Source organism: Oenanthe melanoleuca, chromosome Z (assembly GCF_029582105.1).
Source record: "Oenanthe melanoleuca isolate GR-GAL-2019-014 chromosome Z, OMel1.0, whole genome shotgun sequence".
NCBI lineage: Eukaryota > Metazoa > Chordata > Aves > Passeriformes > Muscicapidae > Oenanthe > Oenanthe melanoleuca.
In genome coordinates this window covers 54,958,629-55,102,807 of record NC_079362.1, presented here as the reverse complement: position 1 = coordinate 55,102,807, position 144,179 = coordinate 54,958,629, and the positions used below count along the sequence as shown (strand labels likewise).

Genomic DNA, 144,179 nt, shown 5'->3' with positions numbered 1-144,179 from the left:
ACAGAATCCAGCATGTTCCAGGGAGTGGCCCTGCAAGGAAGCTGGTCAGGCCTTGCCACAGAGCTTCCTTGCAGCCAGGAATTTCAGGGCCTAGAGTCTCTTAACTCAGGGGCAAAATGTAGAAATCCAGAGCTTCTATTATCAGCATCTATATGCCAGCTCAAGCGTTTGGACTGCAGACACGTCCAGCACTTCCTAAGTCTGTCATGGTAGCCTACCCCACTTATCTCTGGAAGATGTCTTTAGTCTCTCATATTAAAATGGATTAAAATTACTTTTAAAACAAGAAAGAAGAAAAGGATCGGGTCACATTAACTAAACCACATATTCTGCATCCCTAAATAAAAGGATTTAGTGAAAAAATTGTCAACATAACTTCTTCTTGACTGATGGACAATCTTCCCATATGTAGTAAAGTTTTCATGCATGTTGTCATTCTTTCATGTTTTTCATGGATAGATTTCTAAACCTGTGAAGTCTGTCAGCTACTGTACTTGTGATTTCTAGATATTTTTTGAAGTCTGAGTATTGAATATCATTATTATATATTGAATAATCATCACTGATTATCATCCTGATAATATAGAGATCTGATTCCTTCATGTATATTGGGTTGGAATCAGAATAAAGAAGAAAAATTGTATGTACTGTTTCAGAGGATACACAAAGAAGTGCTGTGCTTAGTGGGAAACAGAATTAAAATCTTGAAGAGCAAATGGAATAGATATGTAAATCACTGCATCTCAGTACAGCCAGACAATCAAAAGTATGGCTGCTAACAAAGCGCTAAAGGAAAGTGTTTTCCTTTCACACAAAAAATGCTTATGCCCAGTCAAGGTGAAGAATGAAATCTTGAGGAGGAGAAAGAAAAAAGGGAATTGAAAATTTCAAGTACAACAAAATTTCAAACCTGAGTGGGAAATTTTTTGCTTGATAATTTAGAATTTCCCACAAGAAACAGATTTCACTGAAAAAAAAATCCAAATCAGCTCCCATTTCCCTGTTTTGTCTTCATAACAAGCCATGATGGAATTGACCTCCTAGGTGCTGAACCCCAGACTTCTCTAACTGCATGCACAGTAGTCTGTACCAGTTTAAGATGATTTGCTTCTTTGCTCTGTTTGAAAATACTCTTAAATTTAACAGCTGTGAGCCATGGCTATGCTTGGGTTTCTGCCAGCATAAGCTGCTGTTGTATATGACTCTTCTTCCTCCTTGCTTTAGAAAATGAACATATTCCTTCATAGTTAGTGTTTTGCAATGTGAACTAGACTCTTCTAGTGTCTTGCAACATATGACCTCTTCTTTTTCCTCCATTCCTCTCTCATTATAGTCAAAACTAGCCTTTCCTAAATACAACATCCAAGTTTGAGATGCTTCATCATAGAATTATAGAAAGGTGTGAGCTGGAAAGGACAAAGACTACCTAGTTCCAACCCCCCTGCCCTGGGTGGGAACACCTTCTATTAGACCTGGTTGCTCAAAGCCCCATCCAACCTGGCCTTTAACACTTCCAGGGATGGGGCATTCACAGCTTCTCTCAACAACCTGTTCCAGTACCTTGGCACTCTCACAATGAAGAATTTCTTTCTTATATCCAACCTAAACCTGCCTCCTTCCAGTTTAAAGCCATTAACCCTTATCCTCTCATTACACTCCCTTTTAAAAAGTTAATATTTACCTTTCTTGTAGGCCTTCTTTAGAAAGCCTGCTGAGAGATGTATCTAAAATTCTTTTGTTTATTTTCCCAGTCTGAATAAGCCCAAATCCCTCAGTCTGTCTTCATAGGAGAGGTCTCTGTCCTTCTGTTTATCTTCATGCCCTCCTCTGGACCTGCTTCAATGAGTCCATTCCCTTTCTATGTTGGGAGCTCGTTGCATTGAGGTTAAGCAATTTGGCCAAGACATATACCCCCTTGCATTCCACCTGGTCTTCAGAGACCAAAGAGGCTGGATGTGGCTAGGCTCAATCTCTGATTATGGCCCATTTGGCATTAGAAGTCTCGTCATGTTCAATAGCAATTTTGTGGTTATCATAGACTCACAAACGGTGTGATTAACCAATTGCACACTTTTTTTAACCCATTGTACACACCAGTCTCTTCATTAAGAACTTTTCTATGACAGATTCACAAATACTGTGGTTTATTGAAGCAACAGATATACAGATTCAGCATTGTCATTGTATGCACTTCATTATGCTTACTAGTATTTGCAGGACATGTGTTTTAATACTCAAATTCCCCTAATCAGGGCAAGAGAAAATGGCCTCAAGGGCACCACAGAAAGTTCAGGTTGGACATCAGGAAAAATTTCTTCGCTGAATGGGTTGTCAAGTTCTGGAACAAACTTTCCATGAAAGTGCTGGAGTCACCATCCCTGGAAGTACTCAAGAAAAAGCTGGACATGGCACTTAGAGCTGTGGCTTAGTTGGCATGGTGATGATCAGTCAAAGGTATGGATGATCTTGGGGATCTTTTCCAGTTTTAGTCATTTAGTCATTTAGTCAACCCTACAATTCTAAAGTTATATTTTTGGCTAAGTTGCCCCTCAAGGTTCCAATCACATTTGTTGCATTCTGTGCAGTTCATCAGAGCATTGCCCATCCTGTTTCCACAGGATCTTCTCCTTCAGCCAACACATCCTTTCTTGAGTGGGTTATGCATCTCTTCATCCACAAAGGTAAGGCAGCAGGTACTGTGTAGGCATGGGTAGCAAGTCTTGGCCCTTGCTGGATCTTTGGCCGTCATCCCACAGGGCCCCAGGCCTGGGTGCAGTGCTCCAGGTGACAGGTAGAGGGTCTGATTGTAACAGTATTCCATATCTAATGGAGGAACTTCTAATACACACCAGTAGTGTGTTTGCCTTTACTTCTGACTGCATCACATTGCACACCTATAGCTCTTCTTCACTCAACTTCATACTATGCTTTATTTCTCACAAGTAATTTTCAATGGATCCTTTTGTTATAGTCACTACAGGGTCAAATTCTTCATAGTCCAAGTACAAAAAGATTATTTTTCTTCTAAAAAAGGGGAGTAGTTTCATCACAGTGTTTCTGATGGCATTAGGTGCTAAGAAATTTTAGCTTGGACTGATTTGCTGTGTTCTGGAAAGTATTCCGTGGCTTTTCCACACACAGAAAGTCCTGAACAGGTGTGCCAAAAAAAAGTCTGCTGTAAATCACATAATTTTTATTACTAGCTACATATAATTCCTTTGGATCTTTTTACATCTGAGTCAGCACCAAAATTATGAAGGACATTCTGAAAAATATCTGATTTAAACTAACAATGAATTAAAGGAATTTCAGAAGGATCTCTTGAAGTTCAACTTTCTAAATGTGAAAATCTTACAGTAAATTCACAAAACCTTTGTTTGCCCTTACCGTTGATCCTTCATTCTCATTCTATTCTTTCTGATTCCTGACACAAGGCTTGCTAAAATCATCATGAAATTTCCTAATGCAGAGAAAATTTTTGCGTATTACTTCTTCCACACCAAGCAACACAGCCTCTACAACTGCATTTTTAAAAACACAACACTAAGAGATCACTTCACCAAAGGAGAATTTAGGTTTCAGAATTGCCCACTGTTAAGCAGTCTTACACCAATCAAAAATCTGATTCCAAGGAAAATGGTACTACCTTACATTAGCCGTATAAGATTATGGCAAACATAGAAGTAATTTTGTAAACAGAAAATTAAATTTATGTATTGAAACTTTTTTAATTTCTTGCATTTCTCTTTTAACTGAAAACCATTCTTACTTTAAGCATGTATTATATCTTCTGTTGTAGAAATGGTGTGTATCTCTTCACATTTACTTACCAAAATCCATCTGTACTCATCCCTTTCTGTATCTCCATCAAATATATAAAAAAAAAAAAAAAATAAAAAAAAAAAAAAATATATATATACATATATATATATATATATATATATAACAAATATATAACAAAAGTAATGAATCTTAGGCAGTAAAACATAAACAGTTTCAGAAACATGCTTATGTGCAAGTGATCTGGGTATTTAATTTTACTACTGAATGATGATTTTTTCACTTCTAAAGCTAGAGAGCTGGAATGGATTTAGAATTATTTCTCATGGGGTAGCATCATGTGTTTGCACCAGTGAGGCCATACCTTGAGTACTGTGTCCAGTTCTAGACCCTCTCTACAAGAACTTTGAGGTGGTGGAGCTGTTGAAGGGTCTGGAGTAGAAAACTTATGAGAAGGGCCTGAGGGAGCCTGGAGAAAAGGAGATTTGGTAGCGACTTATCGCTCTCTATAACTGCCTGAATGGAAATTGTGGCTGGGGGGGGTCTGTCTCTCCTCCTAGGCAACCAGTGACACAACAGGAGGACATCACGTCAAGCTGCACCAGGGGAGGTTCAGGCTGAACATCAGTAAGAATTTCTCCATGGGATGGGTTGATAAGCATTGGAATGCACTGCCATCCAAATGGTGGAGTCACCATCCAAATGGTGGAGTCACTATCCCTGGAGGTGATCAAGAAACAGCCAACTTGACATGGCCCTTAGTGCCAAGGTCTAGTTAAGAGAGTGATATCTTTAAAGGTAGGACTAGTAAAAGACCAGGGTCATTTGCAACCTAAATGATTCTGTGGTTCTGTGATTCTGTTTCCAACCTCTTTTACAACCTAAATGATTCTGTGATTCTGTGATTCTGTTTCCAACCTTAAGTGATCAAAGAAGAAGAAAAAGGAAAAGGGGCAGAAAAAATCCTGATCACAAAAGCTGAAGGTGTTGGTAAAAACAATGAGAATTAAATAAAAATTCATATTGAAGGCTGCTTATTTACCTAAAGTTGTTTGAATTTGCAATGTTCCTTGTGGAGTAGCATTTATTTATGTATGTATTTTTTGGTGAAAGATGAGGTTATGATGTAGTCATTAGCTCCTTATGAGATATGTTAAACAGTGAGAACTGTCAAAATTGTGTCTAATTATCATTGACTTGAGAAACTTCTGACATATAGAGTAGATTTTGGAAGATATATGGAGGAACTTCTGACATTTGACGTAGAATTTTGAAAGGACAGTAAACAATTGCCTCTGAAACTTGTAGTGCCAGATTTAGAAAGACAAGTAGGCAAAAATACCCACGAAGTAGAACACTGAGACTGTTGTGGAATGTGATGTGGACCTAGAAATTATGTACCTAGTGGCTCAACATAATGTCATGCTTTTCCTCCAAATAGCAGTAATATTGTCAAACTGACTGGGCTTTAGAAAAATTACCTGAGCTACTGACATGGAATAATTATTTATGGAGATTATAAAGCATGGCATTGGAGAAAAACAGAGTTTATAAAACAACCAGAATAGTCCAACAAAATCCAAAGAGTCAGACTAGGATAGAGTCATGGTTTAGCTTTTGTCTTCTGCATCTCCATGGTTTGGTAATTCCAAGATATATTTCAAGTCATTCAGAAGCATGCAAATAAATGAGAACATCTGCCTTCCTGTATAATTAGTACAAAACTTGAAATATAATTAATAAAATCATTGAAAGCGTCAATGTTAAGTAAATTATAGTCACACTCTTCTTCACAGAGCAGGCCACCTTAGATTTAAAAATCAGTTTTGTAGCAAGAACTAACTAGAAATATCAGCACGGTCTTCTCAGAGAGAAGCTACTGATTAGCACTGAGTCCAGGATATTTAAATTATAGTGGGTTCTGGCACTTTGCCAACACAAAACTGTCATTTGCAACACATATGTTTCATGTGCTGTATATAGTCATCGGACAGGTGGTTATATTAGTCTCACTTGAAAAATACTTAGAAGTAAAGACAGTTCACTGCATGTGTTTCCCTGAATTCTGCCTCAGGGACAGAACAAGGAGTGGTGCACTGGCAAGCCTTTTTCAGCCCTCACCCTCAAACTCATTGACACTAATCAAGGAAGGGCAGCAAGGAGACAGATGATGAAAGATGTTCCCAGGCTCCTACAAACTGATTTGGTTTAGAAACCACTTCAAAGGATGTGGTCAGGAGCACAGCTCTTGGTTTTACATCTGTGGAGCTGCATCTGTGAGGTCTCTCCTCCTCATCTTCTCCACTCTGTCTAGAATGTCTGGTGAATATTGAACTTGGCTGCATGGTTTTCTCTTTGACAAAAAAAGCGCAATTACACTTTGTTTTTTTTTCTAGGTAACATTGTAAGAATATTATACCTGGCATAAATACAGCATTCAAAACACAGAACCAGCCACTTACAGCAAATAATTTGGAACTTGTAATACTAGAACTTCAAAGAGAATTCCCATCCATTAAAACTAATGAATGGGAACCACACTTTTGATATCTCAGTGAGCTATTTGTGGTTTTACTCCATAATCTTCCAATTGTATGTAAAGATCTTCTTCATTTGGACTAAAAACCCAAGTATGAATCTTCTGGGCATGTGAGACAGATAAATCTCCTGTTGCAACTTCACTCTGAAGGGTCTGTTTTGCACACACTCTTTGGATTTTCATAGTCTCTGAAGGACCTGGATGCTTAAGGATTGCAACTATTTCAAATTCAGCTGGAGCCTGATATAGCTCTTCAGTTGAATGCTAAGCATTTTTGTTAGTCTATGGGAAGGGCTGGTCTGGGAAAATTAGCAGAGATGGAAAAGAATAAACTGAGATTCATTTATAGAGTTCTATTTTGATAAAAGGCTGCGAGGATTCTATATTTCACTTGTTTAGACTAGTTAATTTCTAGGATATGGAGATCAAAATGCAAGGCCTTGGAGCACAGGATCACACTCCACCTTCAGCTGCTGACAGTTTTGTCTGAGCAAGAACAGCATGGTGCTGTGGCATGGTGCACAGTAACAGCAGATAAGTCTGTGAGAGCTGGTCAGATTTCTGCATACATAGACACTAACCAGAACTGTACACACAGAGTGTTTAATTGTCACTTTGCTGCATGGTAACAGCTGATACCACTCAGACCTTCCCCTCTTTTTTTTTGGGATTTCCCTCGAGTGCGCAGAGTCTAATGCAATGGCCAAATACAGCTCAAATGTGTCTAACTCTGGCGTGAGTTAGTGACAATAATATTCAGGATATAAATATCCTAATTCTGGCTTAACCTTGGGCCACCAGACTGCATGACAAGTATGCAGAGGACCAAATATGTGCTTGGAGAACTGTAACTTATAGCTGCCACAGTTGACAGGCGTTCCCATTCAGAAAGCCCCTAGGGATCCATACATAACTATTCCACCACCCTCTGAAATATTGCTGGCAAGGATTTATCCAATTTTAAGATGCCTGATCTTTCTCAGGGTGGTTGCACATCTGTCTTGTTTTTTTTTTTTTTTTTTCCCACCAGTGTTTGCCCTTTTTACTGCATGGTACTTTAAACTGTCAGTACTGACAGTCCTTTAAAAGCCACCTATAATTTGCAGCAGAACACAGGAGCTTTGCACAGGATAAATGACTTGAAAACTCTTAATGAATCTCATTAATAATTAGCCAGAAAGTAACTCTGATATCATAGCTTGATTCCAGAAGAAAAGAGAAATCATCCTTTTTTTTTTAAGTGAGGAAGCTAGATAGAACTGGTGAGTAAGTTACTCAACTCCACAAATACCCACTGCTCCATCTGAGAAGAAATACCAGAAGTGCATAGATATTTATGAAGAAGTCTACAGAGTGTCATAACAGGACTTAGAAAATGGATCAATTATTTTACATCACTCATTTTAGGCACACTAATAGCTATCTCACTCTCACTACAACTGCAGGTTGCAGAAAATTTGTAGCAAGGAATATTTTACAAATGCTGGAGAGCAGGAACTGTTTTAGCTCTAGAAAAAGTAGCAGATGAAATGCACTACATGAATATGGCCAACACATGCAAACCAAACTTTCAAAGCAAAGCAAATATGAATAGTGCTTAAGAAATGGCGCACACACAGGGATTCTTCATAAGCACTTCTCTAATTCTAACCTCATAAGGACTCACATAAAAAACATATACTGAATAATTATTAGCAGAAACTCATCTGTCAATGGATTTATTTGCAAACATTATGTTTCATTGTCTGTCTTACAAATCTACACAATAAAAGGTAGTATAGTATTGGCCAAGGTTAAATAGCACTCACTTTATTTCAGTTTACAAACGCAAGTCAATCAACATGCCTTGATATCACTCCTCCAAATTCTTGATAGAACTGACTAATAAAGAAGAGGTAAATCAAACCTAACTGCTTTAGCTCCAGCCAGTCTGTCTCCACTTAAAGCATCCATTCAGCTGGGAAGTACATCAAAATTTATAGCACAGACATTTACCGTGAAAGGCTTTAACACTATGAGGAATCCTATACTCGTGTCTTGAAAGCCAATGACATGACACAGAACCTATATTTGCACTGTCCTACAGTAGTGCTTAGTAGCTGACTACAACAGAAAGCAAAGGTATTTTTTAGGCTGTGAATGTTATTTTATCTGTGTACACTGATACTGGATTTGTTTTCCTCAAAGCTGAAAACAACAAAACATTAGAAATTGTAACAGCTCTAGCTTTTTTTTTCTCTCTGACTGAGAGTACAGAATCCCAGAATATAGTTCTCCATCAAAAAGCTGGGTAACAGGTTCCTGTTTCCAGTATCATGAATGAGTGACACAGAGGAGAAAAATTCTTGCAGAGGTAATATAGAGCAAATCCTAGACAGTGGGAGTTCAGGAAAATAATCAAGATTGCAAACATTTATAGCGCTGGCAACTTCATGCTTTAATTCTCAACATTATCAGTGATGGTATGAAAGAGATTAGCATCTGAATTACTCTCTTAATGTGAAACAGTAATCATCTTGTTTGGACAAACTCTCACAGAAGCTTCAATTTATCAGAGCCAGCAGAAATATACCTCTGTTTCCTCTTTCAACCCTAAGTCTAACTACATTGCATTTCCCTTGTGAGAAATATACATGGCTAAAGCAATGCATAGGACATCTATGTTCCACTGTTTTTCTTTATGTTTAGATGAGTGGAAATCAGGTGGATTAGTCCCACACTATTTTTTTCAGATTTGGGTTCAGATGTAGAAGGCAATTGCACAGCTGCTGAAGGTCCATCCCCTTTGCAACCTTTGTATTGCTAATAATTGGTATGACAAAGCCTGAATGTTAGTAAGAGGAGTATTTATCCAAGGCTCTTGATCCTCAGTGGGCATGCAAACAGGTAAACAACTTTACATTAATAATAAAGAAATCTTCATACATACATGAGTATTCATCTGTCCTCATTGTTAAACCACAACATCAGCACATAGCACGTTTGATACGCATTGTATGGTTTCAACACACAAAAATACAATAGTTTTCTGCTATCCTAGTCAAAATAGGATATTATGACTGATTATTTGACATCTTTCAGTGAGAGGGTTCTAGTTGTATTCCTGTTAACTTAGCATTTCACTTGGTTTTCTTCTTTAAGGTTCTCTATGTAGAAACTTTTCTTGTTTTGTCAGGTCTTTTTTTTAATAACTAATTTGGTAATACTATTTATCCCTTTCCTCTTCCTATCCAGAACAGCTCAACAGTTCAAAATCTTGCCTTTTTCTCTCTAAGTTTATTTCAGCAAGTCTTGGAAATAAAATTGTGCTTAGGGCTTAGAAGGTGCACCAGCTGGTAATGGACAGAAAGCTTTAGCTTGAGAGACTGTCCTTTCAAAAGCAACTTCCCTTTCTGGCCTATATTTACTCTGAGAAGTTCACTTTTTCCCCACTCTGGTGCCTTTGTCTTCTCATGTGTTTGCTAATTGCTGGCCAATGGCTATGCATTCACATTCAGGAGGGCTTTTAATCTGACATGACCAATGCATATTAAGAAAAAAACAAGTGAAAACCTGAAACACAGCGCTATAAGGCAAGCTATGTGAAGTCAAGCATGGCCTGAGTTGGTAACCCTGACAAGTTTATCTTTTGATACAACTGCATTTCTTTACCGGAGCAAGGGAGAGGGGGACTGTTTTTCTTTCTGTTATAAAGTTGCTACAGCTGAGAAAAGTAAGAATTTATTTCCAGTATGTATTAAAAAATTGGAAGAAATCGATATTGCATGTTGCCCCAAAAAGTTTCAATGTTTCTTTGGAAAGGGAAAATCCATGCCAGATTTCATTTTGAAATGAGATTTCATTTCAGATGCTTCAAATCCAATTCCCAACAACAACAGAAGTAATCATAGCTCTTAAGTGTTACTCTGCTGAACTGAGCAAAGCTGAAAATCCTCCTGGACTGTTGATTTCTAGGTAACATGCAGGATAAGAGCTTTCAGGGGTTAATTAAATCTTAGGTCACAAACCTGAGGATGCATTATAGGTATATGCCAAGCATACAGCTGAGCAAACTGGCAAACCCCTGATAGGAATTTGTCTGGCAGCCAATCTTGGCAGCTCTCTTTGCAAGAATGTTCTTGGTCTGTGCCCAAATTCCCAGGTTAATATGTTTCTGTGAGCTAATGTCATGCTATTAATTCACATTTATAAATTCACAGTTTTAACAGAAAAAGAAGATCCATTTGGACATTTCTGAGCAGTTCTAGTAAATTTTTTAGAAGGGTTACCTGTAACCACTGGTAATCAACACAATGTATAATATATATATATTCAGGCATCAGTAGCACCTGGTAATTGTCAGAATATATAATATCTATAATCAGGCATTATTCCCGTTATCTCAGATTCCCTGGTTTTGTTTTTGGTGAATTCATTTTCATTGTAGACAACCTATAAGATCCTGTTACTTGTCACGTCCTTTAGTTTACAATTCTCACTGAGCTTGAGTCACATCCTTAATATTGCAGATACTTGCTTGATCTTTCCCAGCCAAAGGTCTTTCTCCTCACTTCCAAACTAATTCTGCTGCTTCTTGAAAGTACTAATCTCCCTTCCTGTTGTGAAGAAGTTTTTATATCTTCTAAGAAAGGAAGATTCACATACAATGAATTTGGTTTTTTAGAGCAGCTAGTTTTACACATATATTGTTCAAACAATGCTAAAATATATTAAGAGATTCCCAACTAATAAAGATGTAGCTGAAGCTGCTTACAGTGCACTGTGCTAACTAGGACCATGCTCTGAACTAGCATTAACAAAAGGCTGAGGCCCCCTTGGGATTCTGATAAACTATTTCTGGTTATCCACAGGTTGTCAGTGACTGACAATGATATGTCCTGTTTTCCACACTAATGTAGGTTTTCTAGAAATCCTCACCTTATATCAGCAATCTTACTGCATTTGAGTTAAATTTCCCAACACACCCCAACACATGTGAAATAGCAGACATGAATTGCAGTCAGGTTTGCAGTTTTTTCATATGATGCATTTTTTGAGCTGAAATTTTGATCTTATTCAAACTCCTTCCTACTCTGAAATATTTTGAGGGCCTTCTGTGCATACCTATTATTTGTGACAGATGACCTCTGAAATGCAGTAAAATTTGCTCAAACATGCTTCATCAGAGGGCGTACCACATGTATCACTTCTGTTTTCTGAAAATGTTAACTTGAGATATTTTCAAGACTATGCATTATTCTAGAGATTGTATTTTAAAGAAATGTGTCAGCCTTCACTCTCTGTGAAGGAAGCTGGCTGGCCATATGTATTCATAACATGTATACAAAGCTCAAACACCTGTAACTCAGATACTTAAGGTTTTTCAATAATCCCTTAGTGAATCTCATTCCATCAGGTGAAGCTGAGCTACATTGAGTCCAACTTCCACATGCTGTCTGATAATACTGCTTCAAGAGAAACACTTCTCACATGTCTTAAATCAACCCAGAGAAGGAGCTCCAGAGGAATCTATAAGATCAGAAGAATAATTTGGTGTCACCTTGAGTGCTGTCAAGCACAAAGGATGACCAAAATAGATACAGCTCTGTTCCAGTACATTATGGCTACCATATGTGACTTAGGAAGTATATCATAATATCCCATGACAATGTCTGCTAAAGCACAAGCAACAGGAAGCTTTCCCACCAATATATTATTACAACTCATTAACTGATTTCTCAGCCACAACTGCAACTGTTGCATGTTCTTACTCCGTGAATAATCAAATTCTTGCCTACAAAAATACCGATATTTATTAAAAGTCAATCTATAGTTCATTTGCTCATGTACTGGCTTTAATTCTGTTATCTAATAATAGGATTTCAAATATAGGATAGGGATGATGAGTTAACTACATGTGGCAAGGTCTATTGCCAGGTCACAACCAGGGTGAAAGGTTTTGGGGCTACAGGCTGGAGAGACAAAGGTCAGCCAGCAAAGGGCATGGTCACACGCAGCTCATTAGCCTCCTAGGAAGCAGTCTGCAGCAGCAGAGAAGGAGATAAATGGAAAGGGAGCTCCTAGTGAAATTCATAGGGTAAGGTTTGATGTTAAACTGTAATTAAGAGTTTCTACAGACTGTTTTTTATTGTTTAATATTATTCCTAAATTAAAAATATGATTAAACAGTATTCCTATCTTGCTGTGGCTTTCTAAGAATTTGGTGGCAAAAACCACAGAGAACTATTTTTCCATATGGATAGGAAAATACATGGGATATTACAGGTTTCAGATCACTACTCTGAAATTTTAGTCTTCCCAAACTGGCTATTTACAGTTATGATTAAAAAGAGAGGGAAGGTATTGTGTATCAATCTTATCTTCAAGACCTGTTTGTTCCAGAGGAGATTCTGCAGCTCTTCAAAGAAGTGGACTTTATTTTCACCAAAGACCAAAGGTGTTAGTGGATTGCAAGTAGATTTGTCTTGTAGGCTGAGGTCTGGCAGTGATTTCTTCAGAGGAGAATGGATCCAGATATTTCCTAAGAAGATGAAGGAACTTGCAGAGATTGTGATTCCCCAAGTGAATCCGATTAATTAGCAGCAACTTGCTTTTAGTTAGTGTGTTGCACAGATCTGAAGCAAGTCACATCATGCTCTCATTGCAAACAGGAGTCTGATAAACGCTGTAGCATGATGGTTGTAATACATCCAGCATCTGGGCAGCCTGCACACGGCTGGAGGGTAGGCATATCATGCTTGCGGTTCAACCATGTCGTGCCACCAAATAAATTACAAGGGAACACTTCACTAAATGCCAGAGTTTGGCATCTACCAGTAGCACAGCATGAAGTAAGCTGTAAGAGCTGGAAGATTCCAAAAACGAAGGCACTGTCTTCATAAAAGCCTGTGTCTTGTCTTGGCATGGGATTAAAGCAGGTAGGCAGAGGTGAGTATTGAAAATCATTCCCAGCCGTGTTGGTACAGACACTGTTGTAGAAAATATCTGCAACTATACCTGTAAAATAGATTATAATTTTGTTGGGAATATGATTTTATTACAATTCTGCCTGAAAATAGTGTGCAAGTTTATGAAAGACAAAATACCTCACATATATAACCTACACCCACTTCACAAATACAGGTCTTCTCACTCACTTTCTTTGAAATTCAGGCTGTTTTTCTGGGTTTAAATTACCTGTTGCTAAGCAAAGACTTGAGCAGAAGCTTCACTGGTCATCTCAAGTCATTTGCACATGCTTCTGTGGACACATGAATCAAGATCAGAGCCTACTTACAAAACAAATTTGGGGACATATATTAAAGATAAAATGTAAGAAAAGGTTTTGTTATCTTGCTCAGAGACAAGGAAAGACTGTGAATTATCTGGGGCCTCGTTTAGAACCCTCAGGCTATAGCAGGGAAAATATAGTTTTCTGTCTGCAAACTGTGAACCCGGACAGAAGAGTAATACAGAAAGATTCATACAGTTAATGTGAAACCAAAAATTATAGACAAATTTTAGTCAGGCAAGAAAACGTGATCTCTGTGCTTGACTTCAAAGGCATTAAGAGCTTCTTATTTAAAGATCAGGCTGTTCAGGAAACTAATTGCTCACCCTTTAATTACAAACTGGGAAAAAGATACACTCAATTCTACAGGAATTTTTCAAGGAACAAGAACAGCTGAAGAAAAGGAAAAATTAATAAGTCTGGTTGGTATGGAACAAGAGCAAAGGTAAGCAGGGGAAGAAGAAAGCAGCATGAAGTAAAGAAAGCAGGATTGAGATGTGGTGAGCCAGAGTGTTTGCAGAAGAAGTTACCTTGCCCCATGGCACAGGAAAAAAAAGGAGCAGCATGTGCGGTGTCTGTCAGCCTTAACTGCCATATTTATGATTATAACACCTGATCAACAAACCATTTGATTGCAGCTGGATTGGGAAACCAGCTGCCGTTACTGCTGAGATAAGCAGCAGTGTTCATGTGGTGGCAGGAGGCTGAGTATTGGCGAGGTGTGTTCTGAGGCCAGTGGGCAACTGCTAGCTGTTGATAGGAAACCCACAAAATGAGAAGTGTTGCTGCAGATACCATCAGAGCTGGCACACAGGGAGTTTCCTTCTGTGCTGAGCAGCAGTGCAGTGTGAAGCCCTATCACAGCAGAACACCAAAACATCTTGGGAGTATTGTTTTATGTTCTGAGTAGTATGCTGCCAAATAGAAAACAAAACTTTAGAGGGAATGATTCAATCCAAAATTGCCTTAGCTTTGGTGGATACACTTGAGGCTAGTTCCAGATGCAGTTCTGGCTCTGTAGAGATTTTCCTCTTTGGCATCCCAGACACTACACTTTGTGTAATTTGTATTCTTGAACTATGTGCAAACTGGTTCCTGGGTTTCTATGTCCTATTTCAAACTGTCTCCTTAACTACACTGCCTGCAATTGGCATTATCACCTCAACAGCAGCAGGTAAAATTCCAGGTCAGGTAAGGTACTGACTTCAACACATCACTGAAATGAACATGGGAGACAGTTACTAGTTCAGGACAGAAGCACTGACAGTGCAATGGTGAACAGTTTTTATAGTTTGTTTTGACTACTGCCAGCTTGGAAACCCTTACCCTACAGGAGGTATCTGCTCAGCTGTGTGGATCTGCCACTTGGAGGACAGAAGTAATGGCATCCAGTACTAGGTTAACATTTGTCCACATACAGGATGCCAAGGGGTAATGATGCACATGCTACCAGCGCTTATCACAAGTCTCTGCTGATGGTGGAGAAATAGTAATATGTCTTTCCCACTCAGGTTTTGGGGTTTTTTTGAGGAGGTGGGCAGAAGGAGAAGGGAGTAGGACAAAGTAACTTATGATTTAGATGAAAGTTCATTATTAGGGCATGGTCTTTACTTCCTGATTGCATCCTGAGTTGTTTACTGGAATCAACAATAGAGAAGAGATTGGGGAACTTGAGTCATTCTTCAAATGAAGGAACTTTATCGTACTTGCAATTGTGCTGGCACAATTCCTCCATCTTGTCAGCTAAGTCCCTTACTGTGGACTGTATAAAAACCAAAAGCATTAGGAAAAAATATGACTATGTATAACAGGAGGTTACTGAAGAGGAGAGAATTTTTAGGAATGTTAATAATTTATATGTAATATGAAGTGAGGAAGACTACTTTGTATTCCATCCATTTCTTCCTGAACAAGCCTCAAGTTGTCATCCTGCTCCCTGCTAAAATAAATGCTAAACATTACTAATGGACAACAAACTTCATTTCTCAGAGCATTTGCAAAATCCAGTTTTTGGATACACTGAGAAGTGAAGTTGTATTTCTTCCCAAGAAAAAATTCCAAAGGTTTTCACCAAAAGAACACTCAGAATCCTACTGTTACTACAATGAAAACAAAGCTAAGTAATTTTGGGTGGCTGATGAATTGTATTAATAAGTAACCAAAAGATTATAACACTATGACTGGCTTAAGTGATGCATCGTTCATGCTGTTTCTGCAATTATGAATTTAAAATAGCAGACGAGGAATGGTAAAAAGCTGACAGTATTGAGTAACTAAAGGTTTATTAACCTTTTCAACAGAAATAAAAATATTTGGAGGAAGATATTTGGAGTCAAATATTTATGAAATATCTGGAAGAAGGAATACAAATATCAGTGTTGGTGTAGAAGTATGATAAGCAAATTTTACTTTGATGCTGGCCTTATTTTATCATTGACGATCAATTTAAAATGTCATAGCATGAAAAAAACCCCAAAGAATTTGGAAGTTTCAAGAGTGATTTCTTATAGCTACTTTTCAAAAATTTCTTGTAGCTGGGTAAATTATAGTAGTCAAAATACCTCTTTAATAAAAGATATTGAGAAAAGCAGGTGAAAACAACAGGAATAGAAAACATTAAACTAGGCCTCTTGGTGAATGTATTTCTGGTCTTCGAAAACTTAAGACCTTCTTCTTTTTTATGCAATGAACATCTTTGACTGATGGTACTATTGAAAGATCCAAAAGTGTTTCTGAGTATTAAAATAATAACTTCTGAGTATTAAAATAATTACAAATACTTCACTTCAAGCCACTTACAGCTCAAAAAACTCAATGCACAGAGACTAGTGTCTGCACTAGGGCAAATGTGGTACTTACAAAGAAACTAGCTAAGGGCTCCATAGCTGGACTTCATGTTGCTGAATTAGCATTCCCTCAGTCCACAGGCAGAGTAATTGATGTTGATTTGCCTTGTGTCAACAAAGCAATTCATAAGTCATGTTACCAGATGGATTCAATTATGTCCATGCAGCTTTAAAAGGGTGTTTCTTCTGATTTCGATCAGGAGAAAGAAGATGTGCAAATACTGAAGTCAGTTGTACTAAAGGTGGAGGTGTAATAACCTCCTTAGGGTAGGCTCTGTGCCTTAGCTACATATGCAAAGTTTGCTGCAGTTTAGATAACTTAGGCCCAGGGCTGGAAGTACTTCCCACTCTTAGAGGTGATGAGAACTTATATAAGTATCTGCAATCCATGTTTTTTGTCAAGATACTTAGCCAGATTCATCCACTTGGCCATGTAAGTCCTACAGATTCAATCCTCCAGTTTTTCATGGTACTAAATTTCATATAGCAGTTCTTTAACTATCTATGGACTTGCAGGACGATCAAGCTAATTTTGGACATTACCTTGGAATTGACTAAGCCAGGGACCCAAGCCATTCATTGTTACTCAATAATTCGAAAAGTTAAATACAATACAAAGTGTGCTAGATGGTGTCTTTTTATATGCTTACCAATAGCAATGGGATATGTGCCAATTACTTCAGTAGGTGGGGAGTGCACTCTGAATCCCCATTTTCCAGTTCTGATTTTTTCAGTTGAATTGATGAGCTTTACCTAGAAATGAGAACTCAGGTTCTCACTGACAACTCTTTTTTCCCATATAATGGTGATTATATATTTTATATCCATTATTCAGATTAATAAGCCATGGATAAATGTATCACACTTTGCAGGTAATTAGAGCTGTCTTCCTTTTTACAAACAGGATTCCAGGTACTGGCAGCATCCATAACTACAAAGAGATATTTGCTGTAGAAGACCTTAACTATTCTGGGAGCAATTGCTTCTGATAGCTGATACAATATAGGACAGACAAAAATGACTGCATTTGAGAGGCCAAGGTACTGACAAGACCAACAAGCTTAATATTGCCAAGGGAACATCTTGCCTTCTGCATCAATTTACTCTTCTGTTAGTGATATCAGTAAGACCTCAGTGATGGAAGACTTCTCCAAGGCCTAGAGACACTGAATTTCAAAAGTTATTTCAGGTAAATAACCAATTTATTAAATTAAGTGAAAGCAAGTTCTTTTGGAACTTGCTGTTCACTGATGCAAAGGTTTCTGAGTAGTCTGATCCAGGAAAAAAAGGAGATTTGTTAAACAGGAGGTCACATTTGTACCTTCAAGCTTTTAGGATACATAAGACAAAAATGATTCCTAGGATAATGAGATAAGCTGTGAAGCTTCCTCACTGACTTACATTGTGTCAAAACATGCTGATTCAACTAAAGCAAGATACTTTATTTGGACTTCATTGTGCTTCTGCAGTTTTCTGCTGTAACAATTTGATTTAATAAGCATTTAATATTTACTATTTCTATTTATGAAAAAAAAATCCAAATTATATGAAGCATTGTGACAGCATTGTGAAATTAACACAGTGAGAGAAGAAATCCTCTGGGGTTTGAGAGTTCATTCCTCAAGAAATTTAATGTGTTTTATCTTATTTCATTCTACAATCTGATTTCCACCTCTTGATGAGCTCTGGTTCTGGCCTCTGGCCATTATTTTTTCACTGGGGATGTTTTCAAACTAACTTCAAGTCAGCACTTAAAAAGCCATCTTCTAGTTGATTGCATAGTACATCTTGTTTTGTCATCTGTTTCTGTAGTGAATAAAACTCCATAATCTTACAGTTACCCTGTTGCAAAAAGAACAGGCAAAAGATAATTTTGGTTTGTAATTGTAAATCCACATTAATTTTATTTTTTAGTGTCAGTAAATCATACACATTTTTGAAACAAACTTTTTAAATAAGAGCAGATTATTTCATAAGTGGTATTTATAGCATCTATTGAAACTATTGAAGCCACATTCTTCCATCTGACAAGCTCAACATCCAATGTGTTCTGAAAACCGAACATATTTTGTAGCAGCCTTCTCCTACAGAATGAAAATGGAAACTCCTGATGATGGGATCAAAGCCAAATGAGAAAAATTCTAAACAGAGAAGTATCTGCTTAAGAAGCGATAGTAAATCTGAAGCAGAAATACAGCCAGCAGTGAGATGTACTGAGATGTACAGAGCTCTGCAGTGGGAGCTGAGATCTAGTGTCCTTCCACTGTATCTGAAAAACATCCTTACCTTTGAAGATGGGGTAAGGTGTGTTGAATCCAGGTTAGAGCCAACATCTACTCCTTATAAAGATCCTGCTCTCTATGCTCAAATCCTGAGTGAACATTCATGGAATCTACCTTCTCCTCTATGCCCTGAAACCTGCTTGGCCTACAACCTGCACAGTAGGGCACATGTACAGTTCATCAGGCCCAGAGGCTTCAATCTGCTTTACCTGTTGCTCTGCAGCAAGATCACAAAGATCTGATACAATAGAAACTGTAAACATATTTGGAAATCAAATAAAGTTGAGTACACTGACCATTTGACAGTTCTGACTTACAACAGGCAAAATGCACCCAATCAAAAAACCCAGCCTTGGTACAAATTTGGTACCAAAAAAAGAGAGTCTTCTATGTGAGGAAGAGAGGTTCTTTTTTTTGTCCAACATTAGTGCATTATAAACATCTGTTTATCACTCAGACTTTTTTTTTTTTAAATTTTTTTTTTTTATTTTCATTTCCACAGCCATAACCTACTTGTCTTATGAGACTGAAGTAGTTGTGGGACAGCAATTAGGAGATGAGGCATACAGCACTGCCTGAATGACAGCTCTTGCTCCTTGGTCGAAAGATCTGCATAGATTTAATTGTACATGCTTGACTGGGATTGCATAAGTGAATTTCTTTTAGTTCTCTTCTACTGAAATACTCTTAAAACTGGATATAGGCCAGGGAAAATTACATATGACTCCCAACCTGAAAGTTGTAAAATTCTTTTGAGAAGTTGAAGTATACTGTAGTAATTTTCTTGCTTATGTGGCTCTAGAAGCATCCGCCAATGGGATTCTAAATGGTGTTTGCTAAAATGCAAGCAATTCATGCTGTGAACAGAGAAAGTGTTCTACACATGTATACCAGCAGGTGGATGAACTGTTTGAAGTCAATAAGAGATGATAAATAAGGGTATATATCTGTGCATGCCTACAGTCAATGTCCACAAATACCCTTCTAAGTGTTTCAGATGAGAGTACTTTAATTTATTTATAAACCTCATGTACTCTGGAATTTTATTAGTCTGCATTCCACTCCCAGGAACAAGTTCCAAACAGCTCCAGGAGTACAGAAAAACATGAAGGAGACTGCTGTTTTGGACTGACTATAGAGGCTATGAAGTCATGCCACTGAATGTGTGGTGTTACCCTCTGAAAGAGGATAGAGTGTCAAGTACAGGAGAGAACTGTTCACTTTGCAGTTAGAGGCAAAATGCAGGAAAATGTGTATGAAAGGAAGGACCAAGCAGTTGTTAAAACTAGGGTCTGAATAAGAGAGATACAAGTCACAAAAGTCAGGAAGTAAAACTGAGTGCTAAAAACGTTAAGTAGCATCTGTGGCCACTTGTATCAAGTGAGCCTAATCCCAGTTATGAACCTAAATTTACGGCTCCTGCCTCTCTCATCCTCATGCAAAAACCCACCTAAGAATTCAAGGCCAAAACACATCATTTTTCTTGGACCTTCTTGACCTATTTGAAAAATTAAAACAAACAAACAAACAAACACACAGACAGACAGACAAACAAACCAATCTCCCTCTTGCTACATATCCATGCCTGAATTTTTCTCTGAGACAACTGTAAAATTTCCATACCTGCATTTATCTCTCAGTATACAAACAAAAGAGTTCAATGGCAGAATTCCTTATCCAACAAAGAAAAAATAACTATTACTCTTTCTGCTTAGCTCAAATCCTCAGGCCAAAGCATTATTTTCTTTATCATATTTGCAGGGCAGTGATGTGTAATAGAGCAATCTATGGACTATTTTTCTGGAACTATTTATCTCAAAATATCATTCTTCCTTACATAACTACAAATGTTTTATTCTGAAACCCTCCTTAATCCATTAATAACCACCTGTGGGTCAAAGGACTTGAGTTCAAGAAATCTGGATGGTTAAGTATTGATCAAGGATACCTGTCATTTCAAGAACTCTGGGTAAGAACCCGGGCACTCAGTATGGGGAAAGGCTATTGAAATGCAATTGACACTTCAGTGATCCAACAACCACTATATGGAGCAACAGCACTGGAAAGAAGAGGAGTAGACTTTGCTTTTTAAGATCATGCCTGCCGGCAGAATGCTGTCTGGTTTTTGTTTATCACATGTATAAAGCATCCAGAAAATTTGGCAAAATTTATGATAACTTCTCTTGGCATTTGGTGACTTCAAAGTGAATTCATATTAGTTTGTTGTTCATTCTGAATAGCTGTCAGTTCTTGGATAGAGTTCCATCTTTTGCAGAGACTTGACAGGAGGTTGCCTATAATTCATAAGTAGAAGGTACACTGAATAAAGTGAAATCAATTACCTCTCTTGGAAATGTCACACCCAACACAGAATTCAGATATGCTGCACAGTTCCATGTTATTAGTAAAAAATTATTTTGAATTTCCTTAGCTGCAAACATATTAAATATCAATTCATCAGACCCCTACTATTGGCAAGGCGGTACAAATCCTCAGTGCATATCCTGAACTAGGATTTGCACTGAGCACAAAAGAAAGTGCATCTACACATCAACAAATTAACTTATTGGCAATAGAGTGACATTGATCCAAGAAGAGACAGAGAACATTTTCTTTCCTGCATTTTACTTTCTGGTTAATGATTTTCTGACAGAAAGTTAGATAGTACTTTAATTTTAATTAATTGTATTTTTGCTTTTGCATGGAAGAAAGCTGTAGGATCACAGGGATATTACCTCTGACAATATAATCAATGAAAAGGAAATAGGAAAGGGTTCTCAATAGACTATGTGGTCCAGTACTTTGCTTCAAAGTAGGAGAAACATGATTTCATTGTTCATAACAGATGTTTGCCTTTCATGTTCAATAAAATGTGTGGTGGGACTTTAGGGAGAATAGAAGAAAGGAATGCTCTTCTCAGGTGCTGTCTAAGAACTGAATCACATTATGGACTCCATTACAAATTCCTGTCTTTGAAGATAACTATGCAGTAAAACATTAATCTTGTTGTCTTAACACTAATTGTCCTGTCATGCTTCTTTGGTCCATTCCTTTCCCATACAAAATAACTCCTTACTGAAGATGTAACTCAGTTTCTCCATTTCTTCGCATTTTTCTTAGCAAAGCTTATGTCATAGTCACCCTACAGATGGCTACAGAAATTGACAGACAGAAAAAACAATTGAAGTTCAAAGGGGAAGAAAGAAGTCACAGGGCCCTTTTTTCTGAATCTATTTGTGGACAGAAGGGGAAGGAAATATTAATTTTATATAGCTATTGCTACACCCAGCTTGCCATCTTGCTTTGTTGGTGTGTAAATACCTATCGGAAAATTTCACCCACTATCCATTCCTCCAGTATCTTCTTTTCCTCCAACATCTTACATTGTTTAAGTGCTGTAAGTTCATCATTATACAAAACAAAAACAAAAACAAACAAAAAAACCCCAAATATATATATATATATAAAATAAAAAGCACTATGATTTCTGAAGACCTTTTGAAGCCTTCTCAGCTTAGCTACATGATGGAAAGATCTAAAAACAGTTAAAAACTGTGTTGCCTTCAGTCTGAAGATAGCTAATAATCATCTGAGCTGTGCTCCCTACAGAATCCAAACAAAAGTTGCACTTGATTCTTCTTCATGAGGAATTATGTAAGTCCTTAATATTTTTATACATCTGAATGAGCACAAATATGTTTATGGCTTGCTATCCAAAATGAAGTACTGTAACAGTCAAATAGCTCACCACACATAAAAAGGTTTACCTCTAATAATAAAACCAAGCATGTAATGATAAGACTCCCTTGTCATATGACCAGACCAACAGAGAACGTGCTAAGCCGTCTGTTTTTTGGAAATACAATACTTTCCATGAACTTTATTTAACCTGTGTTAACACTATTGACATCAAATAGGTGACAAATGAGCTAATAAGACACACCTGAGTTCCTTAAAAAATATCAAGAATACTGAAGTAAAGCTAACCATAAATAGCCACAAAAGCTGGAAATTATGTTTGAGCTCCCTTTCGTTCAGAAAGAATTGTGTTTAAACAGGGAAAAGTGCTATGATGTTTTTCTTTGAAATACAAATACTATTTAAATCCTTCAGACAAGAGGTAATTTATTGTATGTTGCACATTTAAAATGGTACTGTTTGGAGAACTGCTCCTACTCTCAGTAAGAGTGAGACCTCACTGTTTCTCTAGCATTCAGTGGAGCAATAATAAAACTTCCAATGTGATATATGATGCATGTCCAGCTATCACATTTGTATTAGCACATCTATGAATAGTATACTATTAGCAGTTTAATGCTATTCCAAATAGCATTAATTTGGAATTGAGACTGTGAGTCTCAATTAAGATGTTTATTTTCAGTCTATGACTAAATAATTGGCACAGAAACCAATGGAATCAGCTTAGATTTGAAGAGACCCTGGCCCAAAATTTATTAGTCTTAGCTATTCTAGTAAAAAATTTATTCTCACAAATAAATAGACTGGGGGATAAAAAATAAACCCCTTTCACATGGCTAAATTTAAACAGAAGAATAAATAATGCGCCTTAGCTCCTCAGCCTAAGATACATCATTACTGACATGACAGATTAAAGACAAGGATATCACAAAATGTTTTTAAATAATCCAGTCTCTTAATATTGACCCAGCATATTTTCTTTCTGTCAATTTTTGTGCAGAGATAAGTTTGTAATTATTGACGACCCAAGCCAATATTAATTTTAAAAACTCCCTTTCTGAGGTGCACAGCCTCACAGCATCAGACTTGTGGAAAACAGGATTAATAAGAGCATACTCAGAGAATGAAAAATTCTCTTCAAAAAATTGTGGAGGATAAATGCTTACCTCAGCAACTGTATGTTGGGAGTAGACAAACCAAGGGACTGCGTTTCTAAAGGAATTTTAGCTTGCATTTCTTTGAATAAATGTGATTCACAGTGTATCTGTCCATCTGTAGGATAATGCCCAAAGATGATCTGTGCTTGATGTGCAAATGCTAGGTCTATCATTTGCATGCACAAGTGATATGTAGGGACCCATTTGCACTTACATATGTAGAAGATGACATTTGAAAAACTGGCTTCTAGAATCCTTCCTTCTGTGAATGTTATGCAGCCATCTGTACAAAAGTTACAACCAAATACTTTGTCATCAGCAGAGTATTGGCCTTTCAGATATGACTGGTTGAGAGGGTTTTTTTTTGCACAAACTTCATTTCAATAGAAAATTGTTTTTCAACTAATTTTTAAACACAGTGTTGGTTTTCAGCTGGATCCTTTCTACTGTCAACATTGCCAAATTTGATCAATCTGATATATGCTGTTTGTGTCCTGTGACTTAATTTTCTCCATAGTACTATGATCAGGGATTCTTGTAATACATCCTAGCAACTCAATGAGGGAAGTGAGGGTCTGTAGCTTATGGCAGAACCTACGACCTCCACAGCATTTGGGGGAAAAAAACCTCACCACGTTTCTTTTTCTTACTCCACTTCAAAAAGCATAAAAAATCCAACAAGGGAGATTTCTCTCTAGTCCATCCAGTGAATCTGAAAATCCAAACTTGCTACGTAATGGTACATCGTTCTTCCAGGTGGGAACTGTCCCAGGACAAAGGTCCTATTCAGGGAAAGTTCTTGGGATGAATTGCCAAAAATATTTCTTTGTGTTAAGATCAGTGTTAAGCTAGCTGCTCAAACCAGGTGCAAATGGTCAGCACTGTTTTCAACAAAGCCCATTGCTACTTGATCAATGGAGTGGAGGAACAAAGTGCACAATGAGGAAGGCATCAAGGGCAAGACCTCAGATGATGAGAAGCACATATGGAATCCATGAGTCATGCACTATACAAAATGCTCAGTATGTTAAATCTATCGGGGCTCCACTGTTGAGATGCTACAGTATGCCCAGCTACAGACATTAAAATACATATGCTGCATGTTAGATTACATCTGACTCAAATAACCTAAAACCGGGTGATAGCCAATGGGAGAAGTCATAAACGAGTCATGAAAACAGGCATGTGGCAATATTCCAAAATCTGCTGAAATAGCATACATGCCATGACACGTGTTCTGCTTTCACACATTGTGCCAGAGAAGTTAATTTAAAAAGTAGAAGTGACTTGTCTTCTCCATATTTCTCTGTGTAAATACTCATTCCATGTTATCCTTCCTCACTGTTTTATATGAGACCAAGATAATGTGTGTACATGTATATACAGATTGGAGACATGGATGGGATATTTTCAATGAAGTCTTTCAGTACTTTGCTGGGAAAAAGAAAAGGCTTTTAAGTTTTCCCTATATGTTTAGAAACAATTTTGCTCTCAGTTGTAAATAATGCTATCTATTGAACCAACCAGAATTTTACCCATGAATCAGAAAAAAGACCTCAACACAACTCCAGCCTGTTCAGCCAAAGGAAATGTTCCTGCAGAGTGATAGCTTTCTCAGATAGCTTTCTGAGAGAAATGTTGTACTAGAACTTACCTGCAAAACATCTATGGAGAGCCAATGTTTTGTTGGGAGAACAATATCTATGCTGTCTTTAACAGCAGATATTTGACATTTCTTCCAGATTTTCTTCCAGATTTTCTCCCTTCTTTCCTTCTCACCTTGTGTGGCTCTTTACAAATAACAATGAAGTAATCTTGTCCCATTTTGGTAATGTTTTAATCACCCATCCTACTTTCACAGCACTTGATATTCTCTTTCTGATCTGGTGAATTATTGAACTTGATGCAAGACAATGAGAAATCAGGATCAAGAAGCCAGTGGACCTGGGATTTTCTTCTGTATATACTTGAAGATTTATTTTGGTTTCTTTGGTCCTCAACTAGCAGTACTAGAAACTATTTAGCAGTGCTTTTGTTTTTCTACCAGAAACTTTTCTAAGTCAGATTTTAGCAATAAAGGACACCTGATGGGTGACAGCTTCAATGAAGGTAATGTTTAAAATCATTCCCTGCTCTTCAGGCTGGCATCCATTTCCACAGAAACAAGTCAAATTAAACTACTAGCGGTCAGATTTTTTCACTGGAAAAAAAAATAAAACAACTTGAATTAGCAACAAAGAAAGCTATAAAATTACCTCTAAAAAGGTAATTCTAATGTATTCTGCTTTTGTCACATTGGGTCTTATGGAATGCAGTTAGAGATCATTCAGAGCCAGCAGGTAAGCAGAGAAGGAGAACTCCAGATCACGTGGAACAGCTGGAAGTAAAAAGCAAAACAAAATACAAATGAAACCTTGTAGTTCTAAAGCCACCAAATTAAAATATTAATTTAAAACTTAAAATTTAATTTAAAACTAAACAAAAAACCTCACACCAAAACCAACCAACCAAAACAACAACAACAAAAAACAAACCCCAAATTCTCAAGTTCTTTTAACAACTGCAAAGACACTCTTCAGGAATCACTTTTCTCGGAGAGAAGCAGCTATCTAGGTCACAGGAATATTTAGTTACTAATCATATATGCTATGATACCTTGTTTTACCAGTGCAGACTACCCCCAAAGACATGAAATAAAGAAGCTTTAGCAAAGTATCTTTTGCTACGTAATTGCAAAATGCTGAGCTGTAAGAACTCTAGACTTAAGGTCTCTTGGGATTAGTGTTTAACAGCATGGTACAGATACTGAACCTCGCATTTCTTTTATTGTGGTGAAGCTCCTTTTCCACTAATGACATTGGTCCAGCTTTCTAAGCATGAGAAGCTTCCTTTGTGAGAAATCAGGGAAATCAAAACCAGTTTTTCAGTGGCTGCTCTCAAGCCAAAGTGTGCATGTGCTAGGCTTTATTCGCACACTACATGAACCACAATATTTGACAGTAATTTTTTACTCTTTTATCTTTATGTGCAGTTGAAAATCTATCTACCTGTTCTTTCTAAAGTTCATACCTACTGCAAAATGCTTTAAAGGCATCACCTAGGAGTCTGTGTTGCAAAATCATCCTTCTATTTGAAGATAGAGCAGCAGTATTTCTTCACAGCAATGTGGATGCCTAGGGCTCAGTAGCTTCTCTTCTCTTTGGATGAGTTTCACTCCCCTCACAGATGGTTAAAGGATGAAAATTACATGTCTAGTTTTAGGGGTTTTTTTTCAGGAATTCTGCCTGATTTCTACAGTGCATTGATATAAAGGTCAAATTCCATCATCTTCTGCCAAAGAATTCTCTAAATTTTGTTCTTTTCTTTCCAGAACACCCAATTAAGCAGTACCCTTGCCTTAAAAATGTTTCGTCTTTTGAGGGTTTTGCTAATTCATTTTCTTCTGAAAGAAATGTTACCTTTGTAAGCCTTTTGTTGATTTCTTTATTTAGCTCCATTATTTCACCATTTAGACTTCAGCAATGGGTTGAGTCCTTTCTTTCATTCTCCAAAGCTCTCAGGAGTGAAAAAGAACATCATGTTCCTGTGGACTGCCCAGGACACATGCTGCACAGCTGTGCCAAATTTGCAGCTGACCAGTTGGCCTATGCTGCAAGAAGAGTCATTTTCAAAATTTACAATCGTTTATTTTAATGCGTGCCAGATAGGCCGATTCACTGTGAGAATTCTTTGATTTTATTGACGCTTAGAGACTCATCCAGTTCCCAGTGAAGTCAATGGATGTCCTTCCAGTCCTTATAGCAGGACTTGGACGAATGTCTAAGCAGGCAGAACTGTTTCCTGTCACCTATTTTGCTCACTGATATACACAAAAGATCACCAACCCCCATTCTGTACCATTTCATAATGGCATTTATCCTGGAATTTAAAGGAATTGCATGATCTTTAAAGGTAGCTAGCAAATTAAAGGAGGCAACTAATTTAAACTAACAAATTCCCAAATGATAAGCCTGTCTTGGAAAGAATAAAAATGTCATCATTACATTTGGGGTTTTTTCCAAAAATAACATCCCTTTTGGAGTCCTAAGCCCTGCTCAACTGAATATGGTGGCTTGTCTGGATAAAGGAAGTGCACAAACAAGGAAATGTTAGGCATCTAATCTAAAATACAGTGATGTGATTTCACTGGCAAAATTTTTAAAAGAGTGGAAGCAGGCATAACTCAACCATAAAATGTTTTGATTAGCATTTTATGTCTGAAACTATTTCAGACTGAATATTTCAGTTTACAGTGCATATAAACAGACTTATGAAAACTAGAATTTACAGAGATGAAATCATAATCTGGAAGACTCCAAACCCAGATGACATTTGAGTCTGAAGCCAATAATAGCATCTCATCTGCGTGTAAAATCAACAGGGCAGCAGCAGTATTCACATACTTACTTGTATGTTAGTTTACAAGTACAAAAAGCATATATACTCTACATGCTCTGATGCCAGTTTTTGGTGCAGGCAAAAAGAAAGAGCAACTGGACTGTTCAGGACTTTTTTTGCACCAATCTGGAAAATTATTGGAATAAGACTCCTTAAAACAAAAAGAGAGATAGTTGCCTATTGTAAGCACAAAGGTAGTTGACTTGTCAGAAGTGTGCTGGAATTAAGGTGACATACCTAGAGAAGGGTTTAGCAGGGAAGCCTACAGGATTATAAAAGCTACCCTTCATAGGAGAGTGGGAGAATCACTTATCATGTTATTATTCAAGGTGCTTGAGAATAGCTATATACATCAATTTTGGTATCAAGAACATCAACTAGAAATAGAGTAGAGCATTTCCATTCCCACTTTCACTACAGTCTAACATAATTGAAAGTGCATTTTTTGAAAAAGTACAAAACATTTTTCTACATTTCTGTAAAAGAAGTGAAATTCTATGAAATCAGTAAAGGGAAACACTGAATTTAAAGCCAAACAAATATAGAAGTAGTCATGTTAGACTGCAAGAAGAAAGGCAGAACAGATTTTCCTCCAAAAAACAAGAAAGGGAAAAAATAAAAATCTATGCCATTGCAAATGTTGAAATTTGATAATTTTCTTAATAAAAATGGTTTTATTTTCCAATCACATTGTTTTCCAAAGAGAAAACAAAATCAGTCATAGAGAGCTAACAAGATCATGTGTGACAGATTAACCCTGGCTGGATGTCAGGTGCCACCCTATCACTCCTCTCACAACTGGAAAGGGGAGAGAAAATATAACAAAAGCCTCATGAGATAAGAACTGAGATTACAAACAGATTACTCTCATAGGCAAAACAGGCTCAACTTGGAAAAATTAACTGAATTTATTAACAATCAAAATCACAGCAGAATAATGAGAAGTAAAATAAATCTTTAAAACATCTCTCCCCTATCCCTTCTTGCTTCCTGGGATCAACCTCCTCCCTGGGATCAACTCCTCCCCTCCGGTGATGCAGGAAGTTGGAGAATGGGGATTGTGATCACTTCATCAGAGATTGTTTCTGATGCTTCCCAGGGAGAGGAGTCCTGCCCTGCTCCTGAGTGAGGTCCCTCCACAGGAGACAGTTCTCCACAAATTTCTCCAGTGTGAGTTATTCCTGTGGGCTGCAGGTCTTCATGAGGGTACAGTCCTCCAAGAACTGCCTGCCCCAGTGTTTGTGGCCCACAGGGTTACAGCTCCTAGCAGCAAACCTGCTGCTGCATGGTCTCCTCTATCCACAGGTCCTGCCAGAACTCTGCTCCAGCCAAGGCCTCCCACAGGGTCACAGCCTCCTCTCAGGCATCCCCCTGCTCTGGCCTGGGTCTCCTCCAGGGGCTGCAGGTGGATCTCTGCATCCCCATGTTCCTCCAGGGGCTGCAGGTGGATCTCTGCATCCCCATGTTCCTCCAGGGGCTGCAGGTGGATCTCTGCATCCCCGTGTTCCTCCAGGGGCTGCAGGTGGATCTCTGCATCCCCATGTTCCTCCAGGGGCTGCAGGTGGATCTCTGCATCCCCATGTTCCTCCAGGGGCTGCAGGGGCACACCTGCCTCACCATGGGCTGCACCAGGGGCTGCAGGGGAACCTCAGCTCTGGCCCCTGGAGCACCTCCTGTCCCTTCTTCACCAAACTTGATGTCTGCAGGGCTGTTCCTCTTACATATTCTAACTCTGCTCTTCTCTGAGCTGAATTACATCTGCATGGTAACTTCTTTTTTGCTTCTTAAGTGTGGTATCACAGGCATTACAACCTCCTCTGGTTGGCTTGGCCATGGCCATCACACTCTTCTCTATTCCTGCTCTTGCTGCACCTCAAACAAGAGAAGACAGCTGTAATGAGAAGGACCAAGAAACTGCTTTTCATGAGCCACTCTATCTGGGGATCTACAAAGTCTGGATTTTGTCACTATATGAGGCATGAAAATATATTAAAATAATGGAAATCTGCCTCAGCTACTGGAGTTAAGATAGCTAAGATAGCACTCATCACTTATTCATACTGCAACATCATTAAGAAGGTTTCAGCAGACAGAATTCCATAATCCTAGGTGCTATATAAGCACAAAGAAAGGTATTCTCTTCTTGGGGCAGAAATTGTAAGGTAAAATGAGTGCTTTGAGAATGTGGTAATCACACGTGAGGTGAAAGAGAAGAACAGAGAGACAGAAGATAGAACACACACCAAAGAAAGATGCTGAGAAACAGGTTTCTGCCTAAGACAATAGGCCACTTTTCTCAGATTGTCTATGGGCTTTGCAGCATTTAGTCATTTCAGTTCTTGTCTGAAGAAAAGAGTGGCTTGTACAGGAGAAGATAATGGAAATGGCAGAGTGTGAAAATGATGTAGGTAGTATGGGTGAGCATGCATGTGCATAAGGGGCAAGTCACGACATTGTTCTTGGGTTTTGCTAGGAAGATTTCTTTATTATTCCCTGCATTTCTTTACTGACCACTGTATTATCAACAGTAGTACCAAAAGACTTTGAAGGGCAGTGCTTTAAATTCATTATCCTCTATATGCTGAGGGAGATAGGTAGTGGATCCAGTATCAATGACTTTTAACAACTTCTTGGAAGTACACTACACATCTGACAAACAGAGCTGAAACTGCTGAAGCTGACTGGGACTTCATTCTTTATTCTGCCTACCGCTACGTTGATTAAAAAGGCTGCATAAAAATATACTTAGGGCATGGCTGCAGGCAGTGCTGGTGGTGAGGGCAGAACACTGATTTGCCCCTGCAATCACCAGGTCTGATTTTCAATCACACTGGTGAACTTTAAATGGAAGCATGAACCTAAGAGTAGGACACAGGGAAATGGCCCCAGAATACAAAAAGACAACCATCACTTCTGAAATACTAATTAAAGTAGCAATGACACTCATATTGGTCATTAAGCCACTTTTTTCAGAATGTTTTTTGAAAGTGAGCCAAATTGCTCTTTTAGCTAGTTTGTGTGTCCTATAAGGGCAGCAATTAATGTTCAATTAATAAATGAATGGTTTAGATCTGAAATAATATCCTATTTCATTTAACAATTTGCTTATAAAGTTCTTGATAAGGATCTTGGATACAGAAGAGGAAATTGTTCCTAGATCTTTGTTCAATTATTTTTACTTCCAACACTGCCTCAATAATATTCACAGACTGCCCACTGAAGAATTCCAACTCTCTTTCTCAGAGATAAGCATACCAAGACATTCTCATAAAAGATTAAAATTCCTTCCCATATCAACAACAAATTAGTCATTCATTTTCACATTCTTGCCCACTGGAATCAGAAAAGTATAAATTATTAACTATTGTTACACTCCATTTACAAGAGTAACTATTTTAGTTAATTGCTTATTTGAGGGTGGCTTATAAACAAGTGAGAAAATGCACTGTAAATTTTAGCACTCAAGTATATAAAGTGGATTCTACCAGGAATAACGTTAGCACTTAGTGGGGAGATTTGGAGAATAATTCTTCAAAGGAATAACTCTTAATTCAAAAAAAGATTTGCTGAAGACCAGTGGCTTAAATAAGTTTGTGATGGTTCACCTCAGGTGGGGATCTACATGTAGCTTTCAACGGGACTCAGCACAAGGACATGGGACTATGTTGTCCTTTGTGGGACAAGATACAACAATAGTTTACTAAGCAGTAAAATAATTTTTCACATAGGTAAAGCAGGTCCTGAAATTATAAGGAATGTTCAATGGAATGCACTCCATCCAGATTTATCATGCAAAGTAGTGGATATACGTAAATAAAGAATCAGCCAGCAATTTTCTGGCACGATAGAGGGCTGCACCTGCCTTTTAGGGGTTTAGATCGACAAATTGAAAATTGTATTGAGACATTAATGTTAGAGAATACTCTTTTCCTTTCTTATACATGAACAAGGTCCTAATGGACTGAATTAGTGATCCATCACAGTACCCCACCAGGATCTTGTTCACCTTTTCTACTCTAGCACATAAGCTGTAGCCAGGTGACTTGGACATGATGGACTGCAAGAACAGAACTTTAGGCTTTCTGCTCTGATTATAGAAAAAATAAATGCTGGTGAGAATTTCGGACTGTTGAATTGGTAAAGTTATAGACCTGCTGGCTGAGGTCTAAATTCTGTGAGCACATATGGGAAGAAGGAATTTGCAGACTTACTCTACTGCTGCAGGATAAAGTTAATATGCAAAGTGTGAAATCACTGGCCAAAGACCAGGCTCTGCAGAATCCTAGCAGGTTTCTCAACATTGCACTACTTTTCTCCATTGGATCTGCGTATTTCTTGATGCATTATGGAACAGAAGTTACTGCCACTAGCTGGAATCTGACTGCAGGCAAAGCACTGAGACTCAGGTTTTTCATTATGGAAGACTCCAGCTTGATTTTAGGCCTGACTGTCCAGTCCTAGAAGCAACCCTGAGGGATACCATGCTTCCCTGCCCTGACACACAACAACACTGAGTCAAGGTCAAGGTGTGCAAGACAACAGAGGTTTTCATGGAGAATGAAGCCACAAAGAGAAGCAGCACTGCAACAGTACTGAGCAGAGAGGGAGGCACTGGTTGACCTAAGCCCTTTTCCTACAAATCAGACAGCTCTCTGGAGTGGGCTTCTTTTTGCAATGCCTGTTCAAAGACAAGCATAGCAGGGGCTTGGATTCTGCTCATACATCTCACTACAGGATATAAACCAACAAAAATTAAGAGCTATGGATCACATATATTTCTGTGAAGACGCCCCTGCAGGAAAGCTACTACTTTTATCTCATTTGGAATTTGTGAAAGGAAAAGGGGTTATTTTTCTCTTTCCATATGCACACTGGCTTTATAAATAACATAAGTTGACTTGACTTGCTGTCCTTTGACAGAAGGAGCCAGGACAGTGAACTGAATATCCTGCTGTCTTCATGGACGAAGGGTGAGCACTTTGAGAAATACTGAGGCCTCAGAAGTAATACTCTCATTGAAAGAGAAGTCTATCTTCTCTTCTTCTATTGCCCTTCCTTTTTGCCAAGGCTCACTGAGATTCCACAGAGTGGCCATAAATATGAAATTAGTGCTGTGCAGAAAACAAGGTCACGAGGCTGAGTGGAATTACTTTATTCCCATTTTAGCTTTTGTATTAATGTATGGGACTCTGATAGGTAGATGAGGCATCTATTCAGCCCATCCCTGTTTCTATTACAAGTAGTGGAAGCAAATTAAGGTTGCATTGTATGAAAGCAGAGAATTGAAATGTTCTTTTAAAAATTCAATACACATGATATTGTCCAGCTTGAAAAAAAGGAGGACACTCAGCTCGCAGAAAAAACTACCTGCAGACTATAAGCTCCTTGACTTTTCTTTTGAATAAAGTTTTTTCCAGCTCCCTACACTATCACTGAAATTCTATTCTAGCATTCTTTGCAACATTTTGCAAACCATTAGCAACAATATATGTGCATACATGGAGACAAAAAATACATAGGAGAAGCTTTCAGTGATTTAAAACTAAGACAGTTAATTCAATAGGCTCCATATTTCCCCAGCTCTTCTGAGTTTAACACTGTAGAACAGTACATGAAACACTATGCACATTGGTCACTCAGACCTCCCTTTGTCTCTCTCTACTCAAAGAAGAAATAATTTCAAAGGACAACTGCTTACAACTTTTTCAGAGATCAATGTACCACATTTGTCTCTGCATCTCAGTTTTCGTGTGAACCTGTATAGGCCATGGTTTTGCTGTCCAGCTTCTTCCATTTTCTTTCCATTTTGAGATACAGTTCTGACTACACTAAGGCACATAATTTGAACAAGGCACACCACAGGCTCACTAAAATTGAAGTTTCTCCATGTGGCACTTTAGTTGTGATCCTATCAAGGCCTTAAGATGAGCACTGTGAGAAGCCAACCTTGCAGAGATACTGGCCCTCTTTGGACTACTGTTTTCTATTTCCTGGCCTTCCAGAAAAAAACTGTAGACTGTAGTCCTTGGGTGTTGCAGCTCTGAGCTCGGAGCAGAATCTGAGACAGGAGATTTTCTTCCCACAGTCCAGATCCTTGCCAGTAATTAAATTCAGTCTCATACAAGAATAGCCACAGTTTCAGAACATGTCACACTGTTTTAATAGCACTTCCTCTCATCAGCTTCCAAGAAAATGTTTTGCTGTAGCAGCAATTCTTCTGTCCTGTGTTTAACCATGATGTTTCCCACAGTGCACCTGACCATATCGCTCTGTTCCCACAGACTATACATTTTGCATTGTTTTTCCTAAACTCAAGCCATCAGCATTTTCTGCTTCTTTCAAGACTTTCTCTCTCAAACGACTCACAAATGGCAGATTCTTTCTGTGTCACATTTCATGTTGGATACTGTCTCAATCCACTTCTGTACTGAGTTTAGCTAGTTCTTACATCTTCAAGGCTATCACAAGATCCCTCTGAGATCTGATTTATGATATGACGCAGCTGATGAACTACAAGTTCCCAAAATTGCTTTCCTTTATAAAACTATGTTTAAGAAAACAGACCAGAGAGCAGTTCTGTCTCTTAAGAGGCTGGTGACCCTACCATAAGCCCCAGTTGCATCACATCGAGGGACTACTTTTCAGCAGAAAGTTGCATGAATGAACTGCCCTTTGTAATACAGTTTCTGCTTCAGGCAGCTGGCGCACTCACACAAGGATGGCGAGAGCAAAAACATAACTCACTTTCACCATGATTTGCAGGAGTTTATGGTATCTTTGCACCAGACACTGATTTTTATTTGCCATCTAAACCTACCCTTGTAATCAAAACCAACAAACCCACCCCATATACCACTAACAAGTACTGGTGAAGACTATACAGCCCTGTTCAAGGTTCATTTTCCTGTCTTATGGAGGCTGCTGAGAGGTGCTTTTTTTCCAAATTGCATTCTGTTTCCAAAGTCATAGAGCAGTGAAATACTCGTTCTCATATGAAACATGCAACAATGTACAAATTGGTGGGTAATGGGTAGACATCCTTATCTTTGAATTTCCATTCTTTTTCTTAGACCCAAAATCTTGCTTTAAAACTGTGGTTTGCTCTCCCTCCCCCAAGGCTCCCCCCGCTTTCCTTTGTGGCTTAACAGATAAAGTCAGAACAGGAGGAGGTTTCACCACTTTCGCTGCATGTAAAAACATTAAATAATTCTGTTATTCTGAGGCTTGCTGATAGTATGAAAATGACAACTGAACACCAAGGATAGCAGTTTCTTTTTCTGCTTGTAACTGAGGGCTTCTCTGGTTGGGTTTTTCACTTTAGTAAATTCCCGATGCAATTGTCTTGATATGAGCCTTTAAAAAAAATTTATTATTTTCCCTATTTTTTTCAAAGAAAGTACAATTTAAACATTTATTCAGTTTATATTGAAATGTATTAGCTCACATACATTTGTCAAATCCTATTTTTATCTCATTAAAAATGCTTCCTAGTAGTACATACCAAATAAATACTCTTCTAGGAATGTAACATGTAATATATTCACTCTATTACATTCCAAGTCAAAATGGAAGAAATTAAAATTTCATAGAATCACTGACTCACAAAATAATTTAGGTTGGAAAGGACCACCAGGGGCTATTCAGTTCATTCTTTGTAATTTGCTCCAAGCATGGCTAACTTCAAATTTAGATCATGTAAACAGAAAAAGGTTCCAAACACTAATTGTTCTTATAATTGCTTGCTTTACAGTGACATTCATTTAACAGCTTTGTGACATTTTTACAGTAAGATATATCTTTTTTTAGTACAGCAGCTATGCTGTTCCCACAAAATGACACGAACACCCTACTCAGATGGCAGGCACAAATAATGATCAGTTATATGTGCATATGTTGGTTGGTATGCATGTGAACTGAGGACACCCTTGATGAATCATCCTGTCCTATAGCTGAAAGGTGGGACTGAAAATCTTCTGTTTGCTATTCCTTTGTTAGAGGAGTAGGTAGGAATAATATAGGCAATTTGCTGTCATGCATTTTCCCACAAAAAAAGCAAATATTCACAGCCCTCTCAACTGAGATTTAAGGAAGTCTGACTTTCAACAGTGCAGCTCACAGCTCCTGTATTGCCATTTTGAGCTTGTTTCAATGACAGCTGTCATGTTGTGTGATAATATTGGCAATAAAAAGCTTGAAATCTTAGGGCTGCACCCTTAGTTAGCAGTAGAATGCATTGATACATCCAATTAATCACATTGCAAGTTTCTCTCAAAATTTAAAAATATGATTGCTCTGACCCATCAGTTTAAACTCCAAGAAATCATTTATTTATTGCTGCAACAAAACAAACAAACAAACCAACAAACCAAAACAAACAAACCAAGCCCCTAAAAACAAACCAAAACCCCAAAGAACCAAACAAAAAACCCACCTACTTTCCTAGTTCCAGGAAGCAGGAGTATACTAAATATACTTCTCTTTTGGCCCTGAACTCCTACTAGTTTCACAGGATGAGCCCTAATTTTGTATTTGCTTCCTAGTACTGTAATTGTTGGATATGTCACTTCAGATGCATTTTATGTAGGAGCAACAGCACATGTTCCTGCCTGGCAGAGTCTGGATTATTCATGCACATATTGCAGTGGATTTCACAGGCTCTACAAAAACATCTAAATTGGCAAGCTTTCTGACGCTTGGTCTTGCATCTTATCCACTTTGAAAGAGAAGGGAGTGTACCACCTATCAAATAGCTAAACTAAGATGTACTGTGATGAGTGACTCCTCTGAATAATTGATTTAAGGGTCCTGGGTTTCTCAGAAAATTCTAACAATATGTGACACCTTCCACCTTGATGTGATTGGAAGAAACTACACAACTCTTACTCTGTAAAACCTGATACAAAATTACTAAATGGTCTCAACCTAAGCCGAGCATCATCCTTTTCTGAGTTTATTTCTTCAGAATTAAAATTTCCCTGCGATCGATATCAATACCAAAAACTACAAACAGTATCTTTAGGAAAACAGTCTTAACAGAAAATGCAGTTACAAATGGCCCTGGATATTTAAATACATTATTACACACAGAGGTCTTATTATTCCTAGCAATCTTAGTCAGACTGAGCTGAAATGTCAGTATAGTTGGTGGTACAAAAATGATACAGTGACTGAGAAAAGTCCTAAAATTTCTGTTCACTCTGCATCACTTGTGTACACAGAAGACATGAGTTTTACATGGCTGTCAAATCTGACTTTTCCATCATTTAGCATACAAGCACTGAAAGAGCAGAGGAGGAATTACTCATAGATTTCATAAAAAGCAGAATCCTTGTTTATGTAATTTTATACGGTTGAAAGATAAACACAGATGTTGCATTTGCAGATATTATATTTATAACATTATTTTATCAACTATGCTGTGCTTCAGACATGGAAAATCATTGTATACTTACACTTCTTAATTCTTAAAGATTTTTAACTTTCTTGACAAATGCATATTTCATACATTTAGTCAAAATTATGAGACTAAAGGAAAAAATTATATAAAAAAATCAACTTTCAGATAGCTAAAAGTAGCGTAGATGCTTTTAAGCAAAATATTTAGAAGATTTTCCATGAGCACAAAGTATTTCCTAGATAGGATGAGCACACAAAAATCTTTTTTTTCCACTACTTTTGTGCTCTAAAATGTGATCTAAAGCAAACTGGAGAAACTCTTTGCTAAAAGATGACATTGTAGAAGCAAGGCCCTATTCTTTTACAACTGTAGTCATCTTGCTTTCTGATATCAGGTGGAAGCAGGAGGAGCAAATTTTGGGCCACTTTGATTCTCATGGGAAAATTTATTTAAGAGAAAATATAACTTCTCAGGGTTTGTGCCTCCTTCTGATAATTTGTATATATGTCCATTTACAGAATCACAGAAGGCCTCCAGTGGCCACCGATTCCATCTCTTTGGCTGAGTCAGGACAGCCAGCGTCTCTGCCAGGCAGACGTTCAACTACCTTCCTGAAAAGATTTAATGATGGAGATTCCATCGCCTCCTCGGATGCTTTGTATCTTGAAGAATGGAAAACAGCCTTAGATGTCAACCGTGACATGAATATAAACTGGAAATGTCCATGAAGGCAGATTTGTCTGATTAGCTGACATATCAACATTTATTGCTGATGTCAGAGTTTTGGCCAGAGAGACACTATTCTACTCTTCCCACAGAACTGAAATAAATTCAAACCGAATCACGTTGCAATGCCCAGCATGATTGGCATGATGCTAATCAGCTTCCTTCCAGTTTTAAAATGAAAGTTGTCAGGCTTACTTCTCTGATTCGTAATGAGATTGCAAATTTTGCTTCTTTCTTTCCTGAATTTCTCTGTCTTATTTTTAGCTCATTCTTTTCTTTTACATGCTAGAAAGCTTTTAAGCAGTGAAGGAACTTGCTTTTCACACTACTGTTTTGACTTCTGAAACACACTTAAAGATATAATTCTGAACAGCAATGTTTCCTTGTCCCAGCTATGACAGGAAAACATCACCATTCATAGTCTTTGATGCTTGTCCTTCTTGTGATCCATTGTATTTATTTTGCATTTTGTTCGTGTCTACAATAACTATGGATAGTTTTTTCTGTTGTTTTCCTGACTCCCATTCCTTTGGGAATTTTACATGAGTCATTTAGCAATGTGTGCTGATAGAACAGTATAATTACACTGTATGAAAAAATTTTCATCTTTGGGAGTAAAATGGATGTATGCATTGATTCTCCTCCAATTTCTTCCCTCAAATCAGCTGGCTGAAAACCCCACTGCAGCAGGATGGTATAATATTACATCTAAATCACAAGACCCTCTTCAGAACTTAGCAAATGGCATATGTCATTAGCATTCTTCACATCCAAGGTATATTGCAATAAAACTCCTCTGCACAGTCTCTTCCCAGGAGACCAGATTCAGCACTGATAAAATCATAAAATTATTTAGATTGGAAAAGGTCTTTAAGATCATTGAGTCCAACCATGAACTTAGCACTGTCCATTATTCTAGGCATCTTACTTCACAAATGGATTTGCCCTGACATCCTATAAGAAACAGAAGGAAATCTTGTTGGTTAAAATGTGACAGTAAAGAAAAAAATATGGAGTCTGTCAGTTGAAGTGGAAGAGATTCTATACTCTGGAAACTCTGCTTTCCCCACAAATCCTTTGATGAGCACATTGTTTTTATCTCAGTTTCCATACCTCAAAATTTCTTTTCTAAGATCTAGCTGAACTTTTTTCCTAGAGAAAATGAGCTTCCAGTGTAGATCCTTTTCAGTGCTGCAAGACCTTTACCACAGAAAGGCTACACAGAGATAAGATGCAAAGGTTAATATCATCCAATTCCTACTACGACTGAAAAAAATACCTGCTCACTTTTTATTGCATTCTCCTAAGGAGCTTCTAGCAGAAATGCCCAAAAGATCTCCTGGCAGATTGAAACTACAAAAATGTGTGTTTGGCTTGTACATTGATGATCCTGCCCCCTTACCCATATTTTACCCTTTTCTCTTCTGCTTTTCATTGACTGTTGCCTTGAAAATCCTTCCTGTTTACATGCTGCCTCAATAACTTAACCTTTCAATTTGTCAAGAATATCTTTCTCAATAAACCAAGAACTAATCAAGCACATCTACATGCATTAAAGCATGTAAACTTAATATGCAAAAGCTTTATGCAGTCCTTAAGACTCTCTGAAAAGTACCTTATAGAAGAAGAAACACAGTTTTCAACTTGTGCATTCTCCTTTCTGTCTCCTGGGGTACTGCTTTGAAAAATTCCTAGGGCAAACCTTGTTGTATAACTTTCACCTACTAACATTAAACACAGGATATTTTTCCTGGAGACATTGGGATACTGCAGGGATCTGTGGGGAAAGTGGAGTGAAAGAGCTGGTGTGACCTCGAGACCCAAGTCACAACAGGCATGACAGCAAAGCCAGCAAGGCTAGCATCAAAGTTACGTGCTGCTATTTCCTGTTTCTTCTCTTTTGGGTCCATTTCTGTCTTTGATTGACTGAGAAAGCAGCACATGAGATGCTCAAAGTGAAATCAAAAGTCAAGTTCAGGGAAGAAAACTTGTAAGGAAAGCAGAGGCCCTGGAGGGACAGAGAGGAAGCAAGAAGGAGGTCCTGGAACTTCCCCTGGAGACTTTTCCCTCCACTGATGGATGGGAGAAGGGAGGGACCACAGACATTGACTCTAGCCCTGCATTTCACCTCTAGGACAAGCCTAGTCTCACCAGCTGGAAAACACTACTTGAGAGATTTTTTGTTCCCCTAAATACCTATTGTTAAACCAGCACCCAGGACTGGCATTCCAACCAGCCAGTCTACCTAATCCACTCCAAAAATCCATACTGTTTTTTGCCTTCAGCAATAGCAAATACCAGACACAGCAGTCTGGACAGAAGAAATGGAACATAATTTCTTAATTTGGTTTCTGCCTGCATTTTCAATCCCACAAACCCCAACCCCCTCAACCCCCCCACCCCCCAACAGAAAAACCCCCAAAACCTGTATGAACTGACATTTCCCTCAAAAATTTTACTGTTTACTATTTAAATTATAGCAATTCTTTTGCTTGTGTACAAGCAGCAGTCTCTACTCCAAAATAGGTATTATTTTTAAAAGTCATTCTGTGTCTTTAGGTTGCCAGATAGACTACTGAAGGCATTTTTGCCATCTATCAGGGTCTGGGTCCTGGACCTTCAAGGATACAGCCTTGCAGTGATCTTCCACACCCCTGTGGGGTCAGATCCACACTGTCACCCTATAGGCCTTGGGAGTTGTCATCCTCTCCCACCTGCAGTCCTGAAGCAAACTGGATCTTAATGAATCAATGCAAAAACCATTAATGGGTGACAGAAAACATCCTTCTAGTGATTCGTGGAAGCCTGAAAAATTAGGAACACAATGGGGAAACAAGTAAAATCCTCTGCAAATAATAACAGGCCATCTTTTTAAGGAATCGTAAGTAATAATTGATTCCCACATTTACCCATACTCAGTAGAGTAAAAATTCTTGGGTTAGAACATTTTTCCAGATAAATACCTCCAAAATGTCTAAGGATTCCAAAACCTGATCTATTGCACCTGACAGAAGCTTGTAGTAAAAACTGGTCTAGTTTTTCTTTCTGTTGTTCATGATCAGACTACAAGGTAATCCGCTGTTTCAGAATCTCAAATTAAAAGAAGATACTCTTCCCTCCTGCCCAGACAATACATACTCTTCTTCAGATTAAGTTCAGACTGTCATACTTTACCAGACATACAGCCTCTTACAAGGTACTTCAACGCCTGAACCGTGCACTCTGCCTGCAGCAATCACTTTGGATGTTCTGTGTTATCTCTCTTTTGGCTGCTTTTAAGCAAGTCAATCCCTATTCTTGTTCACACCATAGGACTCCATGAACCTTTACCTTGCATCTTGCACGGCTGCCCTTGCATTCCTTTCCTGCCACCCTGGACACGTTCTGTATTTGCTTAGACCACCGCCCCTTCTTTCGGAGCGACAGTCGTGGCAACACTTGCACACATACTTAGAATCTAAACAGAGATCTGTCCCAACGCTGTAGATACATCTGCAGCCTTGCCTGCCTTGCTGCAAGCTCGTGGTGCTGCGGCAGCATGGAATAAGCAATTTAATTCTGCACTGTGCGGAGGCTTTCAGACTCGTCTCCGGTGATCAGAGGTATCAAGGGCGGTCTCTGCAGGCGGCTGCCATCTCCGCCCAGGCTGAGGCTGAGGGGCTCGGCTCCCGGACGGCACCGGGCCGGCAGGGCCACGCGGAGGAGCCGCTGCCGGGCGGCCCCGGGCGGGCGGCGGGGAGCCCCGGCAGCCCACCGAGGGAGGACAGCGGGCGGTACCGCACGGCCCCGCTCCGCGGGGAGCCGGGCACCCACGGCCCACGGCGACTGCTTTTGTTCAGGACTTCACCAGCCTCACACTTCACCAACGTGACGCACCGCATTAATACGGGAGGGGTGGGAAGGAAAAGAGAGGAGGAAAATCCCCAACGAGGAACTAGGCAGAAGCACGTGCTCGTCTCGCTGCCGCCTGCCGGCCCGGCCCGGCCTCCCCGGGCTGAGGCGGCGCCCGAGGCTCGCAGGCCTCGCGGGGCGCTGCGCCCAGGCCGGCGACCCAAAGACCCCCGGCCACGGGAGGGAGCCGCGGGGAGCCCGGCGGGGCCCGGGCGCAGAGCGGCTGTGCCGGCCCGCGGCGGGGCGGGGGGCGGGCGGCTCCGCCGTCAGTCAGCGGGCGCGGCGGGGCGGTGCCCGAGCGGGTTGGCGGAGGCGCCGGGGGCGGGGCGGGGGCAGAGCCGGCGGCGGGCACGGCACCGCCGAGGCGCTGAGGCGGCGAGCGCGGTCGGGGCGGCGGGTCCGGGAGCGCGGTGGGACGGGCGCACGGCGGAGAGCGGGGCGTCGCGTCGGCAGCTGCTGCCCGGCGGTGGGAGGGAGGCGGTGAACGGCCCCACCGCTCCTGCTGTTCCTGTTGCTGCCGCTGCTGCCGCTGAGGTAAAGCTAGTCCCGCTGCATCCGCAGCAGCTGGTGCTGCCCCTCGGGCGGCCGCCGGGGCAGGGGAGCGGGGCGGTGCGGGGCCGTGCGGCTGTCCGGAACCGGGGCACCGGCCGCTCCTGTGGGGCCGCAGTCCGAGCGGCAGCGCCGCCCCGCGCAACTTTTCCCCCGTGCGGGGCGGGCTGTGGCGCCGCCGAGCCCTCCGGCGCGGCAGGCCGGGGCGGGCCGTCCGCTGCGGCCGAGGCCGAGCCCCGAGGACGGTGCAGGCTCTCCCCGAGCCGGGGGCGGCTCGGCCCCGCGCTTCCTGGACGGGCAGGGCGGGCGGCGCGCCGCGGCCACCGCGGGGCTGCCCGGGAGCGCCGACCCCGGGTGGCGTGGGGAGCCGGGCTGGTGCCCGCGGCGGGACACAGCCCCAGGGCGGCGGAAGGGGTGTCCGTAGGAGCGCTGGGGCGGGAGCGGTCGGCTCGGCGTCCGCCGTGCCCGGGGCTCCGCCGTGGTCCCCGCGCCCCGGGAGCGCCGGCTCGGGGCAGCGCTGCCCCGGCGGGTGGAGGGGCTGCGAGCCCACGAGCAGCGGCGCCCGGAGAGCGGCTGCATGTCGGTGCAAGGCTCCGGAGCGGTTAACCTGCCGTCCTCTTCAGCGGGACGGAAGTTCAGACTGTACTGCTTTCCGAAGTTTTTAAATTGTCGTTATTAATTTAATTATTCTACCGAAGTGGTCTTGATGCTTACCTGCCGTCGTCCATCGTTTGCAGCCTTTATAAGGTCTCTGAGATGTTTCTGAATGGGATGTGATGTGCAGTGCTCAGAGTACTTATTCAATGTGTATGTATTTGGACTCGTTCAAAGACTTGTGGTAGAATCTCCACAGACTCAAAGTAATTATTTCAGACTGGAACCCGTATAAAGGTATTACTTCGTGATAGATCACAGACCTTGCTATCTTGCAGAAAATAGCGTTCTAACGTGGTACTTGGTCGTCTCCACTTGGAAAGCGTAGTCCAGAGAAAGCTGTAGTTTGAGTCACAGGTGTGTAGACACCTAGTGGGGAGAAGAGTCGGTCTCCAAGCAAATTTCCTCGCTTACCCCTCAATTCTCATTATTTTAGTGTCTCCCTGAGAGTGTTAATCAGTTCTTCTATCTACCAACCTTATCCTGCAATGAAAGGGAAGCTAGTGTTAGGCACTATTTCTCTAGGGAGTTTTGCAATTAGTATTAAAGAGATTGCAGTGCAAGGAGATATGGTTATTAAATTTGTTTATATAAAAGTGAAGAAAATCTTTGCATCTTGTATTCGGGATGCTGTACCAGTAACCAACCTACCCCTCTGGTGTTACTGCGCATGCATATGCAGTATAGAAGTTTTTATTCACTGGCACCAAAGGCGTGATAGCTTGTGTGGGAGGAAACACTTGGGTACCAGTGAAGTGGGAGCCACATGTCGTTTTTAACAAGGGAAGAAGGGAAGGATAAAGGGGAAGATTTCATGTCCCCTTCCTTTTCCACCTAGGAAAAGGAACGAATGTCTTGAGTTATTCTGTTGAATTTTAAATTTTATCACTACTGAAATGCCCAACATAAACCATTCTGCTGAGACCAGAATTCTGTCTGAACTCAGGAATTTTTAGTGGCATCAAGTGGTTAGACAGTAAATAAAAAACAAATGAACATTGATTCTCTTACAATACTTCTTCCTCCTCTTCCATTTGACCAGCCAAATGGAAATGCAGTAATACATCATCTCAAATATAAAAGTGTTTCTTCCCTGAAGTGTTTGTTTTAATCTGTTTAACAAACAACAAACGTTTGTTTTAATCTGTTTAAGATAGTGTCCAAGCTATATGTTTTAGGACCAGTCAGCTTAAGTCAGTTTGAGTCAAAATGCCTGAGTGTAGAGGCTGTGTAACTTCAATTGGAGTAAAGGGAATTTTTTTAATACAGGATCTTAGCAAAGCACTCCAGGAGGGCATTTTGGATACACTGTGGTGTTACCAAGCAGCTGTGGAAAACTAGTGTTTGTCCCTGTGTTAGATCTATCTGCAAGATTCTTGAACTCCTGAGTCTTACTTCATCCCTGAACCTGACACATAGTAACAATAGAAAAAGGCATAAATCCAAGAATTTCAGAATGGCTGACTCACAGGAGTGTCTCCAGGTACATGAGCCATAGATCAGGAGGTCAGATGCGGGGGACTCTGTACTGAGGGCGGTGCTGATAAGTGAGTATGAACAGGTACTGCAGCTCTTAGCCCCAGGGAAACTGGATCTAAGGAAACTTTTCTACCATAACTTCATTGAGTCTTTCTAATGTTTTGAGTTTTTAAAATATGCTTTAAAAGAGTAATATATAAGAAGTTCTTATGTTACTACAACATTTCCAGTTCTGTATTTTCAAAAGATGGATAAGAGACAGAAGTGTTCATTTTAAATATATGACCATAAAGTTTCTATGATACATTTGATAATAAAAGATCAGAGGAGTAGGTCAAGTCAGTTGAATTATGCAGTATGTAGAAGACTTTGTTGGCTGCTAAAATGCCCATAGGCAGTAGGAGTTAAATAAGTAGTTGTAGCAAAACACTTGTTGAACCTTCCTTAAAAAGAAAATAAATATTTCAGAGTATTTAAAGTAGTCAAAGTGGTAATTTTCTAGCAGGCTTTGCTGTGTGCATAGCTGGTTTTGATTGGAAACATTTGTATTAATCATAACACTTGGATCCACACTCTGTAAGAGCATTTTTTTTCTCTTGCTACATAAAACAGGAGAAATCTATGCTTTTATAAAGTCTTCTCTGCTATTTATTTGATACATGTTTCCTCAGTTTTTTGCCAGTAGGCTTTTCTCTGGTAGAAGAGACAAAATTAAATATCAATGAAACTATTCATGTTAATTGCAAAGTCTGTGACATTTGGCTGCATCAGGTAGGCAGCATAGTTTGGTTTTTCAGAAGTGGCTGCAGAAATTTCTAATTAAAACTGGTGGAAGCTGGGTGCCTAATACACATGGATAGATTTGCAAGTTGTTAAAATAAATACTTACAAGCAAGCTTTTTGAAATAGGAAGTCTAATTCAAGTCAGATCATTCTTTCCTGCAACAAAAAACTGGTTGCAAGGGCTGATAAGGAAGTTCTTCAAGAACTTAACAAGATTTTCTGTCACGAGAGATGTTGTGCAATGTGCTGCAGGGACCTGATGGACTGCACAGGAGCCACATACAGATTGGGGATCAGGTTCATTCACTGGCACAGAAAGCCCATATGCATTCTTATGAACACTTCTTAGCTTGTCAGTTAGTCATATTTCAAAGGACTTGATGACTGAGACATTGAAAAAATGGTGTGGAAAAGAGCTGTCAGATGTTCCCTGTTCCAGCCCTGTCTACTGGTGTCTCTTTACAGTGTAAAAAGGGAGTGTTTCACAAAAAAAAGAACCAACTTTCTATACATTGAGTACATAGTACTCAGTCAATATTTTGCCTGCTGGTATTACACAGCTCTCTCAGGTCTTTTATTCAGATGTAGTTTAGAACTTTCAGTGTAGTTTTGGGTGGTTAGTACTTTCTGGTTTCCAATAGAGCATTTCAAATTATGATTTGGCTTGTCTTTTTAAGTAGATGAAAATGAGTAACAGTTGAAATGATGTTTAGAAAGCTTTCACTGTTCTATATGTCTTCAAGAAACTGTTCTTTAAATAGATTTGGGTTTTAGTAATATTTTTTCTTTTACTTTATGGTGGGGCAACCTTGAGCCAAAAGTTCAGGCCTGTGTTCTCATGCCTTTAATGTAATTTAAGCATACACCCTGATACTTTACTCCTGCTAGGGCTGCTTAGGTGGTCTGGGTGTGCCTGTTTCAATTGCCGATTGTTTTTCTAGTATTATACCATAAACAAATTAAAAACCATCTGGAAGATGGAGGACTGGTAAAGCTTCTCTTTAAAAAAGAAAAAGGGGAAATATGGTAGTCATCAAGTAGAAGCTCTTTTGAGTCTTTGGTTCTTTTACAGATTATGAGAAGACAAGTTCCTCCAAAAGGTTTTTTAAATACATGCTTTAGGATGCGGATTGTTGCCCATCCTCACGCTTATCATAAACTGGAGACTGAATCACCCCAGTGATCAATGCTAACTACAAGCTCCTCCTCTCTCTTGACAGACCTTTTATGGAGAAGGGGTGTGGCTGTCTGGCTTCAGGGAGATAGTATATAAAATCTTGCTGCCAGGTTAGATACTGCACCAGAGGGATAGCTCCAGGGCTTAGCCCTCTCACCCTGAGACTTTTCCGTAGCTGTAAGTCACAGAGAAGGGAGCATGCCTCATATTCCAGGGGTATGAATTTGGTTCAAGTAATTTGACATATATCCTTTATAAAAATACAGATTTTAGCTGGAGATAATTTTTGTCCTCTTGCTTGATTTTATTGTTGCATAGGATTCTTATGTGGTACAAGTCTTTGCCAGGGTTGCAGAAAGCTTAAGTTGTAGGTAGAATACCAAGTTCACAATCATCAAGAGGATATGAAATTATTTCATCAGATTTCTCTTCTCTTTCCAGGAAAAGCATGTGTGCAGAGTTTGGTGGCAGAATATTTAAGGTATGTGGCAGTCTGTGGCAAATACATCTGAAGAAAGCGTGACTGGCTAAAGAGTCAGCTGAACTTGTGTATGGAGACACAGAAGTGCCGGCAAGCCCAGGAAAAGAACTAATTGGAAGACTATTGCTAGACACAGAAGAATTGGAACTTTTAACTTCTGCAATGGACAGTGACTAAGAATAAATACATTAGTAAAAACATCAGCAGTGAAAAGGCAGGCTGGTGTTTTTTCATTCTCTGTTGGATTTTATTATTTAAGAGACATTTTCGTCATCCCATTTAATTCATCTTGAATTTCTCTGTGCATAAAACTGTAACTGGACAATTGCATTTTAATACTGTTTAATAGCACTTTTGAATGTTAAATCTTTTGCCAAGATGAGTGCTGAGGGATATCAATACAGAGCTTTATATGACTACAAAAAAGAGCGAGAAGAAGACATTGACTTGCACTTAGGAGATATATTAACTGTGAATAAAGGTACCTTACTAGCACTTGGATTCAGTGAAGGGGAAGAAGCAAAGCCTGAGGAAATTGGTTGGTTGAATGGCTTTAATGAAACCACAGGGGAGAGGGGGGATTTCCCAGGAACTTATGTAGAGTACATTGGAAGAAAAAAAATATCTCCCCCTACTCCAAAGCCTCGTCCTCCTCGGCCTCTTCCAGTAGCACCAAGTCCTGCAAAAACTGAATCAGAGAGTGAGCAACAAGGTCAGTATTCAGAAGATTCACGGTTTCAGGTATTTTTGTTTCACAGTCCTGTCTGAGTGTATATTCGTGTATATGGCACCTGCTGGTCAGCTTTTTTAGTGTACAGCTTGTTTCAGTCAATTAAGATTTTTTTCTACATTGTAATATTTAGCTTACACACTAGTTTATAGTTTCATGTGGTTTGTCTCAGGCACAAAGACCAGTGAATTATTGTCAGGTATGTCTCACAGGTTGAAAAGTATGTTTTTAATTCTCCATTCTAAAAACTTCAGTGGAAAATGAGTGAGTTAACATTTATTTTACATCTCTGAGAAACTGATGAGAGTGTTTTCTTTTATGATTCATCAAGCTCGCTATTGAGAAAGTTCAGTGAGTCCAACACTATGCATTCTAAATAGAAGTATCTTCTTACCACAAATCTCTTGCTAGCAGCAAGAGATATGGTCTGGGAGTATGACATGCAGTAGAAAAATACAGCCTTATATAAAAAAAGGTTAAACAGAGGAAATATCTTCCTAAGTTGCTTTTTAACCTGTATTTGCAACAGTATGTTAGGCAGAAATTAGAATTTTATCAGAACTCATCTGTTAGGAGAAGAAACAAGTCTTCTCCTCTACAATTGGAAAAGCTTTGGGATAACAAAACCAAAATGAACAAAAAAACCCTTCCTTGAAGTGATTTTGTCTCCTTTACCTACTGTCATTCAGATAGTTGGGTTTTACAGATCAGTAAGCCAAGTACATTTTAGAATAGACTTTACAGCCTATTGCAGAAGTCTAGAGTGGCTCATATTTCTTCAACTTCTACTAGTTCATGAATTCTCTGGGTTTCTAACTGTAGGTAATAAGAGTTGTAGTATGTCATCATGATTTTCACAGTGAAAAATTAATTTACTACTCCATAGTAATGAATAGTATCGTCACACTGCCTACACAGAAATGTTAGCAGCGTAATTTGCAGATTTGTGGTATCACAAATATATCAAATTCTTTATCACTTATTTATCCACTTCTATCCCTCTGTGCGTCTTACAAGTTTATATTAAGCTGTGCTGATAACCAGCAAAGATAAGGGCAGAAATATGTAAAAAATGTATGTGGCAACCAAGTTAACCTGGCAGAAACATTTCTGTGTCAGTGGGAACTTAATAAATAGCAATGTTCTGAAGCACTGTAGCAAGTGCTGCTAGCGAGTTTGCAGTGACTAGATGTAAATCATTGTTAGGATGAATTTATAGGGTGTAGTGGCATTTTAAATTATGCTGTCCCTATCTCTGAACTCTTGACTGGTAGTCATTAGAGCCTTATGTTTTTTCTTTCATTAGCATTGAATACATATATGAATACATATTTCCTTTGAAAAGCAAAGCTATTACATCTTTGATCATTCCTTGTATTGGATGTTAATGCGAGCTGCTCAGGTGACACTGACTTTTCATAACCCACTTGTGGAGATAGTTGTCACCATCCTATGTAACTGCAGAATAAGCATGGCTTTTTGGACAGATGCCTCAATGCTGAGAGGTCATTTTCAATGGAAAGAAAGTCCCATTCTTTAGGCGTGCATGCTGAAGCAGCCAGCATCCCAGCTTTGATGCTTATTGGTTTAAAAAGTAACACTTTGTAACTTTGGTTCCTGTACTCGCTTGCTACATGCTTCTGTTTACAGCTCCAAGCTGTGAGCTGGCCACCTCACTGCACTGGGAAGTCCAGGTGTTAATCTTGCTGTTTCCAAGCCTCCCCAGACATTTATGGGAGTACCAGGAGTTACTTTGGGAAATTCTGCTGCAGATTTGGGGGTGTCTGCTTATATGTAACCTCCTATGTGGGGTTTGTTGCCCTTAGAAAAAGTACTCTTTACATGCAATGTGTTTATTTTTAATATCATGGGACTGTAGGAATTGGAAACAAGAAAATATTCCGATTTAACTGGGAATCTTCATCTCAAAGTGTACACACATAAGCCTGCTGTGCTCTAAAATGTTTAAGAATCAGCTTGCTGTCCAACTTTGTTTTCTTCTGCTTAAAAAATAATTTTAAAAAAAGAGTTCCTATAGCTGGTTTTGAATTAAAGATTTTAAACTTCATATAAGAGGCTAGACACCTCCATAATGCCCTAAAACCAGTGATTAGACCCTCCTGAATAGAAATTTGAACTTCATGCTTAGTTACTGTTAAAATAAAGTATGCTTTCCTTAAAGAAATGAGGAAAACTAGTCTCTTTACAGATTTTTTTTTCCTGAAGAGATCTAAGGCAGAGTTTGCTTTGAAATGTTTATTTACTGAAAGAGTATTATAAAAATGAAAATGAAGGTGAAATTTTTAAGTTAGCAGAATGCTATAAAAATTAGGGTAGAAGCAGAGGTGAGGACAGAAATATAGTTCAGATAAAGAATAATGTAGCAATATCTGTTTGATTTCCAGGTGGCTTCACTATTTTTATGTATGTTATTTGGGACAGGGAATATTGTCCAGCAGCCAATGTAGTGGGCAGTGGGCCAAAAGATTCTTCCCAGGATGATACTTCTCTCTACACCCTTAGAGTGTATTTCAAATAAATTCATGTGTAGTGTGAAACTTGCCTGACCAAATGCAGTCAAGTTTACATTTTCACTGCTTGATGAATTGAAAGTACTATGGATTAAAATGACAAATTAATGTGCAACTGTAACTTATGACTTCATAAATGTACCTATAATTTATTTGTAATACGTATACTTTTTTAATTCTGTAGAGTCAATTCTATATGTACCCGTATTGCATATATGTTGAGTAAGGGTGTAAGAAACTTGAGATTTAAAAGAATATATGTTCATAATCAAGGAAGTTCCTTTTATTTTGCCATACGCCTAGGGTATTGTTTTGATTTTTTTTTTTTGAAGAAAACACTTTTTAATATTTTTCAGTACTCTTTAATATTTAATTATCTACTCAATGTCTTTTTTCCCTTGGCTTTATTAAGCCTTATCACTTGCTCCTCAATGTTGAGATTGCTTTGTTTAGATCTACTTTGCAGTATTTAAGCACAAGGCTGCCAGTACTCACAGTTGTGTATTAGTCATACACAAATAATCATACACATCTGAACATACTTTGCAGTCAGTGAGGCTGGTGATACAGGCAGAGTTGCCCATTAGGCCTGTGTCTTCTAAGTCTTACTTAGAAACAGGGCCCTTCCTAAATGTTGAAAGTCGATCTGTAAAAAATACTCCCCTTACTGGTGGTCTTAAATTCCTTTAAAACACTTAAATCTTTCTCCATATTTTAATTTTATTCATGACTTATTCAAGTTTCTAGAACCATTGGTTAAGACAAGAATTGTCATTCCTTGGCTGGAATTTTAGGACTGTTACATTTTGCCTGTCTTCCCCTTGTCAATAAAGGAATAGATTTAGTCTGATTTTGTGGGGATTTAAAAAAAAAATTACTCTGAAAGGCTATGAGAATAAGAGAGAAACAAAGGCCCCAAGAAGTCTCTAGCACCTTCCAGTCTCAGGCCTGATGCATGTCAGAGCTATGGCAAGGCAGATGGAATTCCTCTTGCTGTTGTGAGGTTCCAAGTGGCTCAACCTGCCACATTTTTTTTTTTCCATGAGGCAAGGGTACCTGGCTACTTCTGGGAGGATTGAGGTACTTGCAACAGTGGAGATACAGCTTCGTTCTCTCCATTAGACATCTGAAGTTTATGTGAAGCAGCAAAGATTTTATGTGGCTGGAGTTTTTTCTCTTGGAATTTTTTTTTTCAACCGAAGCTACATTAAGCTTGTTCCTTTGCTTATTCCAGGTTTACTCAACTCTTTGCATATGAAAAGTGCATAAGCTGTACAAAGTCCAGATACATTTTATAAACTTTGATTCAGCTCATCTGATATGGCTGCATACATTTAGAGTTGATTCATACAGTATCATTTCCCTACCTGGTTTGTGAAGGCTGATCTTAAGCAGACTTTGAAGAATAAATTTGATTGATGGCCTGAAATACTTTCAGATTTAACTTAGAATGCTAAATTCTCACTTTGAAATAAAGATCTGATTGCAGAAGGGCAGACCAGATCTTTATATGAATAATTTGTCTGTTTTGATGTTTTGGCACTTCCTGCAACTTCCTGTGTAACTTAAAAGGGTTGTTTATGTTGACACTTTGTACTATTTCAGCTGATTTTGAGCCTAAAAATAATCTGAAGCTCTTCCTTCTTGTGGTGAAGCTATGAAACAGATTTATTTTTTTTAAAGAAAAAGCCCAAACTTTTTTTCACTCTTCTTCTAGAACAGATACAGATCAGCAAGTTACACAAAGATAATAACACAGAACATTTGGAAACTCTTTCCTTTCACCAGGTTATGCAATATCTGACAGAGATCCAATCTGACAGAGGGCATAAAACCATTTGTGCATGGTTTAACTGAATGTGGTGTAGGATTTGTTTCTTTAATTTTGCTATAAAGCCAGTGTAGCAATCCATTTGTGAAAATTATTACATCTGTGTATTGAGGGACATAAGAGTGAGCGAAATGTAGCGAACCTGGAGCCTCCATTGGGAAGAAAACAGTCATCTTGCCTGATTTAGGCAAATGGAAAAAGGAAACTATGGGATGAAGTGATGAGTCACTATCTCATGACAAATACAAATGGTAAATATATTTACCATTCAAGCCAGAAACATTGAATTCTTTCTTTTTAGAACCAGTCTGAGTATAAGCCTTTACTCTGCTGGAGTTGTCAGAACTGCGTTGCAGTCATGAATTTTGATGTCAGTTGAGTTTGACTTGCACTGAGAAATGGGGCAAGTCCCTGCCATAAAGCCTTGCCAGATACTTGTGATCACATTTTGAGGTGAATTTCTAGCTGCCAGGTAAGTGCATGCATCTGAAAACAGGGTCCCTGTTTTATCACTGATGATTGCAAAGATTTTTGAAAGCTTCACTGAAGTGAGATACAGGAATCACAGTGATAATATCAGGGTTGATGACAGGTAAAAAAGCCTTTGTAAGTACAGCAGGAAGCATGGGAATAGGCTTTGCAAGTACGAGTACATGTAGGATAGCGGGCCTGGGCAAGTTCATGGTTGATGCGTGGCCCCACCTGCTGGTACAAGAGAAAGGAAGCAGGAGGAGGAAGGACCTTTAAACCAGAGTCTTCTGTGTTGCATTTTAATCCTCAAAGGTTAAAAATTAAAGAGAGAGAGAGATAGAGCTTTTAAAAATAATACTCCGATTAAACAACAGATATTTCTGTGAAAAATATATCACTTGGGGCACACAGAACTCCCTTTTATTCCTTAAAGGTGACCTTAGACTGAAAAGGCTTGTGTGACTGAAATTATTCTCTTTTCCCTGATTGTATCGATCTAATTAATCTAATAAAAATACTGCTTTATTTTACACATTTTGCATTGAGAAGCTGAAAGAATAAGACACTTCTATTTTGATACTGTAACAAATATTTGTCTGTTTTGTATCATACTGATTTTAATATGCCTTTCCATGATTGTAACAGTGGCACTATGTTGAGTGACTGCTTACCTTTCCTTAGCCTTTTGTTACACTGATTTAGTCCGCTAATACCTTGTGCTGACATGAAAGCTGAGGCAAATGTAAAGCGTGGCAAAGGTGAATTAGCCTACACCTCTCATTGGAATCATCTTGGTCTGGTCCTGTAGCTGTGATCCAGGAACATCTGGAAAAAACCTTCACTGGTTAGCAAATAGTTCTTACTTAGGCTTGCATACGATAACATCAGTTTGTGAGTTTCAGCAATACATGGTACTAAGTGTTTGCCAAGAATGGATCATTCAGCACGTTGAGCAAATAACCATGCCCACTAAATAGTTGTGTGATGCCATACATGCATCCAGATTTTCTTGTGTGAAAGAGCACAGGTCTGTAACTGCAGCTGGCTGTGCACCGTTTCACATCTGCATCTCACTCCAAAGCTGCTCTCTGTGGTGAACATCCATGAAATCAATCTGAAGGCTAAAATACAAAGAACTTCTTTATTTTCATAGCTAAGGATGACAAAGGGAATTACGCAATATTAAAACATGCTTATTTTAACTGAAGAAGGTTATTAAGTCCTGAGAATACTTTGGTGAGAATCTAAGTACTTGGGTGAACTTAGAATTTCTGGCTTTAAACAACAACAACAACAATAATAATAATAATAATAATAATAAAACTAACAAACAAACAGAAATTAAACAAATAAAAAAAAGCCATCAGTAGCTCTAGTTAATAGTTGCTAACTTTTGTTTGTGATTTCAGCAAAATACATGTCTCAAATGCAATTCCTATTTTGTGATGATTTCGTTAAGAGAAGTCACTTGTGTAGATTTTTTTGTTGGAGTTCTAGTTTTTGTTTGTTTTCTTTTTTTTTTCCACTGTGTTGTAGAAATGCCTGCATCCTTGGACATTTCCTGAAATCTTTTCATAAAGTGTTACCAGGTTTAACCTTTTGTACTAACATGACTGCATTTTTTTCAGTCTTTTATAAATGCTGTATGCTGCAGTCCACAAGAATAGCACCCAAATCTGGTTTTTTTTTTCTCATGTTGACCCATTTTATTGGCATGTAAGACAGCATTAAAAAATTAAATTTAAGCTGATGGCTTTTCAGGTAACAAGATCCTCAAGGCAGAGTTTCAAAAACACATTACTGCTCTGATCCAGGGAAAGATGTGATTGCATATGGGTTCTTCATTTTAAAAATATATCTTGAGACCATCTTATACTTCACAACTACTATGTAAACTATGACATAAATGAAGAAAAAATGTCTTTAACAGTTCAGTTAGTGGCCAGACAATTTTCTTGTACAATATACTAGGTCTGTTTGTATATGCTTTTCATCATTTGCTATGTTAGAATTTGCTATTTCCCAGAGATCAGTATCTGAGATAATTTCTTCACTGAAGATTGTGGATGTTGAGTGCAAGAAGTGAGATATGCCTTTGGTAGGTCTAAACAGTTTCCACCTGGCAAATCAGTTGGTGGCATCTGGGATGGGAAGATGCTTCTGCAGAAGAGAGACCTCTTGGAGGAGTGGCAGTTGCTTTGAATCCATTCAGGTTCCAGAACATTTTGAGCAGCTACTGTATCTTTTCAGTAAAATAGATGAGGTTGGTTTTTCTATTTGGGGTATTTTACGTTTGGGTTTTTTTTTTTTTTTTTTCCTTTTTAGTGTCTATTTTGGAAAAATGAAGTTAACTCTGCTTTCCTTAAATGTTATGATGCTTCCTTGTAAAACGCATGCATACTTAAAGTTGTAAAGGTAGTGGCAAAAAGCCAAACTGTTCCACTCGAGCACGTTAGATAGGTGTAATTTATGTGGTCTCTGCCTGGCTCTTTCTCCTCTGTGGGATTGCATTTGCTGGATACAACATGTTTGAACACTCCCATTCCATTGCCTCCTGCTCACCACCTGGGAAGGAAGAGCAGTGCAACCTGAGATCTGTAGTCTGAGAGGGAATGCACCTCTGAGCTGGTTTTTCATGGGATAGAGTTACCACGACAACCTAGCAGGAGGCTGCACCAGTTTTGCATGTCTTGTTTACAGGTATAACAGTTCGATTCATTTGTTGGGGTTAGGAGAGAAATCTCAAATCACCTATTTTTTCCAAGATCTCTTCAACCTGCTTGGATAACATTGGTAGATAGCAAAAAAGCATGGAGGACTATTCTTGGCCAAGAATCTTTGGAATGATACACTGCAAATCTATGTTTCAAAGCATATAATGGCTTCTCCAGCAGTCTGTCTCAAGAGAAGCCTCTTAGTTTGTGAGATTACTTTTTCATTTCCAAGTCCTCTTCCTCAGCTCTTTTTTCTGGAGGTAGATGAAGGGACTTCAGTTAGGGACTTAATGAGAGAAACCACTAATTTTCATCTTGGTAGATAAGGCTACACAGCTGTGTCTGGTTTAATTATCTCTCTATCCAGGAACATTCCAGAAATAAGAAGTTAAAGGGAAAAATCTTCAGTCTTTTTCCTATTTGCACATGGTGTTCAACATGGTGAGCACACATTCCAGTCCTCTCGTGCTATTTTTTCATGCAAATTTCATTGCAGTTTTTCATGTGCTGTACTTGGATGGAGACAGGAAAATGTCTGTTATGTGTTAGAACTTAACCTTGAATTGTCTCCTTGCAAAGACAGAGCTGCTCAGCACAGGTGAGGAGCAACAGAGACCATGGCAAAACTCTCCATCATTTCCTGCCTTGCTCCTACTTGACAGGCACATGCATGACAGATATCAGCCCTGATGTGGTCTGCAAAGACCTGTGGGGTGCTAGGACACCATGGGGTGCAGCGAGGTCTGATCTGTTCCTTGGCCTTTCAGTCTCTGCTGTACATAGGTCTTCTGTGAAGGCTTATTTTAGGTACTTTGGAGTAAAATCTGTACAGGTGTCTAAGTAATTTAGAATATATTCTGGACATTCCAAATCTACTCAATTGTTCTGAAGCCAGAACACTGTAGCTAGTCAGTAGCCTAAATAAGCCATTTTTTTTAATAAGGTAAAGATTTAGGGAGGCTTTTTCCTCCAGTGCCAGCCAGTTCTAGGCATAAAAATTTTCTAGTCATCCTTGTAATCTGGCCTGGCCAATTGATAGAATTCTAAGAAACACATTCTAAACAGCAAGTAGCAATAATTTCTTCTAAAATAACAGAAATTAGGATCTCTGTTCATTGAGTGAGGGCTCCTTAAAGGCATAGAGTGATGAACGTTTGAATTCTCTTTGCTGTATTTATAATTCATTACTGTTGATTGAAAGATTAATGTGTGTTTCCTGCAACTTTCATGTTTTTCTGACTTCCTCTTGGATCAAACTTAGTGCTTACAACTCTAAAAACTTTCTGGTAGCCTGTGTAAACTGCAGCCCCATACACAAAAATGAGAGATTTTCACAATCCCATTATTGTCAGGACAGGTTTTTGGGATAATATTAAACCACTGATTGAACAATGTTTATACAGAGCAACTAGCATAGAATCTTGCTTCTTAGCAAGTTGAAAATCTCATCTATAATTATTAGAACCTTCACTGAAAAAGCTAGTGGGCTGCTGATGCCTTCCAGAGTGATTTAGAATGCAGGACTTTGAGTTGCATGAACAGTTTAGCCAAAAAGGGGAAGACAGTTACCAACTGTTATGCTTTTTCCCCAGATGTTTCCTCTAAGACAAATATGTAGGGTTTTATTATGACACAGTAAGAATGTGCCAATTAGATGAGAATGGCTATTTTGTTGGGGGCTTTTTGTGTGGGTTTTTTTTTTTACTTCTCAATGTCTGTTTGAACTAAATAGCCAGTCAAATACAGTGGTAAATTGTCTAGTAGTTTGGATGGAACATGCCCATGCTTGTTAATGTGAGCTTCTCTCTTCTAAATAGAGCATTAAAATCTTTTATTCAAAATTCTTTTGGATACAAACTAAAAAGAAAACTATTTTGCAGTACTGATGTTCTTGAAAATATTATTCATGGTTGAGGGTTTTTTTTTTCTTTACTTCAAGGATTTGTTCATACAAATCAAGAAGCCATAGGTTACTATTCTACTTTCCCTTAAATTGTTGGAAAAAACTCATCTCGACTTCAGAAGAAACAGGATCAGACCTAGTCTAGATTTAGCAGCATTGGGAAAAATCCCATAAGTTCTTACTGTTAGTTCTTTAGGCAAAATTCCCAATGTCTTTAGGGTTTGGAGCACAAATCTTAGCTCTTTTTGGGAAAGATTCCAGTATACCAGAATCATAGGATATGAATGTGCATGAAATACTACACCATAAATGCTGATGTAGACAACAGAGTCTGACTTTCATAAATTTTGAATGCAAGTAAGGGAAACTCTTGTTGTGAACATCTCTTCTGAAGTCCTGGGCTAATGCAGGACGTGTAATTTCACCCTGTTATTCCTGTTTTGAATTCATAACTTCTAGATGAATTTAAAGCTTGTTGCTAATTAGTCCAAACTGCTCCCTTTAGTACATACTTAATGTGGATTACTTAACCTTTTATCCCTTTAATGTCCATTACATGGTAAAAATTGTGAATTCAGTAGTAAAGTGTTTTCACTTGGGAAACTATAAGTATTTAATTGTATTTGGTGATGACAGTATAGAAATTACTTTCACCAAGTTATTTTCTTTCAATATATTCAGAACTCTTCACTGATGCATGCTAAAAATTTGCTTTAGGCTGATAGATACTTCAGCAGGACTGATGTTTTCCTTACAGCTGTTTGGGTAACTAATGTGATGGTAACAGGGGTTTCTTATAATTGAGGAAGTGATATGGTGACAGTCTTATTTGTATATTCTGTTACTATAACAAATTATTATATTTAGAATAAATACAGAGTTTTATCACCTTGGTGTATGTGCATTAGACAATGAACTGCACACTACAGTAGGAGAATATTAAGGTTTCAAAACTGAATCTAAAACTTGTGTTTATACATGTAAGTACAACCATCTGATACAATTTTTTAGTGATGTAGTTGTCCCACCCTTTTTCCCACTTACTCTTGCTTTGTTTTTCCCAAGGTTTCACTGAACTAAAATTGCTTCATTCAGCTTGATCAGTTAATGGCCTTAAGTTACCTGTTCTTCCCAGCCTTCAGCCTTCTCTCTGGAAACAGGTTTTTTCATTGATACTTCTGCTCTTTCCAATGAGATGAGTAATTAGTGTTTCATAGGATTTCATAATGACAAATACTAAGTCGTCTTTAGGACACTGTCATGAGCAAAGGTGCTATCATGTTTCCTGCAAGGAATGAGGTCAATAAAACGAACAAAAAAACCCAAGCAAACAAACCATCCACTTTAAGATAATTTAAGGTTAATCTCTTTGTCATAGGACGGCCGTGTAGATTTCACTTTAAAATGGTGAACCTGAGGAGTAAGTCTTAAAGATTCTTAATATATAAGAACCTTAGCAGTTACATTTTCTTGAGATAACAAAAACCAGGAGCAGCAAATGCATTAGATTTGACTCTGTAAATCTTTATTTGTCCCAAGGAATGAGGATTGAGTACAGTTACTATGTACTGGATGTCCAAAGCAGTTCCTTGCAGAACAAATCTTCCTGGCGTACCTCTTCCTGCACCAGATGGAATCCAAATATAAGCATCAAAATCAAAAGAATTAACAGAATGTCAGTGCACAGATTCAACAAATATGATATCATAATTTGGTGTTCACTTACTTGTTTTGTGGTTTTGCAAAACCAGAGTTTCAAATTCTCAATGCTTTGTTGTACATGTAAAGCATGTTTTGTAGTAGAATGTTTCAGTGACACGTGTTTAAACACCTCTTACTTTACGTTTTTGTGGTGCATCTCTATTAGTTTTGAGGGTTTTTTTGTTGTATCATGATTCACAGTACAGGAATTTTTGCAAATAGTGACGTTACGTAGTGAATTACCATACTTGGAACTTGATTTTTGTTTTTCAAATACTAATCCATACCTAGCTTCCTTAGAAGATGCTTTTGCTCCCATCTTTATCTTGCCATGTAGTAAACTGCAATCTTACTTAATCAAGAGTATTCAGTTTCATCCTAGTATGACAAAGTTCAAAGTTTTTCCTGGGTTTCACTGTTGCTAGCATCATATATTAGATTCTTCTTTCAGGAAACACTAGTTTAGAAAGTGGAAGTCAAGACATCAAGTGTGGATGATACATGAGTAATGAGGGAGGTATGAAAAATATTCTTGACACCTGGAATGGTTAATCACTAATTTTCCAGACACACTAGAAACGTGCAAAGAGTGTTCTGCCATGGAGGAGTCTGTGCTATCTTGCAGGAGACCTCTCTGCCAAATTGTAGAAATTAAAGGATATACCTACCCCATATGAAATTTTCTGCACAACCTTTTAGTTTTTAAGTTTTTTGTTTTTCTTATCTTTAGATGTTAATATAGAAATTGCAGGGTCATTGCATTTGAGTGTACAGAAAGACACAGAACTCTAGAAAACCATGGCATTTGATCTTTGAAACTATGTATGAATGCATGCTCCTGTGAAAGCCCCAGATTGCAAAAATCATTTGTAGTGGGCTAGAGAGGTATTTGACAGATTATGTGCAAGTACATACATGTGTGTTTCATTATTTGATTGCCTTAGGAGACTGGTGTTTAAGTTGGCAGATCTACTTTCTAAAAGCAAAGCTCTTTGGCTGGCAGGATTACAGTATGCCTGAAGGAGAGAGTCCAAATGCTGAGAGCAAAAGAGAGAATGTGTAATGTGCAGAAAGCATGGGGAAGTTATAAAGCCAGCAGGAAAAAATAGACTTGAATATGGTTCCAATTTGTTCTCTTGGGCTCAAGTTGATAGCCATGCAGCAGTAAAAGCATGAAATTCTCTTATTTCAGTATCAAGTTAATGTTCTGGAAAATAATGTGTTTTCTATCATGCAAAGTATTTTTTGGTTACCTATTTGCAGCTTGTCAGAAATCTTTAATCCATGCTTATTTTCAGACTCAATTTTTTTTAAAAGCACAGCTTGTTTTGGATGTTTACAGAGCACTGGACAGTGACATAAATGGCCACTATAATTGACTCTAAAACTTTGTTCTTGTCTTTATTAGCATGACTCAAGACTACACTATTACCTCCCAGTGTATGTTAAATTTCTCCATTTAATTTTGTGGTATGTAATTTGTAGCTATTCTGGTAAAAAAAAATAACCCCTCCGACCCAGTCTTTATACATAAAAGTTTAGCACAAAACTATCCTGCAGTGTTTTTGAATCAGCAGACAAACAAGTTGAGTATGTGCATCTAGAGAAATCTGCACCTGTGGCCTTGCACTTTCTTGAGGTCTTCCTTCTCAACCTGAGGCAACACAGATTAGCATTTTCACTTGGTCCTTTGAGTTGTTCACTCCTAGCTGAATCCCATTATAAAATAACCAGCCACCTTGTTCTTTCTCCTAAGACTTCTTGGTTTGAAAGCAAGGTTTAAAATGTGGGAAGCTGACAGGTGAAAAGCAGACTAATATACTGAAACAAGAAAAAGAGAAGCAGAAGGGCTGGCTCCCCTGAGAGATCAAGAAATATGCTGTTTGAAAAACCCAAACCACCAAAAAACAAAAATAAAAGGGAATTTCCCTTTAAATAAGGTGACAGTTTAGATGATTGCTCATACTGATATGTCTGAATTATTTTAGAGGCTACTAGTGGCACATTTACAAAGACTAGAATCCTTTGAGAAGTAGCAGGTCCTGCAATACATAGGTGCCTGTGGTGATAGCATAGCAGAGCTTAGGTGAGTTAGACCAGCTGTCTGCTGCATCTGCCATTTTTGAGGAGCTTTGTATTCTAAAATCCTCAGTAAAGTTCTCTGAAGTTGCCAGATCTGAGCTATTTAGGAGACAAGTTTTTCCAGCTTCATGCAGGCAGTTCATGTGAACTGTGCTTAAAAACAATGAGTTGTTTGCATTTTAGAAAAATCAGGTCAGTTTAAAAGTAATGTATTCCCCTTTTCCTGTTCTCAGCAGGGAACTGGTTCTCTTGGAATGATTTTCCATCTGGGAGTCAAATGAGATAACCTTTTTCCTTCTGGCATGGCTGACATTTAAATAAATAAGTAAATAAATAAATTTGAAAAGGCAAATTAAATGAGGAAAAGGTGTTCCCTTCTCCTAAGGTCAAATAAAGGTAACTGGTTCTTTCTTCTGGCAAGATGAGCAATGGATTCCTCTAGAGCACAATAACAAAAAGACCATAAATGTAAGACTTCCTTTCTTTCCTCTCTCTCTCTCTCTCTTCCCCCCCACGCCCCACTCTCTGCACCACCCCACACCCAGTAGGATAGCAGGAAAACAACCAGAATATACCTGGCATTTTGACAGAATAGTCAATTGTCAGTCCTTGCTGGCCAGTGTGGCCAGAAGGCTTGCTCCAGTCAGCCAGCAGCCTTTCAGCATCTCAAGCCAATTTCATAGTGAGTCATAAGTAGAAAGCCTTTATACATGTTTGATCACATCTTGTGCAATTCAGCAATGTATTTTTACTCCTTTATTGCATCCTATAAGCAATATTCAGGTCAACTGAGTGAATGTTACTTTAAGCTCTGTACCTATGTGAAAATTGAGATAAATATATTAGATAGGTAGTGCCACTATATATTCAGGTATAAATGGGTTAGAAGACCAGCTAACTTTCTTGACAGGATGGTGGAAAAAGTGATTTGGATGTTTTATGTGTGTGACCTCTCGAAGATCTGTACACTAGCAGCACTTAAAATTCAAGACATTAGTTTTTCTTGTCATTCTCATGTATAAACTTAGTAGTCCTCTAAGTTCAGAAATGGCATTGATTCTGTTACCCATGAATTTTTTACAAGGAAGTTGGAGAATGTCTAAAGCACATTCTGCTGTGCTGGAGTCAGTCAGTGAAGGGCAGCTGCTGAGTAGGAGAAGTGAAGAAATGAAGCAGTGGATCAGACTGCTTCTTGCTCATCTCTTGCATCTTTGTAGAGGACCTAAAAAGAGCTTCTGCCTTCCTCATTTATTCCATGAAAGAGCTGCTTTTATTTGATTCACCTGAGCTAAAGATCATAGGGAACATGTCAGTTCTTAACCAGATTTATGTTTTTTCTAGTTTGTCCTTCTGTAACTTATACCTTCCAAGATCATTTAAAAAATATTTCTTTCAGTTATTTCATCCTATTCTGCTCAGTCTCCCTCCTTTACAATACATTGCTGGTTTTCAAGAGAGACATTTTTTTTTTGTTTTAGACCACAAAACATTCTACTAACATTGTAGGGTTGCAAAAGTATTTCTTAGATTTGAAGTGTTTGGGTTTTCTTAGGCTTTGTCTCTTGCTTTTGGTCTCTTTGCATATGAATACTCTCACCAAAGGCTGAAATCTTCTTGCCTTCTTGCCCTGACTTTAGTTAATCTTTGGCTTGCAGATGGTGATGTAAAAACAGCCAGATTTTCATAAGCACCATCTTTGTTGTCATTTTCAATTTTCTACACACTTCCTATATGAATTATGAAATATGAATACACTTCCTACACTATATGAATTTCATAACACAGTGTGCTGGTCAGTACACAAATGAAAGTCTTTTGCCAGTTAGAGTTAGTTAACTGGTTGGGGCCCTGATGGCCTTGTAAAGGTTCATGAAATTAATTCATCACCTTAAGAGCAATGGTCCAAATTAAACCTACTTTAGCAGTGGACTGTGAACAAACAATGATTTATGAAGAGAGATCTTTAGGTTCATACATTAAGTGCATGTACTTGATATTGCATGGCATCCTTTTTGTTTAGGATCTTGGTAGTGTGAAATATATTGGAGTAAGAAAACAACACTGATATGCTATGCTATTGCTATTGCTATGAGACAAATCTCAAAAGGAATATTGTATGGGTCAAAAAATCTTATTACATGTAAGACTTAGAGTTTTCTTCTTCATCTGGATGGAGGGATTGCCTCTCTGTAGATTCAGTCCAGGATTCTCCTAATGTTGTTTCTCTATCTATGGCAGATCACTCCATGGTTTAATGGCTGTAAAGATTAACCCAGTTTTACTTTCTTATAAGACTGCTTTTCAGCATGGCTGTATTCTGTTGTTACAGCTATGGCTCTACGCTTTTTCTTTTTGCTTGTTTTTTTTTTTTTTTTTTTTTTTTTTTTTTTTTTTTTTTTTTTTTTTGTAGGGAAGGAAACATTTCATTTTATTTGGAACACATTAGTTTTTTGAATAAAAGTTGTGGTGCTGGAGAGCTCTTGCCATTGTTTGCATTTTTTTCTGGGTGACTGCTATATTGTCATTATTTTTAACTTTCTATGTACTTACAAATGTTTCCCATAATTCCCAAAAGATGAAGAGCAGTGTTGACTTTTATCTGTCAGCAGCTTCTGCCAGTTCTTTTATGTAAATCTTCCAGATCTAAACAACTTGACTTCTCAAGCATAGTAATATGCATTATCTTCTTCTTGCAGTTGTGAAGAGCTTATTCTTTCTTTCTAGATTTCTTGCCCATGGATAGTTTGACAGGGATTTGTTGGCATTCTTCTCCCATTAGCTGCTCTACAGCAAAAAGGTAACAAAACAAAGCATTCTTTCAGAGCAAAACAACATACTGCCCTGAATTTTTATGTATTATGATTACTGAATAAAAAGAGAATGCTTTAAATGTGCTTCTCAAGCAGAGGTACTATCACAAAACACTGATGGCCTTGAATAAGAAACTTTATGTTACTGGAAGAAAGGGAACAGCAATAAGGAACAAGGATCCTTCAGAGATGGAACAGGTCATTCTCAATAGTCTTCCAGCAGCTATGGTCTCACAGTGAAGGTTCATCCACAGTCCTGTCTTGGTTACAAAGCGCAGATGCTGCTGCATCACCATTTATATGTGGAAAGGGAATTAATGTTAGTAATCCTTGTAGAATAGCACCAGACTACTCAGAAGAAAATGCATGTCACTACTTTTTAAATTAAAATGGTTTCAGCACATGAACTTGCTCTCTCTATGAAGTTTTATTTGATAGAGGTCACTGAAATCATCTCACAATGACTTTCCACTGGTTGGGCAGAACCAAAATTTTCAAGTGCCTCTTGAGATCAACGTCAGCATTCCTTCCCTTAAAAGATATACAACTGCCTCTTTCCTATGTGTCAAATGTTTCCAGAATAAACCAAATAGGTATTTCCTCTCCCACTTGCTAAGAAGAACTCAAGAACAAATTGTGGGCCAAAGTACTTTTACATGAGAAGCCATTCTGAGATGAGATGATAGAAAATTCAGGTTTGAAGAGGAAAATAAACAGGAGACTATAAGCTACTGCATGACCATGTGTCCTTTACAGTCTAGATAGTATTCCAGGTACTAAATTGCTCAATTCTTCAGCTGAGTTTTACCCCTTGAGAGTTCTGTCTGACAGAGCACTCTATCCCTTGTGCACTGAAATGGGCAGTGTAATTTCACGGGGAAAATCCTATGTCTTTAAGTGAAAAGAGACGAAAGCATGAACTGTAATTGCACATGCAGCCTTACTTCTTTTTTGAGTGCTTGACCTTAGTGGTGGTCTTGATGCTCTTACAATATAGTTTCGTTAATTTGTCTGTGTAGTATAGCAGGCATCAGAGGGAGCTTTTCTGCTCATTCCATATAGAGTGACAGTACCAAAAGTACCACATAAATATATTAACTTGCATCTAATCATTTGACAATAAATTATATTTTTAGTGATTTTTCACTCTTGCTTTATTTTAAAAAAAAATAAGTCTAGAGTGCAGAAGTTAATAGAAATCATAGCATAAATATCCTTGGGAATGATGAGGTAGTTTGTGGAAAGGCAGCTGGCAACAATTCTAAGGGAATGCTTAGTTAATCATAATACAGTAAGAGAGGTTTTGTTTAGAGAACTATCAAAATTTTATTTAATAAGGACTTCTATGTACCAGTACGAAAATCTGGATGTTTAATAGCAATAGTAACACTGAAGCACCAGGAACTTGATAAGTAAGTCACAAGATGCAGCTGCCAGAGGAATGTGCTGTTTGTCCTCATGCCAGCACTATCCACACTACACTTGAACATTCAGTGTTCTATATTTCCCTTTTTGATAGTCTGTATGGTTTCATGCCAAACCACTGCCAGAAGCTAAAATTGTCATTTAGTGTCTCTGAGGAAAACTGAGCAGGCTGAGTTACTCAAATTCTTGCAGATCTCAGCTCTTTTCCAGTCCTGGAACAGCAATCCTGAAGGAAGAGGAGGGAATGTAACAAGCCTCATTTCATGAAAAAGTTCTTTACTTTATTGCTTCAGCTACTTGGTTGATCCTGTCCCATTCCTTCCTTTCTGTCATTTCTGCCATCATCTCCTTGCATGTGGTGATGCAGTAACTTGGTACCTAAATCACAGCTTACCTCTCATCTGCTAATATCTCCCTGACTGAAAACTGCTGGCAGGGAACCTGCAGATGTCAACAAGACATGAAAAACAGGTGTTGGCTTATTAAAATATTTTTTTCTCTGTCATTGGAATCATGCACTGAAATCCATGCTGGCTTGTTCTATTTAGAGACATTAACCTGTCCTTCCATTTAAAGTGATGGTAGGGAATGTGAGAACATTACTACTGCTGTGCTTCTGCATGTCACACAGGGCTTGGGGTGATCCCTGAGAGCAAAGGATAAGAAAGAATTACTTGCCAGTCTGCCACGCCTGAGAAAAGCATGGGAAGCCTCAAGCTGTGCCAATGCCCCAGACCACGTGAGGGAGGTGAGATGTGCCTCTCCTGGAAGCCAGCAGTGTCAAAGTCTCAGTGCAAACCTGCTTGGGTTTCAGCTTCAACTATATCTATCCTGACCCACGCGCTATTCTTCTCAGTTTTTTGAGTGCCCCCTCTACTTGCTTATTTCTTATTTTATTCTTTCTGTTTATCTCACAGGTCCTTTAAAGAAGAGTTGAATAAGCAGGTGGTTTTCCCATCTCTTCCTCGCTTTTTTGGGGAGAGACTTTCCTTTGCAAAACGGTGCATACATTATGTACAGACTGTATAATCCAGTGTACTTCATGCCAGAACATTTTACTTAGTTAATGTTTTTTTCCTCATATTTTGTTCATATTTTCTAATCATGCTAATAATAGTTATAAATAGTTGCGGCCATTAAATTCAATTCTGTTTGGAAAAAGAGTATTGCAAAAGCTTGCCCATAGAGGGAAGCAAAATACTATCTTAACTACAGGCTGCTTTTTAAAAATTATCCATGCTTCAGATGAAGCCAACAAAGAACATCTGTTGTCTTAATTATAGCTTCTATTTCTAAGAAGTATGTTCTGTAGCAGATGAGAAAAGTGTCTGACAGCTCATAATTCATAAAGTTATTGAGGTTTAATCTGATAGAATATTATGTACAGAATTCCTTCCCAGTACAGACATTATCACTTCCCTTTCAACTGATGATAGAAAGAGGGCTTTATGAAATATTAAATTAATAAGTGTGAAACATGGTTATCAGCTGCAATTGAAAGTATTAAACTGTTATAAAGGAAAATAATTCTCTACACTATGTTGCTTTGTGGTTTTGTTTTTCTGCTTATCTCTGCAACTAAACTTTCCTCAAGCCAGACATAATCTCTTTATTCTTTCTCTCCCTACTTTCATTTTACTTTGTATTAGAGAGATTCTTAGTTGATTAACACAGCAGCTCTAGGACAAGTATTCATTTTTGTGACAAGGAAGGGTAAAAAGTCCTGTATTTTTTTTTTTTCAGAGAATTGGTATCTTGTTAAGTAAGACATTCAATATCAAATCAGAGCTTTTTTCTGCCTAGTCCATTATGGATTATTTTCTTGTACTAATCTGCATTTACCGGGGCTTGTTCCACCCCTTTTCATATAGTTATCCCTTGTTCTTTTTAGTCCTGGCAGTGCAGCTGGCACAACTTCATAAACTGGGATGAAGAGAGGAATTAGTTCTCCTGGCCCCCCAAAATTCCCTGCATAGTCACCACGCACATGATACTTTGTCAACCAGAGCATTGCTTGCATGTGTACTGATAACCCTGGGAAGTATCTAGGTGAAATATTTCATTGGTTTCAGTTACAGCATTGATTTATGCAGGTAACTATGTCTTTTCAGTGTTCTATGTGTTACTAGGATAAAATGAAGTAATATTCAGTTTTTATTCTGACCCTCTTAGATTCAGTGTGTTGGCCCAGTCTTACTATAGATGTGTTTGTCCTTCTGAAATAAATGACTGCCTTATTCTGTTGTGTGCCACAATATTGTGACAAGTTTTGCACGTTCTTCTATAAAAGTCAGTTTGAGATCCCTTTTTCAAGTTTATAGCCTATGTTGTTAGTACCTACTTTACACAGAGGTATCTGAGATGTTGGCTTTGTTTGGCAGTAAACTGGGACTGAGAAGTCAGACCATGCTCGTGAGAACTGCTGTTGTCATCCTTTTGGAATAAGCCCCTTGGATTATTGTCACTTGGTGTTACTGCTGTAGGATCACTGCAGAACTATGAATGCTTTGCAAAGATATTTGAAGTTTGAAAATGCATTGCCAGAATACTGTTTTACCATGAGGGTTAAATGTTGCTATTGAGATGCCCTTCAAAGGCTTTAGTCAATTCTGCCTTATTCAGGTGTTCCACCACTGAAGACAGAGTAAAAAGAGGTATGACAGCAGATGCAATAAACTATTTTCTCAGTACAGATCTGTATTTCCTTCAGAAAATCTTCAGTGTTGTGTTAACAGGGAACATGTAAATCAAGTTACCACTTTCTCCCCCGGTTTATACCCAACACTTGTGGGCCAGTGAAGAAGCAGACTGTCCTGGGTACGTTATATTCAAGGATTATAAAATGGTAGTATTTTCATTCAGCTTTCCAGTTGTATCTCAGTAATTTAAAATCACCAGCAGGCAAAATTTCCTTATTTCTTTTCATCGGTCTGGGGTCATTCATATCACAATAAATCCTGAGTCTCAGACACTTTTTTTCCCTCCATATAAATGAAGTTCTTCTGAGCCCAAAGGCTCATAGTTTTGGTGGGCATGACCATTTCTTTTTCTAGTGCTGCAATACTCTTGACCCATCTTCAGTTCTCCTAAATCTAGTCTTCTCTACTGCCAAGGTTTCTGTGAAATTCTTAGTTTGCAACCTGCCTGACTGATGGCATCTCACAAAAGTAAGAGGCAAGTAATAGCTGGCAGACTTACCAAGCTGTCTATAATGATGTGTCAAATTAATGGAAGCTTGAATCTCTTTCATATTTTTCCATGAATGGTGCTGTGTTTTAAAATCTTTCTAATGAAACCAGTACTGGAGAAAGTGGTTGAGCCCTGAACTACTTTTCCTCCTGACACTTTAAATGGTTCTTTCAGCCTCTAGTAGCATGTAACTGTAGCCAAACTAAATCGTCTTAGTAGCGGTGAAGACAACAGTTGCAGCTGAATTTACTGTCTATTGCAGTCTTCTTTTTTATTTGAGACACACAGTAACATTGACTTTCTGTTCAATCTCACCTTTTTGTCTTTTATCTTTCACCAGTGAAAACCTTTTGCTAATGGCAGTTGGGCAGTTCTGAACATTGTTCTTTTGGTAAATACCGTTAGGTTATCTGAAAATGCAAATGTCAAGGCAAGGTTAAGCTCTTCAAATCTGAGAGTGAGTTTCTCTTTGGTATTTAATTGTAATAGCAATTGGTCTGACACTAAACCCAAGGCACAGATCTCTATGGAAAATTTCTCCAGAGTTAGAGTTTAGGGTATTTTTTTAGTCTTTCATACTGTTGTACTAAAACTTTTTGCAGGAACTCACTTATTTTTAAGACTGTTAAGAAACATGCAGTAGATTACAGAATTCCCTCTTACTAATAGTTGAGAGTTTTTTTATCAGTAAGGTTCCTTTCACTCTGATGTACTGTGAGGCTCATGTGGCCTTTTCTTCTCCAGCAGGTGCTGAGAGGACTTCAGGAGAGGAAACTTTAGGTTGTGCCTTCACCTGTGTAATGATGTACCTCCTAGTGCTTCCCACTTTTTCAGGGTCTGAGCTTGTGTTTCTGCAGGCATGGCTTTTGATGTGCTCCCAGCACAATCTCCTCTGCTGTCTCTGATATGGGAGTCACTAGCAGACAGTGTACCACTGCCTTGAAGGCCCTGCAGAACTGCCAAACTGCCCTCATTTCCAATGCATCTTCACGGGAATTCCAGATTGTATACTGATAAGCTGTTGGATTCAGACATTATGGATCCTTATTGAAATTCAGATTCTGTTTCAAGGAAGATGGGTGATAATAGTGGAACATCGTTTGAATTCCACTTCCCATATCTTGTGGAATACATAACTGCTGAAATAATAGTATTTCAGTCAAGAAAGTAAGCTCCTGTGTTTTCCAGAATTTTCAACTGCAGGCATGGGTGTTGAACTATGTAGGAAACCCCCTATGGTCCGCAGCTGGTAATGCATTACACTGATTGTGCTGCTGGTGGAAGTATTCTAGGTGCTTGAACAGCCATAATTTCTTTGCAGTTTGTTGGGTAATCTTGTTGGAGCATTATCACAGCTTGCTTGACCATGACCCTTACATTTGCATTTCTTCTCCTGCACTAATTATTATGCTTATGTTTAATATAGCTGTTAGTTTAACTGCTGGTAAAACCTTTCATGTCTGGAGTTATTGTATGACTTTCAAACAAGGACATGTGTAAAGCTGTAGGAAATCATTATGCTAGTGGATATAATTGCATGGGTAAAGAGTACATCTGCATGCACCATAAGTGTTATGATCATCTTAAGACTTGAACTCACAAATAGTAGACTTTAATATAGAGCTGTATTGTCATCAAAAGCAAAATGTGTGCACAAACTTTAATGTTATTTCTGGAAAAATAAGAACATTCATGGAGTAATCTTAACTCAAAGTTAAATTCAAGTAGAATTAATATATAGTTCCTGTAAATATTTAGAAATTAAATTCCCTTTCATGGTTTGTACATTTTAAGGAGTTTTATTATACATGATTTTCAATTACATTCTTCTTCTAGCAGTAATGAAAGATATGTCTCAGAAGCATCTGAAGCCAAATTGCAGCTTTAAATTTCCACTTGTCATTGCCAGGTACTAACTCTATATCTTTTTACTGAGAACCCTTCCAAAAGGTGCAGCTGTGTGCTGGTTTCATCTTGCACTTTGTAGCTGTGCTGGCAACCTTTGAATGTAAGGTATGCTCTCATCTCCCACACATTGCCATTGCCCTAGAGCTGTTCAGTCCTGTCTGTAAATGACAGAAGGAAGAGTTTTCATTTGGAGAGAACCTTTGATTTGTGGTTCATATCACTTGTTCTCACTGTGGCGAGGTCAAAATAGACCTAGTGGAAAATCCAGCTTTTATCAAGTATCATCAGAAGCTTCCTTACTATCTGGACACCCACTATCAGACCTAGAAAGGAGAAAGTTTTGAGAATCATTACATTCTGGAAATCCTGGGATTAAGGAGAAAAAAAAAAAAAAGAACTAAACAGAGGCATTTGGGTGAAAATACTGCTTTAAATGAAAAAACTGATGCAGGATTTTAGCAAAGGGATCTACAAAGTTGCTGAAATCATTTAGAGTGGATTTGGTTCTTCAAACATCTTTACTTCCCTACAGTGTTCTTCAAAGAAAAAGACAACTTTTAAATCAGGTACTAAATGCAGGTTGCATGTGGGGTTTTTTCCAGTTGTCTTTTACTAAAACTGACCCATCTAAAAAGTTTTCCTTGCCCACTGCAAGGAAAGGATCTTAGCTGGGTTTTCTCCTGGTACACCTAATCTAGAGTCAGTACTTCTTTAGTCATAACTTGTATTCTGGCTCTTGGAGCAAAAATTTTTTTTTTCCAGAAATAAGCTATAGGTTTCTTCAGTTTACCTTCTGAGATTTCCTCTCAGCATTTTGAAACTGAAGTGCACTGTTCCCAAATTTGGTTATCCTCTCTATAAATGTAGTAAAGTGGCTTCAGTTCTTTGAGTACTGTTAATTTTTTTTGTTTTGTTTTGTTTTTTCTGACTATGTGTGCCTTGTGAAGCCTTTTGTCTTTAACATAATTTTCTATTTAGTGCAGAATTTGGGAAATTTGAAGCAAAAGTCAGCATGATGTTATGTGTTAATTATATTGAAGGTAGTAGGAATGAGTAGGAAATCCTAGAACAGGTGGGAGGTTAAAAGATTTCAATTTGTTTATTCTATCTTTGACATCCTCATGAAATGAATGTTTTTATTCTACATTGCTGAGCATTGTAACTGTGCGACTTAGATGTTTTCTTCTGTAATTTCTGTTGCTGGTAACTGCAGGTTTTGGACCTGCCATTATGTGTCCTCTCCGTTGTTTGTGTCTTTTTGCTGTAGAGTGTAAAAGAGAAGTGAATACCTGAGTTTTCAGGCAAATACACAAGTATTTTACAGACTGTATATATATATATACATACATATATATATATATATATATATGTGTATATACTGGAACGGATTGTTGTTCACTTGACATGTCTCATGTCATATCTAAAACTTCAGCAATGCCTTTGACTATATAAGTTTCCAGCTTTGGAATGAAATGGGATAAAGAGGGGAAGAGACATCAGAAATCCTCTGAACTCCTAATGCATATTTTAGGCTAGTAGAGAAATTTTGGAAACTTTTCATTTTAAGCAATGTGGCGTTTTTTTTTGCATACACATTTTTTGTGGATATATTACTGGTTTTGTGTGTAAATATAAAGGGAAATAGCTTCCAAAAGGTTTCACTTTAAATAAAAATATTATTGATTGATGAATAATTTACAACAAATATATTTATAACAGATTACGATACAAACCTGGTTTCAAGCTAAAGTTCTGCTTAAAGTTGAGATGAAAAGCATAGAGCACCAGAAAGAGGCCCTTTCTGCTTAGGTAATTTAGATAAAGTCTATGCCATCCTAATGTCCCGTGGAGACAAAATGTTTTCTGTATTGTCTTGTCTTCACCTTGCAATGGACTTCTTCCCAAACTGACATCTTCCCCTGACCCTGGGTTTTCCTCTTCACTTTCCTTGGACTCCCTCCCTCATGTAGAAAGTCTACATCAGTGGAAAGTGGATTTATTTTTCTAAATACATCTTGTCAATAGGTATTTGTAGAGACCCAGAAAAGTTTTCCTAACTAAGAAATGTAACCCCTGTTCTGTGCCCTGAGTTAAGCCTGGGCCCTCTCCCTGTCCATTAACCTTTTAGTTACTCCCACCCTAATTCCCTGTTGGTTCTTTGTTTTAGCCCTTCCCTTGTAGCACCCCTGTGTCTTTTGATAATTGGTCCCTGATGCTCTCCCTGCCCTGCTGAGCCCATGTACTAAACCTAGACCCTCAGATGAATTTTCCTTTGTTCCCTGAACGCTGGACAATGCTGAGCAGTGGCTGAAATAAACATCTTTGTATAACCCTGCAAAGGCCTTTCCTGCTAATTTAACCCCAAGCAACACCTTAGATGCAACAGGTATTTGCTGATGTCTTGCCATCATTTCAGGGCATAATTTAGTTAATGGAAGAAAGCACTGTGCTGCCCAAGAGTCTGGATGTGCCATCCCTGAACTGGCAAGTTGTCACTTGATAACGTTCAACTGTCTGTCAGTTTTGACTTCCATCCTCTGTCTCCATTTATTCTTTGTCTCCTTCCTCTGTTTCAATTTAGACTGCTGACCATGGCTGCATGCTACCTCCATCTGGAATTAGGAGACAAGCATCTTTGTTCAGAGATGATGTAGTTTTTTTGGTGTTATGGAAGAGGAGAAATTTAACGTAACTAGCTCCCTAAGGGACCAGAAAGTTACCTTCATAGGTAAAAATATGTAAACCATGTTCTAAAAACCTGCTCTTCCTCAGCTACCATGCATGGGATTCATTTTAAGCCCTTAGCATTTTCTTGAGTCTATTAACATCTCATAATCTGAGTATTTTCATAGCATACCCTTTGATATTACTCTAATCTTTGATTTTATTATTTGATTTATTATTTCAATTTGCCCATATCATAAGATAGATGCATAGTTTGGGGTTGAAGAGAACTGTTTGATTTGAATATTGCAAATCTGTTGGTCTGTATTTCAGCATGCCTCAGCAGAGGCTGCCTAGAGTACAGCATTTCCCATTTGAGCCCATCTTGTGTTGATGAAGCAGATGTAAAAGAGATGCTCCAAATGGAATCTGAAAGTGATTTGAAGATGGAAGGAGTTGAAAAAGTCCATTTGCTCCCTGAGTAGCTTGTTCTGTATTAATACACCTATATAACATGCTTTTGTTGAATTTAGCTTTTAATTGGAGTGTTATACTAAGTAAACTATCTGACAGAATTTTGGGGTTTATTAAGTCTACTCATTGGCCTTTTTCAGCTCACAAAGATGACACTAAGGAAAGAACCTATCCTCTAAAAAGCTGTGTAGAGGATCCTGAGTTACAGTGCTGTCTGCTGTCTTCTGTTGCATTTCATGAGCCTAGTCTTAGGTTTTTCTTTATTTTGCCCAGGATTTATAATGAAACTAGCATGTAGGCATGTTACTTGTCCTTCCAGGGTGCAGATCACGTATTAGAGCTCTTTCGGTCTGTGGGAACTGCTCTTATTCTCCTCAAGTCATTGAAAAGCATCACCTGCCAGAGATCTGCATTGGCAACTCTTTTGAGACTCCTGAATGGTTATCTTCTGGCCCTCCTATGTTAAATTGTTATGCCTAACAGATGTTTTTCTAATGAATGGGTTAGAAAGTATTTCCATTATTAGGGCACCATAATTTTCCTTCTTTTTGCCAGTATGCTTCACTTCCATTATTACCATTGTCTTTCATTTCACTCCTCATCTCTTTACACTTCCAAACTTCTGTCTTTTCCTTGCTCTCTTACTGTTTTTTAAATTTCTGCTGGTTTTGACTAGGGTAATTTTCTTCATAGTAGCTGTCATGGGGCTGCATTTCAGATTCATGCTGGAAACAGTGCTAATATCACAGGGATGTTTTAATTATTGCTGAGCAGGGTTTATACAGTGTAAAGGCCTTTTCTGCTTCAGACCCCACCTCACAAGTGAGGAGACAGGGGGTGCCCAAGTAGTTGAGAGGGGGCACTGCCAGGAGAGCTGACCACAGCTGACATGGAGGTGGTTCAACACCACAGAGCTCAGCATTAAATCTGGGGAAAGAATAAGAAAGTGGGACATTAACAAAGTTATGGTGTTTAACTTCCTAAGTTAACATTACCCATTGACAAAAGCCTGCCCTTCTTGAGGTGGCTGAACATCTGCCTGTCCATGGGAAGTGCTGAATTAATACCACTGAATTGCACTGAATTATAGCACTGAATTGATTTTGCATTGCTTTTGTGTGTGGCTTTTGTGTTCCTTATTAAACTGTCTAAACCTCAATTCGCTAATTTTCTCACTTCTCCCTCTTACATCTGACTCTCACCCATTTACCACCAGAGGAGTGTGCCTGAGTAGTTGTGCAGGACTTAGTTGCTGGCTGGGATTAAACTGCAGCAAAATTGTTTGCATTTTTATGAAGTCATGTAATCCAAAATAGGGTGAATTACCAGCCAAAATTGTATGCTCTCTTTTCTTGGTTGATATATGTTATATTTTTTTGCAATCTCCAATTTTTTCTTTAAAAATTCTCTGTTAATGATTTTCTGGGGATTTTTTCTCCTTCTACTTAGTTATCATTTTGTTTCAGTCTTCTGAAAATAGGGGCGGAGGGTGTGCATATATGTATTTATACATATCCATACAGGCATCTTTGTGTATGTGTGTTCAAGAATTGCTCTCTGTTTGTCCATGATGAGTTAAATTGAGCAGAGATCACCATTGCTTTGGCAACTGGCAATTTTTACCTCAGTGATTAATCTTTGTTTATCAATCATAATCCATCAAACTATGCCAGATGTTTCTGGCAGTAGTTTAATATCTTTATATAAACATTCTTGTTTCCAAGTGTTAAACAGGACCATTCTAAAACTTTTTAATTATTCTTCTGGCAAAAATTATGTGTTTAGAAATAGATCTTTCCTCACAGAGCCAGAACATACTTTATAGAGTATGTTCTCTCCGTGAAGGAACTAGATTGCATGAAACTGACTTTGTGTAAAATCTGTGTGCAGTTTTGTTTGAATCTGTGAAGTGTCCCTTTCCAATTATACTGCTATTTATTCCTAGCCCATGTAGAAAAGAAAATTCTTGCTTCAAGTAAAATCGAAATGCACAGAAGTTACTAAGCTTGTGTATGAGTGTGAAATACTTGTTTCTACTGCTGTTAGTTTTCTGCTGCCTTTGTTAAGTCTGTTTTACCCAGGTGATCAGGCACTCCCAGACAATTATGTGTTTAACTCCTTCACTTGGTGCACAGCATATGTAAATATCTCAGACCAAAAGTTTTTTCTTTCCTTATTTGCATTGTATTTCTGCACAGTCATAGACTGTAAACTTTTATTGTGTTTTTTCTTCCTAGACAATATGGAGAGTGAATCTAGGACTGAGGTCTCTGAAAGAAAATTCTGTAAAAAAATGCAATTATCATAATTTTATTCCATTTTTTTTATTAAGTATGGAGTTTTCCCATATAGGCCTGACAATTGGGATGTTTGTTCTGTGATTAAAAATTAACTGGTTACGTTACACATCATGATCTTTATAAAAGTAATTGCATTCATCTGCAGCTTGGCTTATTTTTATTCTTTTTTTCTTTTTTTTTAAAGCTTTTTCACTTCCTGACCTTACAGAGCAGTTCACACCTCCTGATGTTGCTCCACCGATTCTTGTCAAGATAGTAGAGACAATTGAAAAGAAAGGTAGGCTGAAGAATGATCTGCCTAAGTTTTTTGTTGTTTAAGTGAACCAAGACTGCAGAATTGGATCCAGAGCTGGCATGTCCTCTTTCTAGAGCTGATAACACATCACATCCAAAACATCAAAAAAAACCTCCTTTAAGGTTTGTTGCACTGGTTTCTGCTCATTAGAGGCTATTTGGACTGTAAGAGCAAAACCAAAGCTTACCTCAAATGGCGTTTAATAATTCATATAAGTATTATTGGAAGGTAATGGAGAAGAGTTTGGGATCATTTTGCTTTTTCCACCCAATAAGCACCTTTAATTGCTTATGGAAATGCCAGCATAACATTGAGTTGGATGCACAGACACACAGGGAAAAAAGTAATGTTTTGCCCTGAAAAAAGGAAAGAATAAAATACAAAAAGTTTTCAAGTGCTGGTGTTATTCTTCAGGAGGCAATTATTTATTGCTGCTCTATAGTGAGCCAGTGTTGCTTTTATGTTATTTTGCCTTTGCCTGCTTTCCTGTGCTGATGTCTCTCCATCCTTTTGAGACTTTCCTCTTTCTTTTACAATGTCATACTTTTTTTGCCCTATTTCTATCTTTCTGGCACCTCCTCTGATGTTGCTTTCATAGTCCTGGTGAGATGAGAGGCAGCTCAGTACATTCTGCTCATTTAGGGGCCTTAAACTGGGGAACAAGAGCAAAATTGGTATTCTGATGAGAATTGTGCTGCTGTCCTTGGGGACATAGATTCTAACATGCTCCTCTCGTGCTTTAAAGGAGGGTAATCCTGCCCTGAAAGAGTAGGAGCTTGCTGATACCAATGTGAAGGGCCAATATTTAGCACCAGTTTGTATAAGGAGCTGCTGCTTTCAGGAGACACTGCTGATAATGTTAAATCATCAGTGCTCTGCATCTCTGTATATGGTCTCTTTCCTTGTGTCTTCTCTGTTTTCACTGATGTAGGAAAGTTGTAAACAGTGTCTTTCACGTGAAGACACTTTATTGGTCTTTTTTCTAATAATGCAGATGAATTAGTAGACACATTATTTGATATGTACAGATATTTTCTCTGACACCAGTGTGAATCTGTTTCCCAGTGGGAATACTGGCATCTCTGATCTTCCTTGGCCATTTCTTTCTGCAGACACAGCAGTTTGAGTGCACAAAGAGGTGTCTTACAGCCTTAAATAACAATCACATTCTGTAGTGTGGTAGGTGAAAGAATGTTGCTAATTTATACTGTAAGTACATATTGAAGAAAACAGAAATATGTGGCATCAGGGCAACAGTCACTGAAATATTAATGTTGTCCTGAATGTGTCCCATTGATTTTGAAGGTCTGGAGTATTCAACTTTGTATGGAGCACAAGGCTCAAGCAGCGCAGTGGAATTAAGACAAATTTTTGAATGTGGTAAGTACAGTTCTCTGCCTTAAAGCACTAGACAGATTTTGTGGTCAGACCACTCTGACTCATATGTGCTGGTTCCCAATAATATACTATTTAAAAGACATATATAAGTTAAAAAGTTTTCTTTTGCACTTCCTACGAAAAGTATTTTTCACTTTTACAAGTTGTCTTTCTTCATGGCTTTGCTGCACATTTTTTTCCAAGAGTATTTATTTTAAACTCTTGTCATCTCGCTTGTTCAAAGGCTGACAGTCTAACTGTACAGAGAAAAACAAAATGTTTTGTTCAGAATAAGGTAAAGATACATTGTTCCTGAAACCCTGCAGGTTATTATTTTGTAAACAAATGAACAGTTGTTCTTATATAGTTCTTGGGTGCATTTTTTTGGTCCAGTAAGTGGGATGTCAATAGCAGCCAGCTATCTACCAGTTATAGAGTGATACTGATCTGGAAGAGACAATTGAATTAATGTTGTGGGCTGAGTCCTCAGACAGTAAAATGCAACTACACCACTAACACCACATACCCATTCAAGTTTCATTAAATATATTTCCTTTTCTTTTTTGGTATACTTAATTTCTTCTTCAGGCCAGAATATACTGGCATGGCAGCCCTGTTTAGGTATGAGAGTAGAAGAGTTTGACCACAACTTGGCGAGCTGGGGTGCAATGTGTGGTATGAGCTTTCACTTGCCTAAAAGAGTGAAAAAAAACCCAATGAAAATGTACAGTAGAAATTTAAAATGGTTGCATGTCTTGTTGAAAGCGAATTCACACAGTGATTTAGTCTCCTCATTTTTAATAATTGCAGACATAAACGAAGTTAATAAGAGTTGATACTCTGAGTTGTCTGTTTTTCGAAACAAAAAAGCATCCTGTCCTGTGCTGATTGTGGTAGGACTGAAGAAGTGTATGTGTACAAGCAGGGAAAGAAGATAGGCATGTGGTGCTAGCAACCTCATGATAGCAATCACATGTTTAGTGTTACATTTTTGTTTTTCAGCCCAGATAAACCCAGATTTTCTGTGGCACCAATATGATTGTATATCTTAATTTATCTGAATCCTTTCTTAAGTTTCTAAACTGAGCTATACTTTTATGAAAGGTTTATCTGTCTCTTGAAATTAAAAACTTGTGGTTTACATGTATTATTACTTAAAATGTGGTTAGGTTTGAGCAACAGAAATAGAACTTTTCCATTTAGTAACTATCTCTTTTGGACTTCTCTTTAAGATAGCATTAGGATCTTCCAGGACAGAACTGGTGCAGTGAGTATCCTGGTGCAGTGATAGAGACCGATCTCACTTCCTCTGCCTGCTCTCTTTGAATTAGCAGGATGCTAATTCAGAGGGCAAAGTCAGCTTTGGTCTCAGAGTTATGAACTTGCATTAGTGTGCTGTTCTGCTACTGGTCAAAATACTCTCCATTTTTTAATTGGATAACTGTCTGTCAGCATCAACACCATATAAAATAGACTCCAAAATCAAAGTTGGTTTACATCTTGTCAGGTCAGCAGATGGAAAAATTCAGGTCTATTTATGAATTGCATGCAGAGAGTTGCAGAGTAAGTATATTCTTACTCATGTGTTCATTATAGTAATTTGGGACATACTTCAGAGAAATGGTCAACACTGAAGAAGCATGAGTTAATGTGGCTTATGAAATAAAAAAATGAACAGCAAAACTAATAAAAGCTATTTCTTTTAGAATTTGTGGATTCTCTGACACATAATAGCTCTTGCAGAAATCATTCCCACACTGCAAGTTTTTTATATCATCTGAGATGTTCATTTTGCCTTTTCTCTCATGCAAGTTCTTTGGTGTCTGATAAGATTTGAGCTCATACTGCAAGCTTTTTGTTGGGGAAAACAAAGGAGGTGGAGGAGCATTAGGTTTCTTACTATCCCCTCTTGGCTGCCTTATTTCACAGTATTGGTAGACACACCATTTATCTGAGTCCTCTACTTCCCTTTTGCTTATGTTTAAACTGGACAAATGGATTCAACAGTTACTCTACCACGAACCTTGCTAGATAGAAGACTGATCAGCATTAATGCCTCTAAATTCTAGTACAAAATATGGATCTTTTCATATTCACTTAGGACTTTACTGTGCCAGAGCTCTAGGATGAACCCTAACCTTGCTTTCACTAACTAAGGAGTTCTGTATTTTCCCACTTTTATTTTTGCTGCCGATAATTCTTTGCTCCAACACTAGCAAGTAGTCCTTTATGTGACACTCCCAAACGTTATCCCAAGTCATAACTATCCTGGGAGGGTATCAAGTTTTACAAGATAAATCCCAACAGCTGCATAAAACACCAAGCACACAGTTCTGCACGTGTATATTTGTTTCAACTTACTTATATAAATATTTGCAGATGGATCCCGAGATGTTAATAAAACTTTCAGTCATAATAGAAGTAGCTCCCTGTAGAGAAGCTGCATTTGACTAAACTTTTGATTAGTACTTACTTCTTACACAAAATATTTACACATAAAACACAGACCTGTTAAAAATATTCTGGTGTTCCATAACATTGCCAAGATGCAGCAAGTCGCTACTGTTACTCTGAGTTCAGCCTTGAATTGTATGTGACAGAAGGCCACACACAGTTACGGAAACCATTTAGTTCTTCAGATGCCAAGGGGCTGGGCATGATGTTGAACTCTGTGTATGTCATCTCAAAGATTTTCTTGGTGTCTTACATTCTTATGAATTGTTCGCCGTGAACCAGATGTAAGTTAGCAATTTTGGCTTATTATGAGCTTGTATATTATTTCCACTTTCTGAAGTCTAAAAAGTGTGTTGCTCTTTCTCTTTAGATGCCTCCTCATTAGATTTAGAGACATTTGATGTTCACACTTTATCAGATGCTCTCAAGAGGTATATCCTGGACCTGCCAAATCCCATCATTCCAGCAGCTGTTTACAGTGACATGATTTCTGTAGCTCAAGGTATGATTATTGCATTATTTCCAATGTCAAACAAAAAGACTTTTATTAGAATTCTGAATATGTGGTGGTCCAGCTGTCACCCACAGAACAACAAAAATTCTACACAACCTGCAGCATCTCAGAGGCCATTTTGATGAAAGCTTTTTCAGTTCAGATCTAGACATTATTCTGCATTATTTGGTTACTTATTTGGGTAAATGTAATGTAAAATATAAGGTTTAACACAGTTCTCTTCATTTTAGTAACTAGAAATACTATAGAAGAACTGGGGGGAAAAAAATCAAGGACTTACCTGTATGCAGAAAGCTAATTTTTAACTTTTTATCAGTGCTGACAAAGTAAATGTATTAGAGGTCATGTAGTGCTGTGTTACATTGGGGTTGCAGATTATGAAGTGAGAAATACATGCATGTGAGATTCGTCATCTACAGTGGTCATTTCAAACAAGTACAGCTTACAGGCTTTCAGCACATGGGCCAAGTATTCTGTTATATATCTCAGGACAGGATATTGTTACTGGTAACCTTCAAAGTTAGAACAGCACCTGTGAGACTTATCTAGTGCATCTCAGAATTACCCAATCATGTGTGACGCTAAACACAAGACAGACTTCTACCAGTACACTCTGAACACATTGTGGTTTTTACCAAAATGCATATCTGTTTCCATTTGACTTTTAAATACTTATTCTTTACTCTTCTCTGAGCATTTCACTTCTTCTAAAAGAAGAAATAAATCTTTTGGCTCTAATGAAGGAGTGATTTTTTTTTTTTTTTTTTTTTTTTCCTGTAAAATTGGTGTTTCCAAAGGAGTCACGTATAGTTTCTTTTTCTTGAACATTCCTGTGCTGGTTTCAAGAACCATTTATCTGTTTGCTTGCAGAAGTGCAGAGCTCAGAGGAATATGCTCAGTTGCTGAAGAAACTGATCAGATCTCCAAATATACCTCCCCAGTATTGGCTCACACTCCAGTATTTGCTCAAACATTTCCTCAGAGTTTGTCAAGCCTCCAGCAAAAATCTCTTGAATGCAAGGTCTCTGGCTGAAATTTTCAGCCCTCTGCTTTTTAAATTCCAGATAGCAAGGTATGTGGGTCTTCTTTACTATATTTTGTACTATAAATATGAAATTATTATATACAAAGTAAGATTAATTAAATAATTTTCTAACCTTATTTCTGATGTGAGGGCATTGTAGTAAATTCTTCAAATTTTTTTAAATAATTTAAAATAAACTTTTGTATTTCTTCTAGTTCTCACTGCCTAATCCATCTCTTGCAGCTCTGATAATACAGAACACCACATAAAAATCCTAGAGGTTTTAATCACAAGTGAATGGAATGAGAGACAGCCTGTACCAGGTAAAAATAGTTTTAATTTAAAGTTATATGTTATCTTAAATATTAAAACTCAATTTAAGGACAGTAAATGCTTGTGTTTTTTCTATTTAAATCAAACTTAATGCAAAATTACACAGCTAAGCAGAACTTGTTTATATGCTTTATAATGGTGTGCAATGTTTGTTGTATAAGAAATAGTCTTTTTCATTAAAATCATTTCAATGCCAATAGTTTGTACAGCCTTAGGACTTTTGTTCTCTTTCAGTAAAGAGCAAATAGGATTTTCTGAGTTTTTTAAGACCTGTAAACCAATAGAATGCATTTCATGCAGTGGTTGGGGAGGCTTTCTTGAGGTTTTACTGAACTCTCAATTTACTTCCAGGCTAATTTTCTTAGATTTGCTATACCCTACGGAGACATTACTTACATACCTGTATTTTTTAATCTAGATATATAAAAAATTATTTATCAATATCCACAAATAATGTGAAAACTATTAAGAGCCCATCCAGGAACCTAGATCCTACTTTTATTGCTTCTGTAAGTTAATATCTAATTAAGTCAATAAATAGTAAAGCACACCTCTAATTTATGCAAAATCCCTGGGTTTGAATCAAGTATTTGGTAGAAGCAAGGCAGAGTTGCTAACGATGTGCAAAGGAAATTATTAATGCAGGGAACTTTACAATTAGCTAAAAGCAATTCCTTTCACAGCTTATTAATGGAGAATGTCCTAACAAAGGAAAGGGTGAACAAAACTTTGGACATCCAGTACCTTTCCCACCTCTGTAGTCAAAGCACAAAATAAAGTTCTTGGCATTAGGATTTGCAGGGCTACTTGAGATCCGAAGAGCTAGCACACAGCAGAAATGTGCTTTATTTCCTGTATTTCAGGTAGGCACATTGTATAATCCTCTTCAACAGCTAATGAAGTTTAATTTAAAATGGCTAAATTTTTTGGTCCTAATGCTCTGTTTGAAAGGCTTTTCTAATCTTGCCAGGTCTTTTAGCTAGGAAACTGTCCCTAACATTTTGTGTACATCTCTTTTCAGTATACTATTTAGTTTTGTTCGATTTTGGTGAAGTAGTTAAACTGGGGTTTCCATAACCACTGTGTATTTTATGCCTAATGCTTTGTAACATCTAGGAGAGTACAAACATACAGTATTTATACTATTTTACTAAGAATCAGCAAATAGCTGCTAATTGTTAAAAAATTATTTTCTTTGTCACTTGTTTCAAGCCTTAAAAAGCAAAACAGATTCTAATAGTCTAACACTAATAATACTTTTTATAGATGCACATTTGCAAATGCTTTGTAGTATGCAAAGATATATGTATTGAAGCAGTGGTTGGGAGGTTACAAAGGTAGGGTCAACAGTTTATTCAGTTTCAAAGTAAGAATTTTATAAGTTGAGTTTACGAGATCACTCAGTTACATATCTGCACAAGTTGCTTCATGTGAGGAAAGTATAAAAGTGAAAGGTGTTGACGTTAGAACTACTAATGAGGACTTGGAATTTAGTAATTTTGAGAGTGTCATTAGGGTGCTTGAAGAAATGCCATTGTATGCATCTGATTTATGTGATTTGACACTACATTGATCATTGTAATTGAACATCTGATTATTTTTAATATTACTTCTGCATTAATTAATATAGCATGATGCAATAGTTTACTTTGACAGTCCTACTAGGATTTTTCATGTGATCTGTTACAAAAATAGAACTCCTTCACTGTGCATTTCAAAGTCCATCATGAATAGTAAAATGCTTTTCAGTAGAACATTTGCACACGTACTAATATGCTGGAAAAACCTCTCAGAAACAAATTTTCAGGCTTTGTAGTGTATGGTTAGCTAGTCTCTGCCCTCAGGCCTGTAAAGAGTTTGAATCACTTTCAAAAATTGAATCTTAATAGAAAGTTCTGTGAGTTAGCAGGATTAGGCCATGAGTCCATTTCCACACCAATATCATTCAGTGACCTGAACATCTGATTTTTATTGTTTTTATTGTTTTTAGTGGTCTGTTTTTATTGTTTTCATAGAACTATAAAAAACACTCTAAGACATGTTTTTCAGAATTGACATCTTCAAGATTATTGCTTTTAGAGGCCTTATTTTCCATAAAGACTGTTTAGATAGACTGTAATAAAATGCACCTTATTTGTCATGTATTCATTTTGAGAATCTTAAATAGAATTTTGCATGTGAAGGATTGGAGAGGTTTTAAGCAGAAAGAATTTTACCTATTGAAAATAACCTCATGACAGCTAAGTGATAACAGGAAAGCCAGTGCTGCCAGTTTCTTCTCTTTTTCACAGGCAATGGAGTGATGTCTTCCTTCCTTCTTAATTATTTTTGTTAAGATGAGAACATTCTGTCTAAAACAAGCTGTGCATGAACTTCCAGTGGTATCTTATGCAGTATATAAATACATTAAATGTAGTGTTAAGAGATAACTGATCTGAATAGCAAGTAGATCTTTGCACAGCTGTGGGTTTTTTTCCTTACCACATCACCCACTAATTATACTTGTTACCTGAAAGCACTAGAAAGTAAGCAGCTGGACCTTACCTCTTACTTTATTTTAAAATAAGGATCTTAAATTAGGCATCTTCAGTTGGACATCTTTTACCTAGAGTGATGCTTGGATGTCATAACATACAAAGAAGAGTTACTCCTGGACCATTACTTGACTTACACAGAACAGTTGGATTGGGGTTGTCTGTTGGGGTGTTCATCAGCAAACTACAGATTCCAGTTTGTGGATTAAAATAGTGCTTAGTCCTACATAAAAATACTAAAGTTAACAATACCTATTAATAGAATAGTGTATTTTTGTGTAGCAGATGAAGACAAAGTAATGTTGCAGGAGAAATAAGTCTGGAAAAAATTAGATCAGTTTTTTGGTTTTTGTCTCGTTCTTCATGTTTGTTGGTAGGAGAGACAAAAGATGGTTTTGGTGGGCAAGGTAGGTGATTTTTGCATCCCATCTGAACATCACAGCTTGGTGTACAACTGCACAGACTTTAAAGAATACAGTGAGAAACAAAGTACAAGTCTCTAAATGTGTAATCTAAAAAAGTACTATTAGAAGAAAATGTCTTAATTGTAACAGATTTTAGCAAATAGTGCTGCTCAGGTCTCACAGAATCTCACACATTATACAGACTTGTGAAGGTAAATGTGGAAAACAGGCTATATTAGGCTACATTTATAGGTATAGAAGACTTGGGTGGTTTTTCAGTTAACTGTCAAGGATCTTAAAGGCTCGGTTTTTTTCTGTCTGGAGGTGGCTGCCCTGGATGCAGATCCCAAAGCTGTCCACAGTAGGTGCAGTAAGTGCTCTGAGCAACAGGGTCAGTTTAGAACCAATAGCTGCAAAGGCAGGCCACACAGATAAAGCTGGGAGATCATTTTGGGAGAGGAGTTTAGGGAGATAGGGGTCCTTTCTGGAGCCTGGGTGTGTGAGAATAATGTCTGTCTTAGGAAGGCAAAGGAGAAGTAGGATGTGGGGAGCAAGCAAGGGAATGTGGGGAGCTTGTAGCATTGCTGGTGAGGAGTAGAAGAGCTACAGCAAAGGAAAGAGCTGCCTTGTATCAATGAATAAAAGCCTCCAATAGCCTGTACACTGACTAGAGATGAGCTGCTTTGTCTGGGATGTCTATCCTAGTTTGTCCCTGTTTCCCAGGCTTGTATGTGGCATTGTAAATAACAGCTCAGACTGAAATACTGCAGCCTGAAAAAGTAGTTTTCATTACTCAGAGCATCATAGCTAAGAATGAGTGAGGTAATACGACTGCCTTATATGTAACTGCTCACTTGTTGGGGATGAGATGAAAGTCCTGGCAGCATCATCAAGGTGCAGACGCTTTGCTTTTAGTCACAAAAGATATTCACAAGACTGGTGGCATAACAGCTAGAGCAGGGCAGTGTAAATGCTGATCCAGTTCCTCCTGGAATTTTATTCCTCCTTAAAAATACCCATGTTTCTACAGACATCGGCCTGAGACTACAGTCCTATTGGTACTGTCCTGGGCACATAAACAAATAAATGTGTAGGAAAGCCGTCCGTTGTCAGAACTTACCATGTCAGAGTCTTGGCTGGCTGCCAGCAGCGCCGAGCGCGGTGTGGAGCGTGCAGAAGGCTGCGGGTGCTGGGGATGCGGATGCGGCGCCCGCGGCAGAGGGGACCTGTGCATCCCTGTCCTACCCAGCAGAGGGCTCCCCTCCTAAGCTAATAAAAGCCAGGCTTTATCCCTGACCTAATGGAAACCACAATGCTTGGCTAAACACTATACTTTGGAATGCCATATCCTTGGTTTAAGTTTTGACACAAGCTCGTGCTTTATGTTTTCCAATACCTAATTGCAAGAATCGATAAAAGTGGAACAATACATACAACATTATTGGCTTTTTTTTACAGATTCTGTCTTGCAGATATTTGTGTGTATTATAAAACACATGGGAGCATGTCAAACCTGACCAGTTCTTTTCCTGCTTCAGACATAATTTTTTAGAAAAAAAAATTTACTATGTTAATAGAAGAACGCTGTGAGTACAACTGGAAGGAATATTAGATGGCAAAATAAAATGGACACCACTCAGGATTTTGAAATTTAGATAAAAGACAAGACAGTGCAATATTTGAAAATACAAGTGTGTGCATGCTAGTATCTTTTTTTGACAAGACACTTGATTCTCTCCTGCAGGATAATAAGGAACTCATTATGTGTGGCTACCTGTGCTTTTTTAATTGATAAAAATTGTTAAAGTTCAGTGAACTAAGTTTGGGTTGTCTTTTCTCCTTTCACTATATACATCTGTAATGTAGTCCCACAATCAGGATATGTTCTCAACCCCTTCTGTAATTTTAACAGCAAAGAAGTATATCAACTACAGTCTGAAGCTGGATTAGTTCAGAAACACAGGTTTCCGTCTCCATTTGAAGTAGGCTGTACCTTTATGACTCTGCTGCTTTAAATTATATTTAGAACTGACAATTGTTCAAATATGCAGAGCCTATAACTAGGGAAGCAAGGGATTATTATCTAATTATCTATTAGCTAATCAATCAAGTACAAAACATCAAAAATATACTGCAGGTATTTGGGATTTCATTATTAGGTGCAAGTGGTATTTCACAGCATAGGAGGATTTTGGTATGTAAAGTATTAAGGAAACAAAAACTTTTCTATACTATTTGACTGCCTTAGGGAGCAGCAAGACAATCTCAAAGAAATTCTCTATGTTTTTATTAGAAATTCTCACTGTTTGCAAGAAGTGAGAGGAAAATATTAATCCCCTTCTCTCCTTCTCTTAATGTATCTGCTTCTCCTTTTACTTTGAATTTATTTCCTTGTAGAAGTTTAACTGGCAAAAAAAGATAACCTCTGTAGGCAGAGGGAAGTAGGCTCTTCAGTTGCTGCTCTACTCCTTTAGCAAGTTTGGTCTCCACCAAACACTGAGGCAAGGAAAATAGATTTAACCTAAGCTTTTTCCTCTCTGTACAGTTTCTTTTCTCACTTACCTGCCCAAGATATGAACAATCCTGATATACTGGAAACCACTTTGAATACATGTTTTTACTAATATTTTTAGTATATTGGAAATTGCTAAAAAGTCTCACAGCCTCAGACTAAGGGTCTTGAAGGAGCACCTGTATTTGTGATCCAGCATGGGCATGTACAAGGTGATGCTGTGCTTGCAAGCATGCTATTTTGCTTTCACAGGGCTGCTTCTAGAGATGCAGCTCTTTTCAAGGAAAATTTTTATTCTATTTTTTTTTTTCTGCAGTTAACCACTTCCTGTATTTGCTGTTCATGGTGCTTTTCTGATCTTCAATACTGCATGCAGCAGCCAGTGATAGGGACTATTTTAAGGCCTCTTACAATGGTCTTCTCATTTACTTAGCTAAAATGAGAAAGTTAGCCCCTCATTGGCCGCTTGTTAGCTGATGACAACTTTTACTTTGAATCTGGTTCCCATCCCCCAGCTGAAATCCCTGGCTCAGCAAATATTTGAACCTACCCAAGTTAATCATGAAACTGAGATCTTTATCTGAGAGAGACGTGCAAGCTACTGAGGGTGGTGGTTTCTTTTTTTTTTTCACAGTACTGAAGTCAGGTTCACTTTTTAATGATGAACAGAGTAAGCAGATACCTTCTGCACAGAGGTTTAAGCAGTTGAGACAGAAGGCTTGGATTTTCTCACTGCAAGTTACAACTCTTTTAGGGGGTTTTATGGAACATTGTTTGGAAAGCAGAGAAATCTCTTTTTCTTCATTGCTTCAGAGAAGCTTCCTAGTAAATGGAGGTCTTAGGGTTTATTTTTAAGCAAGATTTTTATAAGAGGAAACCAATGCTGGATTGTATTTTCAACTGTTTCACAAGGGTGATCATTTGCGATGCATAATTTACAAAGTAAGTAATTTTGAATTTCTGTGTTTCTTTCGTCATCCTGGAAGTATTGTACTGTAACTGATTGCCAGGTAGAGCTTTAAGTCTTTTAAGATACATGAATTTAAGTCAAGTACATCAGTACCTCTCCAGGTTATATAGGAAATGGATAATAGCCTATGTGCCTCCTCTGTCTTTTCTTGCCTGCAGGCTAGGCTAGTCTGAGCTGAGCACTAACCTGATTATACAAGTTTGTTCAGTCCTAAATTTGGCCACCAGTGAAACTCTACGGAACTAATTTTTCCTGAAAGTCTTTATTAATGGAATAAAAAATTTACTGATCCCACGAGACCTAAAAGCAGCAATGCATTTTTTGTAGGAAATCTTTATAACTTAATTGAAATAATTACCTTGGCAACTTAACTGTTTGGGTAGCAGGTGGGCTAAACCTCTATGTTCAGTGTTTAGACTTGTTTCTGGGTGATTTTAAGTATCCTTTTCATTTTGGAAATGGAAAGAATCTTTGCAGCATATCTACCTTAACAGGAAAAGGAGTCTACTTCAGAATGAAGCTTCTTAATGTACAAAGGAAATTAGCGTGCATCTTTTTGTATATGTTGGTGCTCCAGACACGCTCTTGTATGTTGATGCTTGTCTGAAAGGGGTAACCTGCTCAGGGGCACAGACACTGGTTGGGGGGGAGGGGTGAGAGGGGGAGGCAGGGGCAAAATATTTGGAAATCATATAAATTGTGTTAATTTTTTAAATGAGTATTTGTGTGATAGAGCATATTTCAGCTGCTCCAGAATTTCTTACGGTATAAGGCACAGACAGTTGCTACAGCAAGACTTTTTTATAGTTATTTTTGGTCTCTGGTTTTCTCCCTCTATAGATCATGTGAGCATACGTAGCGTTCTGCTCTGAAGTTAATAGCCTAGTCTGTCCATGTTTGTTTCAAGAGGTCAGAGAGAGTTACAGACAGTGATGGAGGCAGTTAAGATGGAATATCTCTAAATGATTGGAAGATGCTGCTGATATAAAGTCAGGGGGCTAGGAGACACTGACAAGAGACTCCTGCTTTTAAAAACAATTAACTTGATAAATATATCAATGAGAGTAGAGTAGAAAAATGGTCTGAAAAGGCAGACTAAATCTTATTGTATCTTGATAGCCCTTTTTATGTTCAGCAAAACCATTTTTGAAGATCTTGCTCACTTATGACTTTCTTCCATTATTTGAGTGAATCAGCTGAGTGTAAGATTAATTTGGGGTTCAGATTTCAAAATTAATTAATCTAGATTGATTTGAATTATGTTTTATAACATAATGGTAACAGAGAAAGGCATCTCTGCAGTAAGCATGTTTTATATAGTAATTTAAACTCTATCAGACCCATGTGCCCATGAAAATAGTAGAAATATGCAGAGTTTAAAAACATAATCTATATTTCATTATGTGGATATATACATCTCTGTGTGTTTGTGTAAAATGAGTGTAATGGATATACACACACAGTCATGTCCTTCTCTAATGCATCTCTAATATGTGCAGTAGTTCTAGAATCCTCTTAAATCTTTTTGAATGCAAACTTCAGGCGTTCAAGCAGGAGAATGCACCTGAGATGTGACCGACCTGCTTCTGAAGGGAGCTGCCCTGTGTGTGAGTGTGTGTTGTGTGTGCCTGTGTGTGTAAGAGCTACGTGCTGCAGCATATCAGCCTTTTGTCATCCTGCCAGGATTGGACTGTACCATGCTGCAAAGTCAGGAAAATGAGCCAGGAACACGGACAAGGAGAGCCCACTTGCTCCTTTTGTGTGTAATACCAGCTTTATATTGCAATTCTGCTAAATGTAGATTCTTCCCAAAACTGAAATTGTTTTAAGATTAATGTAGAACAAAATGAGGAAGCAGGAGTGGTTTGGTGACATTATTTTGACATGATTGGCTGAGGATTATGATGTAATAGGTTACAGTGCAGCCCCTTATAGGTTTTAAAATGAATTCCAAGACACCATTACAAAGACAGCCTGACTCTTTTCTTGTATCTGAGCTTACTCAGTGAAACTCACACAAATGTACAATACTGTTTGGAATATGGAAGAACTGGATATAGACTATCCTAAGACAGATATAAATTGTGGCACAGACTTGATGTTTTACATAGAAATGGATCCACCAGGTAAAACTGCAGTCTTATTATAGAAGACTTAATTAATTTTAGTCTTTACTATAGCTGATGAAAAATTCTTACTGGATATGTAGGATTTCTTTACTTTGTTATTAATACAAATAGTTTTCCTTTTTTCATAAATTAGAATAAAATTGTGAATTAGTGCATGGTTGTAGCAATTAGAATCTTAGCATATTAAAATACCTGACTGCTTGATTTAATTTTTACTGGATTGACCTGTTTCTATTTTGATTTTATTATGTCAGATGTAGTTTTAGTCCTGCTATTTTATCATGTAAAAATTGTATTTCTTTTATTACTATTTTTGCTCTCTCTGTTCCACACTGTGCCTAAAAGGAGATGCTGTAGTAACACTCATATTTCCTGAAACAGTGATTGCAAATCATTGGCTTAGATTGTATAAGGAAAAAACATTTCTAAAATCTGGCAATACTAATTGAATGCCTGTTGTAGCATCATTTTTTTCATATCACATGAAACTATTGCACTATCCTGATATTCCTTGCAACTTTAAAAATATTGTATTTTGAGCATGATCATAATATACAGCACAGGAATGATGTACTTACTGGAGAACTGAAAGAGCTGAGTTGATAGTTGATTTTTAATCCTGATTCCAGTGTAGTGCCTCTCGTTACTAAGTCAGTGCTGCAGTATCTTCTCTGGCACCCACTGGTGTACATATGCAGCTTTGACATTGAAAAAAAAGAAGGGGGGGTTGTTTTTTAATCAGTACTGGCATTTAGAACACAATTTATTCTGTGGAATACTAAGATTAACACAAGGGATATTTGGGTCACAGATGGGTTTCTTAAACTGTTGGGTTTGTTTTTTTTTATTTTTTTGCAAATCATTGCACAGAATGCTGAGGATCACAAACCCTAATTCTTCTTCAAATTTCTTGTATTACTATGGGTTTGCATCTTTTATTACTCAGCTTCTAGGTAAGAAAACAGGAAAATTCCTTTAAGATCATTACATAGGAGGATAGAAAAAAAGTAACATGTTTTATTATTTGTGTTCACCCAAAGATGGTGAAAGAAGGTAAAAGCAAAACTTCAGATTTTTTTTTCTCAAATGCTTTCTTCACAGGGGCAGGAGTTGAGTATGGTGTTATATTTTCCTTAAAATATATTACTGCAAGATAACGTAATTTTTTTAACCAGTACCACTTCATTTTTAATTATTTTGTTTTTAGATTTCTTAATTCCTGTAGTGTCTTTTAAATGCTGTTAATGATGGACAACTCTATTTGGCAACCCTTTCTTTTTTTAAACACACTCATAGAATTACAAAATTTATGTAAAAGTATGTAATTTCAAGGAATATATGGTCGTGTTTTCAGTGAGTTACAACTTTTCTTCCCCCCTTTCATTTGCAGCACTGCCTCCTAAGCCACCGAAACCTAATAGCGTAACTAACAATAGCATGAATAACAACATGTCACTACAAGACGCAGAATGGTACTGGGGGGACATCTCAAGGTAAACCACCTCAAGACATGTATTTCTTATGCTTGGCTTTGTGCTATTCTTGCTGTGCTATTCTGTGTATGTATAATGCTTTGAGTGTAGAAAATTCACAGTTGTAAGAGCAGTTTTATGATAGTTTCCACCACAAACATATTACAGTTGGTTTTATTCCAAATAGGGCTGAAAAGATACTGGCAGTGACTTAGAATGTAGTGTGCAAAATTATCATTCTATTACTTTAAGACTTATATGAAATGCTAGCATGAAAAGATAGCACTAAGAAAGAATTTTGTTATTGTCTTTCATTCAAAACATCAGCCATAGGCACAATAGTCAGCAGGTCAGACTAACAAGTGCCATATATTAGCAATATTTTTATCTGTACTATATATAGGTATACTAGACCAGCACTGTCTGCTCCAATTGCATAGGCTTGTATGAACAAGCAGAAAGAGCTTTGCATGAATAACAATTGTGTCCAGTAGTGAGAGCACAGAGTATGCCATTTTTTATCCCACTTGTTCTCTAAGAATTTTAAATAAGATATTATGTAGTTGTATTAATATGGAGACATGAAGGCTTCTCAAACACACATTTCAAAACATTTGAATTTCAATTTAGAGGACTGTGGAAGAATAAGTGTGTGAGAACTAATTGAAATGATTGGTTACTTTTGCTTTCATTTTAGAGAAGAAGTAAATGAGAAGCTTCGAGACACAGCTGATGGTACCTTTTTGGTACGAGATGCTTCGACCAAAATGCATGGGGACTACACACTGACACTGAGGTAAGACTAGTTACACTGGGTCTGTAATACTTGATAGTAAAATGCAATAACTGCACTTACTCTAGTACAGAGTATTCTTTAGGAAACAGTACTTGAAGCATGCCTAACTTTTCAATATACTGTATTTGCAGGAAAGGAGGAAATAACAAGTTAATCAAAATTTTTCACCGAGATGGAAAATATGGCTTTTCTGACCCACTAACGTTCAACTCCGTGGTTGAGCTAATAAACCACTACCGGAATGAATCTCTAGCCCAGTATAATCCTAAACTGGATGTAAAATTACTCTATCCAGTATCTAAGTACCAGCAGGTAATTTGATTTCTTTCCTTTGTGTTTCACTTAAATACAGGGAAATTATTGCAGAACTTGCAGAACATGAACTTTGGCTCTGTTAATACTTGAAAAAATCAAATGGGTACAAAACTTGATATTTTTGTTTAAAACTAACTCCAAATAAAAACCCAAAATTTTACATGCTGTGCAAGTAAATATTTAAAACTTTAAATATTGCAGACACACTGTGGGGAAATAAACATCGTAATTATTATCCCACTCAATGGTGAAATATGTAATTTTCAATATAAAGCTAAACACTTACAATGCAAAATTCCTGTTTGTCATTAATTTCTCATTTGCATATTATGCATTTAATGTATCTCCATATTGGTGAAAGAAGAATAACATTTCCATGTAATTATCTAAGCATTTTTAAGCAGTTTTATCCAGAAAAGCTGTGCAATACAATTGTCTTCTTACAGAATATCTTTCTTCCTGTTTATCATTCCAGGATCAAGTTGTAAAAGAGGATAGCATTGAAGCAGTAGGAAAGAAATTGCATGAATATAATACCCAGTTCCAAGAAAAAAGCAGAGAATATGACAGGCTCTATGAAGACTACACGAGAACATCTCAGGTGAGCTAGATTTGAACCAAATGGAGAATGGCAGACTGTGTAGATTTTAAAGAATATTATTGTGAATTCATACTGTCATCTTCCCTCTCCTCTCTTCCACCACCACTGCATTGCCCTGATGTGCTTCCTCAGAACAGTGCAATTGCTTACTCATGTTTGAGCTGCTGCCACCTGTAAACTAAGCCACCCTTTGCCCAAGTCAGATAGCTTCATCAGAAGCTAGTACATAACTGTCTTAATTTACCACCACTTCTACATACTGACCTCATCAAGCTGAATTATGGTTTTCAAGGCACATTTGCAGGGAAGCATTGCATTTTATTATGAGTTTTTGAAGGGTCTGGTATACCTATGCAGGATAAAGAGATAACATGTGTAGACAAAGTGCAGAAATGAAAAGTTGCCTCTTTCAGCTTAATCAATTTTTAGCCATGCCTTGAAGTGCCACTGAATTAGTCCAGTTTTACAGACTCAGAATCAAGACTGCTTCTTAAAGTGTACAGAAAATACTCCTAAAAAGAATTGAAGAAAATTGATGCCAACTTGAACTAATGACTTAAGAGTTGGCAACCAGCTATAGGTATGTAGGGGCAGGAGGTTAAACTAGATAATCTCCATGTCAAGGCCACCTTTATTTCAGAAAGCCAGGTGTGCCTCTAAGGACTTAAGTTTGTACAAAGGGCAAAGTGCACTGCCGTAAATTTTAAGCATCGATTTATTTATACAAAGTAAAGATTGTAACTGATTCTTTTTTTAGCAGCTCTATTTCTTGAGAAACCTCATCATGGAAATCTTATCATGGTAGTCTTTTGCACAGGCCTATTGTCTCTATGCCATAAAGTTCAGCAGACAGAATACATTTTGGTAAAGGGATATAGAAAATATATTCTTCTACAATATACTGAAGTGTTTCCGTGATACAAGCTAATAAATCTTCCCCTTTATCTGATAACAACTGTAATAACAATTATTTTATTTTCAGGAAATTCAAATGAAAAGAACAGCCATTGAGGCATTTAATGAAACAATAAAAATTTTTGAAGAGCAGTGCCAAACACAAGAAAGATACAGTAAGGAATACATTGAAAAATTTAAACGGGAAGGAAATGACAAAGAAATACAAAGGTCAGTATTTGATTTTGCATATCAAATTGTATGATTTTTGAAAAAACAAATAATGCCAAGTATTAGGTCTGCCTAAAACTGAAGCAAGATGACAAGTTTGAAATTGTTCAGCTGTAAGCAAAGAAGCCTCAAATAGGGTAGATGTGAACTGGCAAAATCTATGACTACATCTAGAGAAATAATGTATTATCTTAGGTGTCTACACCTCTAAATAGCAAACTGTAAAGTTATGAATAAGAAATCAGAGTGTAACCTAACACGTTGTTCCATCTAGAATCATGCACAACTATGAAAAACTGAAGTCTCGGATAAGTGAAATTGTGGACAGCAGGCGCAGATTAGAAGAAGACTTAAAAAAGCAAGCAGCTGAATATAGAGAGATAGACAAGCGTATGAACAGCATTAAGCCAGACCTCATACAGCTGAGGAAGACGAGAGATCAGTACTTGATGTGAGTATCATGAATTAACAATTTTTAAGTTGTTTTGTTTTTCAGTGGTATCCAACTTTCGTGACTAAAAATTAATTTCATTTGCAATTATTGTCCAGGTGGCTGACTCAAAAAGGCGTTCGGCAAAAGAAGCTAAATGAATGGCTTGGAAATGAAAATGCAGAAGAGTAAGTATTGAAGGATTTAGATATTTCTGGTGTTTCAAATCACATGAATACAAAAGTGAGATAGAGCATATTTAGGTCTTGGACCACACAAGGAAATCTCAAGCCTGGGTCTTCAGTACAAATGCACAGTGTTAAGACATGACAGCCTACATAAAGCAAGTATCAGAAAGGAAGCTGTCTCACCCTCTACTCTCCTCCTTTCTTCAGTGAAGTGCATAATCAAGTTACTGTAGTAAAAGCACTGAAATGTAACCTGTGTCTTTTTTCTTACCAGCAAAATTCAGTTCATTAGCTATTAGTATCTTAGAGAGATGTCATGCAGTTGGATTAGTTGTTCAGAAGGTCTCTTAGGCATGAACAGGCTTTTTCCAAATCTCAGCTGTGAGTACCATTATGTTATCCCATATAGGGGGTACCCACATCATTGTGTCACATTGCTGTTGGAGATGATAAATTTCTATGTGCTGAGGAATATCCTCTGGTTTTGTGGTCTGTTTTATTTTTCTGGAAAATGGCAGGGTAGTATTCTGTCATTTTAAACAGTTTAGTTTACTGTAGGTTCTGACAGAGGCTAGGCTGGTGAATACATTTAATTTATTTCCTGGGTAAAAAGGCAAAATGTGCTTGGATTGTGTAAACATAGACCAAATTTAAACAAAAGCAAGACGCAAAATAATATCTGAAGTACAGTAACAGTGAAAAATGAACAAATAGAAAAATCAAAATTGTCTCAGTAGTATGTGTATCAACATTTTCTGCCTATGTAGTTTCTTGTACATCCCTTTTATGCTGTCTGGTTGAATATACAATGAAAGCAGCAGACTGACAATGACTGTAGTGCATTCTGCCTTGCATTCTGGCCTTGTCCACATCTATTTTAATTTGTCTTGGTTTATTGAGTCTCCTGCTGTTATCCTGGAAATTGTGCTTATCGCTGTGGTAGAAGCAGGAGATAAAAATGACATACACATTTTAAAGCTGTGTTGTTTTCTCAGTCTTAGCACAATTCAAAGATGAGATGTAAAATATGTAGGCACCTGTTCCCACTAGTGTTCCTATCACTTAAACAGTAGACAAAGAACACTCTGTGGGTTTAGTGTAGCATCAAAAAGTAAGTGAAACTGTTTTTAAAAAAATCTTCATTTTCTTTCGCTCTGTTACTCCTTGCTGACAAGTCTAATAACTGCTGAAAAATTAAACTTTTTAGAATATGGCTTTTCTTCTGAAGTTGTATTCCAGAAAAACATCCCCCGATAAAATAAGCAGAATGAAAAACAAGAATTGTTTTCTCTGGATGCTGGTTAAAAACAGAGCCAATGTATGTGAATGTCATGCAAGTGAAAAGAGTGATGGGATAACGGACCTGGAGATAGTGTTATTTGAAACAAAAGAGCTCTTTCTCTTTATGAAAAATAGAATTCTATGTGCAATTGCTGATTTCTGTAGACTACTTTGAGAATCTTCAGAAAGACAGAAGAATCATGGATAAGTGAGAAGTCATCTTTTCTTAGACCAAGGAATACTAATTAAAAGCCTATTACAGAGAGAAAAAATGGATTAGCCTGACACAGATTTATTACAAGCTGAGCAGGAGAGGCAGGGTCAACCAGTACAGGCTGTTATGGGATTGGGGAGCTCTGGAACTGCAGAATACCAAAGTGATATTCACAATTGAACCAGTTGCATCTTTTTTCATGGTGGGCTCTAGTTTAGAGGATTCTCTGTAACTCTGAGTCAGCTTTATAGCTGGTGGCTGATTTAGTAGACAAGTAAGTATTGCATGCTATTTTCATAATCTGCTTATAAGGAGAGTAAGGAGAGAGAAAGAGAGAGAGAGAGAGAGAGAAAGCACTCTACTATTGCACCTTTTTCACAAAGCCATTCCCCTATAAATAATTAATCTGTCTCCCTGTGCAACTGCTCAGAGATTCTCCAAGCAGCAGCTGTAGTTGATACATTGCATGATTTTTCACTGCTGACCAAGTGTTCTGATCTTTGGAAATGAAGCTGACTCAGAGGGTACTGATTTTGTTGGGCTTTCTGTTTACGAAAACAGTGAGCAATGGCAGAAGTACTGAAGTGCTCACAGCATATTCTGAAAAATAACATATCATCTTTTTGTATTCTTTCTAAAATTTATGTGAGTGTTCTTCAAAGAAACAAGAAACAAAGCTTATCTTTTACTTTTATCCAGTGTTTTAAACAGTGCAGTATTACTTGGTTTAAATCCCTAGTTTTACCAAGGAGGCATCCTGTAATACAGAATAAAGACTACATAATTAATGGATTTTGTTCTGTGTTTCACAAACAAACTTTTTCTTTTTGACAGCCAATACTCTATGGTAGAAGATGATGAGGACTTGCCCCATCATGATGAGAGAACATGGAATGTGGGAAATATCAACAGAAGCCAAGCCGAAAATCTGCTACGGGGAAAACGAGATGGAACATTCCTTGTTCGAGAGAGCAGCAAGCAAGGCTGCTATGCCTGCTCTGTTGTGTATGTACCCTAATTTGTGAATGATATCACCAACATGTGAGGGGCTACCTTCAGCTGGGGGCAAATAGACACTTGCATGTGCACAATTCCTCTTGAACCTTTAGGCTTAGAAGCGGGTCAAGGAGTCCTGAGGCTGTTCTTATTGGTGCTCCATTTCCTTCATGGCTCCAACCTGTGTCACTCCCACAGAGGAGTCTCACTCAGAAAGGAAACCAAAACATGTCTGCACTCCTTTCTGTGCAGCTGCTAAGTCCTGCCTATCTCCTGCTTCCCTAAGCTAGGATGACATTCGCAAATTTGGACTAAACAGGTTTTTACCATTATCCCACTGCAGAACAGAGGAATTTTGTGTACTGACTAGCATCTTAAGATGTATTGTTAATACCTTATTTTCTATCTTAATTTTACTGTACTCATAAACTAAAAACTGGTTGCTTTTGTTTGATTTTTTTTTAGGGTGGATGGCGAAGTAAAGCACTGTGTGATAAACAAAACACCTACTGGGTATGGATTTGCAGAGCCATACAACTTGTACAACTCGCTCAAAGAACTGGTGCTTCATTACCAACACACGTCACTTGTGCAGCACAATGATTCTCTCAATGTTACACTAGCCTACCCAGTATATGCGCAGCAGAGGCGATGAAGATCTTAATACTCTGGGTTGTTTGTTGCTTTTTTTTAAAGAAATTTGACAACATTGAGGCCTCTGGGGAGAAAAGGCTCCTTTCAGCTTTACTCAAGAATTTGCAGTATCAAAGCTATCTGTCTTCAGATGGGACTAAAGATTTCCTTCACAACTGCAGTGGGAGAGATCACAGTGTTTTGCTGTGAATGTATGTTTGTAATCTGAAGTACTTTTTTTCTTTTTTTTTTGTAATTATAAAAGAAAAACACAAGAGAAAAATCCAAACCTGATCTCCCTGCAGGGACATAGAGGCCTTTAAGCATGGTGCTTGTTTATGACCACTTCTGAAGCTTTACCAGCTAGAATTTTGGATTATCCAGATACAAGGTATAAGAGGTCTGTGTCATTCAGTTATTGGAATTTTGTGGTCACAATCTGACTTGGAATGGTGTTGCTGCACTCAGTGGATCGAGACATACAGCATCGTGGTTCTATTTTGGTTTCTGGTGAATGATATGTAGCAGAGTGGCACTTTCATTTCTAAGGGACACTTTAAAAGGACTTCAGTTACAGTGTGTTGTTCAGACTAATTGTAATAGCAAAGTGCCAGGAAGTGTTTTGTTTAGATGATTAAAAATCCTGTTTTAAGAATATATTTAAGACTGAAGAAAACAGGATTTTCAATGGCATACAGTGTATAATAATGTACATAGTACTGGATGACTAACTGTCATTGATGGAAAACTGTCAATACCAAACTGCTTTGTTTTTTCCTTTTCTGTTTGCTGAAAGCTGAATTTTTAGATTATGCTATGCAATACTGGATTTTCTTTAGGCTTCTCTCAAGCATATCTACAGATTAAGCTTGTTTCTCTTGTTTTTTTGTCTTCTTTTTTTATTTCTTTTGCCTAAGGATATTTTTTTCTGGTGATTATTTTTTGTTAATAATTTTCTTGGTGTTTTTTGGTTTTGTTTATTTTTGCTTGTTTTGTTTTTTTAATTTTGTTTTGTTTTGTTTTAATGTACAGGGAGCCAGCAAGAGTTGGCTTGAGAATTAAAACTATGAAATATTTTACAATTTTCGCTATATAGAATATTGAGCTACTAGCTCGAAGTCTAAAAATTTAGTAAATTTTTTTGACTAAATATTTTGTTGGGCAGTGCCTGATAAGCTTCAAAGCTGCTTAATTCAATAAAAAATATATGAACATTGCAAAATATCACTGAGTCCAACAATACTGTTTCAGAGATATCTTTAGAATACGGTACCATGCTACGTTTGCTTCTTGAAGCATTTGGAACTTCTATCATGATTGTCTTTGTATATGGAAGACAAGAAAAATAGTGTATCCTTCTTTGATAGTGACTGCAGAAAAAAAATGGGGATATTTTGCTACTGCAGTGTAGAGTGTAGGTAGTTTGGATCTCAGAATGAATCCAGCTTCACAGTAAATAAATGACTTCTTGACCTCCTGTGACAGAATTTTTGTCAGCCTGTAAGGGTATTTTCATTTCACATGAAGGAAGTTTCTCTAATCTGTTGCCTAGGTTTGTTTTTTGTATTAGTATTGTGGAAAAAAAAAGCTTCCACCTCTACTGAGAATATTTGGATATAATATAAAACTAATTAAGACTTGAAAGTGATTAGGCTATGATAAGTATTTTCGAAAGTCTGTAGGCTGAGGCAGTATCAAAGTGAACACTTCCATAATTTCAGGGCACCAGAGACTTTCAAAATCATTGTTCAGTTAAAGGAAACAAATACATAAATCTCACTAAGAAAGAATTACCCATAATCCTGGGATAGTTCACTGTCAATGGTTTGCAATGGTTATTTATTGTCCTGACCACTGAGGTAATGCACACATTGCAAATCAATAAAATAATGAAATTCAGAGAAATCTTGGAAAAGATTAGACTAAGTGAACATATGAAATTATTCTTCCCCCAAGATGCAAAATATTACTATTAAAGAGAGTTGCACACACAATCAAAAGAGTGAGACCCATGAAGTTCTCTCATAATAGCTCTGGTTAGAGATCCTTTTTTTTTATTTCAAAGTACACAATGCTTTATAAGCTATTGGAAATAATAATAAGAAATTTGCCAGTCTCCAATAATTTTTATATTATCTTTTTTACATTGTCATTGTTACTTCAGTTCTGAGGCTGTAAGTCTCAGATTTTATTTTGACTTTGTGGTCTTCTCTCTTTTTTTTTGGTTTTGTTTTTTTGTTTTTTTGGTTTTTTTTGTTTTGTTTTTTTGTTTGTTTTTTTTTTTTTTTTGTTTGGGATTTTTTTTGGGGGGTGTTGTCTTTGCTTTCCTATATAGGTGCATTTTCTTACTAGAATTTATATCAGAAACAAGATTCAACAAATGTTGTTTCATGATAGTCATCACTTAGAAAATTATTCTGAATATTTTTTCTGATTAGAAGTTTAGTCTTCATGCCTTCCCTTTCTCATTCCACATTTTTTTCAGGCCTGTAGGACCATGTGAATCTGTAATACTGATAACTGGTTTATACGAAAAACACCAACAATTACTCTAGCATGCCAGTTATACTACTGGGCTTGAAGTTACAGATTAGTTCAAGATACAGCAGTTTAACACTTATAACAATCCAGGATATTCTTCGGACATATATTAATTTCTGAATGTTAAATATTTTAAGAGTAAAATCGCATTTTTTTCTGTAGGCAAAATATATGTAATCTGAATTAATGTTTCACGTAGCATTTGTCAAGAAATTTTTATCATAGTTAAAGCATTTGGATCTAATTTTCTTCATATTAAGAAAATCCCTGCTATGTCAGTGGGCCATATCCTTAGCATGCTCAGCCCAGTATGGAATATAATTCGTTCCTGTGTGCTGTGCAACTTCTCTTTGTGTGTGGCTGTAGCAGAAAAAAAAACTGTGTGTGTGCAGATTTGACACTTGCTTTTCTTGCACAAGCAACAATGAGAAATAAGCACTATGTTGAAAGGATGAGTGCTTAGGGCTTCTTAAGGGGATGTTCTGCCTACACAGGGTCTGTGCAATTTGCAGGGATCATTAATGCCCTCAAATTGGCATGAGTGGGTTTTCTTTGGTACTTACATATTGTGTGGCCTCTGCATTTCTCTCCCTCTTTAATGCACAGAGCTAAATCCTGCCAAAGGCCCTATTCACTGCAGAGTTGTTTGTCTTTAATGTACAATATTGTTCACTCCAGTTTTGATTTGATCTCAGACTACTATATACAGAAAAAAAAAGCATGGGGATATAACAGAAGAAACACAGTGTTTTTCTGTATTTCTATTGATGCATAGTTTTTTTCATCTAATATAATTCATGGACAGGCTTTATTCTGTTACCTTTTTTTTTTTCTTTTAGTTTGGGGAACTTTTTACTTTAAATCCCTGAGTTATGCTGCACTGCAGCATCACTTTTACAAAGCCTTTGAAAGGCATGAGACATAGCAAAGAGAACCAAAACTCACAAGCAAAATTAAGAGTTTCTGATTTACTTAAGTTGAAATATGAATTTGCAGGTTGGGGATGCGTATCTGTGCATACTCACACACACTTGCTGTGTTTATGTATGAACAGTTCCCAATATAGATGCATTTTCATAGAACACGATCATTTTGCTGAGTTTAATAAGTGATATCATTAACTTTGTTTAAAGACGCACACATGCACACTAGACCTTTGTGGGTGCAGCATGTTTCCATATACAGTTAGAAAACTGAGTTTCTGTGTTGTTGGATAGTTTCTTTAAAAAAAAAAAAAAAAAAAAAAAAAAAAAAAGCTTGTCTGTATGGTTCCGTTATCTTGTCAAGCAATCTGTAAAACCAAATCTTCAGATTTTCTATTTGGTGTCAACTGTTCTGTAGTGACAAAATGGCTTCGTCTTGTAATTGGCAATGAAATAATAAATGCTTGGGAAAACATTCAGATGCTTCTAATGGGGAAACTGCCGATTTTCACACAGTGCTTTTGCTATGCATGGTATTAAGTTGGGAAAGTGAATCCTGATTCTGTTTTTTTCAGGGTCACTTTAGAAATGGGCAGCTCAGAGCATAATGCCTCCCTTGGGACAAGATTACAAAGTGCAACATTTTATGTAGAATCATGTGCTGTTTACTGCAGTTGAGACTAAACTGTAGGAGTTGGTAAGGTTACATTGCACTTGTCCTGATGAGATTGCATTAGCTGCCCAAGATGCTGCTATTTTTTGTTTTTTTAATTCTTGTTTTTTGAAAATAAAGCTCTGTTCTGTTACATGTCTTTAAAACATTAAGATTACTTTGTTTTAAAATTGTCTTGAGGAGGTGGAGGGTAAAGCAGATTGTAAATTGCCTTTACAAGGCAACAGTGAAAACATGCCTCCTTAAAATTTTGTTCAAGCTGTAGAGTTGATGGAGCTGTGTCTTGTTTTTGAGTTGCTTTAAAAATTGTAATAAGTCTTCAAGCAGAATAAAGGTTGTTTTGAAACTGCAATTCAGTTGTTGAGGCTTCAATAACAACTGTGATGTCTATTTTCCAGCATCCTTGCCTAACTCTTCTTGTCTCTGTGGCCTTCTTTGAAAATTATACCCAAGTATCATTAGAACTAGGAACTAGTTAGAGGAACTAGGGACTAGTTAGAGGAACTAGGGAGCAAATAGTTTCAGCTGACTCACAGCTATTTTGTGGCTTGAACCTAATGAGATAGTTGAGTGGCTCCAAAATAATCTTGTGTCAAACAGTGACATAACGACAGTTTTGCTCATCTTATACTATTGCAAAAACAGTACAATACTCATGATCTGTTATCAGCCTCTTGCAGTGCAGAAGTGAAGATAAAGTTACAGTTCTTCTGAAAAGAGTGTTTTTTCACTGGTTTCCATGAAGCTGGCCTGTCAGCTTGTGCTACTAAAAGTTATTTACCAGTTTCTTGTCAGCATATAATTGTGAAAAGCAGCATAAGACTGAAGAAGAGGGGGGAAGTATGGGGGGGAGGGAATTGGGTAAGGCCAGTTGTGAACATTGTTTGCCTCCCCTCATAATTGGTATATGGGATCTATTCCCATCAGTCCAAGGTTTCCATTCTAAAATTTGCTTGCATATTGCTCACACTAATGTGGAAGTACCCTGGACTGAGATAATTCAGCATAGACTTGAACAAATTTCAACAACCACAACATTGTCACTGGCCCTTAGAGATTTTTACAAGAAACTTAAACTAAGGGCTATTACTGTATTTTTAGCCTGCTTAATAGCAAGTGGGGCTAGATCTCCAGTGCTTACATCTGTTGCAGTTTCTCTTAGAAGGCTGATTCTTTTGTACTGACATTGAGTTTATCTCACTCCTGCCCCCTGAACTGATGTTGGGGACCACAATGGCTTCTGCAGCCACAGAATCATCAGTGAAAAATAAGGTGAGCTAGGTGATGAATCATGTATCATCTGTCATCATCTATTGGAGAGAAATTAAGACTAATGGATCATAATCCAGAAAAATCTATGGACTGGCAGATTTCTTGCCAGAATCATACATTGTATAGAAATCACTCTTGACAGACTAGAAAAGTAGTTTGCAAAAATGCCATTCTATTTTTACTGTCTGCAGACAAACACTCTCCCACTTTCTCTCTCTGCTTTCTTGCTGAACTTTGACAGTCACAGAATCATAGGGAAAACTGCTTAAATCTATGTGCTATTTTAAAGGCTTGGGAATGCTCACCGGTTGGGATTTTTTGTCCCAGACTTGTGCAAAGTTGCATGCAAGTAACTTCACACAGAGCCCTTTATCTGAGCTGTGAAGCCAAAAAGGGGAGGGAAAGTTTTGAAACTCACTGTTGCCAATTCCATGGCTCTGCACAGCCCGACAGGTGTTCCCAGGGCTGCAGCTGGGCACAGAAGGGCAGGGGCAAGGATACAGTTCTGAAGCCCTGGGCCACCTATCACTGCCCACAATGGCCCTCCCAGCCATCATGGGGAAAAAGCTGCTCTTGCTCATATGGGGACTCCTCTGAGATGATTGCCATCAGGACACACAGGGGCTGCGTTCCCTCATTTAAACGGTGCAGTCTGAGGAAACAGAAAACAGTTGGGACTTGCCAGCATCCCTGACTGGAAAGAAAGCTAAAAATAAGTGGTTTTGCTTTCCCTGCAGGACAACTTGCGGGGGAGGGAGGTCAGACATGCTTCCAGACAGACGTGGGCTGTGCAAGAGGCATAAAGCCTTCCCTGTTGCCTCTGGTACAACAAAAGACAGGAACTGTTGGAGCACTGCATGGTTCTGGTGTCTCTCTTTATATCCCTCTGAGGACTTCTGTCCTCAAATACATAGACCGCCAAAAAGAGAAATTCTGTTGGGACCTTCTAGATAAACAGATATTAATTGATCAGCCACTGTTTAAACTTCGGATAATCTTTGCAGGGACAAGCCTTTTGACCCCTGATCAAGCAATCAGATAACCAGAAATGCCCTTCTTTGAAAAAGCGGGGTTTTATCCATGGCTATTCCAGGACTTGTTTTCTGCCAGAACGCATTGCAAGGACACCACTTGTGCTGTTCTGTCCTCTATGAAGAAATTACCTTTGCATACTAAAAATTGAGGGGTTTAGGGCTACTGATTTAAATGTGCAAATATTGACAGGAGTAAAATTCAACAGGGAGCACACAAAAGGATCTAAAGCCTTCCATTCTCAGATCTTTGAACAAAAAATATTGACAAAACTGGACATAAATATAGTTAATTCAGATGATGATTTCATGTCGTGTGTCTGGTATTCCTAACTCATTAGAAGATCATAGCCTGAGAAGAAAGATAATGAATTCATACCTGAGAGCATTTCATTCTCTATAAATGTTTGTTTTCTACATGGTTTACTTTTTTCCCCCCAAATCTTGTGCTTGGTATAAAATAAATACAGCTGCATTAATCTTTTTCACTTTTTTTTCATGTTGAAACTGGTGGAAGTCCTTCAGCAGTCACCCATGGGGTGTTAGGTGAAAAAGACACACTGAGAGTCAATGTTTGGGGTCAATTCCAGAGGGAAATATGTGTCCTGTGTGTGTGACAGGGTTGTCCATTACTCTGCCTGTCCAGTACCCATGGCTGTGGTTCATACAGGTGATGGCTTTCATGGCCCCTCGTGCCTGTCACTGCGCTCAGGGTAGTAAGCAGAAAGCTTTACCTATCTAAAAGGTGTAGCAGCTCTTAATAGCTTGTTTGTTGTAAGGCTGAATGGGAGTAGAGACCTCATAGAGCATGATGTGGAAATATGAGAGGAATGCAAATCAGCAGCTGTCAGAACTGGAGTCAGATCAGGAACAAAGGCAAGAGGAACAGCTTCGCACCTCTCACCCAGACTGCACCGTCCAGTTGCCTTCCACCTTCTTTGAGAAATCCATGCAGGATTGGCCTTGGATAAAGGCTGTCACTTAAACACATCAGCTGTTGTCATTTTCATGCAATTTGCTGTTCTTCCTTGTTTCAGAAAGACACTGAGTTTGAACATATCGAGGTGGGATTCATCTCATCTAATTTTAACCACATAAAGAAAGTCTTGTCATCAAAGCTGTCTGGCAAAACTCTCTTCAGAGAGAGCCAGGCAATTCCTCAGAGTGATTCACCCCACCTACCTCAGGCACTATTCTTAGGATGCAGTGAATCACTCTATGGAATTGTTCCATTGACTGGAAGGAGAGCCCAGGCAAATGGCATATACTAGATGTGCACCTTTAATGTGGCTAAGGTTAGATGAACTCAGTCTCTTCCCTGCTGATAGGCAGTTCAGTTTTAATCTTTCCAGTACCAGCTGCAATGTCTTCTGCTCTTAGGCATAATGATAAAGGATAATTAATATGGGTCTGCAATTTCAATTGGTTTATAGAACTTGGGCTTTTCATAATAAATGCAAAGGTGACAGACAGGATCAAAAAGATTCTGGCCCATATCTTCCTTGGAGATGCAATGCTGGACTCCATGCAGAGGAATGCAGATAAGCAGTAATGCTGTGACACTACTGCCTTCTCTGACTGCTTTAGGGAAAAACCTGGCACTGCCTTAGACTGGGCTTATCAGTGCCTCCCAACAGCCTGTCTTTGTGAAGGCTATAGACCTGTCTTTTGAGGAATAATCTGGGCTCTTGCCAGCCACGTGGTCACTGAAAAGACATGGATGAAGAAGATGCTGCTATTTTTTCCAAGTAAGATCAGTTTGTTAGTCACCACATCTATATTCCTTTCTTATCCAGGGGAAATTTAGGGAACTTGACTTTCTTTCCTTCCACTTGGTCCATAGCAGAGACCACAGGGTGGGGTATTGCAATAGTGAAAGTAAGATAAGGACTCCAGTCAAATTACCTCCCCATTAAACTGAGTTCTACCTCAGGGCAGGAGAGCTGTGTGAAATCCCCCAGGCAATACTAAATGAAAAATTCAAGAAGGTGGCAGATCCCATGGTGTTTTTCAGGTACGTGAGTGTGTGCATACCTACTGCAGTTATGACAAACCTTTCAGTGCAGAATGTTCTACTGGGAAGAGCCTGTGGAGAGCCTGGGGACTTTCCCCACGCAATGAAATGGAAGATCAGGCTTTGGATAGCTTCAGTTGCTAGAGCAGATCCAGTGTCAGGTCAAAGGCAGGAACATTTTAGGGAGAAGGTTCAGAAGTCTTGAGATGAAAGAAGGGAAGCTGCCACGCAAACCGTCTGTTGCTCTACTGATAAGAGGCAATGTAAACAAGAAAGCCAGAGATCGACAACCTACCCTTGAGCACCAGGACTCCTCAGGATATGTAAGTAAAATCCTCAGAGTGAGTTCACAGCATTGCACTTCTTTACGGTAGGCACTGTAGATTTCTGGACAAAAGCATATTGCTCCTAGGTGAAAACAGACTGAACTAGCTCATGAGTGAATGTGTAGCCACTCTCATGAAGGACTGTGAGTATTTCAGACAGAATGAGAGGACAAACTGATTTAAAGAAAAAAGAGAAACCACCTGTGTACAAATACATATTACATTGATATTTCAAAATGTCTTGATCTTTATTGCCAATAACGGTGTTACTAAAACTGAAATCTTGTCATGGTCTGTCAAATTTGCACTGTAATCTTGGCAGGCACGGATGAGCTAGGTCTTGTCTATGATTCTCCAGAGGAAAAAATGTCTCTTATCTGCCTGGGCCACATGTGCTTCCAGCAGGGTGTGGCCAGAGACCAGACACAATTTGCCTGTGTACCCTTCTGCACATAGCTGTGTGAGGCAACTCCTGAGTAATTCTGACTCCAAACAGCCATTTCCAGAGTAAAGGAGAAGGCACGAAAAGAAAGAGACTGCTATTAAAGGCTTGAGAGTAAGAATTTTCCTTTTGGTGTCACATACCAAAGAGCACATCCTCTGTCGAGATGGTTGAAGAGAGCTCCTTTTGCTGGGGAAGGTGGTTAGCTGTGGCAATGACACTAACAAGTCCTCCCTTATTTTCACTATACCAATGTGTACGCACATGCTCCCTTCAGCATGTCTCCAACAGAGACATGACTTTAATATCCATGACCTACGGCTCACCTGGCATTTCTCAGTGGAATACACCCAATAACATGACCTCAGGTCTGAAGACAAGCTAACTAATGGGAAATGTGTTCAGTTTCTTAGCCAGGCTGTGCCCATGAATAGACGTTCTTTCAAAATGCCACTCTGCCCAAATTTCTGAAATTCAAGCATCCTTTGAAACTGGCATAAAATTGAGAAAAACCTCTGGAGAAGCCAAAGAAATCCATGTCAATGCCTCAGTAAAGAAGTAACCATGCTTCCCAGGTGAAACACATTGCTATAGGGGTTTTCCCCTATGGTTACTTGTGGAGCTTTAAAGATCCCATCCCTATTCTACATACTTGTTGGAGGTTAGGATTTTTCCACTTTTGTTTTCGTTCTCTTAGGGCATTTTCTCCCATTTTGTTTCCAAAAAACAGTAACAATCAGCATTAAGAAGTAACCGGAGGGAGGAGTGTAGCTGGCTTTACTATGGTAGCTGAGGGACATCCTTCTGGGAAGGGCAGGGATAGCACAAGATTGGGGCTGGGGGAAGGGGCTGGGCACAGCTCCTGGCTCTGTCTTGCTCTCTCAGCATTTGGGAGGGGGGAAGAATTTGCCGCTCCTGCTGCCTTTTACCGTGAGTGCAGCTCTGCTCGTGGGAGCAGCCCTTGCACTGGGGCCTTACTAACACCCTCCCTCCCCAGAGAGGGGACCCTTCGCCATCTGCTCAGTGCCTCCGGGGAAACGCCAGCACCCCGAAGTCCTTTCCCCCACCAGGGGAGCCTCTCCAGCGGTGTTCAGAGCCAGGCTGCCACTGCCCAGCCCCGCTGCTTCTCTGCCCCTGCTCCAGGCCTTTTTTCCACTACACTGTAGCCCCACACCCAGTGCCTGCTGAGACCTCCTGCGGTCCCAGCTACAGCTGCAGAGTTTCTGATCTATCTTGTCTACTACTGCAGGACTTTCCTCATCCAGCCATTCCAGCTGCTGCTCCAAGGTCCCTGCTATGACTCGTTTCACTATCCAGAGGGGCACCAGGGTCAGCTGTCCCTGGGAATTTATAAAGAAAACCTTTTTTCCACCCCTCCCCGTCCGGGCCCCGCCACCATTCCCGCGTGCTGTCCGAGCCGCCCCACAGCGCCCCCTGCAGCCGCGGGGGAATCACTGCACCCGCCCTGCCCGGCCAGGAGCCAGCAGCGCCCCTGCTGGCCATGCCTGGAACTGCACCATGGGAAATGGATTAAACTGCAGGGAGGAAGCAGAGCGTCACTTGGGTTTTCTGGGGTTTTGTTTGTCTGCCTTGTTATTTATACACGTACATACCAGCAAAGAACTGTTATTCCTTTCCCCATATCTTTGCCTGAAAGCGCCTTAATTTCAAAGTTACAATAATTTGGAGGGAAGGAGGTTATATTCTCTATTCCTTGTTAGACACCTGCCATTCAAACCAAGACAATATTTATAATTTCCAGATCAGAACTGACATATTTATCTCCAGTCAAAAAACAAGGGCTGTGGTCTTTTTGACTTCTCTCAAATTTTAGCATTCTGGCTGCTGATCAGGAAACCAGCTGAAGCAGCCAAAGCTACTCCCACCCATGAACTTGGATTGTTTTTGGTGACAACAGAGTTGTGAGGGAAGGTGATGGCTGACTTATGCCCTAATGTGAAACCAGGATGCATGTGAGAAATATGCCTGATCCAGAAACTCAAAGAAAATGCTCTCCCATCTGGTGATACATATGTAGTCCTTGGCTGTTTTGTGTCCATGCCCAATTCAACATGTATGTTTTCTTTTTTGAGCTGACATCTTCCGAGTCCCAGTACATAAGTGACATCTGAAGTTTATCTGCATTTTCACCTCTAAAGCTTCTGACACAAACTTAGCTCTGGAGCTTTGAAAACTAGCTCCCACTGCAAGAAGAGGACCACAAGATGTGAAAAAAGAAGTTTTCTTCCATTGTTTTCCTGAGCTACCCATTTTCAGTAGATTATATCCTTGTTGGATCTTCTTGAATGCAAGCAGAAGGGTCAAGGCATAAAAATATAACGAGGTGTCCACAGAGTCTTGTAAAAGCTTGGATTTACTCATCTTTATAATTTTGCTCTGCAGACAATTGAGCATAAAGCCCAACATTCTTATTAATTCAAAGCAACTCATGTATTTGTTAGTGCTGATGCATTTGATAATCCAAGGTTATATTCCTATGTCATACAAATGACACACTTAGCAACAAGATGTTGTCATTTTCCACCCTTTCCTACAAGCTAATTTAATAATGAACCTTGAAAAAGACTAGGAAGGAAAGGCTCAATATGCACAAACTGGAGTTAATCAAGAATCACTCTTAGAGAAATTCATATTTAAAAACCCTCACTTGTTTCATATGAAACCTTCAGAAGGGTTATGACTTCTCTTTTACAGATCACAGAGTCACAGAATATTTTGAGTTGAAAGGCATCTGTAAGGATCATCAAGTCCAGCTCTTAAGTGAATGGCCCATATGGAAGTTCAAAACTAAAAGCAGGACTTCATTTGCCATCTAGTAAAGCCTGATCATCCTAGTAGTCACTTAGTGCATGTGAGATCTAGAAGAGTCTTTAGTGAGCAGAGGCTGAAGTCAGAGAGAAGATGGTCTAAGTGAAAATTTTTGCCATTTCAAACACACTATAAAATTAGTTTCAATTCACTGGTGGTTTTACTCCACCAATAAAATCAAATAAATAAAAATATTCTTTTGGATTAAGAAAACTGATTATAATGCCTGGTTATTTTGCCACTCAGCAGAGAAAAAGGAATGATTGAATTCACATCCCTGCTTCAATGATTACTGCATGGCTAGAGCAGGAAAACTAGGCAGTCTTTGGCTGATTTGGGTAATTGTATAGTAATTAAGATGGTGTTTTTCTATAGGTAGTTTGAGTTCTTTGGTTTCTACTGAGTATTACAGCTCAAGAAGTGATATCTGGATCAGAACTATTTTTAGATCAATATTCACATTTTAAGGCCTAATTTGTCTGCAACGTGGGTCTGGCTTTGGATGCCAAAGTAGCAAACTCTGGGAGATTTTTCCACCATGGAAAACCATCACAAGCAATTGTAGAAATGATACACCTTCTGCTTTGGACATATATAACTTAAAAGTGGAACAGGAAATCAAACCTAGCCTGGTTCAAGTATGACACAGAAACCAGTCTGGACTGGTATTTTCATAATTTTCATTCAGAAATCAAAGGTTTGGCTCCATTGTACTGAAAAACTCAATACTGCCTAGTGTTTTAGATCAAAAATGCAAACATTTGAACACAGCAATTAAAAAAAAAAAAGGCCAACAAATGTGTTAGAATCTTTTATGGCTCCACAGAAGACTAATCAGAAAGCATTACACTGATTGGAAACTCCACGTTAGGAAAGACCCTTTACAATTTATTTCAGACCCCTTCCTACCAGACTACTCCAATCACAACAGAAATTGTTATGAACTCAATATGGACAAATATACATGTGGAGCTGTGTGTGCAAAAATCTCGTTATATTCACTGATTCTATCTAATCTCAGTACCAAATGTCTCCCCAGAATTATCTACCCTATAGGTAGATCTGGCTGCCATTCAGGTCACTATTTTTGGCATTAAATTAAATTGATTAGCCTTGATACACTTTTAATAAATATTTTTAAATGGTTTCTGCTTTCTTTACTAATGTTTTCAAATGTGGCTGAACTAAAACCACTGGTCAGGCCTCCTAGCCTTGAAAACATGCACAGTCTCTTAAGGAGAAAGTCTTCTCCTACCATTTCCAAGGGAGCAGTATCAAAGTGGAAAAATTATGAGGGAGTGATAAAATTGCAGCAGGGGTATTTATTTTAAAAAGTTCAGCAGAAGAAAAGTCACATTAAAACTTCACTCAGACAATCCCTTTTGCAGATTATTGGAGGAGCGCTTGTTCAAACGCTGTTCAACCAGCAAAATGGTGATCATATTCACTAGGCTATTTATCTGACAACTTTTTCAATAATTTATCTAGATCTGATGATACTGCTTTTGTAAGTGAGAAAAGGTAAATTATCTGTTTCAGATAATTTTTCTGTCACAAGTTCCTGTGGACTGCTTTTGTACTAGTGTCAGAGGAACCTTTTCCCCTTCTGTGGCTGACTGATAGCATCTACTGCACCTGAATAATATTTGCAATGAAAAGGAGAACTTGTCTTTCCCAATTAGAGAGCTTGACTGTTCTTACAGGTGACCAAGTTTCTTTATCTCTTTGTCCTTTAGGTTTGAGCTATAAATTTTTTTTATACATTGTTCACACAAGGTGTATTTTGTCTTTTCAAGTTCTTCTGTGTGTTCATCTTCCTGTCTGAAAGATAAACTTGTGGGAGTGAGGGAGAGAGGGCAAACTGGCAGTTTGATCAGATGCTTGTCCCAGCCAGTCATCAGAAGCCCCATCCTTTCAGGATGGGGCAAGCAGTTGGTATGAGAGCAAATATCAGAGGGTAGTGAAAAATATTCTCTTGGTGGTTACCTTATTTTAGAGGGTTAAATATTTTCTGTCTCCTGTTTCTTTGTGGAGATAGCTGGGGTGGGGTGTGGGGAGGAAGTGGTTTTTTCATTAGTCATAAAGGCAAAGGGAGGTGTACAATTCCTCTTCTAAAACTGCAGTTCTTCTCAAACCTGCTTGGTTATTGGTTGGTTTTTGTTTGTTTGTTTGTTGGTTAATTTGCTTTTTGAGGGTTTTTTTTTGTGTTTATCCAGGGACAGGACAAGTGAGTAAGTAAATGTCAGTGCTAGAGCCCCTTCTGGCAACATGAGGACAATCAGCCTGAAAACCCCTACACACCCACATTTTTTCTCTTGGGCTGGCAGTGGAACTTCACTCTTCAGTGTTGCCTTATCAAACCTGAACCAGTGAGAAAGCCCTTGTATAGTACCCATCCCAAAGAGGCTTAGTTCATAAGCTGATAAACAATTCAGCTGTTTCAAAGACAGTAGGAGTCCTTGACTATGTATTGTTGTCTTCTTTGCCATAGAGAAAAGCAGATGAAAAAGCTAGCAAAACTAGAGATAGCATGACAAATGTGGTCAAAGGTGTGGCATAACTCCACTGAAAGAGGACACAAGCTTGACTAGGGTGCTGTAGTTCAGAAAGAGGCTGATGAGGAGGTGTGATAGGTACAACCACTTCTGAAAGGAGAGAAGGCAAACAGAAAAAATTTAGTTACTGCTTCTTAGAGCACAAGATCCAAGGGCATCAAACAAACTTAACAGGTGGTTAATTTAAAACACACAAATACAGATAATATGTAGATGAACTGTGAAATTCTTTAGCCTTGGAAACCTGCAGTCACCTACAGCAGGACAACTGAACTGAAAAACTGCTGCTACACTACAGGCAGTAAAATCCTTAGACTTGGGTGGAACTGAAGGAATGATAAACCACAGAAACTGTTATACAGGGACTAATCAAGTATACAATAAAAAGATATTGAAATAATTCAGATCTGGATGCCAAATTTTTGAAGGTTTTGGGAGCTGGAACCTTTATAGCATCACCTGTAATGATCAACTCTACGTAGCTCTACATTCATAAATGTCAGGTCTCATTATGCTTTGTCTTTTTCACAGAATTTTGGTTCACATTTAGAATACTATTCCCTCCCCCCTCCTTACTCTCCCAGAGCTCATGACTGATTTTAATAAAAGTTCTGGAAAAATCTGTAGGACTGCCATCTCTACAAGAGTCTGTGAAACTCACTTTTAAACTCTGGAGTGTGCAGTACCATAATTATATGTACTAAAATCACACCATGTATTTGTTAACATTAACAAATAAGGCAATATTATTATTTCATTCTTATGACCTTTTGCTTCAAGGGTAAATGTAATCTTAATTTCTAACATCTCAGCTTTTGCAGAGGCATTCTAAGAGGCTCAGTTTTAAACAAGATGGAACTTGTTCACAGCTGAAATCTAAATGGGTTCTGCACCCCTGTTGAAATGTTCTGCCTAAATGTTTGATCCTTAATGCAGTCTATACTCTGCCCACAGCAAATGTTCCTCCCAGCTGCTCTTCTTCCCATTAACAGGAAGGGGAAGGAGAATTAAGGTACTGCTCTATCCTAACATGTTGAAGCCAAGAGCTCATTAGCTGCTATCCAATATGGAGTGGACTATAATAGATTTAGTATTTGCCTGCCCAGATATATTCAGAACTCATACTGCATGAAAATGACATTTACTTGATTAGAAAAATTTTCCTGGTAATTTAGTATTTTAAATTTTCAGTCATTCAAACAGGACTTCCTCCTCTTTTCCATTCTGGAAAACACTCACCAAGTAGAATAAACATGAGGCTTTTTTTTCTTTTTTTTCTTTTTTTTCTTTTTTTTTTTTTTTTTTTTTTTTTTTTTTTGTTATTTTCCTGTATTTATTCGTAAGGGGAAGTCTTGTCTTGGGGTTGAAGGAGAGAAAACAAAAGCCCTAGGATCATGCTGGATTCAGCCCATTAATCCCTGAATTATCATAGATTAGTCACTATTTCGCCACCTGATGAATTTCTGAATTTTTGTTCCCTTCTGTCCTTTGTCTGCTTTGTCATTCTTCACTACTTGAAGAAGTATGAATAAAATGGAATCTGCTTCTATTGCATACACTGCAGGCACAAAATCTAAAACAAATCAAAAAACCAAAATGAACAAAACACAATAACAAAGAGACAAAATTAAAAACCCCCTCATTTAGACAAAATTTTTAAAAAGTAACAATTTTCAGATTAACACAGGGACAAGCCAATTTTTCCCTCCCACTTTTCAGACAACGAGTCATACTAGTAAAAAGTTATATCATCCTGAATAATTTTCAAGCAGATATCGCAGTTCCTCCTTTTCAGTGGACTGAAGATACATCTGGAATTCATTCCAGGCACTAGATGAAGCTCTGTGAGACCCACTGTGCTACATGAATCTGTTAAACTCTGTCTATCCCTCGATTCCTGTCTTACTCAGTAGCCTTAGAGCCACTGTACTTCATTTTTGGCCTTATGTTAATAGAAGTTTATTGGGAGGAAACTTTTTCTGTTGTACCAGGCTGCTTGTGGAAAGCTTGATGACTCTGCCTGTCTCCTTTGGTCTAGATGACTCTGGGAAGGAGGCATAATTCACCTAAAATATTCATGTTTCATCAAAAACTTGCTCATCCCTACCTGGGTATGGGCAGGTTCTTTCCTTCTCAGATTCCTTCTTTTTCCTTTCTGTTTTATTCTCTTTTTCTTGTGGCCATCTGACTGCTGCATCAACATATCGTATTAGGCAAGCAGAATTCATGTGAGTATGTACTAAATTACCCAGTGCAAGCTTGTCATTGCATTGTCACATTTCCTCTTTTCTCTGTTTCAGCAGAGCCTTATTTCTTAGCTTTCTGCCACAAGCTTCTTTGAGGTGGGGAGGAAAGCATAAGAGAACACACAATCCATAGAAAATGAAAAGTAAAAAATTAGACATACACATGGAAAATGGGAAAAAAACCCAACAAACTCTTAAAAGAAGCCTTGTGGCCAAGCCCTGTGACTGCAGAGCTTCCACTTCCAGTGTCTGGAAGAAACAACCAAGGACACAGTATTTCTGGAAGAGTGTTGTGATGTTATAACCAGACACCATGCTTAGCAAAGCAATATCATTACCAGACTCCACCAAGACCAGTCTTTTTTGTGGGAGTTATTCTTCCCTGTGGAAATAATCAAACATTCACTGGCCCAGAGCAATTAGGAGGAATATGATGGGACAATGGCTAGATCTCTCACTGGGGGATATAGGAGACCAAGGTTCAAGATCCTTCTCTAGAATCTATTTGATTATTTATAACCCCTAGTAGACAGTATTTATCTAATAATACTGACAAGAGTTTTCATTTGGAAAAGTGTTATTTCAGGTATGTAGCAGCATCATGGGGAGAGAGTACTCCACTACATTGTGGACAAGCTGCTTTTTGATTTCTTAAACTGACTCAGAGACAGAAGCTCATCAGCAATTAGCCATTCTAGTCAGCAGAAGGCTGATCTCCATTCCCTTGGGTTTTCCCCCACCAAACAACAATGCCATTCCTGTGACAAGAAAGAAACATCTCAGCAGGTAGGTTTCCTCATCTTACTTGACACCTTTTTTCTGGAATATATAAGGAAGCCAAGAACTGTTGTAAATGAATTTTTAAGTCCTCTGAAATGGCAGTGTGGCATCATCTTGACCCAAACAGGGAAAACAAATCCTAGAGGAAACATTCAAGCCATTACAAGCTCTGGGTCAGGGTGGAGGGGCCAAGAGCCCTGGTCCCAGCACTAGGGCTTGTGGAATAGACTTCGTTACAAATCAGCTTAGCTGGAAAACAGTTTTTTGAGGATTACCGAGAGAACAGCTAACAGCAGGATAATTTGATTAGAGACATGGAATTAGGTGAAGGAGCGGCTTAAAATAAACTGCTTAGATATTTTAAAGCTATGACTAATAGGAGAGACTGAATGAGTGCTCTGGATATTTTTTGAGTTAGAGTTTCGAAGAAAGCACTCAAGAAGATTTGCTGGTGGCCAAGGTTGTGTTGAGGAGGAAGACACGTAAGGATGAGCACAAGGCACCAGGCAGGGGTACAGGACCACAAAGAGCTGCTGCAGGAATCTCTCTTATGGAAAGGGTGCTTGGCAGAGTATGGCTTAGGAAACAGGTAGGAAATGCCCTTACACACAGGTTGTTATTCCAGTTTGGAACAAGAAAACTTTTTCTTAGTTTTAATAAAGTATTATGGTTGCAGCTTATCTCAAACAGAAACTGAAACACTGCTACAGCAAATCTATCAGCTGTCAAAAAACCTCTGGGAGGCACAAAATCTGTATCATGTTTTATTCTTGCAAGGGGTTCATGTGGTACCAATACTCCAATTCATCCCTCACTAGGCAATCTGCCATCAATATTTTTACTTTAACTGCACAGAAATTTTTAAAAATAAAATTTTTTAAAAGATCAGCACAAAACCCAAACCAAAACAAACAACAAAAAAACCCCAAACAAACAAACAAACAAACAAAACAAAACAAAACAAAACAAAACAAAAAAAAACAAAAAAAAAAAAAAAAAAAAAAAAAAGACAGCAAAAATGGCAGTCAGCTTGTCCCAATATGCGATCAGAAATCACAGAGTGGTTACTGTGGTTCCTGTGTCCCAGGCCTCAGTAACCCCCTAAGAAGTATTTAAGTATTAGTGTAATGAGGCAAGGAGTAAGTTAAGTTATGAGAAATACTCATTTCAGCAATGGAGAACCCTTTGCCAGAGTAGTCCTGCCACACCATGCAAGTCAGCCATCCAAAACTGGAGCGCACTGCCAGGCCCTCAGCTTTCCAGCTCTGCTTCTCACTTTCACAGGGACCAAACTGGGAAAATACACAAGGTGTTGAGATTCTAGCTTCTCCCTGCCCGGCCTCCAAAAGGGCCTGTTTTGTTTCTCTGACAATGAAATTCTCTGTGGCAAATGTTCTCCTGATTTGGGCGTGGAATCAGTTCCTTCAGAGGCAAGAACAAGGTGTCCATGTGCACGTGCTGGCATCATCACCACGCTCACTGCTGGACCACCTCCAGCTGGTGCTCAGCTGCTGGTTACACCACGCTGTGTATTTTATGCCAAAGTCAGGCTGTGCTGCAGGTGGGGCTCGGGTTTGTAGCAGTCCTCACCTTTTGACAATGAAAGCATTAGCAGTTCCAAAATTTTAATACATGGTAGTTGCAGTGGGCAGAGGAATGTGACTCAGAGTATTGAGAAAGCCAACAGCACCAGGGAAAGGTAAACCATGCTTCACTTGATCTTCTGAGGAGCCTCTGCTCAGCCTGGTGTGAAGCAGCCCTGACCATGAGCTGCTTCCAGCACAAACAAGGGGTGATTGGAGCAAAGCCCCCTCCTGTAGTTTTCTAAAACTCTGTTGGAGGCTGTGTGGAGGGAGGGATGGGAGAGGAGGAAGGTGCACCAGGAACCCTACAGTGCAAGGAAGCAGAGAATAGAGGGTCATTTTATTTCTCTGTCAGGATAAAAAGCACAGTCATAATCACATAAATTCTGCACTTTAGGCACTTCATTTGCAATAGAGCATCTCTTCAAGGAAGATAGAAGCATGTCTTCAAGGAAGATGAAAATTGAGAATATGGCATAAGCCGTGATGACCTCATGAGCCATTAAAAGTAAGGAATAGACCTAATTCCCTTCTGTCATGGATCATGAATTGATCTTCCATTTTTGTCCTCTTTTTGAAAACAGCAGTGTGGCTGCAGCTTTGAGGCCATGAAATGATTGTTGCGTGGATGGTAATTGTGCTGCTGTTTCTGCACTTTATTTGGGGAGCAGCTAAAATTCCCTCCCTGCCTGTCCCTTCCCAGCCCCCTGCCCTGTGCCTCGGATGCCAATACAGAACAGCCAAGCGCCGTGTCCTGCCCCGGGCTGTGGTGTGGAGAAGCTCTGACCATCGAGTGCCCAAACTGAGCTGGGAGACAGCCTGGCTGGGAAGGGTCTTGAGGCTGTGTTAGCTCTCCACGCTTGAGAGTGTCCCTTGCTGCAGGGTGTGACGGTGCCGTGTCCCCAGTGCAGCCGGACCCTTCCCGTGGCCCCTCCGGGCTCCGACAGCCGCTGCCCAGGATGCTGTGACCCAGTTTGCAGGGAGCCCCTGAGCTCAGGTGCAGGACAGCACTGCTGCCAGCACGGCTTGCCTGGCATTGCTTCCAGGCTCTGACTGGCAGGGCTGTCTGGAAACATCCCAGCAGCTCCTGTTCCTGCAGCCAGGGCCAGCGCTGGCTGGCCTGGCTCCTTGAGCCCTGTGTTAGTTTCCGTGCCCACGAACCGAGGTGGCACGGCAGCAGAGCAGAGCAGGGCTGAACTGGCAGGCAAGAGCTCATCAGCGTGTGAGAGCTGTGTGCCCTTCCTCTGAGCCTCCCTGCAGCTGTGGCTGAGGGAACACGCTCTCCATGGGCACCAGGGCTGGCCAGCTCGGAGCAAGGACAGCCCTGCCTTGCCTTGTGGCTGCGGCACATCGCAGGCACCGCGCTCCCAAACAGAGGCACTGAACAGGATTGCACTGCCCAACACATCATCCAGGTGCAGAGGAAGCCCAGCTGAACCAGACAGAGAGTGCAGACCCAGAGAAGGATGCAGCTGGAGACACGGCAGGGGCTGGCTGGAATGGCAGGGCAGCACTGCCAGTGTGTGCAGCTGCAGGAGCTGCAGAGTGTGGCCAAGGAGCTCCGTTTTCTCTTGAGCCTCACAAAGGAAAGCTTCAGTTTAAAGGATATCCAGTGAACTTTATGTATTTTACCCCATTCCTGCAAGTCTCCAAAGCCAGTCTGAATGGGGCTTTGAGCAACCTGGACTACTGAAAGTTGCCTCTGACCATGGCAGGGGAGCTGCAACAGGTCAATTTTCAGGATCCCTTCTAATTCCAACCATTCTAAGACTTTATGATCCTAAATCCTTTGAAAACTGAAGCTTGATTCTTAGTTTGGGTTTGAAATCAGAAAGCAGGAAGCAAACTCCTGCAGAAATTTACTTCCATCAAGCTGCCAACTGCTTTAGGACCAATAGGAAAATTTGCATCTTGTATAAACTTATTCACGCAAAACACAACTATCTGATTTAGACTGACTATTCAGTCAGATGAATGTCATTCATCACAGGTCAGCAGTGAGGAAGAGGTGTCTTTGATCATGGGCTTTTCATTCTTCTTCAGGAGTAAAAAAGTTGCAGCTAGATTAACTTAGGGTGATTGAAAAGCCCAGTGCAGTACACAGATGAAACTTTCAAATATTTTAGTAACTCTCTTGCATCCTGTAGCTTTTGTGTGGGCTCTCATATCTCTGTTTTGAATGCCACTGGAAAGCTGCTAGAGAAGTAAGTGAAACTATGTAGGTCTATCTGCATACATACCTATCAGTGATAGTTATGTCTCTTGAAATATGTTTATACCCATATTGTTTCTTGGTTTTATTTACACTTCATTAAGTGCAAAGCAAAGTTTGAAGGTCTACAATGAATTGTAGCCTACACTACCCTCCCAACCAAATATGAGCAGCTAACAAGTTTTTGAGCTTATTAGCCTGCAGCTTAACATAACACAGTCTTTGAACTGCATGAGTTGCATTGCTTGAGCTAATATGAATGAAAAATTATGCCTTTTAGCATGCTGAAACAGGATCTCTATGGAAGCAAGAACAGGGTTCAAAATTAAAGGATAAACTTATGCTGGAGATTGATTTTTCTGCTCAACAAAATAGTCAGGCTAGATCCTGAAGGTTTCTGAATGTTATCATAGCTGTCATATAGGTGTGGTGCAAAAGCTATTTCCTCTTTGCTCTACCCAGTGAGATTTCTAGTCCTGAACTTAATCATATCCTTAGACAACCAGTGAAGTGTGGCAGACTTTGTAAAAATTTGTTTTGAAGATGCCATGCATAGGATCACCATGGTTGGATGGGCCTTCAACCAGACACTCCCTGTCCAGCCAAGTCCAGCTCAGTGTTACACAGAGCCAAATTGCTGCACTGTCTCAGGACTGCATCTGAGCCTACCTGAAGTGAGGTTGATCGGGGAGATTTCAGACCTTTCAGCCTCTGCCCATCAGCAGGGTATCACTTCCCTACCAGCAGTGCCCTGGGTTCTGATTTGCAGTGAGCCTGTTGACTCAGCCCTCTCAGAGAAGAGATGCTGAGCACCTACTGATTCTTTCAACTTCTTGGGATTCAAAAAATTTTGTCACCACTAGGAATTACACAACAGTTGGCAAAGTCTAAAAGAGGAAACACTGAATGCAATATATTTCTCTGTTACACATCTGCTAAGAGCTGCAGATAATGTCAGGCCACATACAGGTTTAATATACAATTGATGATTCAAAACCATGGCTAGTTTTCAGAAATCCTTCATTACATATTTGTCAGCTCTCTGCTCACTCACTGCACTCAGAAATTATCATCCACAATACAGATGCTTCCACTTGACATTTCAAAGAAGGAAAAACTTGTCTTTATTAGACACTTCAAAGATGTAACTCCTTGAGGTTGTTTCCCATTATACCTGGAATAATGTGGATGAAAAAAGAGATGATGAAAGCTGCCTCTCTATTATGACCAATCTTTTCTACAGGCCTCATTAGGCCTTGGGTGTACTGATCCTCACTAAAACATCAAGCTGAAATGCTAAAATAATTTCTAACTGTAGACCATTACTCTACAACTGTGCAGACAAGACTGTTTTGTATTCTCAGCTTTCTCTTGCCCCATCCAGACTCCACCCTGACCCCATGGGAATGACAGCACAAAGCTACACAAAAAAAAAGACTCAGAGACACTTTTAACAACTTCTTAATGGAAGATCTTCATTATTTTTTTAATGGAAAAGAGCTCTAATCCTCCTGTTCATTACATAATTTCCCTATCCCTTGGAACTCTTAAACAACAGACAGACACCAGATAGCCTGCCTTACCTCCTAGAAATCTGGAGAGAGCCAACACTTCCACATGGACAGTTTGGAGATTATTAAATGTCTCTCTACAATATTTAGCAGAATAATAATTAAAATAATAATTCTTCCCTTCAGCTTCAGGAATGGCCTCAAAAGCAATAAGCAGTAAGCATTAATCCTTAAATTATCCTTTCAATAAAGTCAAAAGTGTAAGTATTGCTCTCTCCTATATCACCTGCCTGCCTCCACCTATTGCTTTTCCTCTCTGATCCTCATCCAGTGAGGAAATAATCTGAAGGGCTGAGATGGGTATTGGGAGAACCAGCTTACTGAGGACATGATTTAAGTTTGAAGATTAGGAGCAGAAAAGCCTCCAGAAATGTTGAAGATTTTTTTCTATTCACATTTTCACATGACTATACTTAGCTCTTTGCCCACTTTCCAATTTTCTCTTTAACACACTCTGCCAACTTGTAGGCTTAATTGCTTTATTTTGTAGCTGCAGCAGATCTGAAAGGCCTAGTTCCTGTGGGCAGGAATAATCATTGGGTAGCTCAGTGCTGTTTCTGATCTGTACTCTTTATTTCAAGTTCCTTAAGACTTCATGCCTCTACCTACTCCTACAGAGGATGCTTGATATTCCTAGGGAAGCTCTTACTCTGCACTAGCCATGGGACTACACTGTGCACTTGAAGGGAAGGGTTGCCTTATGGCATATATGGCACTGGGACCCGCAGAACTGGGACACACCCAAAGCTCTTCGAAGCAACAGAACAATTTTGAGTCTTCTGGAGTGTGAAACTTGTAAATGAGGAAGCTGAAATCTGCTAAGATTAAACTAATCCAAAGTCAGAAAGATCATGTTTGATTTACTTAGAAAGACATATATATTTTAAAGCTAGGTCTTTTTATACTAATTTGTCTTCATTTATCTTCAGGAGTATCCCACGACTGTGAATTTTTCACTTTCTTGATGGTACTAATCTGTGAGAATGTAGAAGAGGATGGAATACATTCAACAATAAAAGTTCAACCCCTAGAGACATTTTGCTCATATGGTTAACTAAGTGCAATGAACCTTCTTTTGAACACATGCATGTATATATTTGTAAAAATCACATGTGGATTTGTAAGATTATGATCTGATTTATCTACTGTAGTATTAACACTGTCACTACGTCAGTAAATCTCCTTTATGCAGTTTCACCAGACTGCAATGTGACAGAATCTGGGCTGCTTCTTAAAAGAACCAAGAGAGTTAGAAATCTCTGGGATGGAGTGAGTGGCCAGAAGAACCATTTGTACCATACAGGACACTCTGCATGCAGGTGATCCTGCTCGTCTTTTCTCCTCTGCTGTGATGGTATCAATGTTTTAATTTGCAGTTTAGGAGAAAGATGAGGTTCACAGATCAAACCCCTCAGATTTCCAGAACCAGACAGTCAGAACTGGAAGGTCAAACATTAAATGAAACAGTAAACATTCGTAAGTACAGGGAGTCCACACACACCAGACATCTCAGTTCTGAAATACTCTCTTCCTGTTTAGATTGCATAGAAATACAACTCAGTGCAAATTAGCACTTCTTTTAGATAAGATAACCCTCCTCTGGGAGCAGAGATACTGTGTCAAGAGTTACATGTTCAAAGTTCAAATGTTCATCCCAAAACTTATCACGGATTTCAATCTTCCAAATCTGTTTGCGCCATATAGAGTTATTTCGTTAGCCTTTGCTTGCTCTGCTGAAGATAAAATGCTACTCAGAAAGACACTAGTTTTACCCTCAGTTGAGGGTTAGGTCATTACCTGGTGCATCCCTGAGCTCTGTTACTGCCCAGTCCACGGGTTTCATCATTGTCAGGGGATCAGTTATGGCTCATTCCTACACCACAGCACCACTTCAAATACTGATCTCACAACCATTACTTAGAGCTGTAGGACAGAGCCTGTAGAAGTCCTTTCCAGCCTGATAGGTGTTACACACAGAGATGTAAAAGAGCAAGAACTCAGAGAAATCTGCATTTGTCCTGTCATGTGGGTAGCACCTGTGAGACAGAGCCTAGACCAGCCAAATAATTGTGATACTGGGGAATATCATGAACTCCAAGAAATTAAATTTCTCCTTCTCATGTACCTTTTTAGCTGAATGCTTTCATTCAATACATCTAGAAAACTTGCCTCAGAAATAACCTAACAAAAACTTTTTTTTGTTCTACTGCTCAGTTAAAGTAGCAGCTATCCATCTCCAAAATCTTGAACTTGCAGCTTTTTCATCCCCACCTTTGCTGTCTAGCTGCAACACCTGCAGCAAAGTTTCAGGTGTAGAATGGGCTACATTGTTCAGTTGAAGGGCTCTGTCACCCATTTGACCAAACAGCTTTTCCAGTAACTGGTTTCACTTGTATAGTAAAAGCTAAGATAAAAGGCAGCATTTATAGCTCATTGCATCACCAACCACAGCAATGGGCCCCATTAGCAGCCACCTCGCTCAGGGAGAGCTGCAGTCCCAAATGTAAATCAGTTAAATCAGGAGGACTGGCCTCTAATGGTAGATATAATTATTTGACATTGACAAGGTCACAATTGCCTGTCTGTTTTTAAAAGATATTGCTATCAAATGTGAAAGATGTAAAAGGTCAAGTGTACCATTTTAGAAAATACAAGGTTAAGGGAAGGGGATTTAGCTACATGCTCCTTTGGTGATGATATTCATAGATTATTCTTCCATTCTTGACTCACAGAACAGGTGAGAAAGGATAATACTTGTTTGTTTATTTCTTACAACTGTCTTTCTCTACTGCATAGACTCCACAAGCTATAATCCAGATTCAAGTAGAGAAACTTGTCATGCTTCTGATGGGACCAGAATTTTATAGACCCAGGAACTCCTGGTTACTGGGAGCAAAGTTTAGAGATTTCTCACTGGGGATGGGTCAGTTGTGCAAATCTTTTTGCCTTGACACCTTGAAGTTTGTTTGAACCATTATTAGACAGCAATACCTGTGTTATATTTCAAATGCAGAACTTATCTGGTCTCTTACCAGGGAATTAAAGCAGTTACAAAAACAGGGAGGCACCAAGTCAGACTGGAGCAGGGAACAAAAAACTTATTCCCTTACATTTTCCACTTTTAAGTGTGAAATTGGAAGCTTAAAACCTGTCTGTAAATATATTTCCTTTGAATTAGATAAAAATTTAAGGTGCTTTTCATTGAGTCTCACACAACATGGCTTCCAACACAGGATTTACAGGATTTTATCTGTGATCTTTTATTTTGCTTTATTGGTATGAAGATTCAAAATCGTCCATGCAGTTTACATTTGCTCTGTTCTGCAGAAAATTCAAGCCATGAACAAGCAAACCGTGTAGCTGTACCTGTGGATGGATTAGGCCACAGGGGGGAAAAAACTGTTCCCTTTTCAGACACATCTTGTATTAGGGACAGTCTGATCAGCTGAGTAATAATCCTGTCCTCTGCAACACAGCTTAGACAAGTTTTCTTTGAGCTTGCTAGCATGTTGTACAGCTGTCTGGCTGGATCTCTGCTGAGAGACTGATGCAGAAGGTGGAGACTGCTGGACTGCCTCAGCAGTGCCCATTAGGGTCAGGCTGCTGGGCAGTCAGACAGTTTCTAGCAAACCTGTGAGCCCAGCCTAGCCCTCAGTGGTGCCTTGAATCCATTCTCACTAGTGATGGACATCAGATCTTATAAAACTATGGCTGTTCTCAGAACAATGTTGATCACAGAGCCTGCATTGATTTGTTTGAGGTGCACTGTGTGCTCACAGTTGAGTGGGAACAAGCTGTCAGGCCACAATAACCAAAATAATCAGCAGGACACAGTTTGGACACTTTCAAAAGACCCTGTTCCAAAGCATATGGCCCTTCTTTTTCATTAGCATCCTTCAACTGAAACAGCTAAGCAAAAAATAATATTAAAAATCACGTTACAACAGGTAAAAGAAAACGATTTTTTAGAAAATCTAACTCAAAAAATCTATTTTTAGATTTAAAAAAAAAATCTAACTCAAACCAGACAGTAAACAGTTTTACCAATAAAAGATAAATATATGTGAGTTCTGCAATGTTACAAAATTACCATTGATTTCACATTAAAGGTTTTCAGGTACTTTGCTAATGATCATCCACAGAAAATCCTGTGACAAAGAGTTGTAGATGTATCTCTCAGTGGAAAAGTTGCTTTGTCCTGAAATCTTGCATTGTTTCTCTGCATAAAAATCTTCAGAGTGTGAAATTACCAAAACTGTAGATATCTGTAGTCTCATAAAGTGGGCACAGCTTCTTTTAGGAAAGCTGCCTTGAAATATCTCCATAAAGTACAACATGGACTTGTGACAGCAGCTCTTTCCTTTTCTTTCAAAAATCTTGAGACTCCTTTACATAACAAACACGTTTCACACAGGCAAAGCAATCTGCTATGTATTGGCTTCTATTTTTCTGTAACAATAACCAAAAGAGCTGCATGAGGCAAAAGAAGGAATTGTTCTGGCTTTGTCTTGTTCTAAACAGATACAAAAAACATCACCATGAAAATCATCCCTCAGTGGCTGATAAAAATAGAACTGCAATTTATGCTCCCAAATACTACCTTTATCTTAAGGCTCTTAAGGAGCATTTTCAGTAATAATGGCTGATTTAGATGGATTCCCAGGGTGCTGGATCATTGCCAATGACATTAATGGTTTAAGGCTCCCTGAATTTTGATTGATTGCTGTAATCTGCAGAAACTATTCCAGGACATAGATTTATTGTTATTAAGCCTATAAAATGGTGTCAGGGTCAAAGCAAGTTGATGATTTGTGTTGTGATGCAAACACAGCACAGGAGAAGATGAAATCTTTTAATAAACGTGAAATTTGTGAGAGAACAATGTTTCATCTTCTTTGAAGAATCTATGGCCAACCAATACAGATTGCAGCAGCAGGGAAAGTGTATTTAGGCAAAGGCTGCATTGCAAAAATTATTCTTTGACAGTATGCTGATTCCATTGAGTGCTATTCCACACAGAGATTGAGATATTTCACTTGTTTTACAAAGCTAAAATGTTCTCACCTCCCCTTCCTCATTCTTTGTTTACATAATCTGATATGACATTCTGTATTTCATTAAATACTGTGGTCCTAAATCCATCTAATACCATGCAGCATTTCAAAGATGGTGAAATTTTTCCCCCATAGGACTCATAGCTAGATAAAAGGGAGACAAACTATAATCTAACACCTCCAGAACATAATGGAAAAGGCCATAACTAAATCACTGGGTTTTTTTCTGTTAAAATGGGGGCTCATAAGCAGAATCAGAGCAGAAGATTTCTTGTAAAAAGGAGAAACAGGACTATAACAAAGAAATTCTCAGCATTGCTTGATGTAAAAATATCCTCATTTGCTTTTCCCCTTGGGACTGGATTACAAAAAAAGTTGTCAGATCGAGGACTAGTAGTACAGCCAAGAAGAATGAAACACACACTCTCAAAAATTAGGTGTCACATGGTTGTTTTGCAGTAGCCCAGCCTGCATGCTGATCAGTTAATGGCCCTTTATGTAACTGAATAACTTCAGGCAAAAGTATATTTTTTGCAGTTGACAGGATAGCTGCTGAAACCCTGAGAAGTCCACAAAATCTGATAATTCATTTATTCTGTGGGCTCTGATCAACTCATGACTTGGATGAGACATTACCAGTAAGTTTCAAAAATCATGATGTTTATTTCAGGCTGGCACTGTTTAACTTCATTTTCTCCTATTGTGTATAAAACCATTGTCATCTCACTAACAACTTACTATATCATTGTTGTGAACACAATCCATTATCACCAACAAGATGCAAAACCAGAATTAAAAAGCCATCTTTATCCCTGTAGCTTTACAGTAGTAACTTAAAAAGCAGAAAGACCTAAAGAAACAGGATTCAGGAAAAAACAAACAAAGTGCTTAGTCTTTTTAGTTCCATGGTAGATTGTGAGGTGTTGCAAATATTTGTAACTTCTATGTTTTCTGTCACAATACAGTGTTCACAGAGTGGAGGCAGGATATTGGAGCTGAGGGAGAGAAGAGGAATATGCAGGGCAAAGTGCACAGTCTGCTACAAGGGGATGTAGATGTGGCCAAAAGCCAGTACCTGCACAGCATATAAGCAACTACCTAAAAGAAAAGCAGGGCCAGCACACAGAGTTTAATAAATGATCACATTACAAGGCTTCAAAGACTTTCCTATTCCTGGAATTGTAGCTGCTGAATAAGAAACCCTGGAAGATTAAACTCTATTTGATAATGAGGATGACAAATGACTAGTGGAAAGAGGAAAGGAAGGGTACTCATGTGGGTGGGACTAAAAGGAACCTTTTGCACTGTGGTTGAGAAGTAACAAGAAATGTAAACCTGTGGAAAATGGTCAGAGGTTCCCTCAATCCCTGTTCACTAAAAAAAAGATAAAAAACTGACAGTTTCATGAATATGTAAAGTTGTTTTTTAAATTTGAAATTATAAAAATTCTTCCAAAACAAAATTTTTCCCAGTTTTTACTGGGAATAGTTAGTCTATTGTCTATTGTATCATCTGTAGCAGTCTGTTTAGAGTGTGTTTTTCATGCTCCAAAAAAAGTCAATTTAAATTGCTTCATCCATAGGCAATGAACATTTTATTTGGGCCAAGCCCTACACACAAGGTGCTGAATTCCTTCAATATTCTGTAATATCACTGGAGTCAGGCTGAAGCCCTGGTAGGATAGTGCTCAGGAATACATGAAGATGACAAGCAGTCTGTCTATAACAGTTCAGTCCTGCATCTTTGGTCACTTTTGGGAGTTATGTCCATGAAAATTTCAGTGGAATGGAGATGTAACACGACCAGGGATCTCTTTAGTGAGGATGTCCCCAGAAAATGCTGTCAGTACTATGACCACTGCTGAAAATGTGTGGAGAGGATGTGTTAGCAGGGTTGGAGAGCTGAGGGAACGGCTCTGGCTCCTTTCACAGAGAATCTGAGCAAGAATTTGGATATGCTTGCTCAGTGACAGCAAGTAGCATGTCCACATTTTTCTTCAGAATAAGAGAATACTCAATTATCCCACGTAGATAGTAATGCAAAATAATTCTATAATTAGGATTAATTAGAAGGAATAAACACTCTGTGTCAAAACAAAACTGGACAATATAATCATTTAGTGGTTTTGCCCTATTCCCATATTCTGTATTGTTTCTGACTATCTCTTTCTGTTTCTCAGTGTGCTCAACTTTCAGTACTCTGCAGTAAATGCTATAACTCCTTCCTTGCTATTTACTGTGTTTGTTTCTAAGGAGGAGCTAGGCTCTGCATAGGATAGGGCAAAGGATCAAAAGAGGCCCCTTTGCCTTTCTCAGAGTTTGTAGTTTATTTCATGGTGGTCCCAGGGCAAAAGAGGACAAGGTCTCAGATAGCAGTCTTTTTCTAGGAAAGGTCAGGGAGGGGACTTTGGCTTTCTGCCAATGGGGGAAGGTGGGAAGGGTTAAACTATGGGACATTTAAAGGGGTCTTAGAACAAACCATTCCCTATACCTCCTGGTATTGGGTTACAACAGTACTCTTTGATGGATTTTTGGGGCAATGTAAGGAGAGGCCCTACTTAGTGTCTTTTCCAAACTTAATAATTCCATGATTCTTGGTACTGGCTGAAAGACAATTGAGAAATTTTTCATTTAAAGTTGAGTCCTGCATCAGGCAGTCTTTCCAAAACAGAGATGTCATGTTTGGGGCCGTACTACAGACCAAGAAGTTGGATGCAGCAATGGCTCGGAGGCTGAGAACATTTGTATAGATGGAAACAATGGCTGAGGGACTTGGGGCACAGACATCCATCAAAACGTGGAAAAACGTGAGGTCTCTTCAGGAACTCTGCATAATCAGTTCACAGGACAGGTATAGTCACTGATCAGCCAGGTGGACAAGCTTAATTTGAAAATTGCTTGTAGACCAAGATAGAGGTGTTAAGTAGGGAGAAGCTGATCCAATGTATCACTAACCTGAGTCTGAGACTATGCTGTCTTTTAATGGGTTCCTTCATAAATTGCTTTCAACAGTAAAGAGGCGGAGGTTTGGAGACAAGTGTGAAAAGCACAGTAAATAATCTAGTGAAATCAGAGTGTAGAAAGGTAAGCAAGTTGATAGACCATTTTTTCTGTAAAATTGTTTTAAAATAATTACTTCTTATGCAAATGGTAGGGTGTGAGCACTATAAAAGTGTTTGGAAGTCTAAGCTTGATTTTTGGCATTGTTTTCTAAAGTAACAAAGATTATGTTGTTGGTCTGCTTCAGCATGTTTTGAGTAGATGGGTTGGTTTCTACCACATTGTTAAAGGCAGAGATGTGAGCTGATTTTGTGTTCGGGTTTCTTCAGTCGAGACCTTTATTATACTAGAAGTGGTCTTCATTCCTTTAAGAAAGAAAGAAACAGATATATACGTTTAAGAGAGTATGTAGTTCTCTAGTTATGCTTGTTTAGAGTTATATGTATATATAAACTATTGAGCTTTAAACTATCCTGAAACTGCAACCTACATTTATAATTACAGATATATAACTATACAGGTTTTTTATAAATAAATTTAAACATCAGCTTGATCTGATAAATGCTAAAGCATTTCAACAGGCTCTAGGTAGCTGAAAGACTAGATGGAACTTTCTAGAAGGTTGTGTCTTCTCTTTCTGTGTTCTCCAGTGCTATGCTGAAGGTTTGCAGACCTTATCTGTGTTTTCCACTCACTGCATTATTTCTTATCATGTTATGGGGGCAGAATAATTTCTGCATCTGAACAAGCAAAACATTAGCTGATTAAATCCCCTTACTTTGCTGTCAGTTTACCTCACTGCATTACAGCCAGAAGAAGGGATTTACTTACAGCTGCAGATGGTCTTGGTAGCAGAGTGTAGAACAGACACTAGATCTTTTGAGTCACAACCCAGCTAAATAGCCATTTTGGTAATCTAGCTCAATGCAAAAACGGTACAGCATTGCTGATAAGATTACTGAAGAATGTTTGGGAGCAAAAGGTAATATTTGGAAAACTGAACAGCATTTCCGAGGTTACATTCCTGAGCAGAATTCCATAAGCAGAAAAGTCAAAGTAATAGGGCTGCAGTTATATCTCTTTAAGGAGATGGCCCCATGCCCACATTCACCCTGGTCTGATAGCTGTGATTTCTAAGCAGGTGCCACCTCCCAGTAGGACCACCGCACACTGCCCCACATCAGCCTGGAGACACTGCACCATAGAGGGATCAGAGCTGAGCTGGTCTCAGGAACAAAGAGACAGCTCTGAAAACAGCTCCTGGGATCCTGGGATCCTGGGGTGTGCAGGGCTCTCTCCGTAAAAAGACCCAAAGGATTTCCTGGAAAAAAAGCCACATGATTTCCAAAATAAGAGTCAAGCAAAAACGCCTTCAACTTTACCATACCTCGCTCTGCTGTATGCCTTCTTTGGTGTTTTGGTGGATTAATTTCAGGTCATTGGAAGAAAGCCAGAACTTATGTCTGAGAATTTTCTGAGAAAGAGACCTGTCATAGGTTCCCAGAACCATGTGCAAGGCACAAATGTACAAATGCAGAGTGACCTAGTGGGCCAAGAGCAGCCTCACTCTGCAGCACAGACCCCACTGCAGGACAACCCTTCCCCACAGGAATGGACTTTAGAGCTGTCCACGACAGAGAAGTCCATGCTCTCCTAAAACAGCAGAGACACCACCATCTAGGTCTGAAGGTAAGTACTGCACCTGAGTGTTAACCAAGAGTAAGGGAAAAGAAAGCCCATAAAGGTGAACATCAGCCTTTCTCCCTGCAGCACTGGGCTCCCTGCACTTTCCTCCTAAGGCAGCTGGGGCACAAGTGACTGCAAAACCACTGCTGGCACATGGAACAAGAAGTATTTAACTCAAATATGAGCCCAGAGCAAGGAGTGGGGAGGCTGAGAAGCAGAGGTGCTATCATCAGTCACCCACCCTCATCTCTCATACAGGAAGAATCTTTGCTACCAGACCTAAAATATGCTGGTAAGCAACTAAAAAATCACAGCACGGGTGGTGGTGGGAACTACATATTCAATTCTGCAGTCAGTGTGGGGTACAGCTACAAAGGAAACCAATGTACAGGAGAGCTGTGATAATGGAAGGACGGAAAACATGAGCTATGCAGGCTGCAAGACCACATGGAGAGCCTCAAGTACAAACTGGATTTGAAGAAGTGTTTTGGGGGCAGTTGTCCCTTACAGAGGTATAGGCAGGTCTAGCAAGCTAGAGGCAGACCAAGAGCAAAGTTTTGTCTTCCCTTACTCAGAAAGAGCAGACTGCCCTGGGTGGCCTGGCTTCCAGGCAAAAGCTTGGAAAAAAGTTTGATTTGCTGTGATCTCACTTTATTGCAAAGCTAGATGGGGCAGAAAGCAAAGCTGTCCTAAGGAGTTTAAAGAGGAGATGAATTTTAATGCTGCACCTTTTTTTTTTTTTTTTTTTTTTTTTTTTTCTTTTTCTTTTTTTTTTTTTTTCTTTTTTTACTTTTTTTAAACCAACGTTGTTCTGACTGTTTCCTAGCACCAAAAATAGGGCTCTCCCAGGACAGCTGTTCTCCTGTGCAGTATCTTAGGATAAATAAATTAGCCAGCAGTTCCCACTTTCCTTTGCTGGACTGAAGTGACATGACCACTTAACAGCTTTCTACAGCTCAGATCAACCTTGCAAAAACATCTCATCTTTGTCAGTAAAGATACATCTGTTTTGCTTGGTCTAAACTCGGAGTTTTCTGAGTAAAAAAGTTCAAGGAGAGTTGAACTGGCTCTATTCAGGCCAAAGTGAGATACAGACATTTAATTGTGCAGGTAAGCAATTGCTTATAAAGGGTCAGAACTAGTCATGTGGTTGTTTCAGAGGCACATCTGAATTATTTCTTTGTGTAATGTAATCTTTGTCAAATGCCCTTGGGCAGGAAGCCACTGTAATCAAGTTGACTAATTTACCTTGTCCCTTTATCAAAATGCCTTACCTAAGTAGCCAGTTCTGCATTTACCTGTGAGGTCTGTGAAGAAATACAAAATGGGCTACAAAGATAAACAGACCTTTTAATCGTCCAGGTGGAAAGAGTAATTCATGGTTAATAACTTATCCAGTAAAATCAGCCTATTTGTCTGCTTCCAGAATATTCATAAGCAGACCGCAGCTCTCCCTCACTTGCTCTGTTTGCATTTTCCCAATGAGTATGTTGCAAGACTATACTCAGTGACCTGCTCCCTTCGTCCTCCTGCCAGCAGACTCTTCTTTGTAAGAGCCTTAAATGGCTCTTCTTTCCCCAAGTGTCTCCATCTCATGTCCTCAGGAACTCTCCTTTTCTTACTGAAATGCTCCGCCTCCTTTTCTGAGTAATATTGGGTATTTAACAAGAGACTTTGGAGGCTGCTACTGGTCTCAGGGCATTTTTTCCTCTATTTTCTGACTCCATAGAGAGGGCAGAAAAAAGCATGAAGTTGCTGTGAAGCAGCTATAATGAGGAATTACAGCATCTTACAAAATTTTTGTTTAACGCCAGCTGGTCTTCTTGCTCAGAGTCTTTCCTGAGAGTGAGCTCTGTTCATTTGGGTAAAGTCCTAACAGCCCATGTTCCCCTCTTCCTTTTGTGAAAGATCACATGCTTTTCTGGAGAATTACCTCTTTTAGGAGGGTTTCATTGGAGAACTCTTGACTGGTTTAACTTGCAAAAGGATGCTCCCATACAAACCTCTGAGCCCAAACAGATCTTCTCAACAGGCAGGACCATGCAGATGTCAGACCTCATGCACATACAGGGCCACCTCCGTGCCAGGATGACATCAAACAGTTCTGGAAGTCTTTTTTTTTCCTTTTTTCCTAATGTCAGTTTGATCTGTTTAAAATATTACAGCTGTATATTACTGTATATACTAACTGCTCTGGAAATCTTGTTGCTTCTGTAAATGACACAAAATAAGCAAGTGTTTGAACCCATGATCACCAGTTTCTCCTCATGTCTCTGCCAAAAAAAAAGGGGAAGTTGAGTGCCTTTTGCACTGAAAGCCAAAATCTAGAGCCTGCTGCCTCCAATAGATTGTTGATGGATGCACAAATTTTCATTTGTGCATATTGCACCAACAGGAAAAATGCTGCTGTGTTCCCATTAAGCTGTGGGATTAATCATCCAGAATGATTAATGTAATTCATTAAAGCATTTGTATCACCCCAGAAAGCAAAGAGAATTATGTGGAATTTGGCATATGAAATCAGTGCTTGACCCAGTGGAAACACAGAAGTGTACAGAAAAGTGCATGAACCCACCACAAATAGATAGGCTTATTTCCAATATGTCTGGCACTTGTTTTAAGGCTGTTTTAAGGTGTTTATCTGTGCCTAGTCTAATACATTTGTTCCACAAGGCCAACCCTAGTGCAACCAAGAAAAAAGCTGAAGAGATTTATCAATCACAAAATGGTTAAAGTTGAAAGGAGCCCTTGGAGGGCATCTAGACCAACCTCCTTGCTCAGTTAGAGTCCCCTAAACCACATTACTCAGGACTGTGTCCAGAAAGTTTTGAGTATCTCCAGGGAAGGTGATTCTACAGCCTCTTTGTGCCACATGTCCAGTGCTCAATCACACCCATATCAGTGCAATAAAATTTATCATGATGTGAATGATAAAGAAAAAAAATTTGACTAGCTGCAGAAGATTGGTATTGGTGAATGATCCACCTTCAGATACCCATCAGATTTTAACTTTTCTCTTCCGGAAAATGCAGCCAACCTGAAACTGCAGTGAGAACTACTAGTGAGAACTATTACATATATTTGGCATAATTGTCCTCTATCCCATTGTATTGCATTTTTTCTGCTCTGTTTCCATGGAAATGGGAGAAAGAAGGTCAGGCATATGGTATAGGCAATTGTTTTAAAGCAGCTTGAAAGGCTTTATTATTCTCTGATCTAATTTTCATCTGAGAATGGTGGTGGGAATAAAAGTCAGACACCCCACTTGTTATTTTTGGTGGTATTTAATTTGAATCTGTATTCCCACAAAGTCAGGAAAGGCTACTTTGCTTCCTTCAGCACCTAGGAAGAAGATTGTTCTTTAGGGAAAATGATATGATGAGGTAGTCATCTCATGTAGGAATCTTTTCCTCATCATATTAATATAATCCTGTCACGTCACATGCTATATGACATTGCTATGTAGTGTCTGAAAGGCCCAGTCTCAAACAAGGACATTCAGACCTACGTGGGAAGGAAGCCCAAACAGCCCATTTGTCCATTAGGAAATGTCCATTAGGAACTGAGAGGAATGTTTGGACAAGGACATTTTGAGGCCAGCTGTAGTTACTCTTGTAAAGAATTTTGAGATCCACCATTGGAAATTGTTCTAGATGGAAAGCATTTGCTTTCTTGCTACTATTAAGCAGAAGTAAGATACAGGTATTCAACTGCTCTCTTTTGATGATTTTCTCCTATTTTATTGTCATGCCGCTAGCTTTCATTTCCATGGAAACAGAGAGGCAGTTTTTAGCAGTGTGCAAGTTTTAGTTGCAAATGATACGTGTAGATTTTAGCTGCTGGATGTCAGCTGATAGCTATAAAATGAAGGCACTATACAAGGAGAATGAGAAGAAGGGAAGGACGAACAAAAGAAGGAGATCCAGACATTTCAGAGGCTATGAGCACCCCTCCTTCCTAGCAAATGTTCTGAACATTTTGTGTTTTCCTTCTGCTCTACTACCTTCATTTTCCAGGCCTGTGCTTGGACCTGTCCTCCTTTCTATAATTTCTGTTTCAGTAAGGTAATATTTCACTGCCATGGTGTCTGGAGGCCTCAGGAAACCTGAGAGTCTCCTGTTCTGGAACCAGGCTGCTGTGGCCCAGGAATGGCACTTCCCAGTTCAGTTCCCCAAGGAGACTCTCCCTGCTGCTCCTACAGGAGGCACAAAAGGCCAAGGTCATGGGCTGAGCAAGATAAGAACAATTTACCGGAAACAGCAATGAGATAAGGAAACAATCAGTAACAGCAAAAATATTAGTGACAAAGGCTAAAAGAAAAATAAGTCATTCAAACGGACAAACATCCCCAATAATAGAAAATACTGGACATCTCCCTCCACCATGTTTTCTTAGCTACAAGCAACTCCTTCACTCTGGAAGAGGGAGTTCCTCTCCCCTGCTCCCAGCAGTGACATGAGATGGTGTAGAATAACACTCCATTACAGTTACTGCAAAAAATATCCTGGCTGGAACTAGGACACATGCAAACCTGAGCAAGAGACATTACCAAAGTGTGAAGGAGAAAAAACACAGGAAAGATGAAATTATTTGGGTGTCATTACACTCAGGATGTTGGCAAAGCCAAACCTGGGCTTTATTCAGAGCTCATTGCATAGCTCTGTCCTCTTACTAGGTTCACTGTGCCAGTGCTGAGCGGACATACCTTTTCCACTTCTTCCCTCAATTTCTCTGTGCTCCTTCTGAACCTGTGCTTTTCTTCCAGAAAATATCTTTCCTACTATTCATTTTGAGTTGTTCTACCATGGCTGCAGCTGTCTACAGACCACTTTTTCACTGTCTCTCCCACCTGGAGTAGAGCATTCTATCACCAGCCCTGCTCTGTCTCAACTAAACCTGGTGTGGAGGAGGCATCTTCCCTCTTCCCTCTTCCCAGCTAACACCTCACCCATCTGTCCAAGACACCCATAGTCCTTCAGAGAGAAGTTTTGCTAATTAATTAATTATATCTTGACAACCCCTAATCAAACTGTTCCTCATCTTAAATGTAGTGAGAGGTTGCAATAACAGGGCAAATCTCTTAACTGCCAACTCCTTATCAGTTATAAGTTACTTCACCTTTTAATTTCTCAGCCTGATAACACACAAGCTGATCCACCTTTCTACTGAGTTCTGTGATCAGTTACTGTCTTTGCTATTACGAGCCTTGGTTAGGAGCCACAAGTCTCCTAAGGACACCACTATTTCTGAATGAAATTCCATTATGGAATTATTACATTTTAATTGCTTCATTTTAAAAAAGGTCTTCTGTCTAAAAGATACAACATAGAATGAATGAATCTTTTACTGTTCACAGGCAGCAGGTGCATCACCTTATTGTCAGCTTGACAAATTTTTTAATGAATAAGGTTTTTGCCACTAGTTGCTCTGGCTAACTTTAATTCACCAGCATTGCAGGAAGCAAAGTGCTACAGGGAAAGAGAACACAGCCTGAAGACCAGACTCCTAAAGGAAGACTAAGGTAGTCTTTCTGATGATATGGGGAAGGACTGTATTTGGGCCAAGCAGAAGGGAAGAATTGTGTTTTGGAGATTTCATCCCTATGCTAAAGGCTTGATCAGACTCAAAAAAACAAGATATGACTTACTGCATTAGCACAGCTGACTGGGCCCTCTACTAAAGGAGCACAGGAACAGTGGGATGAGGGTCATTAATATGAAATCACTCTCTATTGAAAAGTGTATTAAAGACTGTGTTTATGAGAAACAAATTTACTGACTGAATTCAATGTGCTTGTTCAGCTTTTCTGCTTCTCTCAAGACTTTCACTCTTTTGGGTAATCCAAATTTAATTTACAACCCAGGTCATTACCCCAACCTTTATTTTTTCATTGCACTCAACTTTTTCTTGATATCCAACCTATATTTCCCTTGGTGCAGCTTGAGACTCTGTCCTCTTGTTCTGTCAGTTGCTGCCTGGAGAAAGAGACCAACTCCCACCTGACTACAACCAGCTACAACTTTCAGTAATGGGATTATGAAGCAACTAGAGAAATATTTTCTTTTAAATCTTTTGACCACCAGGTAAACCCCTGAGACTAAATCAACATGCTAACATCTTAGCAGCTACCTATAGTCTGTTAAAAAAAAAATTATTCTTGCTCATAGGATTTGATACTCATCTCCATTCAGAAATTGTTCAGAAAACATTGAAGGAGAAACTTTTAGAAAACATTAGCTCTGATTAGCACCAAAATAACTGGAATGATGTGAACTTTGTGTGAAGACCAAATGGAAGTAATAAAAATACCTGAGTACAAATGATGAGCAAACAACATTGTGACATTCAACTACATCAAAAGAGTTTCCTCCTACAGCATCAGAAGACATTATAGCTCAGCAGGCTACCCCATTCAGACTGTTCAGAGTGTTTGCCTGAGCCAAACACTGAGTGTTAGATGAACATTGGATCCATATGAAGAGCGGTGCATGCTGTGTTTAATGTGTAACAGCAACCCCAAAATACATTCAATATCTTGCATCTGGAAGCAAACAAGCCAAAGCCATCCTATGGTACCAACTCATGAGACTTATTCTACTTGTGCCACCACTGTTCAGTGTCTCACCACACTACAGACATGCCACAGGGTGGCAAAGCAAAAGGTTCAGAGAAATGTACATGACTTAATAGTTTTGGATGTGCCTAATGACTTCATTCCCCCAAAAAGCTGAACCCAGAAGAGAGTTTTAGAAAGTAAAAGGAGCTCCTGAATACAGTGATTATACCACAAATGGCATTTTGTTTGACAGACAAGCTATTTCTCATTTAACCAGATTGAGTGGGTGGTACCCCTGCCCATTGCAGGGGATTTGGAATTAGATGATAGTTTAGATCCCTTCCAAACCAAACTATTCTATGATTTGATTATTTCTTTGGTACTTTTTTGAAAGCCTTTTCTCTTATAGTCCCAAGACTAGAAGAGCCTGCAGGAAATCGTGAGAGGGAAGAAGCATGTCCTCTGGGGAAGTTATATTTTCTTGGGATGATTTTCCACCAAATATTCCACTGTAAATAGATATAGCATTGCACTCCTTTTACTAGCCTGGGGCCTCAACTAAGTTTCTTTTTCTTGTATGCATGTATGAATAAAATGCATTATTTGCAATCAAACTGTGTCCAAATATTTTCCTTCATACCCCTCTCAATGAGACAGGAAAGCAAAGTACAAAGAGGAGAGCATGTCCCAGAAATGAAAGAGTGAAGTTCTGGCCAGCTAATCCAAGGAAGTCAGCAGTGTCCCTGCAGCATTCTCCAGTTTCTTCTCTGCTGTGAAGTGCTCTGGTTCCCTGATGCCATTTTATTTGCAGATACTTTCCTGACAACCAGTCTGGATGTGTCTCTTCCAGTCCACCCTGTCTCCCCAGCCAGCATGCTCACTCCTCTTGCTTGCAGGGCAACTAGCAACAGAATTAGAAAAAAAGCTGGATCTAGGAAATGATAAGAAGTATTGGCCCAGAAAATAACAGAGCCTACTATGAATCCCTCATCATCATATGTTTGATTCATTCTAGCTTTCTTTCACACATATCTCTGGTAATACTTCTTTTCCACTGCAATAATTATCTGAAATATTTCCTGGAGAATTCCTAGCTTAAATATTTTAAAATCGATTCAACATCTTTCTACATGAAGAACTGGATCCCTGCATTATTTAAAACTTTCCTTGCTCCACTAATTTCTCTTTATTTCCATACTTAGGTCATGGGTTTGGTATTTTTTTCTTTACTTCCTCTCACTTTCTTTGTATTAAATCTGACTCAAATTGGAAAGAAAGAGAGTACCTATTCTGCTCTGTGTCCCTCTAAAGTTATCAAAGAATTTGGTTAGTCAAATTTTGGTCTTTGTCAGGCACACTGACTTGTGAGAGACTCTGGAAGCACATATACAGGCAGTTAGGACCAATCACTTGCATTCATTATCTAAGACCCCTCACAAAACTATTTATCAAAAATATATCCACAAATATATCCGCACAACTCTTCGAATAAGCCCTTAGAGCATAAGAGTAGATACAAAAATGACAGGGTTTCAGAATGACTTAGAAGATTATATTTTTAATACCAGCACCAAGAAGGACAGAGAATGGAACATGATTTCATAATGATAGTTCACATTTTGTTAAACTCTTAAAATGGTGTCCTTAATGTCTACAAACATCAGGAAAAATACCTTTACAATCTTCCCTGTGGTGGAGCAATTATGACCTACTATTGAAAAAGCAACCTGTTTTCTTCAACCCAAGCAGATGTCATCTGATGGTTCAGGACAGGAAGATGAATCACTTGTTCCTGCAATTAGTTTCTGGCTTTGTGTGGCTGAGGGAAAATAATTTTACTTTTCTGTGATGTAATTCCCTCATCCGTATAAGAGAAATAACAGATTCCTGTTCGTGCCTAGAGATCATGCAAATGCAAGTTTTGTGAAGTGCATTGTGAGCAGCAGAATGGAGAGGTGCATTGCATGAATGTGAGGATTCATTCATACAATGCAAATACCTTACTACTACTGCCTGACCACATTTGGCAGGACCTCAGGTCAGTCATTTCAAACCCCTGGTACCTGTAAATTCTTTCCACATTTACAAGAATGGGCCTTGCTTCTGGACTTATGAGAAACAAACTCAACTTCAGTTGAATGCTCCAGATCTATCTTTTTATGTCTTTCACTTGCTCTTTTTGTTTGGACACTGTCTTAGGAAAGGATAGAATGGTCAGCTATTTTGGATTGTCTACCCTGAAGAACAGACTGACATGCAGACCCCACCTTTCTGCAGCAGAACTGTACCTATGTGTGGCTCACATTTCAAAAATGGCTTTAGAGTTAAAAGCTGGGGTTGGGTGCTCACAGGTTATTTTTGTCACAGTCAGTTGTACTTGCAGTTGCGCATGGTCATGAAGATAAATTGGAGTTTATGCTTTGTGGCAAAGCAGAAAGCTTATGGGACTAGATTTTAAAAGAATTCTCAATGAATCAGTCACCTTCAGGGACAACACTGGCAGTTGCTGGCAGTGCATACCAAGCTGGATAGGAAGTAGGATGTCTGTCTTTGACATACATAATTAAGATATTCATTTTGGTGCAAAATAAGCAAAAGGCAGATTAATATCATTTACTGTTTGTGTGCTAAGGGCCTGTCCTAACACCTCCTCTTGATTTAAAGGAATAGCTCTTCAAATAGATGAAGGCTTATCAAGTCCTGCAAGTAATCACTCAGAGGTCTCCTTCATGGGAACATGGAGATGGAGGGAGAGATGGACCTCAGAGTCCTGCCTGTCCCTGTATGTGCATCTTCCTCTCACAGCAGCAAGCAGAGCACTGTTGGCATTGTTTGTTCAGCTCCTTTCCCCCATCAGCACTGCAGCTTGCATCTAGCCCTACTGCCCCAGGTGTTCTGTTTACCAGCAGTCAACAATTCTAGCTGTTATAGTTAGGAGCTATTATATCATCTGAAACAGCAAACCTGATGGGAAAAGCAGGAAAAAAAAACCATGTAAAAGTTTTCATGCAGAAAGGAAATGAATAATTGCTCTTGCACAAAAAAATAAATCAAGCTATAAATCATACCTACAAGCCAAAAGAGAGAAATTGCAAGAGAAAAAAAATTACCGCGGAAACTAACAACCCAAAATCTTGTGTTCACCTGTAAGTACAAGCAACTCAGAGAACACCGAGAGGCACAAAGCAGATAAACTGGTAGAAACTCAGACAGTAGCAAAGAAAACAAGATTTGCAGAGCCATTTCAGTCTTAAGAAGGTATGTCCTTACTCCATGTGCTGCAAGGGCAGGAAGACACTTTCAGTGGCTTACTCAGCAGGATGGATACTCTAAAACATCACTGCAGTTTTTCTACTGCATATTGTGGTCACTCTGAAGCAGAGAACACATATTATGTGGTCTCTAGTATATATCCTATAGCTGTACATAAGATACACACATAAGCATATACATAGCAACACATCATAAAGGTTCAGATGGGTTCATCTGAAATGGGACATATTTGTGAAAATCCATTGAGAGAGAGAAACGGGTCAGTGCACCAATACACAGAATATAAGCAAACTTTTTTCATAAACTTCTGCAGAGGAAACCCACTCAGTTCCATATAAACATGACAGTACTTCATCAGACTTCTCCCTTTCACTTTTCCTTCTTTCATTCTATTTTTTTGGTTTTGTCTCATGGCAGTGCTAATCTCTTATCTCCCTTGTACCCAATATTAACCTCCACCATCCCATATTTAGTGCTGTCCTCTGGCCTTGAAGACATCACAGTCTGACCCTTTGTGCTTATACTTCAGTTTGAGATTTCATCAGTTTGAATAAAATTTGCCTTCCAGTAATCTGTTTCCAGTCATCTTTCCATTGATCTGTTTTGGACAGTTCTTAGTTTGGGATAAAAAGTTGTTTAATGAAAACTGTGTTGTCTCCTCCCACACAGAGAAGGATGAAGTGTGTAATTTGCACATGATGCTATATGGTTCTGCTATCCCTCAGTGACCACAGAGGTAAATCTAAACAGATACATTAAGAGATACTACATTTGTAGTGATGCCTGTCCATACTAAACAGTATTCCAGAAAACCAGGGTCCATCCAGGCACTTCTCCTTCTCACTGGCCTTTGTGGAAGAGGCAGCTTTGGGCAATCTAGCCATACTCCTCTGCTTCATTTACAAGAGATAACCACCTTAAATGGGTTGTCCCTTTACCACTAGGTTCATGAGAATTTTTCTTCCACAGATGAGTCACTATATAATGGCTTTGTTCCAGAGTAATGTATATTGCTATTCTTGAGACACTAAAAAAATCAGATAATACTGCTTAGTCCCAAACAGTTATCAGATTTTGCTTCAATGTGTTGGAAATCCTTTGAATAGCAAGAGCCTAGGACACATGTAAATGAAAGGTAGATTGTAACTGACATCAAAAATGGTGAAGAAATCTGCCCCTGAGGGTATTGTGTCACAGGGGATTTATGAGTAAAGCTGTGTATGATTTGTTAGGGTGAAATTATTTTCTTAGTCTCTTAAATGAGCACAGCAAGATCCTGGAGGGAAACAGATCCACCAAGGTGAAGAGAAACACCTTGTAGGAAAACTTTGTAGAGGTCTATAAGAGAAAGATCTTGGGAGATAACTACTTTTAATAGGGCCAAGACAGGGAGGGTACTGGAGGACTCCAGTACCTCTGGGAAAAGCCTCAGGAGGGGTCCATGTGGATCTGGAAAGACAGCTGAGCAGGGCATTAGGTCAGTGTTGAGCCCCATGTCAAGGGTCTGCTCCCTCCTGCATGCACAGAACTGGGGCTGTTCTATCAGAATGTGTGCCTGGAACAGGAGTAGGGATGCACACACTTACAAACAGCTGGATAGCTGCAGCAAACACTGTGCCTCAACAGCATACAGAAAGGATGTGGAGAGAGAGGAAAGACTTCTGTGCTACTGCTCTTCACTGCATGAGCCTAAAATTTAGATCCTCAGGCTTGAATTGTGGTTGCTGAGAGCTCATCCTGACCACAGCTGTAATGCATCAGAAAATGATATCTTCATCTGTACTCAAAGCCAAACCTAATGCAATAACTTGTGTTGGATTCTTAATGTGGATCTGTATTTGACCCTGTACTCTGCTACTGTCCTTTACTTCTCTAATGTCAGTAGGCTTGGAGGTGTGCAACTGGAAGAATAAATACAATCCCTGGTCTTATGTTCACCCAGCTGCTTTGCAGTGCTGTAAGAACCTCTACAGCGGCTTTCCTGCCTTAAACTGCAAGTGAGAAGATCTAATTTACCCAGGAGCTTTTGCATGAAGGCTGCAATAAGACCTCAAGCAGTCACAGTTATCACCCTTGAGTTCTCACCTTTTGTGAGTCTGAAAACATTCACTTTTTCCACTTAAAATGTTCATCTCTGTTTTCCAACCAGAAATAAATTATCTTAGTGGGCTGAGTCTCTTCTCTTGTTACTGAGTTAAGGCAGAATATATAAAACATATTTTTCCTTGTATTGCAAAATAAATTTTTGCAATGCTGCTATGCTGTTGTTGGAGGGGAGGGGTGCGGGATTAGGATAAACAACAGCAAAAACAGCTGAACTCTAAAAAATAAAATCTGACAAGGCCTCAGTTCAGCTGAGGATTGATCCTTCTGTCACTCCTTGCTCAGGAAAATAATTTAGCATGGATAGTAAGTTGTGTATGTGTTCATGTCCCCTTCAGGTCAGTGCTAAAGTTACAGTTAAGTATGTGATGAACTATTGTGTGGAATAGGAATTGTTCACTGAATTTTGACTGAGCTATATTTCTTGCCTGGAAAATTAAATGTCTAGGCAGGAGCTGAGGAAGAGCATTTCAAAACTAGGTTCTCAGAACACAGAGGAGAGAGACCAAGTATGCAGAGGCATACTTATGCGTGAGGGTCAGATACTCAGGACACTGCAAGCAAGATTTCCCCCAGGCTCTCACTGCTCTTAGCAAGCCTAGAGCTGGAGAATTTGGGAGGGGAAGATGGAATGGTTCCATCGTGTGGGACTTGCTGGCCCAGCACTGCCCACAAAACTCTTCCAGAATTTAGGCATGCTAGGATGGACAGAGAATATTATTGGATGCTTCCTCCTCTTCAGATCCTCCAATCTTGCCCTCTGCATCCTGCTGCCCAGGCTCCATCACAGAGAGCCACTGAGCTGCTCTGACCCCTGGGCCCTGCATATCAGTTTAACTGCATCTGCTTCATGCTACTGAGAAATCACAAAACATTCTAAAATATTAACATTCAAATTCAGTCTTCATAGTCCAAATCTAACACTTCTGCTGCTATTTTACACCTTATCTCTATTTCATTTTTAATACCTAATACTGATAAATGACAACAATTAGCTAGTGTCTCTCTCTCTCTCTCTTATTAACATGTGAAA

The 144,179-nt window shown here is 38.8% G+C and overlaps 1 protein-coding gene across 3 annotated transcripts; it reads left to right on the top strand.

The window, feature by feature from the left end:
* The first annotated feature begins 42,395 nt into the window (after positions 1-42,395).
* Positions 42,396-102,966, top strand: PIK3R1 (phosphoinositide-3-kinase regulatory subunit 1). Of its 3 annotated transcripts, XM_056513815.1 has the most exons (16): positions 42,396-42,558; positions 47,108-47,859; positions 76,065-76,157; positions 77,481-77,555; positions 80,377-80,508; positions 81,391-81,592; positions 81,788-81,867; positions 91,817-91,919; positions 92,596-92,694; positions 92,826-93,006; positions 93,485-93,610; positions 94,593-94,735; positions 95,010-95,186; positions 95,285-95,353; positions 97,683-97,853; positions 98,310-102,966. In XM_056513815.1, exons 2-16 carry the CDS (start codon positions 47,526-47,528, stop codon positions 98,497-98,499), a joined length of 2,175 nt encoding a protein of 724 aa, XP_056369790.1. In that variant the 5' UTR covers positions 42,396-42,558; positions 47,108-47,525; the 3' UTR covers positions 98,500-102,966. The 3 variants fall into 3 exon arrangements, with proteins under 3 accessions (XP_056369790.1, XP_056369792.1, XP_056369791.1); XM_056513817.1 differs by lacking the exons at positions 42,396-42,558; positions 47,108-47,859; positions 76,065-76,157; ... (2 more) ...; positions 81,391-81,592; positions 81,788-81,867 and adding an exon at positions 87,916-88,269; XM_056513816.1 differs by lacking the exons at positions 42,396-42,558; positions 47,108-47,859; positions 76,065-76,157; ... (2 more) ...; positions 81,391-81,592; positions 81,788-81,867 and adding an exon at positions 90,127-90,423.
* Positions 102,967-144,179: the final 41,213 nt, after the last annotated feature.

Bases quoted from the DNA above. Each gene is read 5' to 3' on its own strand.
- PIK3R1 (XM_056513815.1), top strand. From the start codon at position 47,526: ATGAGTGCTGAGGGATATCAATACAGAGCTTTATATGACTACAAAAAA. The intron at 93,007-93,484 runs GTAATTTGATTT...TTATCATTCCAG, and splicing joins CAGTATCTAAGTACCAGCAG to GATCAAGTTGTAAAAGAGGA. The intron at 93,611-94,592 runs GTGAGCTAGATT...TTTTATTTTCAG, and splicing joins ACTACACGAGAACATCTCAG to GAAATTCAAATGAAAAGAAC.